Here is a 144179-nt window from a genome sequence, read left to right as displayed (position 1 = left end):
TTACAAAACTAAAGATACTCTCACCACACGATCCAGCAATTTCATTCCTTGATGTTTACCCAACAGAGTTGAAAACTTAGGGCCACACAAATATGTGTGTGTGGATATTTATAGCAGCTTTATTAATAATTGCCAAAATTTGGAAGCAACCAAGAAGTCCTTCAGTAGGTGAATGGACAATAAACTGTGATACATCTAGACATGGAATATTATTCAATTCTAAAAAAAATGAGCTATCAAGGCATAAAAAGACATGCAGAAACATTAAACGTACATTACTAAATGCAAGCCATCTGAAAAGGCTACCTACTATATGATTCCAACTATATGATATTCTGAAAAGGCAAAACCATGTAGGCAGTAGAAAAATCAGTGGTTGTCAGGGGTTAGGGAGGAAAGAGGGATGAGTAGGCAAAACATAGAGGATTTTTAGGACAGTGAAACTATTCTGTATGATACTATAATGGTGGATACATGCCATTACACAATTGTCCAAACCTAACCAAAAGTGAACACTCATGTAAACTATGGACTTTGGGTGATAATGATGGGTCAATGTAAGTCCATCAGTTGTAACAAATGTAGTACTATAAAGGGCGGGGAGTATGATAACAATACAGGAAGTTATGCATGTGGGAAGGGCAGGGGGTACATGAGAAATCTCTGTACCTTCCACTCAATTTTTCTGTGAACCTAAAACTACCCTAAAAAATTAAATCTACCTTAAAATATGTACATATATATATATATATATGTTTTTAAAAAATCAAATTAGGCTGAGCACAGTGGCTCAAGCCTATAAACCCAGCACTTTAGGAGGCTGAGGCAGGAGGATCACTTGAGTCTAGGAGTTCAAGACCAGCCTGGGCAACCCAGGAAGACTCTGTTTCTACCAAAAACAAAAACAAAAAAATTTTAATTAGCTAGGCATGGTGACTGATTTGGTCCTAGCTATTCGGGTGGATGAAGTGGGAGGATTGCTTGGGCCTGGGAGGTCAAGGCTGCAGTGAGCCATGATTATGCCACTGCAATCCAGCCTGGGCAACAGAGAGCAACCCTGTCTCAAAATAATAATAATAATAAATTAGTGAAGACCTCAGAATACTGATGATAAATGGGGAATAAATCTAGCTCATGAACGAGTAAAAGCCTAAATAAAAATAAAGCAAAAAATGATAATGATATTTTCAAAGGAACAAATGTAGCTGATCCAAACCTTGCAGTTTTAAAGCATCACATTTGTACTCTATGGTCCTTTAGAATGGCTTCCAGCTTACTGAAGAGAGAGTGCCTCTCTACACGCCAAATTACAACACTAAGGCAGATGGAAGGAGAAATATAATCAACCATTTGTTGATTATTTATTTTTTAATCATGTCCTCAAGCATGTACAGATGTAAGAAAGCATGTGGCCTCAGACTGGAGCTGTTTGCAAACAGCAGGATTGCCTGGCCCAAGAAATGGCGCTTGCTGTGTGATGAAAGCCGCCCTTCTAAAACCGTGTTTGGTTAGCACCTATGCCCTGCTGAAATTGGCATAGCACATTCTCTGTGGGCATGCTGCCAGCCTAACAGATGGGCCTGAATGTAACCCTGCCAGAGAATCAGTGTGTGCAATGAGTTCACAACTGTGGTTAGACTCCTTTCCAAAGATGTTGCATCTACTTAGGCTGCCCAGCAAAAATTTATGACTTTCATGTCTTCAAATGGCATTAATGAATAAGTAAATAATCCTCTAAATCAGTGGCTCTCAAACTGTGGTTCCCTGGACGAGCAGCACCAGCACCATGTAGGAAATCACAAGAAATGCAAATTCTCATGCCCAACCTTTAACCTACTGAATCAGAAACTCTTGGGGTGGGGCCCAGCAACACGCGGTTTAACAAGCCCACCAAGTGAATCTAATGCAGCTAAAGTTTGAGAACCACTGCACTAAACGACTGGTTCCCAAACAGTCGCATTATTTGAGAATTTTTTAAAAATAGTGATGTTTATGCGTCAATTCCAGAGATTTCGATTTAATTGGTATATGGTGCAGCCTAGACATCAAGAATTGTTACATGTCCACAGGTGACTCTAATGTGCAGCAGTGTTTGAGAAGCACCATTCTAGCTCATCCGAATACCTAGCACAAGCTTTGAGGAGAAATGCTTCAGACCTTCCTAAATGCAGATAAGTCTATATTGAAAGAGCATATGTATAGATCTTTGCTTAAATAATTCTTTGATTGATGGATCATTTTATTTTGAGCTCTGAGATATAATAAAGTTTATGTAAAATCTGGCTTTCAGCAAAGCTCTGTGTGCTCTGTAGGTCACTTACCTTCAAGCTTACCTTTTCTCACAGTACTATATTTAACTTTGCTTCTGATTTCAGTGGGCTTTTTTTATCTCATTGAACTGGACACCTTCTGATGTAATATCCTAAACCCCTATTCTACTGGTATCCTTCTCCTTGTATCTTCTTCCCGGTGAGGGAGAGACCTGATATCAAAATATTTAAACTTCGAACAATCTCAATTGAGAAAGAAAAAAAAAAGGCTCTTTAAGCTGCAAGGTTACCCTGCATATTTGGTATTCATAAGTATTTTAATAAGAAGACAAGAGGAGGAAAACTTGATATATCAACTAATTTGCTAGGTTTTCCCAACTGATGTCACATCAAAACATATATAGAAATGATAATATTCTCACAATCCACTGGAGTGAATGGGAGAGGTGGCTGACCACCTGTCTGCTTTGAGAGCAAGAGATCGAAAACTTACACACCAAATTCACTGTTGGGAAGGTCTGAAATGATGAAAATGCAGATACACAAATGAAATGTTAATATAGTTTTATCAAAAATGAAATGTAACAAATAAATACCTGTTTCCTTTCAGTTTTTCATCAACGAATCTATTTTAACATGACAATGATGGTCCTTTATCGTACTTTTGACACTGCTAAGGTTCAGCTTGATGCTGATAAGAAACAATGAGGTGAGAAGTTAAGTGACTGGAATTAGCTCCTACAGTAGAAGTCACTCAGTTACGTCACTTACCAGCTATGTGACCTTGAGCAAGTAATTTAATCATGTTGTACTTTAATTTATCTAACTACAAAATGCAGAAATAATAGTACCTGTCTCATAAGATTAAGAAATTTTTTGTTGGCCAGGTATGGTGGCTCATGCTTGTAATCCCAGCACTTTGGGAGGCTGAGGTGGGTGAATTGCTTGAGCTCAGGAGTTCAAGACCAGCCTGAGCAACATGGCAAAACCCCGTCTCTACAAAAAATACAAAAAAAAAGTAATTTTTTTAAAAAGGAAAATTTTTGTAATTTATCTTTTATTGATATGTAATAGTTATACATATGGGGTACATGTGATATTTTGATACATGTATACAACATGTAATGATCAAATCAGAGCAATTGTGATATCCATCACCCCATCATTTATCATTTATTTGTGTTGGGAACATTTCAAATCTTCTTTTCCAGCTATTTTGAAATATACAATAAATTCTTAACTATAGTTGCCCTACTGTGCTATCGAACACTAAAACTTATTCCTTCCAGTTCCATCTGTGTTGCTGCAAATGACAGGACTTCATTCCTTTTATGGCTTCATAATATTCCATCATATATACCATATTTTCTTCATTAATCCATTGATGGACACTTGAGTTGACTCCATATCTTGGCTACTATGAATAGTGCTGCAATAAACATGGGAGTGCAGATATCTTTTTGATATACTGATTTCCTTTCTTTTGTATATATACCCAGCAGTGAGATTGCTGGATCATATGGTAGTTCTATTTTCAGTTCTCTGAGAATGTTATGAAAATTAAATAAGTTAATATACAAAAGCACATGGTAAGTCATGATTAAATGGTTGCTGTTCTTATTAACACTGATTACATTTAATTATTGCATTGGTGGACCCATTGCTAGCCCATAACTTCATTTCCCTTATCTCCATCTCCCCTGACTCTCTGATGATGGATCTACTGAAGGAATAGACATTCAACCACTCTTTTTTTTTTTCATTATTGTTGTAAGATGAGTCATTCAGCCATTCTAACAGATGAACAGAACAGGGTACCAGCGAAGTCCGAGGAAGTTGTGAGGCATGCTTCTGCAGTTGCCTGACTACACACGATAAATAGCCTACACTTTCCAGGCTATTTGTGATAACTCCAGCTCCCCAAAAACTCTGGACAGTGGCTTTGTCACTTACAGGCTTGCTGCATAAATAAATCTTAGCTATTCAATATCTATATTATTCATTCAAAAAGGACTCTGAGCAATTTCATAAAGATCAAAAGTAGAATAATGGTAACCAGGTACTGTAAGGAGTGAAGACTTACTGTCTAATGGATACAGAATTTCAGTTTGGGATGATGAAAAAGTTATGGAGATGGATGGTGGTGACGGTTGCACAACAATGTGATTATACTTAATGCCACTGAACTGTGTACTTAAAAATGGTTAAAATGGAAAATTTTATGTCATACATATTTTACCACAATTGTTTAAAAGGACTTTGAAAACAGGAAACAGGAATATTATTCTCTCATATTCTCCTACTCTAGTTAGTTACTTTTGTTGGGAAGGGACAGATATTCACTCGAGTTTCCACAAGTAATGGCTGTTTACTGCAAGACTTAAGATGGAAGCCAGGATCTCATGATGATCAATGAGCAGGGACCAGAACTGGAACAGAAACTGGGACTGTACCAAGAACCCTCAGGAGCAAGAACTGTGAACCTTCCCTCAAGAGCTCCACCAGAAACACCACTCAGCCTCCTCTTGTCCCTGCTTCTCCTCACGTATCTTCTAGCTAAAGACTGAATTCCTCTTCATCTTTTCTTTTTCTAGTAGCTTAAGCTTAGTTATTGTCTCACTTTCTTCAAGGCTTAGTTTCCTCATAATCTGGCTGTGCTGTTGGTCTCTATTCTACATTATACCCCCACTATACATTATTTCATAACAGTTTCTACTATGAGTCCCCTCATATTCTGTATCCCGAATCAGATTCTCACAGGTAAGCACATAATTGGTCCAACTTGTTCCTCTTTGAAGAGTTTTTTGAGCTAAATCACCCCATGAGCTGCTCTCCCATCATACTTTGGCTCCCTCTGGTCTAAGCAGCCATATTAAAGGTGGATTTATATGGTTTAAAACATGGCCACCCTCAACTGCCTCTTTAGCAGCAGTGGTGGATATGAAAGACCGTGATAGCCACATCCAGTACAATCTTGTTTGCTGTATCTTCTCTTCTTATGCTCTGGAATAATAACCCCTCTCTAGGCAAAGCCACAGAAACTACATCTGGGTTCAGTGGCATCTTAGACATTTGTATATATCAGGAGGATCTCTACTATCAAATAGAGCTAAAGACCAAATGGCTGACCTGGAGATTACATCAGCAGCAGCACTGGAGATCGCCAACACATGTCCCTATCAAAGAGCATGTTTCAGGTGAGACCACGTGCAAAACTATTTTAAAACACTTAGCTTGATTTTATAGCACATTTTTTACCCCTATTGGTTAATCATTATGTCCCTAATTTTGGCATAACGTAAATCCAAAAAACATCCTCTGGACAAATACATCATTTTAAGTCAGCAAATTATTTTTAGTTCTTGCTCATTAAATCCTAACATATATCTAGCACATTTGGCCTGTAGCAATTGTATTAATTATTGATGTTTTAAACTGCAGAAAATAGTTTATCATGTGGATAACAAACTAAGTAAAATATCCCCTAAACTTGGAGATATAGGGCACTATTTCTTGAGATAATCAGATCGGGCTGTCCGAGTTCTGTAGAGCAGCTGGCTCAATCCAGCTCTGCAGGGCTTGAAGCTTCTAGGCAGGAGAACAGGCAGAAAAGCTGCATTGTGGGTGCCCCCAAGTGGGTACAATTTGATGTGCACGCTGAGGATTTTCTCACCAGCTCCTCTAGCATTTGGTCATGTCTGTGAAGTGATTTTAAAGATGGAGAAAAGCTAAAACGCGTGTATGTTTTACAATATACATCTCTCATAATATCAACTGAAGCAATATTGAATGTTTCAGCCTACCACAGATCATTTATTTTCTAGCAAATGTCTTTCAGAAATGTTTTCAAGTTATGCTGCCATTAAAATATGGAGTAGAAAAAGAATGGAGTTTAGTGTCAGACAAAACTTGACTTTGAACACTGGCTCAGCACCTTACTAGCTGTGTGGCCTTGGGAAATTCATTTTACTTTCCTAATCTGTAGTTGTCTCATTTTTAAAATAAATTCAGGAGTATTGGAAAGGAAATTTACCTCGTAGGGTTATTTATTGGATAAGGCAATAATTAATATGATCAGTGTGCGGCACATTGTAAGTGATCAATAAATATAATGTATTTATTTATTTATTTATTTTATTATTATTTTTTTTTGAGACGGAGTCTTTCTCTGTTCCCCAGGCTGGAGTGCAGTGGCGCGATCTCGGCTCACTGCAAGCTCCGCCTCCCGGGTTCACGCCATTCTCCTGCCTCAGCCTCCCGAGTAGCTGGGACTACAGGCGCCCGCCACCACGCCCGGCTAATTTTTTGTATTTTTAGTAGAGACGGGGTTTCACTGTGTTAGCCAGAATGATCTCGATCTCCTGACCTCGTGATCCGCCCACCTCGGCCTCCCAAAGTGCTGGGATTACAGGCTTGAGCCACCGCACCCGGCCTAATAAATATAATTTATTATTGTTGGTAAATAATATTGTTTGATATATATGTTATATATTCAAAATAAAAATATTTATTGAGATATACTGATATATTAAAATTCTAGGAGCTCCTCAATACCTTTTCAATAAATCCCTTTCCTACTTAAATCAGCCACAGGCAATTTCTATTACTTACAACTAATAACTGGGAAATATATATGATCATAGCAGGGAAAAAGTATGCAGTTGACCTGTATTCTTCAAAAACTTCAATGTGGCTGCGCCCACATTAGAGGGGAAAAATTCTATAAAGAACCTTATTGGAACAATTGATGAAATTGGACTATGAACTGCAGACTAGGTAAAAGTTTTATATCAATGTTAAATTTCCTGAATTTGATAACTATAGTGTGGCTATGTAAGAGAACCTTCTTGTTTTGAGAAAATATGCACAGAAATATTAAGGGGCATAATGCAGGCAACCTACTTTCAAATGGCTTAGAAAAGTAATTAAAATATCTATAAAATGTCTTTGTGCAAATGTGTATAGATGATAGACACATAGATGTTTATGTATACAGTTAATATCATACGTGTGTGTGCATGCATGCACACAGTCAGGGAGAGTATGAAAAATTATGGAAAATGGCAAAATTTATTGAATCTGCATAAAAAATAAATAGGAATTCTCAGCATACTTGCAACTTTTCATTGTTTAAAATTTTAAGTTTAAAAACTTAAGTTTAAAATGTACATAAAGAAATGTAAAAGGTAGTGAAGTAGCCCCTGAAAAAAATTAGCTAACTCTCCAGAACTTTGAGAAAACACACAAAATTTTTGCAAATTCTTTAGCAAATAATATCTGTTAAATGTTAAAGGAATATCTACTCTCTGAATAACATTGAAATATATCAACTAATTCTTTTTGAAAATTGAGAATTAAAACATAAATGGTTTGCATGAGCAAGAAAAATTATGAGCTTCAAGAGCTCAAAGGAACCATAGAGATTACCTAGTCCAGGTTTCTTTCAAAGACAGAAAATCATCCAAATTCCCTTAGGGACACATCATCCACTCTTACTCTATGAGATAATCACTCTACACTAATTACTTGATGGTTTAAAATTATATATGACTCATTATTCTGAAAACTAGTAAATAAAAGGAAAACTCAATAATTTAATTCTGGCTTTTTGGTTCTAATTGTATTATAGGGTAACAAAAATCGTCGATAAAGGAAAGTTCTTCTTTGCAAACTAATTCCAGCTAATAGATGAAGAAGAAATGATAGGAAAAGAATATTGTCATTTTTCAATTCTGATGAAATAATGGATCTAGGTAGTAATCATTAATGGCCACTAAAATCACTAAGTGAAAAGCTGACAGGGAATTATAATAAATCAGGCTGACCTCACTGATTAATTACAGCATCGCAAAAAAGACAATCAGATGTTATGTGTCTCCTAAATGGTGCACATAGGAAGTACACAACATCACCTGTGAATGCTATTTGAAGAAAGCAAAAATCCAAATCAGACCAAGACTGTAGCTCTAACTCCCAATTTACAGGTTATATAGGGTTCAGATGAACATGTTTAGTAATACCATGAGGATAAAATTAGCAAAATCCAGAATGTGGGAAACTGCATGACAAAAAATCTAGTTTGTTCAACTAATCAATTTGAAAGAAGGGGAAGGGAGAATCTATAGATTAAAAGAGACTTAAATGACATATGACTAATTATAATTTATAGACTTGTTCAGATCTTTAATTTCAGCAAACCAACTATTAAAAAATATTATCACGCCATCAGATCAACACTAGCTGGATCTTTGATAATATTAACAAAGTGTTAAATATTTTAGATGTGATAGTGGTTTGTGGTTATGTTTTTCAGAAAAGAGTCCTTATGGAAATCATACTTAAACATTTATAATTTAAATATTATGATGTCTGGAATGGGTTTCAAAAAAACATGAGGTAGTGAGGAAACGACTTGAATGAGAAGAATAGAAGACACAAGATTGACCACGTGTTGATAAGTGCTAACCGTGGAAGACAGGTGGGAATTTATTATACTATTTCCTTTCTTAATATGTTTTAAATTTCCATTATAAAATTGTAAACATTATTTTTAAAAGATTGAGGTAACTTTGTTTACTGAAATTGAAATACTAATACATATGAGTTGAAAAATCAAGGTCGATTGAGGTAGCTCTGTGCTGTGTTTACTGAAATTAAAATACTTATACATATTAGTTTTAAAATAATTTTTATTATTGTAAAATATACGTAACATAAAAGTTACCATTTTAACCATTTTTAAGTGTACAGTTCAGTTGCATTAAATGCATTCACATGTTGTGCAAACATCACCACTATCCATTTCATGAAAGATGAACTTTTCATCTTCCCAAGCAGAAGCTCTGTGCCCATTAAGCAATAACTCCCAATTTCCCCTGGCCCCAGGCCCTGGGAACCTCTATTTTACTTTCTGTCCTTATGAATTTGCTAAACCTAAGCATGCCACATAAGTAGAATGATATACTATTTATCCTTTTGAGTCTGGCTTATTTCACTTAGCATGTTTCCAAAGTTCATCCATGTTGTAACATACATCAGAATTTTACTCCTTTTTAAGGCTGAATAATATTCTATTGCATGTACATACCATATTTTGTTTATTCATTTATTTGTTGATGGACATGTGGGTTCTTTCCACCTTTTGGTTACTGTAAATAATGTTACATGAACATTGATGTACAAGTATCTGTTTGGGTCACTGCTTTCAATTCTTTTGAGTATATGCCTAGAAGTGGAATTGCTGAATCATATGGTAATTCTGTGTTTAACTTTCTGAGGGACTACTACACTGTTTTCAACAAAGACTGCCATTTTATATTCCCAACAGCAACAAACAAGGGTACCAGTTTCTCCACATCCTCACCAACCCTTGTTATTTTTCTTTTTTTTAATACCAGCCATCCTAATGTGTGTGAAGTGGTATTTCATTGTGACTTTGATTTGCATTTGCCTAATGACTAGTGATGTGGGTCTTTTCATGTGCTTAATGCCCATTTGTATATCTTGTTTGGAGAGGCATCTATTCAAAACCTTTGTCCATTTTTATTTATTTATTTATTTGAGATGGAGTGTCACTCTGTCACCCAGGCTGGAGTGCAGTGATGCTATCTCGGCTCACTGCAACCTCCACCTCCTGGGTTCAAGCAATTCTCCTACCTTAGCCTCTCAAGTAGCTGGGACTACAGGCGCACACTGTCAGGCCTCTGAGCCCAAGCTAAGCCATCAGGCCTCTGAGCCCAAGCTAAGCCATCATAACCCCTGTGACCTGCACCTATACATCCAGATGGCCTGAAGCAACTGAAGAACCACAAAAGAAGCCAATTCCTGCCTTAACTGATGACATTCCACCATTGTGATTTGTTCCTGCCCCACCCTAACTGATCAATTGACCTTGTGACATTCCTTCTCCTGGACAATGAGCTCCCCATTGAGCACCTTGTGTCCCCCACCTCTGCCCGCAAGAGAAAACCCCCTTTAACTGTAATTTTCCACTACTACCCAAATCCTATAAAACTGCCCCCACCCCCCACCCCCAGCTCCCTTTGCTGACTACTTTTTCAGACTCAGTCTGCCTGCACCCAGGTGAATAAAAAGCTTTAGTGCTCACACAAAGCCTGTCTGGTGGTCTCCTCACATGAATGCACATAACACATGCTACCATGCCCAGCTAATTTTTGTATTTGTAGTAGAGATAGGGTTCACCATATTGGTCAGGCTGGTCTCAAACTCCTGACCTCAAGCGATCCACCCACCTCGGCCTCCCAAAGTGCTGGGATTACAGGCATGAGCCACTGCGCCTGGCCTGTCCATTTTTAAATTGGGTTGTTTTGGTTCTTGTTGTTGAGTTGTCAGAATTCTTTACATATTCTGGGTGTTTGAACTTTATCAGATATATAAATATTTTTCACCATTCTGTGTGTTGTCTTTTCACTCTCTTAAGAGTAACCTTTGATGTATAGAAATTTTAATACTGCTAAAGTCCAATCTATCTGTTTGTTGTTGTTGTCTGTGATTTTGGTGTTATATCCAAGAAATTATCACCAAATTTAATGTCATGAAAATTTTCTCCTATGTGTTCTTCTGAGAGTTTTGTAGTTTTAGATCTTACATTTAGATCTTTGATGCATTTTGAGTTATTTTTGCATGTGGTTTAAGGTAAGGGTCCAACTTCATAATTTTGCATGTAGATATTTAGTTTTGCTAGCATCATTTTTTGAAAAGAAGGTGTAAGTTTTTATTTAAGAAAATTAAAACCATATTCATATATTTCCACATAGAAACATAGTAAAATATCTGGAAAGATACACACTAAACTGTTAATAATGATTACTTCTGGGAAGGAAAACAACACTGGGGAGTAGGCTGTGCAAGAGCTATGGTTTTTGCTCTACATAATTCATATTGTTTAGATTACTTACTAGCTCATATTCATGCATTTCTTATATAATTATAAAAGAATTGTTTTGCTCTTGGTTTTAAGAGAAAGTTGGTCAGATGTGAAAGCACAGGACAAGTAGGCCAAGAGTCACTATTTCGGCCGGATGGAGATCCAAATTAAATAAAAACTCTGAGGCAGAAGAGTTGAGTGTGAGAAGGAATTAGATCTCAAGGGTAATGCTGTTTGTCCAGATAATTTGGCAGCAGCAATAGGAAATAGGGACAGTAAAGAAGACTTGGTCTTAATTCTCAACCTTCCCCTACCATTCCCCACAATTTATTATATTTTTAATCTTCAGCTGTGTTTGGGTGGGTTATATTTTGCTAATATATGAAAGAGATAACTGAAGACTCAGAGGTCTCTGAACTTTACTACAGCAAAGCAGTTAGAGTTACAAAGAAGTTCTTATGCAATGGGTGTCTGGAGGATGGGAACTGGGCCATTTTGGCCAAATCAGAGGGTTTCAATAATGGGCAAGGTGGGGGAAGGACAGGAAAAAAAAGAAGGTTTTTAAGCTTACATTAATTAGTATACATTTTATTCTAGGTTTTTCATCAAACAAATATCTTTTTTTTTTGAGACGGAGTCTTGCTCTGTCCCCCAGGCTGGAGTGCAGTGGCGCAATCTCGGCTCACTGCAAGCTCCGCCTCCTGGGTTCACACCATTCTCCTGCCTCAGCCTCCTCAGTAGCTGGGATTACAGGCATCTGCCACTATGCCCGGCTAATTTTTTTGTATTTTTTATTAGAGACGGGGTTTCACCGTGTTAGCCAGGATGGTCTCGATCCCCTGACCTTGTGATCCGCCCACCTCGGCCTCCCAAAGTGCTGGGATTACAGGCGTGAGCCACCATGCCCGGCCCAAATAAATATCTTAAGAAAGCAGTCTAACAATTGTATGTAATAAATAAATAAAATGCTTGTTGAATGAGTGAGTGAGACACAAGAATCTAAAGAGAGGAGATGAAGACAAGTGGATTAAATAAGAGTACACTAACACCAGTAAGATATTAGTGTAAATAGAATGGTTTCAGTGGGGGAAGAAAATAAAGCAATGTGTCTAGACTTGTTCCCCAGTAACACTGGACAGGACCCCTATATGATCAAAAGTGTGAATCCTGGCCCGGTGCGGTGGCTCTCACCTGTAATCTCAGCACTTTGGGAAGCCAAGATGGGCAGATCACCTGAGGTCAGGAGTTTAAGACCAGCCTGGACAACATGGTGAAACCCCATCTCTACTCAAAATATAAAAATTAGCCAGGCATGATGGCAGGTGCCTATAATCCCAGCTACTCGGGGGGCTGAGATGGGAGAATCGCTTGAACCCAGGAGGTGGAAGTTGCAGTGAGCCGAGATCACGCCATTGCACTCCAGCCTGGGTGACAGAGCGAGACTCCATCTCAAAAAACACAAACAACAACAACAACAAAAAAGTGTGAACCCAGAAACCCATGACTTTTACCCTCCAGTAAGCTATCAGTGAAACTGACCCATCATTGAACTGACACTGTCTCACATTTCTTGGCCTTCTTTCTATTACCTTTCTGGCCAAAACTCTGTCATTGATGACTCTTCTCTAGCTGCCCTGTTCCTGCAGGGTTTTCTAACCTAACAGCAACTTGAAACCACTGGAGCCCAACCTGGAAATGTATTTCCAGCTCTGCTTCTTTTTTTGAGACGGAGTCTCGCTCTATCGCCAGGCTGGAGTGTAGTGGCATGATCTCGGCTCACTGCAACCTCCACCTCCTGGGTTCAAGTGATTCTCCTGTCTCAGCCTCCCGAGTAGCTGGGACTACAGGCACACACCACCACACCCACCAGCTCTTCTTTTAACAGCCAATGTAGTTCATAAAGTGTTGTGTAGCTTTATGCTCAAGAGCATTTCAGCAGCACTATTACGTATCAGCTTCCTGTTTCTACCTGCCTAGAGGTATCAACCTTCTCTTCTTGTACCCTTCTGTCCATTTCTTGGGTACGTGTTGTTTTTTTTTTTCCTATTTTCCCAAATTTTGGGTGCCCAGAATAAGCTTGGTCTTATGACCCAACCCACTGGCTAGTATACCTACTATGCTTTTGTAGATCCTATCACCATTTTATCAGGGCATAGCCCTGCTGCTCATATCCCTGACCTTGCACTGAAATGACCTATCCCATATAACAAAGTCCACCTCAGCTGCCTGAATTCCAAAATCAAGGCTCCATCAACTCTTCTTTGTTTGTCCTCCCAGATTAATGACCCATGCCTATAATCAGACAAAAGTTTGACTACTGTATTAGTTTCTTTCTACTGCTGTAACAAATTACTACAGACTTGTTGGCTTAAAACAATGCAAGTTTATTACCTTACAGTTCTGGAGGTCAGAAATCTAATATGGGTCCCAGCAGGCTAAAATCAAGGTGTCGCCAGCACTGCATTCCTTCTAGAGGCTCCACAGAACTCACTGCTCTTCCTTTCCAGATTCTGGAGGCTGTCCACATTCCTTGGCGGGTGGCCTCCTTCCATATCTTCAAAGCCAGTGACAGCTAGTGGAGTCTTCCTCATGCGGCACCACTCTAATTCTGCCATCATCACAGCTCCTTCTCTGATTCTGGACCTCCAGCCTCCCTCTTTAACTTTATAAGTGCCCTTGTGATTACATCATGCTCATCTAGATAATCCAGGCAAATCGCCTGGCCTCAAAATCCTTAATTTAATCACATCTGCAAAGTCTCTTTGGCCATGTGAGGTAACACATTCCAAGGTTCTGCGGATTAGGACATGGACATTTTTTGTGGTAGTGGGGAACCATTCTGCCTACCAAAAGTGCGCTCCAAAGTATGTATCTAAAGAAGTCACAGTCTTTCTATGGGGGAAGCAGTTATCACTTTAGTCCCTGAATTTACCCCGAACTCCTTATACCTTGTTTCTTTTCCCAGTTCATTCCCCAGAGCTCTCAGCATGCTGTGTGATTGGATATTAGCTGATACTGACCAAAAATAAGAGTGTGGTACAAAAAAGCATGAATTGGATGTTCTGAGCCAAGAGGTTAAAAAAATAGTGAGGAAATAGGGTGGGGAAAAGTTTGACTAAGGTTAACTCTTGAGAAGTTAAAATTGCTAGGATCTTAAGAAAAGAATTCGTACACAGTTTGCTGTAGTCTAGTAAAGTTTCCAGAAAGATAGACTATTTACCTGCTGTCTGTATTGTTGTAGATTATGTACCCTCTATTAGCCAGAGACCATGGGATGAGCAGATAGAAAGAGGAAAGTCTGACAACAAATCCCTCCACCTAAATCTGAGATTCTTGCACTCTTGAGGTATGCAATGGTGGGATAGGATGTGAGCAAAACCATATGAAAGCAGGACCTATCTCCTAGCACATCAGTTTTACTGGAGAATAATAGGGCAGAGAATCCAGTAATTTAATTGGTAATTTAAAGTATTTTAAATTATCTCAATCAGATACACAATAGAATGTAATATAAACATTGCATAATTTTTTTAAAGATTTGAAGTTTTTTCTAAGCTAAAATTAGAACAGAAGCCTTAAAAAAGTTTTACTGGTTCTTTAAGGCTATACTCTCATAGGGGATCTGTTTATCTCCACTGATGGTAGAACAAGTTCAGAGGATTCCCTTAAACGGTCAAGAAGAGCAGATGGAGGCCAGGCGCAGTGGCTCATGCCTGTAATCCCTGCACTTTGGGAGGCCAAGGTGGGCAGATCGCTTGAGCTTAGGAGTTCCAGACCAGACTGGGCAACATGGGGGATAGGACCCACTAAATTAAAAATTAAAGCTTTTAACTACTGTGTTCTCTGCCTTGTTTTTCTGTAGTTACTGATCATGGGTGTTTGTTGGACCATGTTTTCTACTTCAAGTTCAGGTACAAGTTTTTAATTTAAAACGTGCATCTTTTGCTTAGCTATCCTCTAGTTCAAATCAATGAAAGCAATTTTAACAAGCACTCTAATTCAATCCATAAACAAACCCTGATGCTTCCACTTACAGACCCCATTTTGTAGAATGTGTCTCCTTGATGTTTTGCCTCGAACATCATACTCCACTTAAAATTATTATATAGCGAACACTACTTTAAGCCAAGTTCCCTGGCTTGGGGACCTGGCATAGGAAACTAACCTAATTTGCAAAGTCCAGAGATCAGAAATTTTTAGAAGGGCAAGATGTGTAAGGAAAAGTCTGAGACTAATCATCTAATGGAATAATTGATTGAAATCAGTAATGGGAAAAGGTGGCCAAGAAAAGTATAACTAGTTCTGTGTAACCATGTTATTCCTCCATAGGACCATGATAATCCAAAAATGGAGAGAAAACGAAGCATACTCAGCATGGTGCACTTGTACCACATGCAAACCCTAGAATTCTGTAATTGATATAAGGAATTAACTAGGAATACAACCCTTACAGACCTCACTGGGACTACAGTAGCAGAAAATTTTGATACATAAAAGTGCTTTGGAACATTTTGTTATTGTTGTGAAATTTCCTATCTCTTAACCAAAATTTGAATATCTGGGTCTATTAAATATAGAAGAATTTAACTTCTTGAAGGAGAATGAGGATTTATACTTGCAATTGATTTTATTAAAAAATAGCCAAAATTCACATAACATCTTCCTATCACATATAAGAAACTATAGCCAATATATAGATAGAAAGGTACACACACACACACACACTACACACACACACAATGCTTTAAAACAAGGATAGCCTATCCATAGATAGATTAGAGTTAGAATATAATTTGAAGAGTACTGGGTAGGGCTATAGACTAAAAGTACACCCAAGCCTATCACCCAGAACTGAAATTCAACATTAAACCACGCTTCCCTTTGGTTTAATTAATGCAAACACACAGAGGGAATAATATATTTTATCAATTATTGTGAATTATTAAAACATTCCTGAGACTTTTTTTAATTTTTAAAGTAATTCATGCTTATTGTGACATATCAAATAATACAGAGATGTATAAAGAAAAAGCTAACAGTTTATCCTTTCCTTCTCCAACCTCATTTCTCAAAAATTCATTGAGTGCCTCTTAATGGGCTAAGCATGTTCTAGACTGTGTGAATACAGCAATGAAAAAACCAAAGTTGGCCGGACGCAGTGGCTCACGCCTGTAATCCCAGCACTTTGGTGGGGCTGAGGTGAGCGGATCATCTGAGACAGCCTGGTCAACATGGTGAAACCCCATCTCTACTAAAAATAAAAAAATAAATAAATAAATACAAAAAGTAGCTGGACGTGGTGGCACACATCTGTAATCCCAGCTACTCAGGAGGCTGAGACACGAGAATCGCTTGAATCCAGGAGGCAAAGGTTGTAGTGAGCCGAGATCATGCCACAGCACTCCAGCCTGGGTGACAGAGCAAGACTCCATCTCAAAAAAAAAAAAAAAAAAAGAAAAAAGAAAAAAACAAAGTCCCTGTCCTCATAGATTTATAGATTTATAGTCTAATACAAGAGCCAAACAAACTAATGATAAATACATGACACCAAGTAGCAAGAAGAGCTCTGAAGAAATATAAAGATAGGTAAAGGATTTGGGAAGCCGTCTCCTAAGAGGTGACATTTGAGCAAAGACCTGAAGGAAGTGAAAGTGAGAGCCAGGTGAATATCCAGGGGAAACGTATCACAAGCTGAAGGAACAAAACAAACAGCTCTGTGAGGTGGAGTGTAGTTCACATGATTCAGGAACAGCAAGGAGGCCAGTATGTGTGAAGCAGAATGAGCAAGGACTTGTCTTTTTATCCCTTGATAGAAACCCTTTCTATTTACTCTGTGTAATTATGCTACCGGCTATGCAGAGTTACATTCATTTGTTCCATTAATTTTTAATTTTTAGAAATTTTTAAAAATTTTACTTCTCATATGGTTTGCATGGTTCCAAATTCAAATCTACAAAGCAAAGTACACTCAAAGAAGTCTAGCTTCTATTCCTTTTTTTTTTACATAATTTATTTTATATTTAGGATCATGAAGGAACAATTTTTTTTAAATTATACTTTAAGTTCTAGGGTACATGTGCTCAATGTGCAGGTTTGTTACATAGGTATACATGTGCCATGTTGGTGTGCTGCACCCATTAACTCGTCATTTACATTAGATATATCTCCTAATGCTATCCCTCCTCCCTCCCCCCAGCCCATGACAGGTCCCAGTGTGTAATGTTCCCCACCCTGTGTCCAAGTGTTCTCATTGTTCAATTCCCACCTATGAGTGAGAACATGCAGTGTCTGGTTTTCTGTCCTTGCGATAGTTTGCTCAGAATGATGGTTTCCAGCTTCATCCATGTCCCTACGAAGGACATAAACTCATTCTTTTGTATGTCTGCATAGTATTCCATGATGTATATGGGCCACATTTTCTTAATCTAGTCTGTCATTGATGGACATTTGGGTTGGTTCCAAGTCTTTGCTATTGTGAATAGTGCTGCAATAAACATATGTGTGCATGTGTCTTTATAGCAGCATGATTTATAATCCTTTGGGTATATACTCAGTAATGGGATGGCTGAGTCAAATGGTATTTCTAGTTCTAGATCCTTGAGGAATCGCCACACTGTCTTCCACAATGGTTGAACTAGTTTACAGTCTCACCAACAGTGTAAAACTGTTCCTATTTCTCCACATCCTCTCCAGCACCTGTTGTTTCCTGACTTTTTAATGATCACCATTCTAACTGGTGTGAGATAGTATCTCATTGTGGTTTTGATTTGCATTTCTCTGATGGCCAGTGATGATGAGCATTTTTTCATGTGTCTGTTGGCTGCATAAATGTCTTCTTTTGAGAAGTGTCTGTTCACATCCTTTGCCCACTTTTTGATGGGGTTGTTTGATTTTTTTCTTGTAAATTTGTTTAAGTTCTTTTTAGATTCTGGATATTAGCCCTTTGTCAGATGGGTAGATTGTAAAAATTTTCTCCCATTCTGTAGGTTGCCTGTTCACTCTGATGGTGGCTTCTTTTGCTGTGCAGAAGCTCTTTGGTTTAATTAGATCCCATTTGTCAATTTTGGCTTTTGTTGCCATTGCTTTTGGTGTTTTAGTCATGAAGTCCTTGCCCATGCCTATGTCCTGAATGGTATTGCCTAGGTTTTCTTCTAGGGTTTTTCTGGTTTTAGGTCTAACATTTAAGTCTTTAATCCATCTTGAATTAAGTTTTGTATAAGGCATAAGGAAGGGATCCAGTTTCAGCTTTCTACATATGGCTAGCCAGTTTTCCCAGCACCATTTATTAAATAGGGAATCCTTTCCCCATTTCTTGTTTTGTCAGGTTTGTCAAAGATCAGATGGCTGTAGATGTGTGGTATTATTTCTGAGGGCTCTGTTCGGTTCCATTGGTCTATATCTCTGTTGTGGTAACAGTGCCATGCTGTTTTGGTTACTGTAGCCTTGTAGTATAGTTTGATGTCAGGTAGCGTGATGCCTCCAGCTTTGTTCTTTTTGCTTAGGATTGTCTTGGCAATGCAGGCTCTTTTTTGGTTCCATATGAAATTTAAAGTAGTTTTTTCCAATTCTGTGAAGAAAGTCATTGGTAGCTTGATGGGGATGGCATTGAATCTATAAATTACCTTGGGCAGTATGGCCATTTTCACAATACTGATTCTTCCTATCCATGAGCATGGAATGTTCTTCCATTTGTTTGTGTCCTCTTTTATTTCATTGAGCAGTGGTTTGTAGTTCTCCTTGAAGAAGTCCTTCACATCCCTTGTAAGTTGGATTCCTAGGTATTTTATTCTCTTTGAGGCAATCGTGAATGGGAGTTCACTCATGATTTGGCTCTCTGTTTGTCTGTTATTGGTGTGTAGGAAGACTTATGATTTTTGCACATTGATTTTGTATCCTGAGACTTTGCTGAAGTTGCTTATCAGCTTAAGGAGATTTTGGGCTAAGACGATGGGGTTTTCTAAATACACAATCATGTCATCTGCAAACAGGGACAATTTGACTTCCTCTTTTCCTAACTGAATACTCTTTATTTCTTTCTCCTGCCTCATTGCCCTGGCCAGAACTTCCAACACTATGTTGAATAGGAGTGGTGAGAGAGGGCATCCCTGTCTTATGCGTTTTCAAAAGGAATGCTTCCAGTTTTTGCCCATTCAGTATGATATTTGCTGTGGGTTTGTCATAAATAGCTCTTATTATTTTGAGATACATCCCATCAATACCTAGTTTATTGAGAGTTTTTAGCATGAAGGGCCGTTGAATTTTGTCAGAGGCCTTTTCTGCATCTATTGAGATAATCATGTGTTTTTTGTCTTTGGTTCTGTTTATATGATGGATTATGTTTATTGATTTGCATATGTTGAACCAGCCTTGCATCCCAGGGATGAAGCCCACTTGATCATGGTGAATAAGCTTTTTGATGTGCTGCTGGATTCGGTTTGCCAGTATTTTACTGAGGGTTTTTGCATTGATGTTCATTAGGGATATTGGTCTAAAATTCTCTTTTTTTGTTGTGTCTCTGCCAGGCTTTGGTATCAGGATGATGCTGGCCTCATAAAATGAGTTAGGGAGGATTCCCTCTTTTTCTATTGATTGGAATAGTTTCAGAAGGAATGGTACCAGCTCTTCTTTGTACCTCTGGTAGAATTTGGCTGTGAATCCATCTGGCCCTGGACTTTTTTTGGTTGGTAGGCTATTAATTATTGCCTCAATTTCAGAGCCTGTTATTGGTCTATTCAGGGATTCAACTTCTCCCTGGTTTAGTCTGGGGAGGTGTATGTGTCCAGGAATTTATCCATTTCTTCTAGATTTTCTAGTTTATTTGTGTAGAGGTGTTTATAGTATTCTCTGTTAGTTTGTATTTCTATGGGATCAGTGGTGATATCTCCTTTATCATTTTTTATTGCATCTATTTGATTCTTCTCTTTTCTTCTTTATTAGTCTTGCTAGTGGTCTATCAGTTTTGTTGATCTTTTCAAAAAACCAGCTCCTAGATTCATTGATTTTTTTGAAGGGTTTTTTTTGTGTCTCTGTCTCCTTCAGTTCTGCTCTGATCTTAGTTATTTCTTGCCTTCTGCTAGCTTTTGAATGTGTTTGCTCTTGCTTCTCTAGTTATTTTAATGTGATGTTAGGGTGTCAATTTTAGATCTTTCCTGCTTTCTCTTGTGGGCATTTAGTGCTATAAATTTCCCTCTACACGCTGCTTTAAATTTTTGCAATATTCAGAAGAAATACTAGATTTCTTCTGAAATATACAGAAGAAATACTAATTTTTCTCAAGAGACACACATCTTAGCTGAAAGAGAAGAGTAATTATGGTGCTGGGAAAACTGGATATCCATATGAAGAAGACTGAAATTGAGCCCTATCTCTTGCCTTACATAAAAATCAAATCAAAATGGATTAAAGACTTAAATCTAAGATGTCAAACTATGAAACTACTACAAGAAAATATTGGGAAAACTCTCCAGGGCATTAATCTAGGCAAAAATTTCCTGAGTAATACCCCACAAGCACAGGCAGCCAAAGCAAAAGTGGACAAATGGAATCACATCAAGTTAAAAAGCTTCTGCACAGCAAAGGAAACAATCAAAGTGAAGATACAACCCACAGAATGGGAGAAAATATTTGCAAACTACCCATCTGACAAGAGATTAATAACCAGAAAATATAAGGAAGTCAGACAACTTTATAGGAAAAAATATATAATAATCTGATTTTAAAATGGGCCAAAGATTTGAATAGACATTTCTCAAAAGAAGATATGCAAATGACAAACAGGTATATGAAAAGGTGCTAAAATCATTGGTCATCAGAGAAATGTAAATCAAAACTGCAATGAGATATCATCTCACCCCAGTTAAAATGGCTTTTATCCAAAAAACGAGCAATAAAAATTGCTGGCAAGGATGTGAAGAAAAGGGAACCCTTGTACACTGTTGGTGGGAATGTAAATTAGTACAACCATTATGGAGAACTGTTTAAAGGTTCCTCAAAAAACTAAAAATAGAGCCACATACGATCCAGCAAACTGCTGGATATATACCCACAAGAAAGGAACTCAGTATGTCAAAGATATATATACACTCCCATGTTTACTGCAGCACTGTTCACACAACAGCCAAAATTTGGAAGTGGCCTCTAAGTGTCCATCAACAGATGAATGGATGAAGAAAATGTGGTACTTATACACAATGAAGTACTATTCAGCCATAACAAAAAATGAGATTCTGATATTTGCAACAACATGGATGGAACTGGAGGACATTATGTCAAATGAAATAAGCCAGGAACAAAAGGATAAACATCACTTCTTCTCACTTACCTGTGGAATAAAAAAATCAAAACAATTGAACTCATGGAGATAGAGAATGGAAGGATGGTTACCAGCGGACAGGAAAGGTAGTGTCGGGTGGGGGTAGGAGAGAAGGGGGGATGGTTAATGGGTAGAAAAAATAAAAACTAAAAAGAATGAATAAGACCTAGTATTTAATAGTACAACATGATGACTACAGTCAATAATAATTTAACTGTATATTTTTAAATAGGTAAACGGGCTGGGCACGGTGGCTCACGCCTGTAATCCCAGCACTTTGGGAGGCTGAAGCGGGCTGATCACCTGAGGTCAGGAGATCAAGACCATCCTGGTTAACACAGTGAAACCCCATCTCTACTAAAAATACAAAAAATTAGCAAGGTATCGTAGCACGCGCCTGTAGTCCCACCTACTCAGGAGGCTGAGGCAGGACAATCGCTTGCACCTGGGAGGCAGAGGGTGCAGTGAGCCGAAATTGTGCCACTGCACTCCAGCCTGGTGACAGAGCGAGACACTGTCTCAAAAAAATTAAATAAATAAAATAAAGATAAAATAAAATAGGTAAATGGGTATAATAGGTTTGTTTGTAACACAAAGGATAAATGCTTGGGATGGGTAGCCAATATCCCATGATGTGATTATTACACATTGCATGCCTGTTCCAAAATATCTCATGTACCCCATAAATATATACACCTACTGTGTACCCACATAAATTAAAAATAAAAAAGAATAATAAAATTTTTGCCAATTATTTCATACATACTATTTATTATTGAGCAAACATTTATTGAGTGACTACTATGTTTAACACTCTGTTAGGTGCTATGAAAGACATAGCATGACTTAGACATAATCCCTGCCTTTAAGAATCTTACTATCTGTGCTAGTTATTAACTTATGACTTCTCAGCTACAAATCCACCCTTTTTTCCCTTGCTTTGTTATTCTGGAGCTGGACCCTGTAAGCGTTTCTGCTTTGGCAATGGTAAAATTATAGGTTCTGCCAATAGAGGGTGATGCAGAGACACTGGGAGGCCAGAGCAGGAGGAAAGGACTTGACATTCTTCTTCTGGTAGACTTTTTTGTGTGGAGCCAGTGGATTGGTTTACAGGTGGGGCCTGGTAGTATTCACCTCTACTGTCCTCACAGTTCAGTTACAGCCCATGCCTCCAGCAAGTTTCTTCAGCACAGGTGGACTGCACATTCCTGTGGCAGCCACACACTCTCCTCTAAATATCTCAGCTTCTTTCTTGTTGTACATTCTTCTTCAGCCAAGGTTAGTAGCTGTGCCTACAGGACTACTACTAGACCCCTTAGAGTCCACTCTACTCCTTTTAGGCATCTTTCACTGGTTAATGTTTTTTTTAATGTTAAATTTTCCCTGTTCAAATTACAGGTATGTTTTTTGTCTCCTGATTGGTCCCTAGCAGACATACCATCAAATAAGGAAGAAAAGACAGATGTAAGTTAATGTAAATTTCAGGGGAGAATGGGCACTTCAGCTGTAATCACAGCCCAAAGGCCAAAGATCTTCAGAGACGTAAGTCTATAAAATTATCTATTAGTTAGGGTTGTGTTTAGCTGCATCTAACAAAAACTGACCTCGGTGACTTAACCAAACAGAGATTTATTTTTTTCATGTGACATGAACTCCATAAATAGGCAATTAAGGGCTGATACTCTAAAAAAAAAAGTGAAAAATTCAGGTTCCTACTTTCCAGATTCTCCATCCTTAACGTGTGACTTTTGTTCTTGTAGTTGCAATATTGCTGCGTCCCATCTAGACATTAGATCTGTATTCCAGGAAGAAAAAAAAAGGTAATGGAAAAGAAAGAATGATCCATTTGAATCTATCCCTTTTCTGCACATTCTTAGGGGCATCATCGAGTAACTTCAACTCACATGTCATTGATCATTCCTAATCATAAGAGAATCTGAGAAGCTCAGCATTTTTTTTAACTGGGGACAGATCTCTGTAAGTAAGAAAAAAAGGAGAGAATGGATGTTGGATAGGCAAGTAGCTGTGTCTGCCACAAATTGAAAAATTAGGAAATTACTTACATTGGAGATGGGCAAGAATTAGCAGAGGGATTTGATTTCATTTACATATACTTGTTCATTTTCTTTTCATGTAAGTAGTCTTTTATATTAATTATACTCTATGACATACAATTGTTTTTTCCTCAATAACTAGCATATCTTACCAGAAAAGAAGGACAGAATAACATTTATTTTATTAGGACGTTGTTTTCATGTAACTTTTTATAAAGTTTAGCCTAGACCTAAAGAGGACATGGAGACATACATTTACTTTTAGTTTCTTACTAAATTATTTGTGGCCCATTTAGTAAATATTCTAGTCCAGTATACTAGATGTCATTAAAGTGGTTAAATAGTTTGTAGAACAGTCAAAAATGAAATTTAAGGACAAAATTTTCTACACTAGAAATTGATTAGCAGTGTAGGCAGTTGGTAGATCTGGGAGTGTTAGGATCTATTTAAGAGATACCTAGAAATCTTTTCTATCGGAATCATGCCATCTTTCAAGTCCTAGCTCAAGTTTCTCTTCAGTAAGCTACTTTCTGACGAGGACAATTTCTTTTCTAATGCGATTTCCCTTAGTGCATCACACAACTTTGTCCTGGAATGTGTACTAATTTGTATTTTTCTCGAATTTTTTATATACGTCAGTCCAATTTCTCATATGCCACAATTATATTGCAAACTCTTACCTTTTCCCTGTGTCCTCACAATGTTCAAAGAAAGGGCATAGTATTTATTTGAGCTAACCTCAATTGAATGTCCTATAAAACTAGTGCAGGTTCAGAGGCTTTTTTTTTTCAAAGAGAAATTGATAACAAATTAAAGCCAATAATAAGACACAAAAGATTTTATAAGAAAAACTAAATATAATAACAGACACCAGAATATTTTAAACTTATATTTCTGATTTTCATTTCAACAATTTTTTTTTTTTTATCACACCAGCATGAGAAGGCTGGTAAACTTTTGCAGGCTATTAACATTTAAAAAAAAAAATTTAAGACAGGGTTTCATTTCCATCACCCAGTCTGGAGTACAGTGGTGTCATCTTGTCTCACTGCAACCTCCACCTCCAAGGCTCAAGGGATCCTCCTGCCCCAGCCTCCCTAGTAGCTGGGACTACAGGTGTACGCCATCATGCCCAGCTAATTTTTGTACTTTTTGTAGAGATGGGGTTTTGCTATGTTGCCAGGCTGGTCTCAAACTCCTAAACTCAAGTGATCCACCCACCTTGACCTCCCAAAGTGCTGGTATTACAGGCCTGAGTGAGCATGCCTGGCCTAAAATGTTCAAAAGTAGATAACTGAAATATCTTTCCATGTGGTCAGTTAGAATTACCTTACTAAAGTTAATGATAACAATCCTACTCTGCCTCAATACTTCAAGGAAAGGGAGTTAGTAACCAAGATCTGGGCTTCTTTCTATCTGGCTTGTTATGAGCTACACTTGGAATTTTAAACTGAAATTCCCCATTTTAAGATGCTGCTACTGGATGGATGTGGTGGCTCGTTCCTGTAATCCCAGCTCTTTGGGAGGCTGAGATGGATCGTTTAAGCCAAGGAGTTGGAGACCAGCCTGGGCAACACAGGGAGACTGTGGCTCTATAAAAAATTTAAAAATTAGCAGTTGTGGTGGTGCATGCCTGTAGTCCCAGCTACTCAGAAGGCTGAGGTGGGAGGATTGCTTAAGCCCAGGAGGTCAAAGCTGCAGTGAGCTATAGTCGCACCACTGCACTGCAGCCTGGATGACAAAGCAAGACCTTGTCTCAAAAAAAAGAGATGCTGCTACCTCCACATAGATCTCAAAGAAGTAGTGAATATTTAGCAGACAATGTTTGCTGTTTTAGTTATGTATTACTACATAGATATTAGCACTTCATAATAAACAACCCTAAAACTTAGCTTCAAATGACAAAGTTTCTTTTTTTTCTTTTAGCACCAGAGTCCATGAGGCATTTTATTTGTAAATATGTATTACATCTTTAAAAAAAGAATCCCAGGATTTTACCTCCTGTGTGTTTTCTTCTTGCTTCTTCATGGTCCATGATACCAGCTGAGGTTGTTAGTACAATGAAACCAAACTGGCGGGATAGAAGCAGATTATTCTGCCATTTTTCCAGATGTTTGAGTTGCACATCAAATCTGGGGCTGATTACTCAACGCTCGTTTAGCCTACCTGTGAGGTTCACAACAAATTTTCTCAGCTCTGTGATCATCAATGATTCAAATTTGCCAGTGTAACCATACTTCACCATCACGGTGCGAAACCGGATGATGATTTTGGAGCACAGCTCCAAATAAGAACCTGGCGTTTGCCTGTTCTTTCGGCATTGTTGATGATCTTGAAAGCATCAGGCAGGACATTCATGTGCACCATTGTGGCGGCATGAAAACATGGCGGAAAGAGCCAAAAGACAGCTCTTTCATTACTCTTGACACCGTGGGTCAGGAATTTGGGTAAAGCTCATTTGGATGGCTCATTTTTGTTCCTCATGGTGTTGAGAAGGCTTGACGAGAGCTAGAGATCCAAGAAGGCCTCACTCATATGTGTTGGACACCTCAGTTCTCTTTCTCTGGACTTTTTTCTGTCCAAGTGGTTTCTGGAGAGGGCTATATTTGGGAGTGATCTGTCACACTTCTCTTTACTATCGGATTTCTATCTTCATCATGCCATCATCACTCAGGCTATCATCATCACCCGGTCTTATCAGATATTGCCAAATTATGATGTCATAACTTACTATGACTGTCCCCACTGTCCATGAAAAAACACAGAAGGGATTAGATACTTCTCAGGGAGGTCCCTGTTCATCTTTATGGCCTCACCTTAGTCCTCTCAGAAGGTACTTTTTTTCTTCAAACTTCCTCAGTGCAAATATCCACCCTCAATCAACATCAACATTGGTTGGTGTTACTCCAATTCACTCCCCTCTTTCTTTTTTTTTTTTTTTTTTTTTTTTTTTTTTTTGAGATGGAGTCTCGCTCTGTCACCCAGGCTGGAGTGCAGTGGCATGATCTCGGCTCACTGCAACCTCCGACTCCCAGCTTCACGCCATTCTCCTGCCTCAGCCTCCTGAGTAGCTGGGACTACAGGTGCCTGCCACAACGCTTGGCTAATTTTTTGTATTTTTAGTAGAGACAGAGTTTCACCGTGTTAGCCAGGATGGTCTCAATCTCCTGGCCTCGTGATCTGCCTGCCTGGGCCTCCCAAAGTGCTAGGATTACAGGCGTGAACCACCGCACCTGGCCTTCACTCCCCTCTTTCTATAACGCAACCTTAGGATGCAAAACCAACCAAAGTCTGAGTTAATCTATCTAGAATAGCACCATGGAGTCACAGCCATGGCCGGGCCCCTCCACAGAACAGACTGGATTTCAGAACCTGTGTCTCTCCCTGCCATAAGCAAATAGTCCATATGCAACTTGGAAGCAGCCACTGTGGATCTTGGCTTCTTTCTTGCTTCCTCCTCAATAGTTACTGCCACTGATTTAGTGCTAAAGAGATAGGAACATCACTTAAAACCATCTCTACACATAAATCCACTTAGAATAATTTTTTCCCCTAGAGGATCTATTATTGAAGTACAGGGCTTTACTGTTTATTCTACTGTAGACACCACAGGACACCATGTTCTTCAGGTTAGAATTGAGTACTTGAGAAACTATATGAATAATTGCTTGTTGAACTGTACACGTGAATTATCTCTATTTTCCAGCTAAAGATTGAGCCTAAAATGATTAGTATTTTTGTAATTTTGAACCATTTGTATTTGAAGTTGGATTAGTGACAAAGTCTTATTCATTTTTCAAGTGTTAGTTCTTAGGACTTCTCCCCAGCGTTGCTGCTAGATAATATTGCACCTTTGCGCTAACGAGTAAAAAGCTGATCCTCTGGGTTGATGTTGTCTCATGCCAGGGCTCTAGGCAGAGTGGGCTGGAGTTCAGTCCCCAGCCATCTTCTTAGCAGGGCATTCTAGATGTTTAATCTTTTATGTTGACGTGTTGATATCATTTTCATTAGCCATGTTAGAATTACTAAATTAAATTTACATAACTCAAGGATCTAAAAAGACCAGAAGTTCAGTCAGAGCCATTTTTCTGAGATATTTCTGCATTCCTCTGAAGAAGATAATTTGTCCAAACTTAACAAAAATAGGTGTTAAAATTGAGTACGTTTTGAGAATACTCAGATTTTTTTAGTCTCAAGCCCTACATGAAATACATTACAATCCCTTAAATCTTCCAATCTTAGAGCTAGAGGAAAATTGAGCACCCTCACTTTACCCAGAGGCAATTTTGTGCCCCAGATGACAAAGCTCTTAGATCTACTCATTTGCTTATGGCTCCACCAGTACTTCTAGGTCAGGCCCTCTTTCACCTGAAGGATTAGCCTTACTTCTGGAACCATTTTCCAGGTTCCTTGAAATAAATATGTTGACTTTGCTGGGGACCCTAGTTTCCTGTTAAGTAGTGAATGACCCTTCTTTCCTCCCCCCAGCCACAGTCCTATTTCACAGAGGAAGAGAATGACCAGCAAGTCAACTTCTACTACAGAGAAGCAGCAACTGATAAAAGGCCAAATCTTACAAAGTGCCAAAGTGAAGAAAAAGGCCCACTATCCTGCAGCCAACTCATATCAAAAGTTAATCTGTTTAGTCCTCTCTGCCGGGGCTAGTCTAGTTTTTCTTTTTGTCTCCCTCTTACACTCCCTGCCTGCCCCATCACCAGGTGGTTGTCGTTGTCCTTCCCGGCTAGTTGCCAATAAAGTTGTTATAAAGTGACCTTGAGTGTCTTCCTTGGTGCACCCGAAACCCCGCCTTCTTCATCCGGGTGCTGCGGCGCGAATAAGAGCCGGACCGCGCTTGCGCGTTCAGTCCCACTCCTTCGACCTCTGCCGCAGCCGGTGCCGCCGCCACCTCCCGGGAAGGTAAGTGGAGGGCACAGGGAGCCCGGCCTGGCCATGGCGGAGCGGCGCCCAATAGGGATCCATTCATTGTGCCGGCGCCTCACTGGGCACGGGGCCCAAGCTGACAGCGTGCATGGGAGCCTGCGGTGCCTGGGTGGAAAGAACAGGCCCCTGGAGGGCACTTGACCTTAAGCCTCTTTGCCTCCGCAGAGAGGAAGCGGGAGAGGAGCCCACGTCGCCTGTCACCCAGTTATCTCCAGCCGCGCGGTCTCGAAGAGTGTAAGATGTTCGCCTGCGCCAAGCTCGCCTGCACCCCCTCTCTGGTGCGTAGCCCAGGCAGGGCCCGGGGGATTGAGGGGTGGGCCTCCTGGCCTGGAGCGTCCACGTTGTTGAATGGGGCAACCCTCGGACGGGGCACACCGCCCTCTCGGGAACGGCTCTCTCCTCACCTGTTAACCCATTGCCGTTTTCTTCCTTTCCTGCTAATCTTAGGGCATCTCAGCCCTCTCCTCGCCACTAGGGCGAGGCAGAGCAGCCGAGGCCTAGCTGTCAGGCCTCACTCGGTGTAGGTCAAACTCTCTTGTCCCTAGACTCGGAGCGGCCCTTTCCCCCACCTTCTCTCAACCTCTCTGTAGGATTCTCGACGCGAAGGTTGGATTATTGCAGAGGATGTAGGGGGCCGTTGAGGCCTAGTTCACCTCAGCAGCGCTTTCCAGTGCCTGTCTGTAGGTCAAACTCGTTGCTGCAGAGGGAGGGACTTCGCCTTTCCGTGTGGGGGCGGAGGGAGGTGGTGGGGGAACGAGCCCAAAGTCTTTCTTCCTGCCTCTGGAGTATTACTTTCATAACAATTTTGCAGGCTTTAAGTGAGGTCTAAATCTGGAGGATTTGTCTTAGAGAATCAGGTTTTGGTTCTGAAGGGTTTTTCCGTGACCTTAGTTTAGTGGACACTCAAGGGCAGAGAAGTTGGACTGGAATATGTCCTTATGGTCAGATATTTCACAGATTATTCTTAAACTGATGTAGAATTGCTTAAGTTCCTTTTTTAGAAATTTTTTTTATGATTAATGGTCATATAAAAATATCTTTGAAATGGTCAGGGCTCATATTAACTGCTGGGCTATTTTGAATGATAAATGTTTCTAGTGACGCTCCTAATATACTTGTTGGTCCACTTAAAATTGCCGAAGAATGTGTGGTATTTATTGCTTTTTTCTGACTTGACTTAATGGCACTACAATAATGGAAATGTCAAAAGCAGTTCTTACTCTCTTTGTAACTGTTATTAGAAATTTTATTCAAGGTAGCAAGCTTTACAATTTCATTAGCATGAAACTTTATTAAAATTGCTTCATGTATTAAAAATGACCAAACAGCGAAGAGTCAATTCAGAAGTCTCTGATTCATTTTTACTGCTTGCTGTTTTAGAATTCATGGTACCAGAAAAGTCATTGAAGTCTTACCTGTATTCTTTCTTAATATTGGAATCTTTTTTTTTTTTCATTAATAGATCCGAGCTGGATCCAGAGTTGCATACAGACCAATTTCTGCATCAGTGTTATCTCGACCAGAGGCTAGTAGGACTGGAGAGGTAATAGTAGCAATAATTGAAATTAGGTAACACTACCAAGTAAGGGTAGGGTTTTGATTAGAGTGAAGGAAAAAAGCTTTATTGATAAGAGTTTGAGGGCAATTCTTTCCCACCCTTTTACATAAAAAACTAGATGAGCCAAATAGAGAAATTTCTCTATCCAAAACTTGCCCAAGAAATACTGTAGTATTTATATTCAAGTCTATTGATTTAAGTTGCCTATATTTAAAATTATAATAGCTACAGTTTTTGAAAAATCTACTCTATTGGGCTGGATGTGGTGGCTCACACCTGTGTTCCTAGCACTGTGGGAGGCCAAGGCGGGAGGATTGCTTGACCCCAGGAGTTCAAGATCAGCCTGGGCCACATAGTAAGATCCTGTTTCTACAAAATATTTAAAAATTAGCCCAGCCTGGTGGTCACCTGTAGTCTTAGCTACTCAGGAGGCTGAGGTGGGCAGCTGGCTTGAGCCCAGGAGTTCGAGGCTATAGTGAGCTATGGTCACACCACACTGTACTGCACTCCAGCCTGGGTGACAGACCAGGTGAGACCTTGTCTCTCTAAAAAAAAAAACAAAAAAAACAAAAAACCCTACTCTATTTAAAAGCATATTTATATATGTTGTTTCTTAATTTTCAACACCCTTTTAAAATGTAGATAATGTTATCCCTGTTCTACAAGAGTGAGATTATTCTAAGCTCTTGATTTGCCTCTTTACACTCAGCTACAAAATAAAAAAGTAGTTATCATTTTGACAGTGTGGTATTTAGTTAAAATAGCTACCTGTGATTACTGATACGACCTTTACCTTTATTTTCTGTTTTCCAGGGCTCTACGGTATTTAATGGGGCCCAGAATGGTGTGTCTCAGCTAATCCAAAGGGAGTTTCAGACCAGTGCAATCAGCAGAGACATTGATACTGCTGCCAAATTTATTGGTGCAGGTGCCGCAACAGTAGGAGTGGCTGGTTCTGGTGCTGGTATTGGAACAGTCTTTGGCAGCCTTATCATTGGTTATGCCAGGTAATCATTTCTATCCCTAAATAAGTTAGTTTAAGAACATGCTTGCAATAGTTGGAAACTTAGCTACTGAAATAATAGCTACTTTTCATTAAGTGCTTACTCTGTGTCTTGCATTATATTTAAAGGGCTTTGTATGCATTATCTCACTTAATTCTCATAACACCATTTGGGGTGTTATCAGAATAACACCTGTGAAGGACTGGAGACACAGAGGTCACATTATTTGCCCAGGTCCTAGCTACTAAATGTCAGAAAATGAATTTTAACTAAGTCTGACTTCAGAGTCTGCATTCCTAATTGTTAAGCTATTTTGGGAATAAAATTATTAGAGCACATTCCTTAAAAGGATCAATTTAATTTAAGACCTAAACTGTCAGATCTTAAAAGGTATAGATCATATTTTCAGAGGGATAAGAATGTCAGAACCCATCAAAATGAATGAAAACCAACCATTTATATTGACAGACATCTCCCTACCTTTACACCATATTATCAGGATTGAAGGAGAATAGTGTAAGAGAGATCTAGGCAAATACTCTTCCAGCAGACTTTTCAGTTTACAAAAATCCCCACACTAGTAATCTGATTCTTTAACGTTTACCAAACATGTTGAAACTAATATTTCAAAGTAACAGTCATATGTGGTCTCTTTTAGAAACCCTTCGCTGAAGCAGCAGCTGTTCTCATATGCTATCCTGGGATTTGCCTTGTCTGAAGCTATGGGTCTCTTTTGTTTGATGGTTGCTTTCTTGATTTTATTTGCCATGTAACAAATTACTGCTTGACATGTTGGCATTCATATTAATTACGGATGTAATTCTGTGTATCTTACTGTGACTCCGAAAACTGTAGTATTGGTGTCATGGAAATGTACGTTATTTCCAAAGTCATTTCATTAAAGATGAAAACTTTAATTTCTTCTGTGATTTGTACTTACACTAAGTTTAGAGTATCACAAAGAAGAACGTGCATTCAGGCAGATGCTGTCCAATTCAGAGGAAGCTACAGCAGTTGCTCCACTGATGAAAAATATTCCTATGTAATTTTTATGGGAATTCTTTTATATAGTGTTCTGCATATTGTAATTCATAGGGCTTTTGTTTATTCATATAAAGGATAAATATTTGGGTGTTTTGAGCTTCTATAAAATATGATTAATTAAAGGTAGTTAATACTGAAGATGGTCTTGTGTTTTTAAGGTCTAGCATCAGTTAGAATACTTCAAATCAGAATCACCTTCCAAGACTGACTTGGCGGGTGGTTCTAAAAGTAAGTCACGTCAGCTTTTTAGGAAATGAAGCCTTAAGCTAGGGGGTAATGTGATTTTTGTTTTTCAGTAAGTCTCACATTAAGCAATTGTATGCCTCTAATGAATCCTCCATGTCTTTTCAGAACAGGCTCAGTCCAACTAGCAGCTAGTTTCTTACTTGAACAAGACTATTAAAAACCAAATATCAAAAAGTAAACTGAATTGGCTAGATTTTTACAGCCAAAAGTTGCTGTAAGGTAGTGTGTATCACTGTTGCTAACATGTTTATAGTGGGAGTCTTGGGGATGATAGCTGGTTCAACAGTATTGTGCTGCTAATACTTTATGTTGCTTCTTGGTCAAACTTTTCCCATTCAAAGGAAGAAGGTGGTGCTACTATAAACAGTTTTTCCCCTAGCAAATATATTGTACCATAATATCTATCGTCTAAGTTTCAGGGTTTTTTGAAAGTTGATAATTACGAAAGCTACATTTTACTTTTCTTAGTGCCCTTTGCCTGTTTGATTTCCATTGAGAAAGAGCAGTCAGTTACCAAAGTTCCTCAAGTGTGGGAAGACCACCTCCATCAGAATCAGTGCTTCTTTAAAAAATAAAAATCCCTAGGTTCCAGACCTACTGAATTGGACTCTTTGGACATGAGACTCAGCAATCTGCATCTTTAAAAAGGCTTCCCAGGTGGTTTGTGTGCATACTGTTTGAGAATCACTAAGTTATATATATCCTACCTTCTATAAAGTGAAATGAGGCCCCAAAAAGCTAAAGAGGTAGAGCTGCTACCTCGTTTTTACTTGATTCATCATCTAGTCTATATCACCCAAAGGAACTGGAAATAGGTATTCAAACAAAAACCTGTATACAAGTATTCATAGAAGCACTACTTACAATAGCCAAAAGGTAGAAACAACCAAATGTCTATCAGCTATGAATGGGTAAGTAAAATACATCCATGTAATGGAATATTCAGCCATGAAAAGGAATGAGGCACTGATACATACTGAATAAATGTGAGTGAATCCTAAAAAAGCATGCTAAGTGGAAGAAGCCAGCCACATGATTCCATTTATATGAAATATCCAAAATAGGCAAATCCATGGTGACAAAGCCAATTAGTAGTTATCAGGAACTAGGGAGGGGGTGAAAAGGGAGTGACCGCTTAATGCGTTTGGGGATTCCTTTTAGGATGATGAAAATTGGATGAATTACAGCTGGTCCGATGGTAGTGGGTTATCAGAACTTACTAACATTAGTGTCATTAAAGTTGGTATATAGCCCCTCACTGCTAAATCTGGCTTAAAAATTAAAAGATTTTTAAAATTTGATGAATTAGTGATGATGGTTGCACAACATTGTAAATATACTATAATAAATGTCACTGAATTGTACACTTTAAGGTGGTTAAAATGGCAAATTTTACCTGTCTTACTGAAACTAAGTACTGTACTATGTAATACAAAGTACATAGTATAAAATTTTAAAAGTGATAGGAAAATGCTTAGATTAATAGTCATCTATTCCAAGTATATTTTAAATAAAAACAGTCTTGGTAAAGACCTGTTCTTGGTGCTGGTTTTGGTGGTTGAAAAGGCTTGAAACGTTGATTTGGGAACAGGTTTCTTGTAAGAGATGTCCCAGCTGAGGGAATCTCCCAGAATGAAAATGGACTAACTGAGCTGTGGCTGCATAGTCTTCAGCCTACTGAGAAAACGACAACAAAAAACCACACACAATAACTCGAACTTTATAGAGGGGAAAGGGAATGGTGCATCACAAGTTTAACATCCTTGAGTATACATCCTTTTACTTAACTTTTATTTCTAGTAACAAAGTTACGACATTGAAAGTACATCACTGGAATGCATCTACTAGCAGAAATGTTTATTGTGCACCATTTTTATAGGAAGTACTGCCTCAGCTTACGAGCTTTGCAAACAAATATTAATGCTAAATGCTTTTTACTGACACCTTCATTTCTGAACAGAAGCTGATAAAGATACTATTTTTCTGTCAAACATGAAATGGATTTTCTTTGTTGATAAGATGGTGTTGGTAAAATGGTGAATTAAATGAGTGGCAGTAAGTGTTCAGATGTTCAGAGGGAGTAGAAATAATTTTACAGTTGAAGAATCACATGAAAAAGTACTATTTGTAACTTAAGACAAACCTTAAAGAACCGTGTCACAAGGACAGACCAGAAGAAGAGGGCATTTTGGCTAGTGAACAGCATGAGGAAAAGTAAATGAGCACAGCACTGGTACATGAGAAACAAGGAGTTCCCTGAGTATGAAACAGAAATGGTGTGAGATAAGGCTGTAAAGGAAGACTGGGGCCATTTTATGTAAACAGGCAGGTATAAGAGTGTGAGTTTTATTCATGTGATACTATCAGTCATTCAAAGTTTAGAGCTGTATTTTAGAAAGGTTGATAGGAGACCAGTGTGTGAGATGGACCAGAGCCAGCAATGAACAGCAGTTCATTCTGTAGTAGCTTTGCTGAGATGTAATGAAGGTCTAGTCTAGTCTAGGATGGTGGCAGTGAAGACAGTTGACCCCTGAACAACATGGGTTTGAACTGTGCAGGTCCACTTATACACAGATTTTTTTCAATATGTTGGAAAATTTTTTGAGGTTTGTAACAAATTGAAAAAACTCTCAGACAAACCATGTAGCCTAGAAATGACTGAGAAAATTAAGAAAATAATATGAGTGCATAAAATATGTAGATACTGGTCTACATTTACTGCCATAAAATATACATAAATCTATTACAAAAACTTAAATTTATCAAAACATGCACATAGACTACATTGTACCATTTACAGTTGAGAAATGTAAACAGATGGAGTAAATCATAGCTGCATAAAATTAACTGAAGAACATACTGTACTACTGTAATAATTTAGTGGCCACCTCCTGTTGCTATTGTAGTGAGCTTAAGTGTTATGAGTATCCACTTAAAATGCTGTGATGCTCATCATCTCCGTGGGGCAGTTCATCTCCAATAAATTGTGTATCACAAAAAAAGTGATCTTTCGCAATTCTTGCCTTTTTTTTTTTTTTTTTTGAGATGAAGTCTTGCTCTTGTCTCCCAGGCTGGAATGCAATGGCGGCTCACTGCCAACTTCCACCTCCCAGGTTCAAGTGATTCTCCTGCCTCAGCCTCCTGAGTAGTTGGGATTAGAGGCACCTGCCACCACACCCAGCTAATTTTTGTATTTTTAGTAGAGATGGGGTTTCACCGTGTTGGCCAGGCTGATCTTGAACTCCTTACCTCAGGTGACCTCCCCTGCCGCAGCCTCCCAGAGTGCTGGGATTAGAGGTGTGAGCCACCGCGCCCGGCCAGTTCCTGCATATTTTTCACTGAGTTAGTGCAATATTATAAACCTTGAATAACACCATGGAACCTATACAAAGTACTAGCAGTGATGCTAGAAGCGGTCCCCAAGATGCGAAGTCATGACATTGCAAGAAGTTGAATGGCTTGATATGCACCATAGGTAGAAGAGGTCCGCAGCTGCAGTTGTCACCATTTCAGACAGACAATTCATCTTGTAAACAGATGGTGTAAACTTGTAAACTTAATGATATCGATATAGTACTAGAAATGTATTTTCTCTTAGGATTTTCTTAACATTTTCTTTTCTCCACCTTTATTGTAAGAATACAGTATGTAATGTATATAAAGTACAACATTTGTTTATCAACTATGTAATCAGTAAGGCTTCTGGTCAACAGTAGGCTGTTAGTAGTTAAGTTTGGAGGAAGTCAAAAGCTATATGCAAATTTTTTATTGCATGGGAGGCTGGTGGGGGGAATCAATGCCCTGAACCCCCAACCTTATTCAAGATCAACTATATTTTAAAAAGAGTGCAAAGGTGGTATCAGTAGGATTTAATGCCTAGATCTCAGGAACCAGCTAGGAGAAGAGAGGGTGTGTGCATCTAGTAAGTGCTAGCTATACTGTTATTTAACCCTCATAACAACTCTGTAAACTTGGGAATAATTTCCAAGATGCAAAGGAAAATAGGCTCAGAGATTAAGCAGTTCCCAAAATCACATAGCCATTAAGTGGCACAGTCAGGATCCAAATTCAGATCTTCCTTAAAGCCCATGCTCTGATTTTTTTTTTTTTTTTAATGTGACTGTTAGTGATGACAAGGAAAAAGCTGATTTGGGGAAATGATGAACTTTGTTTTTTATATAATTTTAAATACAAGAGGTATAATTTTACAGATCTGGGCTTGAAAAGAGAAGGTATGTACAGCACAGACTAGATGTGCATAAAAGAAGTGCAGAGCAGCAGTAGGGACCCAGCTCCAGATAGGTAACAAATTGGTAGTGAACATCATTCACCTAGTTGTGTGACTCTCCAGCAATTTTGGGAAACTTGTTAATACAAACTGACGTAAAGAGCAGTGAGGGTTATCAGGGTTGTGCACTGGGAAGAAGAGATGATGGAAGGTCAGAGTGGCTCTAGGCAGGCAGCAAACAAGTGCACTGTTCAACAAGATGACCTATGCATTTCAAACCGGGTAAGGAACAAGGGAAGACACAATAAAGGTGATAAATTGAAATAACACAGAGGGGTCAAGAGCTCAGAGGTTTCAGTAATGTTGAAAAGCCGTTTCAATAAGAACCAAAAAATACACAAGAAATTTAAAGAATTTCAGAGTTCAAGATCTTGGAAATAAGGTAGGCTTGAGGAATGATCAAAATTTGAGGTCAAGTTGCTGAGTGATTGAAGTTGGGTAGAAATAAATGTAAATGCTGTTAATTTTAAGGCAGGATTGTAGATAAATGGTAAGTAACATTTGAGAACCAAATAAACTACTTGTGCTTCTGCTGTAAATTTTAAGTTCTGTTAGACAAATTTAGTGAATATGGTTTGGTTTGGGTGTTGGGTGCTTGGAAGAGGAAAAAATTGTATTGTTACGGTCCTACGTGCAAAGCCTTTTAAAATATTTTGTGATTTCTACATAGGAAATTATAAATTGAATTGTTGATTCCTCTACATGCTGAGCATATCAACATAGTTATTTCATAGTATAATTCTACTGACAATGTTCCGGACTTAACATCCAAACACATGGTCCATCAGTTACTTGCCCAATTCTTTACATTATTAAGGGCAAAAAGTATTATTTCTCTAAAAACTGGTTCAGGTTCCTGGCAAGAATTTGCACTTCTTTCTCCTGAATTGACAAAAGTAATGTATCTCCCCTGAAATATTTAGTGACTTCGATCTTCTTCTCAAGGGAGCTTAAATATTGGAGAGAGGAAGTAAAGAGAGTACCTAAGACCAATAGAGACTCATAAATCCAAGAGCTTTTGGTTGTTCCTCCCATTAGCATGAGCTAGCATCCTACAACTGATTATGGTAGAGAGTCCTGAGAGGACCCATGATTGTTGTCAGTGGCTGCTTTTCAACAACAGCTTTTAGTCAGCACTTACCCGCCATGGAGACTCCAGGATCTCCTCTTATAATTGCATCCCAGGCTTTGCTTCCTCAAATAGCTACACAGGTTGGCTGAGTCTCTCAGCTGCCGGACATCACAGTATTTTTCCCCCAAGAGTTGTATCTTAAGGACAACTCACAGAATTCTCCGACTGCTCTAGTGCTATCTAAAATGTCTGTTACTTTCAAGTTCTCTAAAGTTGTATTTAAAAAGCAAGCTTCTAATATTGCATGTTATTACACCCCTGCTCTATTTTCTCCATAGTACTTACCACAATTTAAATTATCTTGTTTATATATGTAGCATGTCTCCCCCTGCCCCTGCACCCAACCACAAAAGTCTGCTGAAAAAAACTTTGTCTTATTTATAGTTGTCACCTCAGAGCCAGAAACAGTGCCTGGAATGTTCATGCTCACTAAATATAGGTGCTTTATGAGTAAAGAGAGCATTAGGTTGATGGTTGACCTCGTTGGCCATAGTTGACCTATGAGGCTGTATCCAAGGTAAGAAGGTAACTGAAAAGAGCAGGATGTTAGTCTAAGGATCCAGGAGGATCCATATGCCGACAGACCTCCCTTGATTTCTAGGATACAGATCACATGGCTTTGGTGTTATGTGGGCCTCAGGTTGACAAATAGACTAGTTATGGGAAGCTATGAAAGGTAGGAGTGGTACTATTTTTATTAATAACAATATTGTATAAAAAGAAGAATATAATGATGGCAATCCCTCTTTCTGGTGAGTCAGATGAGAGAGAGAGGTGGCATTAGCATCAAGAATGAAAACAAGGCCCTTAAATTCCATTCTCCCTGTCTCTGGGCTGGTTTTGTTGAAGCTAGTATAAGCTAACTGGTATAATGTGAAGATAAACATAGCCCTTTTTCCCCATAATGCCACACCCCATTAATTATAAATTCTTTTGGGAAACCCAAGATTTGGGTTGGAGGGTAGACATCCCTGCACTTAAAATTTCCATGATGAGGACAAGTGCTGAGAGGTAACTTTAACATAGGTCATTTCAGCAATGTGCAGGAAGACCCTGAGCTGGCAGAGGAAAAGATCTGCCATGAGATAGAAGCTACCAAAATGTCTGTACAATGTCTAGGGCCACATTATTCTATTTCATTTCTCAGATATCAGTGGGATAATCATGTCCTGTGTCCCCCACCCCTTTCACATCACACACACGCACACACCGCACACACCCCTACCTTGATCCCACTGATAAAACCCCAGCTAATCCACTGTACTGGGCTGCATCCCGAGAATATCATGAAAATGTAGAGGCTCTTTCCCTAAGCCTAGGATTAGTTGTACCAAGTAGACATAAGGGGTGCCCTGTAGTCTTCTATGTTTTGGTTAGCTGCAGACAAACACAAACTATGTTCTGTAAATTAATTATTAGCGAAAGAGAGAAGGAGAGGAAGTTGAAAGGGAAGATGGAGAGAGATATGGTTTGGCTGTGTCCCCACCCCAAATCTCATCTTCGACTGTAGTTCCCATAATCCCCACGTCATGGGAGGGACCAGGTGGAGATAATTGAATCATTGGGGTGGTTTCCCCATCCTGTTCTCATGATAGTGAGTTAGTTCTCAGAGATCTGATGGTTTTATAATGGGCTTCTCCTTTTGCTGGGCGCTCATTCTTTTTGTTGCCGCCATGTGAAGAAGAAGGACATGTTTGCTTCCCCTTCCGCCATGATTGTGAGTTTCCTGAAGCCTCCCCAGCCATGCTGAACTGTGAATCAATTAAACCTCTTTCCTTTATAAATTACCCAGTCTCGGGTATATCTTTATTAGCAGCGTGAGAACAGATATATATATATATATATATATATACACACACATATGTTTGTATATATATGTGTATATATACACATACATACACATATATATGTATACGTATGTGTATATATACACATACATACACATATATATGTATACGTATGTGTATATATACACATATATACACATACGTATACGTATGTGTATATATACACATATATACACATACGTATACGTATGTGTATATATACACATATATACACATATATATACATATATACACATATATGTATTTATTGAATATATATACACACACACATTAGTTTTAGAATTTTTGTGAGCAGTTTTAACAGATTATGGATTAACAGCCCTATCATACTAAGGTGGAAATACCACATTATGTGGCATTTGGAAGATTTTGAGGGCATTTAGAGACCATCATTGATTCTTGTGATATTTACTTATTAACATTTTCATGACAGAAATGCATTTTCTTCAAATAGCCTCATTTTGTATCTAAGGAACATTATTTTTATTTAGCAGTCATGCTGGGTTCTTAAAGGAGATTCACTAGACCCTCACTAATTCTCTTATAACTAAGTTGGGTAGATGCATTATGGAACAAGACTGGCAAAGAAGAGGTCTACAAGAAGTTTCCTGCGTTTGTAAAGAGAAGACTGTAAAGAATTTTAGGACTCTTGGGGATATTGAGGAATGCAGAAGTGAGAACAAAGATGGAAAAGGGTGGCATTTTATGAGGATATGAATAAGTAGTGAGACAAGTTCGTGGAATCAGACCTGAATATGGTAACTACATTCATTTTGACAATGCTGAATATTTTCCCCACTTGTAGAAAAACTATAGTAAACAAACTATTGTGGAACTAGAAATATGTGGATAAAGTGAGACCCTTTGTTAAATGCCAGGCTGCCAAAATGCATATATAACAGATTGGCATAGTTTCCACCGGTTTCCCGCCCCCTATCTTATTTTTTTTCTCACTTTAGGTATACCCTCTCTTTAGAAAATTAGCTAAAACTGAATTATCAAAACAGATTAGAGTACTGTTCATATCACTAAACAGTTCTTCTCTTGTCTAAAAAGAGCTGAAAGATTTTCTTTAAAATAATGTGTTCCTCGAATGCATCATGTAGATAATTAACTGCTTGACAACAGACTGGAGAAGTAGAAATAAGAAATTTAAAACCAAAGCTACTGCCCAATTGAATCAACACTGGAAAAAATAATTTCAAATTTTAATACACGTGAATGGAAAAATAATTTTTAAAAAAAATCTATTCTTTTGAATAGATTTTTATTCAAACTTCTTTTGAAATGTCACAACATTTGTAGTTCTTTTTCTCACATTAGTTGTTTTGGGAGATGGAGAGAGAAGCATCAATTTAATCAATGTGTTCTAGACCTAACAACTGTGATGTCAATCAAACATTTTGTCCACCATTTCCATCATGAGTAATCTGAACTGTGAGGTTTTGCTGACATAATTAATGTTACACTACAATGCACTACAACACTACTGTTACTATATGGGGACAGTACTTGCATTTTAAGTAGGAAAGTGTTAATAATTTGGCTTAATGTTTCTTAACTAAAATTAGTTTTAAAAGAGGACTGAGTTGGCTTATACACATGTATGCGGTCCAGAGACCTACCTGTTAAAATGTCAATGCCATTACAATTTCACTTTTATGCCAGATATCATTCTTCAACTTCAGACTCATTAACTCTCATACTATCCCCCAAAACCTTTCAACAATTTTGAGAGTGTATTTTATGTTAATATATAAACTAGTTCATAATTTTGTTACAGACTAGAAATCAGTATTTAATAAATGGAAAAAATGACACTAAAAATCTTTTATTGAATAATGTAAATTTTCACAGAGGCCTCTGATCATACTTTTCAATTTGTGCCTATTTATTGAATAACCAACATCCTTACAGTTAGTATTAAGATCTTTTAAGTTGTGTGGGGTTTTTTGGAGGGGAGGGATGGTCAATTATCAGCAAACCCCGCCTCCCCCAAACCTCACCTAACCCCAAGCTCCCTGTCTCAGGCTCCCGGGGAACCAGGAGGTGGGCTGAGGAACGCAGCCTACCTTTACCCACCTCCCTACCTAGTGCTGGGAAGTGACGGAAAGGGAGACACCCGGCTCCTGGGCTGGGCTCGGAGGACCCATCCTGCTTTCCCTTTAGCAGCCTTTCCGGAGCTCACCTTTCCTCCCCGCACACCGCCAAAGCCCTGCCTAGCCCTCCACCGCCGCCTGCACCCGCGCCCTCCTTCAGCCGGCAGCCAATCACAGTCTTCCACAGCTCCGGGTTTACAGAGGTAACGCTCCTTGGGCCCTCTGGTCCCGCCCCTTCCAGAACTGCTTCCCGCCTTTCGGGCTCCTTGTCCAATCATGAGCGCCCGAGTGCTCTTTGGTGCCCGTCCCCTCTACCCGCCCTGCCGAAGACCCGCCTTCTTCTCCTTAAGCCTGACGAAATCACCTGACTCGGAGGCGCTCCCTCAGAAGGAAGGCAAGAAGGGGCGTGTGCGTGAAGGGGAGGGGCGCGAGAAGGAAGGGGGGGATGCCGGGAGCGGGGCGGGCGGGGCGGGGTTTGTCAGTCCGATCTCGCGAGAGAGGACGGAAGCCTGTGGGAGCCCGTGGCCTTTAAAGTGCCGTTCAGCCTTTTCCTCCAGGGGTGGTTTGTAAACACGGCTGTGCCGGGGCTCGTGGGTGACCGAAAAGATCATGAACTAGTGACCTGGAAAGGTGAGTAATGATGGGCAGAGGTCAGCAGGGCTGGAGACTGTGGGGATACGGAGAAAGAAGGCGCTAACATGGCGACGTCGCTCAGCACAGTCCCCACCCCCCGTTTCCCATCACCTCGGGTGCTCCTGACGTGCTCCTTAGCCCTTGGGGCGATTGTGGCTGTGCTGCCACCTCAGCGGCCCGCGCGGTGTGGACTTCGGGAGCCTGACTGGCTGGGCCGGACCGTTAGGTAACCAGCGTTCGTTGTTCCGGCCCCTCCCTCTCGCGCGCTTTCCTAAGGCAGAGGAAAAATGAATAACGGCTCCCTCTTAGACCCCTCCCTCCGAATTATCTTCACCCTACTTGGGTCAGTTCAGAGGTCCTCGGGGCGCGCGTCGATTCAGCCGTGTGCGCAGGGAGACCTCTCCCACCCACAGTCCTTGGGTTGGGCGGGGAGAGGGCCCACTCTGGTCTCCCCACCCAGTATTCAAGCGATTGAGGACGGTGTATTTGTGATGGTGGCGGGGAGGAGGATCGGGAGGCGCGGCTGAAAATAGAATCAGGGTCCCTGGCTGCGGTGCAGCCTGAAGGAAAGAATGGTGTGGAGAACCTAGGAGCTGGAAGTCTCGGCCTTTTCCGTCCTTTCCGCCACCCTCACAATCCCGCTACCCCCCGCTTTTTCCCGGTGGGGCGGGGCTTAGGTGTGGGTGCAGACTGATTCTGGTATTTTCCCCTAGTTTTTTTTTTAACTTCTCTGGGTGGACAGCAGACCTTATGTAAAGAAATAATTTGCTTTTCATCAATGCCCTAGGGACCAGGGCCGAAAGGGAGTGTGTGTACGTGTTTTCTATGTTCGCTCGTTTAACCGAACCTAGGAGGAAAAAGGAGGAGCTGGGGACTATTTTTGTGCCCCTAGGTAGGATAAAATTGGCTTTCCTTAATGGAGAGTCTTAAAACTGGTGAGGCCAAGAGCAAACTACTGTGAATATCATGGAGTAAAAGAGATTACTCCTGATGGACCTTAGGCATCAGAAATTTTAGTGAAAGAAATGTTTCTCTTAAAATTCAACACATATTTTAAATAGTGATGTAAAGCATTTCTTTACATGTACCTTCAGGTTTTCTAGTGCTTTCCTGGCTATTATTTAACTGGTACTAAGGGATTGACTAATCTCTAAATTATAATGTGAAAGTTTAAATTTCTTAGAGGTTTTAAATTATGGAGACAATCACAATGCATGCATTTAAGATATACATTTAAAATCAGAACAAAAACTGACTTCCTTTGAGCACACTTTTTGTCCTATTTGAAGAAACATGACCACTGGCATTATCATTGTAACAGCCGTTCTAATCTTTAAATAGCCATATAGCTTTGGTCTCTTGAATCAAAATTATGAAGGTAAAGCTTTATTTATAAAAGCTTGTTAAAAAGTCAAACCTACAGTTTTAACACAGAAGCAGTTTTATCATGTGTTAATTTTTTTTCCTTACTTGAGGAATCCACCGTAAAAACTTTGTTTCAAAAATGATAGGAACATCCTTGTAAAATACATTTTAAAAATACAGATTCCCCTCTGCAGATTAAGAAAGTTCATGGATCTTTAAGGCCATCAGTAGTTGCGTAATAGTTAAGAATCCTCGTCTTTGTAAAATAATTTCTAGGAATCTTCCAAATTTACCGTGATGTGTAAAAGAGTTTCTGAGAATCTTCCAAATTTGCCATGATGTGTATGTTGCCTTCCTAAGACGTTTAATCTTGCTTTGAGAGAATGCTACTGCCGTTAAGTTTTAAGAAATGATTTAAAATGTAATATCGTGGAAATTTAGAACTTAGATGTTAGGTGTTTTAATTGTCAGTAAGGAAGGAGCTTTCAGGGACTTTTTTTTTTTTTTTTTTATGTGTAGGGTACATAATACCTTCTATAGCTCCGGGTGCATTTCCTGAAAATCCTTTTTAAAAATATCCGAATGTTTATTTCGTATTTGGGGCACTATGTTTTTATTAGTTAAATATGTAACCCAGGAAATCCTGCACTTTTTTCTTTGGCGTTTTTTGTTTTTAAGCTAAGATAATAGTAGAGGCTGGGCGTGCGCGGTGGCTCATGCCTGTAATCCCAGCACTTTGTGAGGCCGAGTGGGGCGGATCATGAGGTGAGGAGATCGAGACCATCCTAGCTAACACGGTGAAACCCCGTCTCTACTAAAAATACCAAAAATTAGCCGGATGTGTTGGCGCCTGTAGTCCCAGCTACTGGAGAGGCTGAGGCAGAGAATCCGTTGAACCTGGGAGGCGGAGGTTGCAGTGAGCCGAGATCGCGCCACTGCACTCCAACCTGGGCGACACAGCGAGACTCCGTCTCAAATAAATAAATAAATAGTAGAAATGTTTGTCAGCATTTTAACAAATAATGGGGGTGGGGTCCTCTTTATTGGTATTCAGGATCTGAAAGCTCTATGAGTATGGTTGAAAAATATGCCATACATCAAACATCTATCTATAAGTAGCATTAACTCTTCACAAAATAATGTACATTTGTTCTACCCAAATTTTTGTATTTTGGAAAACTTGGGTTTTAATGATACATACGTTCTTGTCTGGTAAATTGTTAGATCATGTTAGATCAGGTAAACAGTCTCACTAATGTGTGCTGTTTCTACTAATTTTGTCTTCAGGCTCTTCCTTCCAATATGAAATATGTCTGTAAGTAGGTATTTCTTTCTCTTTTTTATTCTTACTAAAATGTCGTTGGAGAATATAAAGTAGTTGAAGTCTCCCTTATTAAAACCAGATTTTCATCAGAACCTCTCGTTAAAAATTCAGTGAACAACTGATTTTTATAAAAGTCAATGCATATAGCACCTGTTGGGTTATTTTGTATAATTAAAATGTACCCTAAAAAAAATCCCACCTTAGCCAGGTGTGGTATCTCACGCCTGTAATCCCAGCACTTTGGGAGGCTGAGGCAGGCGGATCACCTGAGGTCAGGAGTTCAAGACCAGCCTGGCCAACATGGTGAAACCACGTTGGTAGGCGCCTGCAATCCCAGCTACTGGGGAGGCTGAGGCAGGAGAATTGCTAGAACCCAGGAGCAGGAGGCTGCAGTGAGCCGATCGTGCCACTGCACTCTAGCCTGGGCAACAGAATGAGACTGCATCTCAAAACAAAACAAAAACCAAAAAACTCACTTGGTATTGTTATAATCTGGAGTTTAATTTAGTATTTCTGTGTTTATCTTATACTCACACCAGTTCCTCAAGGCTAAGAACTTGTCTAAAATGCTGCATGTTCTCTTTATGTAAGTTTTAATGTTGAAGTAGGAGGATAGTATTCACCTATTTATATTTGAAGGAAAACCCCAGAGAACATTTTATTTCCTTTGTTATGTTTCTCAAGGTTAAAAGGTTATATAGTAAGGTATAAGATAGTTTCATAGAAAATTAAGGAAATGTGTGGATCTTTAAGGCCATCAGTAATCGTATTTTATTTTATTTTATTTTATTTTTGAGACAGTCTCCCTCTGTCTTCCACGCTGGAGTGCAGTGGTGCAGTCTTGGCTCACTGCAATCTCCACCTCCCGGATTCAAGTGGTTCTCCTGTCTGAGCCTCCCGAATAACTAGGATTACGGGGGTGCACCACCATGCCCTGCTAATTTTTGTATTTTTAGTAGAGATGGGGTTTCACCATGTTGGCCAGGCTGATCTGGAGTTCCTGGCCTCGAGTGATCCGCCTGCCTTGGCCTCTCAAAGTGTTGAGATTACAGGTGTGAGCCACCACACCAGGCCTATTTTTACACATTATTTTATAATATAAATATATTTAATGTTACATATAAATATAAATAAATATGTGTTCATTATATATGTCTTTTCAATTTGTTGAGACTTTTTAACAACCTTGCTGACAACCTTGAAACTGGTGTATTCATTTTCACTTTTAAGGCATTACAGGCATGAGCCACTGCACCCAGCCTATTTTTACACATTGTGTTACAGGTGTATTTAATGTTACATATTATATAATTATAAATAAATATGTATTCATTATATGTATCTTTTCAATTTATTCTTGTTGGCAACCTTGAAACTAGTGTATTCATTTTCACTTTTCTTTTTTTTTTTTTTGAGATGGAGCCGCTGTCACCCAGGCTGGAGTGCAGTGCCGCTCTCAGCTCGTTGTACCTCTGCCTCCCGGGTTCAACTGATTCTCCTGCCTCAGCCTCCTGAGTAGCTGGGATTACAGGTGCCTGCCACCACACCTGGCTAATTTTTGTATTTTTAGTAGAGACGGGGTTTCACCATGTTGGCCGGGCTGGTCTCGAACCTGCCTCGGCCTCCCAAAGTGTTGGAATTACAGGCATGAGCCACCACACCCAGCATCATTTTCATTTTTTAAGTATGTTTATTGATTTTTTTTCCTTGGCATTTTGACATTGACAGTAAAGAAGAGATGTAAATAAAATGTTTTGGGGGCTTCGCCTATTCACCCATATTTGCATTCTGTATCTTAACAAAGATAGTGGTTCTCAGCCACTTTTTTGCCTTTCTACCCGAGGAATACAAAATACTTCCAACAGTAGTAGTGGCTTATTACCACAGAGATTCTCAACAAGATTGATAGGGAAAGACAGGGAGAAATAATTGTAATTGGCAAAATACCATATGGACTTTGGTTATTTTTGTAATATATAGTATTTTTATCTATAATATTGACCATAAATTTATACATATATTCCCTAAATATTCTTTAGTTTGCTAGCAGAACCGAAACCTTTGTCATTCCAATTTTTTGGCTTTGCTCCAATGTTATAGCTTTGGTTTTTCTAAATTTACTGTTTGGGCTAGTATGTTTGCTTTCTTTTATTTATTTATTTATTTATTTATTTTATTTATTTATTTTTTGAGACGGAATCTCACTCTGTCGCCCAGGCTGGAGTGCAGTGGCACGATCTTGGCTCACTGCAAGCTCCGCCTCCCAGGTTCACGCCATTCTCCTGCCTCAGTCTCCCAAGTAGCTGGGACTACAGGCACCCGCCACCATGCCCGGCTAATTTTTTAATATTTTTAGTAGAGACGGGGTTTCACTGTGTTAGCTAGGATGGTCTCGATCTCCTGACCTCGTGATTCACCTGCCTCGGCCTCCCAAAGTGCTGGGATTACAGGCCTGAGCCACTGTGCCCGGCCTGCTTTTATTTATTAAACATGCGTTGGAACAATTTTTTTATGTATCAACTTGTTTTGCCATACTAACAAATAATTGTGTTCATTATTTTTGTTTTCTTCTAGTTTGTACATATATATTGCAGTTTTTACAGAATTATATCAAAAAAGTTTTATTTTACTTTTATAGCATTGTGTTTTTCCATGTTGTATAACCTTTATGATATTTGATTGTTACTTGATAGTTGAAAAATAAGTATTAAATTTGTTCTAAACGCCTGACAGGAAAATAATAGTTTTCAGTTTATGCCTGTTTTGACATCGAATTGAACATCTCTGTGCATTTATCTTTTTCTTTTACGAATTGTTTCTATAGGATACTAATCTCAAATGAATTACTAGTCAAAGGATATAAATGTTTCTACAGTTGCCAGATTTTTGCCTCCCCAAAGACTGGAGCAAGTTTACACTGTCAGCAGAGCGTGAATGCGTTAGCTTTGCCATAATTTTGTGAACTTTGGAGTTATGATTAATGAAGTGTGATTACATAATTGGGAATTATTGCTGGGAGTAAGTTGTATTATTTAGCAGTTTTAAAATTATTTAGTTGGCCATATCATACTTTATTTATCTACCAGTGATCTATGTGATGTGACAAATATTGTATATTTCATATTTTCTGACATTTTACTGTCTTTGTTTCTCTTAAAGTTTACCAAAACTTTTGACAGCCTAATAACAATAACTCTTAGATTTCATGCAGTTTTATGTGGTTTGTACACTGAATATTTTAATGCTAGTTTAAGAGTTAATTTCTGGGCTGGGCGTGGTGGCTCACGCCTGTAATCCCAGCATTTTGGGAGGCCTAGGCGGGTGGATCACCTGAGGTCAGGAGTTCGAGACCAGCCTGGCCAACATGAGAAAACACCATCTCTACTAAAAATAGAAAAATTAGCTGGGCATGATGGTGGGTGCCTGTAATCTCAGCTGCTCGGGAGACTGAGGCAGGAGAATCGCTCGAACCTGGGAGGCAGAGGTTGCAGTGAGCCAAGATCACACCAGTGCACTCTAGCCTGGGCAACAGAGCGAGACTGTGTCTCAAAAAAAAAAAAAAAAGAGTTACTTTCTGAACTGTACGTTTCATAGTTCTGTCTTATGAGTGTGTCATTATGATTTGTTAAGATTTATGACAACAAATTCATTTCCATGTAGGAAACACTTGGAATAAAGAAAGTGTATATGAGTATATGATAGCCAAATTGACTGAGTTTTGTCTCTGGCACATAGTAAGTGTGTAATCAATATTTTAGGATAATTATTAAAAGCCAGATTATCAGGGGTCTACCACTTACTGTGTCATCTTGGGTAAATTATATAACCTCTCTGCCTCAGTTTCCTTCTCTTTAAGGAGAATAATTTAACTCATAGTCTTGCTGTGAGCATTCATGTAATATATATACAATACTTAATACAGTGTCAAGAACTTAATGAGTACTCAGTATATGTTGTGGGAATTATTATTGAAGTTCATTCAGAAATAATCTAGCCTAGCCCTCCAGGCATGCTTGTGCTGTAGCTTGAAAGCAGTACAGCAACCATCTACTTGGTAGCTTTGGCAACAAAGTTGTTTTTCCCTAAGAATTTATAATTTGTGGAGGAGCATACCACCTTAGAATTTTCATAAATTCATTTGAGAGAATGTCTCATATTTTTTTGTTCCATATGTACCCCTTCTCAGACATTTTCTGTATCAAATTCCTGCAGTATAGCATATCCTTATTTTAAGATGATAAAATTATGATACTGTGATTTTCATAAAATCCAATTATCTTTGTATTTTTGAGACAAAGTCTTACTCTGTCATCCAGGTTGGAGTACAGTGATGCAAATAAGTCTAACTGTGGCTTCCACCTCTGGGGCTCGAGAGATCTTCCCACCTCAGCCTCCCAAATAGCTGGGACCACACTTGCATGCCACCACACTCAGCTAGTTTTTAAATTTTTGTAGAGATGGAGTCTTGCCGTCCCAGGCTGGTCTCAAACTCCCAGGCTCAAGCGATCCTCCCACCTCAGTATCACAAAGTGCTGGGATTACAGGCTGCTCCCCACCCCAGCTATTCTTTTCTTCTACTCCACCAATCCCGTTATAAAAATTCTAGGGAAACCTTTCATTTCTCCTTCCCCATAGTGGAATTGAGATTATGATTAAAATACCACAGTTCTAAAGTTGTTTTGAAGTCTCTGCTAATTATACAATTGTAACTACACTATCAATTTTTGGCCACAAAGTTGAGAATCAGTGAAATGTTTTATCATTTGTAAGGTAGGTTTTAATGATTGTTGATGTATAGTTGTTGGGTCGAGGGTTATTTTTTGTAGTAATACACTTTACTTACTTGAATTTTGACATACTTTGAAAACGGAAGAAAGAGGTGAGCTTATCATTGTTTTAATGGGCATAGTACATAATCCATAGTCTTACTTTATTTCATTTTTAGAGACAGGGTCTCTATCACCCAGGCTGGAGTGTGGTGGTGCAGTTATAGTTCACTGCTGCCTCAAACACCTGGGCTTCAGTGATCCTCCCACCTCAGCCTCCTGAGTAGCTGGGACTACAGGCATGTGCTACTATACCCAGCCAATTTTTTAATTTTTTGTAGAGATGGAGTCTCACTATGTTACCCAGGTTGGTCTTGAATTCTTGGCCTCAAGTAATCCTCCCATCTCAGCTTCACAAAGCACTGGGGTTACAGGCGTGAGCCACCACACCAAGCCTGTAGTGTATTTTATTTGTGCCCTCTTCATAATGAGAAATTTTTATTGATGTATTTTTAATAATGGTGATGACTATGAATTACTGTAATTCTTGGAGAGCTGTGAATTTCTATTTCTATTTTCTTTTTGCTTTTACAAAAAATAAGTTTCTCAAGAGAAAAAAAGCAATGAAAGGTATTTTATCACCTACCTTGGGCAAATATTATGCTATGGACCTTAGACCACATAATTCTGTTACCAAATCTAAAGTGATGTTATTAGCACAACTTGTGCTAGCCTTGTTTATATTCATAATTATTACTCTGTAAATTTTTTGTATTTATGTATTTGTTATTCTATTATAATTTTAAACTATAAAACTACTTGCTTTCTTTACGTTGCCTAGGAATAATCAAGACTCACTTTAAAAATGTTTAATTTAAAAATTGGACTACTGATATTTTAATTGAAGAATATTTTTGAGATATTGAACTGATGTCACTATTCACATACTCATAATACAGTCTGGAGAAGTTTGTGATACTTTTTACGTGTACCATCAACTTTGAGAAATTTCATCAAAATTTTAGTATACTCTTGGAAATTGTATGAAGGACATCTCTCATGTCTGCTGTGACTGGGGGAAAAAATACCGCTGCTTTCCTTGTTAACATTGGGCTTAATGTTTTTCTCTCAGCTGATGAATTTGAGTTCCCTAAATTGATGAACTAAACATTATATATCAAATAAACTTACAGATAGCATCAAAATCATGGGTTAAAGATTAATATAAAACTTTTTTTTTTTTTTTTTTTGAGACAGAGTCTTGCTCTGTCGCGCAGGCTGGAATACAGTGGTAGGATCTCAGCTCACTGCACCCTCCACCTCCCAGGCTCAAGCAGTTCTCGTGCCTCAGCCTTTTGAGCAGCTGGGACCGTAGGCGCCGCCACCACACCCAGCTGATTTTTTTGTATTTTTAGTAGAAACGGGGTTTCTCCATGAAGACCAGGCTGGTCTTGAACTCCTGACCTCAAGCAGTCTGCCTACCTTGGCCTCCCAAAGTGCTGGGATTACAGGGTTGAGCTGTCATGCCCGGCCAAAACTCTTATGTCTAAAAGTCAAACTGAATATGTAGTTCAGTTTCTGGCCTTAAAAATAAAGAAGATAGTAGGATTAGGTATTTATTAGGCATTAGGAAAATGTACATTTAAAGTCAAAGTAAAATGCAGTAAAATTTATGAACTTAATAACTATTTTAGTGTCATGCACTGTGTATTTTACATATATTATTTTTATATATTTTGATAGCCTTGAAATGTATATATTTTTTTACTGTAGAGAATCATAGTGTAATCATACAATTTAAAATTTTCCTGGCCAGGGGCAGTGGCTCACACCTATAATCCCAGCACTTTGGGAGGCTAATACAGGAGGATCATTGCCTTAATTAATGGAGGCTTTAAGGCACTCTGATTTTAAATTATCCGTTGAAAATATCCACTTGGGTTCCTGTAGAGATGACCTCAGTTTCCAGTGTTCCCCCCAGACATTTGCTTCTTGCCATAGGATCAGGAAGTTTTAAGGCACTCTTATTTTAAATTATCCATTTAAAATACCCATTTTAAGTTATCCATTTTAAAATTATCCATGGATAATTTGAAATAAGAGTTTGAGCTCAAGGAATTCAAGACCAGCCTGGGCAACGTCTTGAGACCTGGTCACTCCAAAAAAAATTTAGCTGGGCGTGGTGGCATGTGTACCTGTGGTTCCGCCTACTCAGGAGGTTGAGGTGGGAGGATCACTTGAGCCCAGGAGATCAAGGTTGCAGTGAGCCATGGTTGGGCCACTGCACTTACAGAGCAAGACCCTGTCTCAAAAAAAAAAAAAAAAAATCCTGAATTCAAAATACTTTAGTCTTGAGAGGCAAATGAAGTCCTACTAGGTCGTGGCTGCAGGTTTTCAAACTCCTTGATTTAGGTTTGTTGTTATGACCACATTGCTATTCCCAAGGTGATCTCTAGGATCATCTCAAGAATGTATGAAGATAGTCATGAATGTGCTGTGTTTGTATCCTGCTTCAGTTCACCTTGGCTGTGCCTACATGATGACAAATGTTGGTGTTTTTTTTTTTTTTTGAGACGGAGTCTCACTCTGTCACCCAGCCTGGAGTGCAGTCGCGCGATCTCGGCTTACTGCAACCTCTGCCTCCCAGGTTCAAGCAGTTCTCTCCCTCAGCCTTCTGAGTAGCTGGGATTACAGGTGCCTGCCACCACGTTCAGCTAATTTTTGTATTTTTAGTAAAGAAGGGGTTTCACCATCTTGGCCAGGCTGGTCTTAAACTCTTGATCTCGTGATCCACCCACCTTGGCCTCCCAAAGTGCTGGGATTACAGGCGTGAGCCACCGTGCCCAGCCTATGATAACAGATGTTTGACAGGGAATAAAGTCGTGTCTAGTATCATTGTGCTAGTGTGCCCCTCCCCCTTAATTGTTGGCCCCAAATCTTCCCTTTATTTTCTTATATTTGTGGGAAGGGGCCACATCAGCAGCAATCATCAACCAATCAATAGGATCTACTTAGTGGTGAACATATTGGCTGTTTAATTGGTAAGAGTTGCTGGCCTGACCGCACCACAGCATGGCCACTTGGGTTCCTGTAGAGATGGCCTCAGTTTCCAATGTTCCTCCCAGACGTTTGCTTCTTGCCCAATCGAGAGGGGATCTCAAGACTCTTGATTGGTCGTTGTGAGCTCTCACCCTGCCTGGCTGTGTAGATAGACTGCATAGATACATGAAGTGGGGATGGGGGCCAAGGGCCTATTACTGCTGTTTGGAAATACTTGCCTCTTGTAGATCCAGCCTTATTGTTTTTCTGACATCCTAGTAATAGCAGATTCTGCACAAAGTGGATATCAGAGTTAATACTGTGAGGAGACAAAATAATGAGAATAGTTTTACCAAAGACAATGAAATATCGCATAATGTCTGCATTTTGCCATTGATTTGAGCGCATCTTTAGAAAACTGAATTTAACGAAAACCCAGGACATTGCTGGAAATTGTATGCCCTTTAGAAACCTTGTGTGAATTTTTATACAAACGCTGTTTTATGAGTTATATAAAATGTTACAAAAATAGAAAAAAAATACCCTGTGTCTATAAGGTGGTGCTGCTGTTGAAGTCGTGGGGCACAAGTCCATCTTCCTGGTACCTTATAACTCTTCTTACTGTATTAATTTTCTGTTCCTGACTCATCCATTACCACATACTTAACATCTTAAAACAGTAAAGATTTATTGTCTCACAGTTTTTGTAGGCCGGAAGTCCAGGCGGGCCCAACTGAGTCTCAGCTTAGGGTCTTACAAAGCCAAGATCAGTGCGTTGGCAGAGCTGCATTCCTTTCTGGAGTCTCTAGGGAAGAATCCACTTCCAAGTTAATTCGGGTAGTTTGCTGAATTCCATAGGTCTTCCCTTTTTGTCCCTCTTTCCTTACTGGCTATGAGCCAAGGGCTGGTCTTTTCTCCCAGGAGCTGAAGTGCTTTCCATGTGGCCCCCACCAGTAATGGTTGGTCAAATCCCTCTCATGCTTCTAACCTGTCTGACTTCTTTTTCTGGCTGAATCTCTGACTCCAGATGGAGAAAGTTCTCTGCTCTTGAGGTCTCTTGATTAGATTCCTGGATAACCAGGAATCTATCTTATTTTTGGATCTGTAGTCCTTTTTTTTTGTTTTTTGTTTTTTTGAGACAGTCTTGCTCTGTCACCCAGGCTGGAGTGTAATGGTGCAATCTCAGCTCACTGCAACCTCCGCCTCCCAGGTTAAAGCGATTTTCCTGCCTCAGCCTCCCTAGTAGCTGGGATTACAGGTGCCCGCCACCACGCCTGGCTAATTTTTGTATTTTTAGTAGAGACGGGGTTTCACCATGTTGGCCAGGCTGGTCTCAAACTCCTGACCTCAGATGATCCGCCTGCCTTGGCTTCCCAAAGTGCTGGGATTACAGGCATGAGCCACCATGCCCAGCAAAGATCTGTGTAGTCTTTTTACATCTGCAGTGTTCCTTTTGTGGTGGAAGGTAACCTATTAACAGGTTCCAGGGATTAGGGTGTGGACATCTTTGGAGGGCCATTCTGCCTAATACATTCATATACTCCTGAAAAGAAACTTGATAAATTCTGTACCCTTGCACATTTTAAAGTTGATTCCTACAATTTTTCATCATAGATTGAAATTGTTGGAAAACAATATAATTTCTGTTTTTTCCAGATACGCCACTTTTATAAGTACCTAAATATCATAGTGATTTGATGCTGTCATTGTTTTTAAAAAACAAGCTTGAATTAACTCATTTCACAGTTGGAAGTTTTTGGCGTCCCTTTTTCTTATTAAACTGTTTATTTTCTTTCGACTTCTCCAGCATAATTTTATTTGAATTCCATGTATTTTAATGTTTTAAAATACTTTATTAATGACTCTATCATACTTGTTTGAAGCAAATATACATTTAATTTTTCAAAATTTTTTACTGATTTCTTCATTCTTGTGGAACTCCCTCTCTGGACAATGCATTTTTGTATGGTATTTCCACAATGGAAGAGGTAATCATTAAATGAAAATTGTTATTCTTTCTGTCATCACACTGTACAGTAAAGTGTATCTGAATTCCTAAACACAAGGCAGAACACCAATTCTTAAAGCCATGCTTTGCCTTTAATAGAAATATTTGTAAGACAGGGAAAGCCAGAAGCTTGAGGGTTAATGGTGCCTTGATAATGGAGGTTTTAAGGCACTCTTATTTTAAATTATCCATTTGTTTTGTTCCATGGAAGCTTCTACAACCTAGGGCAACTCATTCTAATAAGATTTGGGATGGAGATAGGTATGGATTTCTTGTGAAAAGTGGGAGAATGAGGACTCTGGGAAGGTAGGCAGATCATCTTTGGGAAAGCAAACAAAGGGAAGATGAAGATATAGAAGTTGATTTTCTTAAAACTTGTCATGCTCAAGTATCCCTTGGAAAGCTTTAGTGTGTACCTTTAGTAATACATACCCCACTTTGTATCCCATACTGCCTCCTTGAAAGACTGTCCCCCTCCTGCCTACCTCCTGTCCTCCCACAGGGACAGAAGCTAACTTCTCTCCACCACCCAGGATTGCCCTTGCATCTGTTACGCACTTTTGAGTCCATGCCCAAGAGAGGATTAATTCCTTTCTCATACTAATGCCTACCTTTTGGGCCCTGTTTCTTGTCACAGTATTTGGCTCTTACCAGGAAATTTGCCATTAGCAGTGTTTGCACATTTCAGCAGAGATTCTACCCACAGGTTAGTGATATCCAAATATAGCCATTTGCTGCATAACAACATTTTGAGTCAGCAGACCACATATAAGATGTGGTAGCCATCATGATATAGTATAACACATTACTCACATTTGTAGTGATGTTGGTGTAAACAAACCTACTGTGCTACCAGTTGTATAAAAGTATAGCATTTGTCTTTCATTAAGACAAGGAAAAAATAGCACAATTACGTACAGTATATAATATTTGATAAACAATGATGTTACTGGTTTATGTATTTAAATATACTTTTTAATCATTATTTTGGAGTGTACTTTTACTTTTTTTTTAAAAAAAAGTTTATTTTAAAACAGCCTCAGGCAGGTCCTTCAGGAGGTATTCCTCAAGAAGGCATTGTTAATCATAGGTGATCAGGGCTCCATGTTATTGCCCCTGAAGACCTTCTAGTGGGACAAGATGTGGAAGTGGAAGACAGTGACACTGATGATCCTCATCCTGTGTAGGCCTAGGCTAATGTGTGTATCTGTGTGTAAGTTCTTAATAAAATAATTTTAAAGTAAAAAAAAAATATATATATATATTTTTTTCTTTTTGAGATGGAGTTTCGCTCTTGTTGCCTAGGCTGGAGTGCAGTGGTGCAGGCTCAGCTCACTGCAACCGCCACCTCCCAGATTCAAGCGATTCTCCTGCCTCAGCCTCCTGAGTAGCTGGGATTACAGATATGCACCACCACGCCGGCTAATTTTGTATTTTTAGTAGAGATGAGGTCCATGTTGGTCAGGCCGGTCTTCAACTCCTGACCTCAGGTGATCCGCCTACCTCGGCTTCCCAAAGTGCTGGGATTACAGGCGTGAGCCACCATGCCCGGCCTAAAAATTTTTAAGATAGAAAAAAGCTTATTAGAATAAGGATGGAAATATTTTTGTATAGCTGTACACTGTGTTTGTGGTGGTGGTTTTTTTTGTTTTTTGTTTTTTTCTTTTTGAGACAGAGTCTTGCTCTGTCGCCCAGGCTGGAGTGCAATGGTGTGATCTCAACTCACTGCAACCTCTGCCTCCTGGGTTCAAGCGATTCTCCTCTGCCTCAGTCTCCCAAGTAGCTGGGACTACAGGCGTCCGCTACCATGCCCGGCTAATTTTTTGTATTTTTAGTAGAGACGGGGGTTTCACCATATTGGCCAGGCTGGTCTCGAACTCCTGACCTTATGATCCACCCTCCTAGGCCTCCTAAAGTGTTGGGATTACGGGTGTGAGGGTGTGAGCCACAGCGCCCGGCCTAAAATCTTTTATACTGTATTTTTACTGTACTCTTTCTGTGTTTAGATACACAAATACCATTTTGTTACAAATGGTAACAGTATTCAGTACAGTAACATCCTGTACAGGTTTGTAGCCTAGGAGCAATAGGCTGTATCATCAAGGTTTGTGTGAGTACAGTCTGAAGTTTGCACAATGATGTTTTGGCCTAACTTCACATTTCTCAGAATGTATCCGTGTTAAGTGATGCATGATTATATAAGAAATACGTCTACAGTAAGTCAGGTAGTGGGGGCAAAGCAGAGGCTCCTTACATCTGTGCCTTTCAAGTTACAAAAAAAGGATTTTTTTTAATGTTGTTCAAAGTCTGGGTGATTATCTTAACGTTGCATGTGTTAAGACATAAGCTATACAGGCCAGTTACAACTGGCTATCTTATTTCCTTTTGCTTGAAATGACAGTGCCAGTTTGTCTTCCAGTTTTTGAGGGTATTTTATTTAATGGCAAAAACCGCAATTACTTTTGTACCTGATCTTTTGTGAGTAACTGCTGAAATAAGAACCCAAATATCTCTATACAAATAGGAAAACCTGAAGCCATACTTTAAAAATAAACATTTCTCTGAAAGAAACAATTTGCAGAAATTTATCTCTACCAAGAAGATGTGGTCCTTTACATTATCCCACAGAGACATTTGTCCTTTGAATTGCTGCTCCATTTTTGTAGTCCCTATTTTACATTTGTATGGCTGAATATACTATTTGGGTCCTTTTTCCGTTAAGGAACAGCCTGTATATAAAACATAATTTTGTTGCCAGCTTTGAAATGAGTTTCTAGTTTCTGATACAACAGTGTTTTAAACATATTAAACATTTAAACATGTTTCAAGCAATCTTGAAAATGTCGGGAAATTCAAAGTTAAGTGCAACCCTTTTTTCCAACATTCTGCACAATAGGGACATCTCCCAATACCTATATGACCTGGTAATGGAAGCTCAGCACTGAGATAACGTAGAGAAAAGTGTCTTTCTCTTTGAATATTGTGCCTTTTCTTAATGTGGTTGGTAACTGAGCTTTCTGCCAGGTTCTTACTCATTCTCACCTTGACCACGCCATTATTTACATAATGATTCTGAGCAGTCATTTCTGAGTTTTGTAGACTGAGTATGTGAGTTTACCTTTCCAAACTACAACAATTTAGGTTGTTTCTTTGCTCTTATGTTGTCATTCTGGTCTTCATATTTTTCCTTTCTTCTTTTGTCACCTATCGATTAGCCTTACATATTAAAGAAGTCCTTATGAATTTTAGTCTTGGCTCCTGACAGGACCTTCTGCTTTCGAAAACTCTCTTTAGTAGACTGCCAAGCCATCTCCATGAGGTATCCGGACATCTTACATTTTAGAATGAAATAAGTATGAGGACAGAAACAACTAATTGTCTGCCAATATTCCTTCTATTCTTTTTTCTTGTTGGTAGATGCTCCAATTCTTAAGCATATGGTGAAATAAAGGACATATTTCCTAGCCCCCCGATAGCTATGGTCATATGACTAAGTTCTAAACCATGAAATGTAAATAAAAGTTTCCTGTGAGATTTCTGAAAAATTCCCTTAAAAGGAGGCTATTGCTTATCTCCTTTTTCTCGTCTTGCTGTCTGATCAGCCGATGTGATGGCTAGAACTTACTTGAACAGTTATTTTTAAAACCATGAAGGAGAAGCCACATGTTGAGGATGGCAGACCAACAAAATATAAGGACCCTTGGTTCCAGACAATCATGGTTCTGGATTGCCTATGTTTTTTGTGAAAGAAGTAAACTTCTGAATCATTTAAGCCATTGTTATTTTGAGTGTTCTGTCATTCCATTGTTATTTTGAGTTTTCTATCATTAACAGCTGAACCTAATCCTAACTGATACATATATCTTTAAAAGTCAAGCTTTTTCCAAATAAGCACATAGACTGGGTCCCATGGGTTTTATTGTGCAGCATTGACATAAAAACTGTTAATCTCCACTTTAAAAATTTTGATGCTCAAATTCAGCACTGACATTTCACCTGTTATGTATGACTCCACCTCTGTCATTTTTCTACTTTCACCAAGGTTTCATTGCCCAACTTCCATCCTTGAAATTGTTAATACCTCTAATAGGTGGTAATATGTGAGGAGTTACAGGAGGCTACAGGATAAACATCTTCCTGGAGCATCAAGAATTTGGAGGGAGAACCTTAAGTTTTATATCGAAAAACATGTAATGGGAGGCAAAATTTATGTACATTTTTGAAATATTAAGAAAACATTTTTTAAAATTCTATGGAATTGAAATACAAGAGGCTATTAATTTAGATCCCACATGGTAATAAGTTCACTCTTTTCTGCCTCTCTTTTTCCCTAAGGATACTAGATGGAGACTTGAGAAAGGACTGCTTACTTGGTAAGAGCTAAGATATTCCTGGAAGCAGAGTAAATAAAGCTCATGGCCCACCAGCTAGAAAGGTAAGAGATTTTAAGCTTTTAACATAAAAGTATTCTTTTCATTTTGTGATTATCTTTCAGATATTACCGAATTTAGTAGATGTTTCCAGACAGTTGTCTTCAGAATGCTAATGTCCTACCATGTTGATAGTGTTTAGTGAAAAAAGGATTCTGAGATTCAGCAAATTTCGAAATGTCTTTTGGAGATAGAATGAATGTCAGCATATAAAAGCACAATGAAGACTTAGGTTAAATATTTAATTTTGTTTAACATAGAGTTTCCTAAATTTATCTGACTAGGGACCCCTCTTTAGCAAAGGGTTCCGATATAAAGGTTTCAGTTCTTCTAAGAATAATAATAGAAATTAATCTGAGGTATTTTCTATCTTTCGAAAATATTTTGGGCAAAAAGTTTACCCACTCTAAGGCTGTACAAGCTAATGAAAATGTCAAATTTATTTGCTTTCTAATTGAATGATACCAACTAAGTTTATTACCGCAGTTGTCTCATGCTGATCAGAAACATTAATTGGAAGTTATACAGTCCCTCATACATACCTTTATTGAATATCTACTATGTGCCAGCCACAGAATGGTGATATTAGAGTATAAAGTAAAATTTTTTTTTTTTTTAAATCTCAAGCCATTTGCAGTTTGGGGATGTAGCTTCTAAATATGGAAGGAAAATACCAATTTAATAAATGTAGTCTGGCGTTCAAAATTTTTCAAAACATAGTGATAGACTTTGTTAGATATATCAAAATACACAAGCAGATTGGCTTTTTTGTCACACCTGGATCTGGAGGTTCACATCAAAAGAGAAACTATGCGTAAAAGTATAGTTATTCTAATTTTGACAAAAATTCGGAGAATAATTTAAATCTGTCAATACATTTATATATTTGAAAAGCAAAAAATTTTAAAGCAAGTATAAAGCAGAATGGGTGATAACACTTGATAATTTTTTCTTACTCTCTGATACCTGCATTAAATAATTTTAAGCTGCTTGACTAACTTAAATGATCAAGTTTACTAGAAGCAGTCATCATAAAATATAAGCTCCATGAAGTCAGGAACTGTGTCCGTGTCATCGTACCCTGAAGTCTAGCACATTCCTACCCTATTGCGTGTGCTCAATAATGTTTATTGACTGAATGATGGGGTAAATGAGAGATCCAAATTTGAGGGTAGGGGAGTAATAGATGGAAGATGCTCGGAAGTTAGTGATGTTGACTAAAAAAGGGATGGATGAATGGCAAATGGATGATATAATGGAGGGAATTGATTAAAAGCCTGCATAGCTAGAGCCGGAGATTAAGGGGAAGCCTAAGACTGGTTAGGAGGGAGTGGTCAGTCCATGCGAGGGTCTAGAAAGAATGTTAAGCATTTGAGACTATCCTGTGAGCTATTTTTTTTCATAACTGATCCTTGACTCTGATTTTGATAGTACTGCTTTAGTTCAGATCATTATTCTCCCTTGAACTTAGCAGTAGCTTGTGCCAGTTTTCTTTCTGTTTTTGTTGTTGTTGTTGTTGTTTAGATTTACCTCTTATTTTTGTTATTTTTTGCCAGTTTTCTTATGCATAGTGTACTGCCCTCTTTAATCCATCCTCTACACTTTTATTAGTGATCTTGCAAAAATCCTCCTCTTGATTTAGTTCACCTACTTAAAATGTTTCAATTTCTTACAACAGAGTTAGACAAACTTTTTCTTTAATGGGGGAGTGGGAGACTGGGAGACTGATCGATCATACATATTTTAGGCCTTGTGGGAACCACATATGATCTCTGTTGCATAGTCTTCTTTGTGTCTCCACCCCCACCTTTAACAATTTTAAAGTGTGAAAAACTCAGCACTTTGACCCAGGGCCATAGCTTATATAACCTTGGGGCAGTGGGAAGGGAAGGAAGAATGGTGGAAGGGCAGGTAACGGTGGAATCCAAACATTTTACCATGTTATTAAAGGCCTTTCAAGATTTGGATATCTCTCTGGTCTTACCTTCTTAATCTTCTATCCTGTTGATGAGAAGAGTGAAACTCTATAAAATATTTGAAGAGATTTATTTGGAGCCAAATATGAGTGGCCAGTGGCTAATGACACAGCCTAGGAGACCCTGAGAACATGTGCCCAAGATGGTTGGGCTACAGCTTGGTTTTATACATTTTAGGGAGACATAAGACATCAGTCAATACATTTAAAATGTGCATTGATTGGGTCCAGAAGGGTGGGAAAAGTGGAAGTTCGGGGGGTGGGGTGCTGTGCTCCAGTTCATAGGATTCAAAGATTTTTTGACTGGCAGTTGGTTGAAAGAGTTACTATCTAAAGACCTGGAATCAATAGAAAGGAATGTCTGGTTTAAGATAAGAGGTTGTAGAGAATAAGGTTTTATCATGCAAGAGAATAGATTGTAAATGTTTCTTATTAGACTTAAAGAGTCTGTTGTATCAATCTTAAGGTCTCTGTGTTGACATTAATGTTGGTCAGCTGTGCCTGAATTTCAAAGGGAGGAGGGTATTATGAGGCATGTGGGACCTCCACTTCCCATCATGGCCTTAACTAGTTTTTCGGGTTAACTTTGGAATGCCCTGGGCCAAGGGAAGGGTCTGTTGGTTGGGGGGCTTAGAATTTTATTTTTGGTTTACAGTCCCACACTTCAGCTATCAGAGGTTCTCAGAGCCTCCTCAGTGGACTGTGCTTTATTGTGCCTCAACATGCTGTCTCCTCTTTATGAAATATCCCAGAATGGCTGATGCCTCTTGCTTTGAGAAAACTCAACTCAGGCATTACTTCCTTTAGTAGCATTTCAGGGCCCTCTCCAGGATTGGCTAGGTATTTAGGGAATAGAAACTCAATCAGATAAATTCAAGTAAAAAGAGGGGGTAGGACTCATACTAATGGTACTGGAGACTCTCGGATCCAGTCACAAAACATAGTTGGACATCACAGAAAACTATTTTCCTTCATGATTTCTCACCTCTGTATTTCTGTGCCTACTCCATTCTGGCTTTTATTAGGTTTTTTTTGTTTTTTTTTTTTTTTTTTTTTTTTTTTTTATCAGTAAGAACATGACAGAAAATGTCTACCGGTCCTAAAATACGATTTTGAATCTCTGATGCTCACCTCTGTGTGACTGATTTTTTCTTTCTACAGATTTCCTGAAGAGGTAGTCTGATTGGCTTAACTTGGTCAGTATCTCCCCTAGTTTACCTGAGGCGGGTGTGTCAGGATCATGGATATATAGGATTGCCCTTTTCTGCACTGTTGGCAGATCAAGCTCTCTAAAAGGGGAATATGAACGCTTTGGATTTATGTTCCCATAGCATGTCTTTATTATTATATGTATCACTGAATTACTATTTTCACTTTTTCTCTTCCTTACTAGTCTGATTTTAAGGGCAGGGACTGTGTCTTTTTAAAAAAAGTTCATGTATTTTCATAAAAACCATGGTAACATCAAGCAACTTTTATTCTTAATATGGTATTAGATACAAAATAGGCAGTGAAATAAATGTTTTCCAAATAAATTTTATAAAGTAAATTATTTGTATTGGAAATGCTCAGAGTGCTATGTATTATCTATAACATTTAGTATTACCTGTATTTTAGAAACTTGTTTAGAAATTTGAGTACATGCTTAAAGGTTAAGAGTTTGCAACATTTATAGTTCTGTAACCAGCTAAATAGAAGATCAAATTCATATTTTAGAATCCGGATATTTCTAACGTTAGTCACCAGAAATGTGTTTGCTCCCTCCCATTTTTGTAGACTGATTTAACAGCACTATTTTCTATGGAATTGCTTTCCTCATTTGTTTTTGATAGGGATGTAGGAAAATAAAATATTTTATCGTGTGAATCACTTCAGTGATAGAATTAAAAATGACATGGGAATATTGGTACTACAGCCTAAAGCATCTTCCTTTTCCTCAACAGACTTAACCTACATGTCATATTTTAAAAAGGGAACAAGGAGCTAACAGAATAAATGATTATACAATATCACCCTTTGAGTCTTCAGATTTGTGAATTAGTCTACTGTAGTATAATTTTATTTGCTCTTAGCCTTGCAGTGCAGAATGTAGTTTTTCTATTTGATATATACCATAGCATGAAAGTTATAAACAAAAAGCAAGCATAGTTCTTAGGGAATAAATATATCTTATAGTGTTTTTTTTCATGACTACTGCTACAAACTACATCTATGCTAATTATATAATGGTTATACAGTACTCCCCCCTTATCTGTGGAGGATAAGTTTCAAGAGCCCCAGTGGATGCCTGAGACTGTAGATAGTACTGAGCCCTATACGTGCTATTTTTTTCCTATGTAATAATGAGCAGGTAGCATATATAGCCTGGATGTGCTTGACAAAGTGACAATTGACATCTCGTGTGGGATGGAGCAAGAAGATGCGATTTCATCACTCTATTTAAAACAGTACACAGTTTAAGACCTATGAATTGTTTGTTTCTGGAGTTTTCCATTTAATATTTTTGGGCAGCTGTTGACTGTGAGTAACTGAAACCATGGAAAGTGAAGCTGCAGATAAGTGGAGGACTGCTGTATAATGAATTATTACAGTGCATATTATTTACATACAACTTAAACTCCTTCTATAAGTTTTTCCTTTATTTTTTACTTCAAAACTCTTTAAGGGTTCTACAATAAGACATTCTCTTACAAAATCACAATATGTCCATGAAAGTCAGGAAGTTAACATTGATATATTGCTACTATCTAATCTGCAGGTTACATTTAAGTTTTTTCAGTTGTTCTGATAACGTACTTTATAGGAAAGGGATTCCGTCTAGAATCTCAGGTTGCAATTATTTGTTATGTCGCATTGGTCTTTTAAAATCAGAAACAGTTCCTTAATGTTTCCTTGACTATAATGATTTTGGTGCTTTTGGAGATTATTATGCCAGTGAATTTATAGAGTTTACCTCAATTTGGGGTTATATAATACTCTTCATTATTAGATGCAGGTTCTTTATCTTTGGCATGACTATTATAGAAGTGATGCTGTTACATTCTTATTACATTCTATCAGTGGCATATGATTTTATTTTCCTTATTTCTAGTGAGGTTAAGTCACGTCACTTGATTAAGATGATGTTTGCCAGGCTTTTGTGCTGTAAATTACTTTTGCCCTTAGTAATTAAGCTGTATAGGGAGATATAATACTTTGAGATGATATAAATATCCTGTTTCTTATCAAACATTCAGTTTATTCCTTTATATCAGTATGGGTTCATAGAACCCTCTTTATTCACGGTGTGATCCATTACTATCATTATTTATTTTGATCATCGAATTATCCCAGATTTAAGTCCTTTCTTACTTTCCAGCCAAATCTGGCAGCAGTACAGGATGGGTCTTGAATATCTTGTGCCAGAAAGTAAGGAAGGACTTACTTCTTTATTTCCACTGCAAGACCCATCCTGTACTGCTGAATTAGAATCAGCCAATTCTTCAAGGAGCTGAGGTCCCTTTTGGTGGAGAATGGTATTTACACACTGTATTAGGCCATTCTTGCATTGCTATAAAGAAATACCTGAGACTGGGTAGTTTATAAAAAAAAGAGGTTTAATTGGCTCCTGGTTCCACAGGCTGTACAAGCATGGCACTGGCATCTGCTCAGCTTCTCGGGAAGCCTCAGGGAGCATTTACTCATGGCAGAAGGCAAAGCAGGAGCAGGCACATAACATGGTGAGAGCAGGAGCAGGAAGAGAGTTGCAGGGGGCACACAATTTAAAAAAATCAGATCTCCTGAGTATTCATTCACTATTGAGAGGACAGCACTGAGCCATGAGGGATCTGCCCCAACACCTCTCACCAGGCCCTGCCTCCAACATTGAAGATTACAATTCAACGTGAGATTTGGCGGGGACATCTGTTCAACCTATATCACACACCAGAGTCTGGATGCTAAGTGTGCTTATTGGGGTTTCAGTGTTCCAGGCCCTGTCAGTGGACACAGCTAGGGACATACATGATCACATATGCATGCATATACAAATTGACATCTATATTTCTGTATCTTTATGTTGAGAGCCATAAATTACCACCAGTATCTTCAAATGTCATCTGATACTAAGGTTCATTCTATATTTATAATTCCCTTCAACTGTAGTATGAATTCACTCTTACCTAGCACATCCTTGATATATTTACTTATTTGATCAATATCCACGTATTTACATAATGAATTGCCTGGTGCCATCAGGCACTCTCCTTTCCTCTCCATCAAGTAGATGTCTTCTTGTTTGGGTCCTGACACCCTATGCTGGACTAGTGCCACTCCTATCCTTTACTTCATGTGGATGCCTCCTTAGCCCACTTGGGCATTGACAGCTCACATCAGGCTGCCTTCCCTTCTTTTCTTATCCATCTGAGACTCCAACATTAAATGCAGGGCTGACCACCTCCTTCCCAGCCCAACCCTCAACTCATCTATCTCCCAGTGGACATCTTTCTCACTCTGCTTAGACTCAGACGCTGCAGTGGGCTGCCCTCAGGTAGCCTGTCTGAGCTACCTCCTGTGCAGACACTCTGTATTTGTTTTCTCTGGTGGCTTAACTTTTATGTGAATTTTAAGCTGGAAGATGCATTTTGCCAGTTAATTTCTCACATTTTCTTCTGTTTATCTTTTCTTAAAATGTTTTTCTTTATTATTCTCTTTTCTTATTGGCATTTTATAGTACATGATTCCATTTGATAATGAGCCTAATAACTCTAGAAATTCCAAAAGCCTCTCTGTACTATTAAAAGTGGTTTACATAAAATTTCTGTATAGTTGTTAGTTGTAAAATAGCAGGAGAAACATTTTTGTCCCATTTTTGACCTTGAATAAATCATTTTACCCTTTCAGACCTCAGTCTCATTTGCAAAATGAATAGTTAGGACTATATTAGGAACCTAACGACGAGGTGCCCGATCAGAAATCCATGTCATAAGAAAAAGCCTATATTCTATATTCAAGTGAGAGAATTTTAACTTACATTTTATTTTTTAAAAATGGGCAAAGAGGTGCAGTGCCTCATGCCTGTAATCCTAGCACTTTGAGTGGCTGAGGCAGGAGGATGGCTTGAGCCTAGGAGTTCGAGATCAGCCTGGGAAACATAGGGAGATCCTGTCTCTACAAAAACTGTAAAAATTAGCTGGAGATGGTGGTGTACACCTGTGGTTCCAGCTATTTGCAAGGCTGAAGTGGGAGGATTGCTCGAGCCTGAGAAGTGGAGCCTGTAGTGAACCATGATCATGCCACTGCACTCCAGCCTGGGTGACAGAGCAAGACCTCATCTTGAAAAAAAGGCGGGGGCTGGGCAGAGGACGCATTTTACATAGAACTACAGATGACCATTATATATATGAAAAAGTTCAACTTCATTAGTGTGTCAAGATATGCAACTTAAAAATTAGTTTTTTTACTAATATGACAAAAATGTTAAAAAATGATATCCACTGTTGGTGTTGGTATTGAGAAACGAGGTCTTTCTCTGCTGGTAAAGTAGAAATCAATACTGTATATTTGGAGAGCAGTTTAGCAATATAAATCGAAAGCCTTAAAATATGCCTTTACTTTGATATAGCAGTTTCACTTCTAGAAGTTCATCCTGTGGAAATTATTACAGATATTGCACAAAGATTTGTCCCAAAGATATTCATTGATGGTAAAAGCCCATTGACAATTATATGATGGAGTACTATATAGCCATTAAAGATGACATCTATTTAATGACATTACTATTTAATTATATGGCAGAATTTAGATAATTGCATTTTAGAGAAAGTTATAATACTATTTATATATTTTTTCTTCTTTTTTTCATTGTCATAGAGTCATGTTTTTATAATTTATAAAGTTATGTATCACCATACATTGACAAGACTAGACTATGTACTCTGGAATGTTAACAGTAGTTACCTCTGAACAGTAGTATTCAAGGTAACTTTTCTTTTCTTTTTGCTTTTCTGTATTATTCTTGGAGCAGATTTACAGTTCCTTATAATGCCTTAGTTCATTAGGTGTAGTTTAGTTTACATTATCAGGATATAATAAGTGATCTCCTTCTGAACACCAGGCATGGTAGCATTGCCTGTAATCCCAGCTACTTAGGAAGCTGAGGCAGGAAGATCACTTGAGCCCAGGATTTCAAGGCTGCAGTGAGCTATGATCATGCCACTGCACTCCAGCCTGTGTGACAGAGCAAAACTCTGTCTCTTAAAACACACACACACATACACGCACACTCTCTCTCTCTCTTTCTCTCTCTCTCTTGCTCTCGCTGTCTCTCTCTCTGCAGTTTTAGGGTTTTTTAGAATTATGTAAGATCTCACACACACACACACACACACACACACACACACACACACACACACACTCTGTCTCTCTTTCTGCAGCTTTAGGGTTTTTTAGAATTATGTAAGATTGATCATTTATACAGGATACCTAATAGCAGAAATTGCTATATGTTGTCACAAACAAAATTGAAAGTAGAACTTAAACAAGTATGGAGTTCTAAAATAACATGCTTTATAGCAATAAAATAGAGAAAATGTGAGGAACATATACATGTTTGTATGTGGAACTATCTTAGAAAACTGGAAAGAGGGCCAGGCACAACGGCTCAGGCCTGTAATCCCAGCACTTTGGGAGGCCAAGGCCTGGATCACCTGAGTTCAGGAGTTCAAGACCAACCTGGCCAACATGGTGAAACCCCATCTCTACTAAAAATACAAAAATTAGCCGGGCGTGGTGGTGTGTGCCTGTAATCCCAGCTACTCTGGAGGCTTGAACCTGGCAGGCGTAGGTTGCAATGAGCTGAGGCGCAACATTGCACTCCATCCTGGGCAACAAGAGCGAGAGTCTGTCTCAAAAAAAAAAAGAAAACTGGAAAGAGGAAGCCTTCACTTTTGTACTGATCTAAGTTCTGCAGCAGAACATCAAGCAAGTGTTCTCAGTTCGTAGGATCCTCTTATGCCTATATTAAAATAAGTGCCTGTTACCTCAATATATTTTATAGGTTTTTTTCTTTTCTTTTTTAGAATTTTCAGGGATTTGCTCTTCCCTATTTTTCTGTTCCATCTCTTTCTCTAATCTTGGGAGCAATTGTTAGTGCTCTTTACCTTAGAGCTGTTTTTGGTCATATTTCTCATTTGAAGTTTGAGACAACAGTTTGTATGGAGGAATATTTATTTTTTTTCTGAAGTAACACATGTAGATAGCATACATGTTAAGATTTTTGTAGATTCACATATGAAAAATATATTTACAGGGATCAGGCACGGTGGCTCACATCTGTAATCCCAGTACTTTGGGAGGCCAAGGTGGGCGGATCACGAGGTCAGCAGATGGAGACCTTCCTGGCTAACATGATGAAACCCTGTGTCTACTAAAAATACAAACAAATTAGCCGGGCATGGTGGCGGGCTCCTGTAGTCCCAGCTACTTGGGAGGCTGAGGCAGGAGAATGGTGTGAACCTGGGAGGTGGAGCTTATAGTGAGCCGAGATTGTGCCACTGCACTCCAGCCTGGGCGACAGAGCGAGACTCCGTCTCAAAAAAGAGAAAAAAAAAAAAAAGAAAAATATGTTTATAGTTTTATATTGATTCTACCAGAACCACATACCTAGGTGAAATTTTTAAGTGTTGAAAATAAAGCTTCATGTTGTATTTAATTTGGATAAAGTGCCGGGGGCACTTTATTAAGCCCCTGCACAGTAGGAGACAGAGAGAAAGTTGCCATTTCAAACCTGGAAATTATGCTGAGTTTTTATAGAATGTGAAATGAAGAATCCAGCCCATGGTGGGATAGGAGGAGGGGAAAAAACTAGAGTGAGTTTCACTGACTTAAGTAATTAACAGATACCATTTATGAATGGTCAAATGGTCATTAGCCCTGGTCTTTGACTTCACACAGCTATGGCAGGAAGGTTATTTCACAAACCTTGAAGTTCATATTTTAAGAATATTTGTGTATATATGTGTACACATATATACATATATATATACACACACACACATATATACACATATATACACACATATATATGTGTGTGTGTGTATATATATTTATATATATATATTTTTTTTTTCCTGGGGTAGGGTCTTGCTCTATCCCCCAGGCTGGAGTGTATTGGCAAGAGCATGGTTCAATGCAGCCTCAAAATCCTAGGCTCAGGGGATTCTCCTGCCTCAGCCTCCTGAGTAGCCAGGACTACAGGCACATACCACCATGCCTGGCTAATTTTTAAGTTGCTTTTTTTTTTTTTTTTTTTGTATAGCGACAGAGCCTTATGTTCCCCAGGTTGGTCTCGAACTCCTGGCCTCTGATCCTTCTGCCTTGGCACCCCAAAGTGCTATCATTACAGGTGTGAGCCATTGCACCTTGGGCAGGATTTATATATTTTTCAAACAGTTCAAGATATCCTTTTAAAAACAGCTTTTTGAGGTATAATTGACTTATAATAAATTATACATATTCAAAGTATACAGCTTGATATGTTTTGACTTACATGTATACACCCATAAAACCATCACCACGATCAAGATGATAAATTTGTCACCCTTAAAAGTTTTCTCATGCCCCTTTGTAATCCTTCCCTCCCACTCCTTCTACTCCTGTCCCTCAGCAACCAGTGATCTGCTTTCTGTCGCTGTGGTTTTCATTTTCTAGAATTTTATATAAATGGAATCATACAATATGATTTCTTTGTCTGCTTTCACTTGGCATAATTATTTTGAGATTCATCCATTGTTGTAGTATCCGTAGTTTTCAAGAAAATCTCTTTATTCGCTTAAGAATGCCATTGTCACTTTGAACCAAGTTATTAGTAAAAGAAGAGCAAATCCACGATGCAGTCTGATTTGGGACTTTTAATCTTTGGCATTTTTGCCTAGCTGATTTTTTTTTTTAAACTCACAAGGCATTTTAAACATTCCAGAATGAAGACACTTTTTCTCATATGTGTCTGTGCAGTGACTGCTTCATAGTTACCTCTATGAAATTAAAGATTATTTGTTACTTAAATTTATTCCTGATTTCCTGATGTATTTTGTTATTTTTTTCTCAAAGAGGGAGTTATATTATTTTGCTTTTTACACACATTGGTATGGCACTTTAATTTTAGCTTAACTTTTTGGGTATTTTGCTTCAACTTTCATTTTACTTTATGTTTATGAGTGAGTATATTTTCATGAGATATGTTCATATAAGATATGTTCGTATGTTCACATAAGATATGTTCATCTTAAGTATATTTCAGCAATTTACTTAAGATGTCTTCACCAGTATTGAAGAATTGGAATGGAAGTATTTACAATTTGCTGAGAAGTGGGAAAGTCATATTTTAGATTCTTCATAATATTTGAACTTTAGGTTGCCCAAATTTACCGGTCTGTCTCTTTAATAAAAATCATCTGTTTACACTTTTCCTGATTAAAGGGGTGGTGGTATTTAATGTAATCTATTTCTTTCTTTCTTTTTTTTTTTTTGAGATGGAGTCTCACTCTGTTGCCCAGGCTGCAGCGCACTGGCGCAATCTCGGCTCACTGCAACCTCCGCCTCCCCGGGTTTAAGCAATTCTCCTGCCTCAGCCTCCCGAGTAGCTGGGATTTACAGGCATGAACCACCACACTCGACTAATTTTTGTATTGTTAGTAGAGATGGGGTTTCACCATGTTGGCCAGACTGGTCTTGAACTCCTGACCTCAGGTGATTCGCCCGCCTCAGCCTCCCAAAGTGCTGGCATTAGAGGCGTGAGCCACCGTGCCTGGCTGTCTATTTCTTTAAAACCTTGGAGCATAGAGGTTTGTAGCCTCTCCAAGATGCGTGAAGTAAATATGGACTTACACATTTTACAAATTACAGTTTTTTTAATTTTTTAAAGTGTATCCAACTGATATAATTTCTTTTAACAATTTAACAATCACTCTGTGCCTGCTGTTAGCAAGTAAGATACTGTGCAGATACAACGATGAATAGAGACAGCCTTATAATTTTATTAACAGTAGAAATAATAGAACTGCAGCTGCCATTTTATCCAGTACTCATGTGCTGAGCATTGTGCTATATACTTTACATATACTATTTTAAAATGCTTACAACAACTGTGAGGTAGGTGATACTACCCTTTTATTACAGTTGGTGAAACTGAAGTGCAAAGTTGTTTAGAACCTTGAACAATATTGTATAACTTACCAGTGACAAAACCAGGTTTTGGAGCCAATTCTGACTCAAAAGCTCATATTCCTTTGGCTATGTTTCTTCAAGAAGTAGTAGGCAGTAGCATGGGGTGGGAGAAGCATACAGATTATATAATAGATGACATTACAGAACATAATGTGGATGCTGTAAGCAAAGCATAAACAACATAGCTTGTGGAAGAAATTTTCAATCTGGATTATGGGGAAGGTATCACAAAGGAAGTGTTATTTGAAGTGGGCCTTGACAGTGTAATATCAAAGGAGGCAAACATTCATTTGGGAGGGTATATTTTAGGGAGAGCTAAAATAATATGCAAACTGAGGGTGATTTTCAGAGGACGGCAGGCAGTCTGATACTGTTAAATGGGCCATGGTGTATTGGAAGTAGCATTTAGAAGGAGGTCAGATTAGATATAAATGATAGCTAAATTTGTATCTCTCAAAGTATACCTAAAAGGTTGAGTCTGTAGGATTTACTAAGTGGATAATCAGATTTGTATGTATGGTATTCAGTGATAGTTTTGATTCTTAATTTGAGGTTGTAAGAAAAGGAGCTCTGAGTTGGATGCTTGATTAGTTAATGTAAGCCCCATCACTATCTTGGAAACTCCATGAAGGCAGGTATCTATCTTGATTTGCCAGTACATCCCCAGCATCTAGCAAGAAGTACTCGTGCCAAGTACAAAATGGAAACTCAAGAGCAAGGAAGATAAAGAAATGTTGGAAGAAGAGTTAAGAGAAATCAAAGAAGCCGACTTCTAAAAAATTTTACCTAGAACTCTCCTGGGTGCTTTTCATGACAGTTGATTTTCCTACCAGTATAGATTGTAGATACTTGCCAGAGAGTAATGTGTTATATTAATAATTGTCTATGTGCAGTCATTGACTTCTCCAACAATCTATAGCTCAACAAAACCTCCCTTCCAGGCTTCTGTTATGAGCATATTTGCAACACTGCAATAAAAGGGAGATAAGCCTGGATTTATAGGCTTTAGATTCAGTTAGATTAACAAAGAGATAGCATTTAAGCCTCCCAGAATTGTTATCTCTTCTGTCTCAGGGTGCTTGAACTGTTAATATTTATAACTCTCGTAGCTAGGTATTAGAAAATGGTAATAAGGGAATGGGTTTTTTATTTGTCGGCTAAGAAATAGGCTGCTGTGTAGGTAAGAAACTTGTTTTGTAGAGGAGAGGGATAGTATAGTGGAGAGTAGAAAAGATTAAGGAGAAGGGTACCAAGGGCTAACTCCCTCTGAAAGTTTTTCTAGAACTATCAGATTGATCCCTCCACTACCTCTCTACTCTCCTAATATTTTAACTCTTATTCCTACCAAATTAATTGAAAATTGTACTTCCATATTCCTCTTTCTTCTAGACTGAAAGTTTCTCAAATGCAAGGAGAATTTTCTTCATCTTTGTGTCTGTGTATAGTTGATGTTTAAATATTCCTTGTATTAAACTGAGCTAGGCGCTGTTGTAGGTGTTAACCCAAAGATAAGTTCCTTGCCCTCATGGAGCTCATATTCTACTTGTAATGACAGAAGCATGGCTATTATAGATTTCCTTGGATTTTTCTAGTGTTCTTTTTCCTCTCCTCACAGACAGCATGGTAAAGTTGAATGTGAATGAAGAAATGGAGCCCTCTCAGATAAAAATTTTGCATGGGACAAGGGAAGAAACTTTCTCTCTTCTTATTTCCTATACCAGATCCACCTTTACTCCAGGACTCTGAACTTTGGCTAGTTACACATTTCCCCACAAGAATTACCAAATTTTTCTGAGCATGACATTCTTGAAACTTCATTTATGAACAAAATTATGAAAAATGCAATTTTCCTCTATGCACTGTTAGCTTATTTGGATAACCACATAGTTACTCTTATTTACCACTGGATGAGGTTTCAGTGACTATAAGGTGAAGCCATTGGTGGAGTTTTAAAAATGGGTCATTAACCTGAGTAGTTTCAGTATACTGTACTTGTCCTTAAGCTGATACAAATGGGAGCTGTTTATATAGATCAACTACATTGTGGGACAAATAAATTTTGATGAATTAGGCTGAGAAGCTGAATACCAATAAGTACATTTTTTAAAATTAAAAGCTTTCTGAAGAGAAATATGAAATTACTAGGTTGCATCATTCTCATCAGTGTTCAAAGTAAGGATTTTTTTACTCTAAATGGCTGCCCTTCAACCACAGCCCTAAGGGCTGAATTAAATGTTTCTTCCACTTTTAATCCCTTTGGTGGAGTTGGATATGTTAATAACCTATGTTTAGGATATTTGTGTAGGTGTGTTGATATTTCAAGAGCAGTACTCTATTATAAAAATTGTTAATAGTGACTAGTTTTGGGGTGACAGTAGTGTTACAGAGAGTAATTTGAGCACTTTATTTTCTACTGTGTTTCAAGAAGTGTTTCAGAACTATTTTTAACAGTGTGAAACCACTTTGTTTTTCAGTATTCTTGCCATGAGAAGAAGAATGTGATAAGTTATTCAACTTATGAAATTCAAGTTACATGTGAATTCTGCCAGGTATGTATGCAATATTTGGTATTTTTAGCCATTTTTTACATTTTGGGTTGTAAAAATCTTTATAGCTTGTTTCTATTAGATAAGTATTTGTAGTGTTTTTTTCCATAGAAAACAAGTCACTTATTTAGTATGTAGTTTAGCTAAATACTCCTATTTTGTTTTTAAATAATCAAAAGCATCTAAATACACTTAGCTATGACAGACATAAACATGTTTTAAGGTTTTGGTTTCCTCTAAAATGAGTTCTATCAGTCCCACGGGATGTTCTATGAAAAAGTGTTCAAATAGCAAATAGCTGTGGCAAAAATGCCATACTCTGGGTGCTCCCCTAGTCATTTTACATTAGCATATTAAAGACTGTGAAGAGTCCTGCCAAAAAAAAAGAAAGAAAGAAAAGTATATTTCAGCATTTCCCAGATTTGTTTGGCCACACCTTTTTTTCTGTAGTGTCTACTGACATCCCCGTTGAAATGTTTTAGGGAGCACTGCTGTTGAAGGGTTAACAAGCTACTATTTGAAAAAGAAACAGTGTTACAGAATTATTAGTTGAGTCAAATATATTTGCTATATATAATTTCTAGAAAGAAAACAAGTTGATGGATGGGATAATTAATTGAGAACTTTTAAATCGAAATTTGAAAGTAGGAAAGTAATCCTGACTCAGAGATGTCTTTTGCATTTGTTTTGTTCGAATCAGGATCCAAAAAGGTCCTTAATTTGGTTGTATGTTTATTAAATTTCTTCTAATGGAAAACAGTAACCCTCTTCCTTTGCTCTTCTTTTTATCTCCTTGATATTTACTTGTTGAGGAGACCAGGTCATTTGTTCTAACTTACAGTGATTATTTTAGTGTTTTTTGACTTTACGATGGTGGGAAAGTAATACAGTCAGTGTACTGCTCAATTCATGATGGGTTATGTCCCAATAAACCCATCGTAAATTGAAAATATCTGTATTGGATTTGGATGATTGCCTCCTGATGGTGTTGTTTAACTTCTTTTTCTGTCTCCTGAATTTCCTTGTAGTTGGAGCTAGGGAGGCTTGATTAGATTCACTTTCAACTTTTGACATTCCCTGCCCCCACCCTTAACAACCTTTGGTGTTAGTTTAAGACTCATCTGTGAATTCAGATGCTGTCAGCCTGGCCCAACTATTATGAAGTTCCTATCAACTTTTCTCCTAATGGTTTTAAAAATCAGACATTGATGATAGTTGCCCAGATCCATTATTTCATTAGGGATTAAAGTGGTGGTGTTCTTCCTCTTCCACTTCTTCCTCCTCCTCCCCCTTCTCCTCCCTCCCTTCTTCCTTATTCCCTCTCCTCCCTCCTTCCTTATTCCCTCTCCTCCCTCCTCCTCCCTCCCTTCTTCCTCCCTCCTTTTTTCTTCTTTCCTCCCTCTTCACCCTCCCTCTCTCCCTCCTCCTTCCTCTCTTCTCTCTCCCTTCCTCCCTCTTCCTTCCTTTCCCCCAGCCTCCTCCTCTTCCTGTTGCTTCTTTTCCTCCTCCTCCCTCTCCTCATTCTTTCTTCTTTCTTTTTTCTTCTTTATTTCTTTTTTTTTCCTTTTTTTTTTTGGAGACAGGATCTCTCTCTTGCCCAGGCTGGAGTGCAGTGGCACAGCACAATCACCGATTACTGCAATCTTGACCTCTTGGGTTCAAGGGATCCTCCTGCCTCAGCCTTCTCAGTAGCTGGGACCACAGGCATGCGCCACCATGCCCTGCTATTTTTTTTTTTTTTTTAAGTTTTTTGTTGAGATGGGGGTCACGGGGATTTGGACTGAGATTTGGTTATGAGAACTTCCCAGCTCTGCCCTTGCGACCAAGTGGGCAGTGCTTTTGTTTTTGTTTTTGTTTTTTTTGACGGAGTCTCGCTCTGCCGCCCAGGCTGGAGTGCAGTGACGCGCTCTTGGCTCACTGCAAGCTCCGTCTCCCGGGTTCACGCCATTTTGCCTCAGCCTCCCGAGTAGCTGGGACTACAGGTGCCATGCCTGGTTAATTTTTTGTATTTTTAGTAGAGGCGAGGTTTCAAAAGTGTTAGCCAGGATGGCCTTTTTTTTTTTTTTTTTTTTTAAAGAGATGGGGTCTTGTTCTGTCACCCAGGCTGGATTGCAGTGGCACAATCACAGGTTACTGCAGCCTGGACCTCTTGGGCTCCAGAGATCCTCCTGCCTCAGCCTCCAGAGTAGCTGGGACTACAGGCGTGCACCGCCATGATGCTACCACGACACTACCACGAGTGGCTGTTTTAAATTATTTGTAGAGATGGGGTCACGCCGTCTTTCCCAGGCTAGTCTTGAACTCCTGGGCTCAAGCCATCCTCCCACCTCAGCCTCCTAAAGGGCTCGGATTATAGTCATGAGCCACTGCACCCAGCTAAAGTGGCAATTTTCTAATTATTTTATTATTCTGCACTTGCTGAAATTCTATAAAAGACTTTTCCTTCATCAACTCTTTGGTTACTGGAAATACATTTTATGCACAAAAGGCAGATTGAACACACTGATCTTTTTTCTTTTTTTCTTTCTTTTTTTTTTTTTTTTTTTTTTTTTTTTTTTACCAGTTTTCAGATGAGTGCATTTTCTTAGTTGTTGAGTTGCATGACTTGTCTGTCAAGCCCTTACTGGTTTGCTGTATGCCAGGCTTTTCTTTCAATCTCTTACTCCACCTCTACTTAGAGTCCTGTGAAAATCAGTCGTTTTTTTAGATATACAGTTGTTCCTCAATATCTGTGGGTGATTGGATCCAGGACCTCCTGAAGGTACCAAAATCTGAGGATGCTCCAGTTACTTATATAAAATCGTGTAGTATTTGCGTATCACCTATGCACATCCTCCCATATACTTTAAATCATCCCTAGATTACTTTTAATACCCTACTACAATGCATATGCTATGTGAATAGTTGTTATACTATATTGTTTAGGTAATAATGACAAGAAAAAAAGTCTGTACATGTTTAGTACAGATGCAGTTTTTTCCCACATATTTTTGATCCAAGATTGATTGAATCCATCGATGCAAAACTCATAGATACAGAGGGCTGACTGTACATATTCTTTCATTTTTAATTATTTTTTATGGTATGTGTCCTTCTCAAAGCTTCTGTAAGGTTTCCTGGAACACACTGTATCTGGATGTAGTTACCTTGTAATTTTTGTCTTTTTCCTAGTATTAGGCTAAATAACTGTTCACTTCTTTTTTTGCTTTTTATTGAGGTATAATTTAAACAGAATGAAATGCACTATGTAGAGTAAAATCTGTTTTATCAATCTTTTCTTTTATGGACCTTTTGTATCCTGTTTAACCTTTGCCTACTCCAAAATCATGAATATTCTTTCATATTTTTCTTCTAGAAACTTATGCTTTGCCTTTCACTTTTAGGTCTATAGTCTGCTGTGACTTAATTTTTAGTATAATGTGAGATAGAATTCATGGGGCATTTTTTAAAGTTATGAATCCTTAATTGACATAACATTAAGGTGCTGAAAAGTCCTGTAAATTGAAGCCTACACATTCAACATTTCCCAAATTTATTTGGCTAAAAATCTTTTTTCTATGATAGCTACCATGCTTTGGGAAACATTGATCTAAAGCACTGATAAACTACTGTTGTCAAGGGAATATTACATAATTATTATTAGTTGAGTCAAGTACTCTTGCTATATAAAATTTCTAGAACCAAGTATTGAAAAGACCATCCTTTTCCCACTTAACTGCAGTAGAGCATTTCTACAAATCAGGTAGCCCTATGTGTGGTTCCATTTCTGTACTCCTTTCTTTTCCATTTCTTTATATGTTTATCATTGGACTGATACCACAGTGTCTTAATTATTGTGATTTTATAATGGGTCATGATATCTGATAATAAAAGTCCTCTAGCTTAATTACAATTCTTCATGACTGCCTTGTTTATTCATTGTCTTTTGCATTTCGCTATAAATTTTTCAGTTTCTACACATACATAAAAGCACTGGGATTTATTTTATTTATTTACTTATTTATTTTGAGACAGGGTCTCACTCTGTTGCCCAGGCTGGAGTGCAGTGGTACAGTCTCAGCTCACTGCAACCTCTGCCTCCCCAGGTTCAAGTGATTCTCATGCCTCAGCCTCTCCCAAGTAGCTGGGACTACAGGTGTGTGCCACCACGCCCAGCTAATTTTTGAATTTTTAGTAGAGACAGGGTTTCATCATGTTGGCCAGGCTTGCCTCGAACTTCTGACCTTAAGTGATCCACCTGCCTCAGCCTCCCAGAGTGCTGGGATTACAGGCATGAGCCACCGCACCTGGCTGAAGAACAAAAGTGATACAATAATTTTGGTTTGTATCTATTTAAAGATACTGAATTCATTACTTAAAACCACCCAGAAGAGAAAGCTCCAGGCTCAAATAGCTTCACTGGTGAATTCTTGCAACATTTAAGGAAGAATTAGTACCTATCTTATGCAGATTTTTCTAGAGAATAGAAAAGAATTAATATGACCCAATTCTTATAAAGCCACTGAACTTAGATACCTGGCAAGGTTACTTCTCATGACATAGATGTAAACATCTTAAAATATGAGCAAAAGGGAGGATTTATCTGAGAAATTCTGGTTGGTTTGTCAAACATTCAGTGTGATATACCACATTAAAACAATGAGAAAAAAATAGTATCTGAATAGATGCAGAAAAAGCATTTGATAAAGCTCAATGTCTACTCATCACTAAAACTCGCAGGAAACTAGAAGTTGGAGGAAGATTTCTTAATCTGATAAGGAGTATCTGAAAAAAATCTGCAGCATCTGCTTTCTCCCTGAGGTTTAAGTGTATTTTTAAGACTAGCATCTGCACAGTGCAATAAAGCTAAGCACAATAAAATGAGGTATGCCTGTACCAGGAATTCTTATAATGTGAGAGCGGTCCGTGAAGTCAAAAACATTTTTATAATAATACTAAAATATTTACCTTTTTAAAATTCTCATCTCACAAGGATTTGATGCCATTTTCTAGAGGATACATGATGATATCACAACAGGTTGAATACCAGAAGCACATATGAGAATTCAGCTGTGTTACTCTGTTAAGCCAGACGTTAAGGATTTGCAAAAAGTGGAAAATAATGCCTTTCTCGCTAAATTTTTTGTTTTGAAAATATATTGTTTTAAAAAATATGTTGACATGCAATGAGTTCATCGTTATTTTTAAATCATAAATTAATATTTTTAGAATTTCTCAGTTTTAATTTCTGATGTGGTCAATATTGATAGTACATAAACAAAAACGTTCTTTGGGAGCAAATTAAGAGTGTAGAGGATCCTGTTTGAGAATTGCGGGGCCATACTGTTCTCACTCATTATTTAGTAAGTTTTACTAGTGGTCAATTACAGCCAATCTTGTTAGAATACTTTGCTCTTACTTAAAAATTTATATACCAGTATTCCTTAGTTTGTAAACATTTAAGAAGCACTAGAAGGATAATGTGTTATTTAGATAAATCTCATATCATGAGGAGATGTTCCAAATTTAGTTATAAAATAGCTTATAATGCTCACAGATTGTGTAGGTCAAAAATTTGTACAAGGTATAAGAAAATGGCTTGTGTCTGCTTTTTGTCTCTGCCTAGTACTGGCACCAGCAGCAGGCATTTGCTATTAGTAAACTGTGATTCTCAGAGTCTGCCTCAGTCTCAACTTTTCAGGACAGCAGTTTGCCCTTTGACCTCATTTCTCTGATGGATGTAAGAAGAGTTGATGATTTTCCATTTGTTTAACTTATTTCTCTTTATGAGGATAGGAATGATGACTTTCAAGTTCTTTATGTGTTGGACTAGAAACCAGACGTCTAGACCAGTGTTTCCCCAAGTATCATCCTTGCACCTACCAGTGCAATATCAAATTGTCCATAGGCTATTTGACAATTATAGCAATAAACATTTTGGATAAAGCAGTAAAAATTTTGTTCACACTTTTCACAAATTTTGTGTATGAGATTAATAATGGTGACTTCCTGGAAACCATTTGTATTCTCAGTGATCATTGCGTACAGGCTTTAAATATGAAGCAGTGACTACTGTGAACCAGCATGGGTTTCCTAAAAATGAGATATATCAAATCTTTGACAAAAGTTTTGATGTATTACAAGGAAACAGCATAAAATATTGACAAGACTTTTGAACTTGGACTCAGAAGATTAAGTTATGATCCTCAGTATACCACTAACAAAAAGTTGGAAATTTAGGATTTAGAAAGAGATCAGAGTTAGAGATACAGATTTTGTTATATTAATACTACCTTATCTCCTTTACTAGGAGGAGAGATTCCCTGAGGCTGGGATCCATTTCTCTTTTATTTTTGAATTTCTCTGAGTCTTCTATAGTGATTCCAATATAGGAAAAGGTGTAAATTTAAGAAGGGATTTAAGAGTTTGTTTTTAGACATGTTGATGTTTTGGTACCATATTTAGGTAGAAATGTTTAGCCAATAGATAAAAATATTCCACTAGAATTTAGGACTGGAGATAGAAATTTTGCCACATTATTTTCATAACAGTACAGTCTGATCCTTGGAAGGCTGCATAGTATTTGCTCATTTAATTTTCTTGAATAAATGAAATGTGTTCATTTCACCATAAGTACTTTTACACTGTTGAGCAGGAAAGAGTTTGCCTGACAGAGCAGTGTTCCTAACCTTTTTCCTGTAGTGCAAAATCTGCATATTACACGTATTTTATCTACTCTCATAATAAGAAAGAATTAAAATGTCAGAAAAGTGTTTTATTTTGCATTAAAATAGAAAAGTTAATAAGCTTAATGAAAAATCTTGAGATTTATATTTTAAATTATTCTTTATTTTAAAATATGTACTCTAAAGTGTTTTCTGTTTGATTATAGGCAATACAAGGACCTGTGGAATATGAGTGATGACAAACCCTTTCTATGCACTGCGCCTGGATGTGGCCAGGTAATAAATTACTTTAAATTATTTTGTATATTTCCACTTATTAAAACATTGATGATATAATATGTTACCACTAAAAGCATTTTCTTACAGTATTCTGTAAAATTTTAGAGTTAGGATGAAAAAAACCCAGAAAACTTTTGGCAAGAAATTCTGCTTTTTCTTCAATAGTGCAACTGAGTTTTAGAAAGTATAATCTAATATGGAGGGGGGGAACATTATATTTTGTAATGGAAAGGTGGAAATCCTGCACAAAAGCCCAAGATATAAAAGTATAATTTGACCGTTATTGGTTGAAAATTATTGATTAACTGCCTAATTAGAAATCAGATCTATATTATGAGAATTATTTTGCTTACTGAACTTTTATGAAATTAACTGATATTTAGTTCTTAGAGTATCACTAATGTATTAATGTTGTTAAGCCTAACATCTTTAATATTGGGCATGTGGCAGCAGTTTCAGAAAGTAATATTTTAGTTTTTTTAACAACCCACTAAATTATTAATCTATTCCTATTATACTTATCTTAAAATAACTATAGACAGTAAGGAAGAATTAAAGAATAAATGTAATGTGTAGCGAAGTTACAAAGTACTTAAATATACGGACCATAAATTGTAAGTAAGCATTATTCCTTCTCATTTATTTTCTTTAGTTGATATTTTAAATTGAAATATGATTGACCTACAATAAACTGTATATACTTAAAATGTACCATTTGATAAGTTTTAACACACATATACTCATAAAACCATCAGCACAATCAGGATAGTGAACATACAATCACCCCAAAAGTTTCCTCATGCCTATTTATAATTCCTCTTATACCACCTACCTTTATCAATTACTGGTCTGCCTTCTGTTACTGTAGATTTGTTTGCATTTTCCAGAATTTTGTATAAATGGAATCATATAGTATGTATGTTTTTTCACTCCACATAATTTAATATTTCTCCATGTTATGTTACCAATAGTTAATTCCTTTTCATTGAGATACAATATTTCATTATCTCACAATTTATCTGTTCATCTGATGGATATTGGTTTAATTCTTTTTTTTAGTTATTGATAAAGCTGATGTGAATACTTGTGTACAAGTCTTTTTATGGACACATGCTTTCATTTCTCTTGGAGGAATACATGGGAGTATAATGATGGGATTATCTGATAGATATATGTTTGACTTTTTAGGAAATTGCCAGGCTGCTTTTTTCATGTGTTTGTTGGCCATTTGTATCCCTTACATTTTGTGAAGTATCTTTTTAAATCTTTTGCTCATTTTAAAAAATTGGGTTGTCTTTTTATTATTGAGTTGTAGGAGTTCTTTATATATCCTGGACACTAGTCCTTGTCAGAGGCTTCTTTTTCTGTGGTTTGCGTCTTAATTTTCATAATAATATCTTCTGATGAACAGATGTTTCTAATTTTAATGAGTCCTAATGTATTAATTTTTTTCCTCTTATGGTTGTTGCTTTCTGTGACTTGTCTGAGAAATTTTTGCTTGCCTTTAGGTTATGAAGGTATTGTCGTTTGTTTTCCTCTAAAAGCTCGCTGTTTCATTTAGATTTCTCTTTAATCTTGAATTAATTTTTGTGTATGGTGTGAGATAGGGGTTGAAGCTAACTTTTTTTTTGAGACGGAATTTCACTCTTGTTGCCCAGGCTGGAGTGCAATGGCGTGATCTCGGCTCACCACAACCTCCGCCTCCCGGGTTCAAGTGATTCTCCTGCCTTAGCCTCCCAACTAGCTTGGATTACAGGCATGCACCACCACACCTGGCTAATTTTGTATTTTTAGTAGAGATGGGGTTTCTTCATGTTGGTCAGGCTGGTCTTGAACTCCTTATCTCAGGTGATCCACCTGCCTCGGCCTCCCAAAGTGCTCAGATTATAGGCCTGAGCCACTGCGCCCAGCCAGTTGAAGCTAAGTTTTTAAAAAATATGGGTTTAGATATCCCAGCATAATTTCCTGAAAAGATTTTTCTTTCCTCATTAAACTGCTTTGGCTCCTTTAATGAAAATCAAATGATTTTGTAAGTATGGTTCTGTTTCTGGGCTTTATATTCTGTTCCATTCATCACTCTGTCAACTTTTATGCCAGTACCACACCATTTTGATTACTCTAGCTTTACAGTTAGTGTTCCAGTCAGTTAGGGTAAATTCTCCAATTTAGTCCTCATTTTTCAAGATAGTTTGGGTTAGTCTCTTAAGTTTTAGTCATTCTGGTGAGGGTGTAGTGGTATCTCATTTTAATTTTGATTTACGTGATATTTAATGTTGTAGAGCAAGGTAAACATAGGAGTTATCAGGGTTAATGCTGTTTTAGATAGGTTAACCAGGGAATGTGCCTCTGCTAAGGTGACATTTGAACAAAGACCCGAAGAAAATGCAGGAGCAAACCTTGTATGTTTATAGACTAAAGGAGCAGCAAATGTAAAAAGCTCTAGGGAGGGAATGTGTATGGTGTGTTTAAGAACAGAAACGCAACTACTGTGGCTGGAGCATATAATGATCAACAGAGAGAAGGTTAAGAGAGGAGGTCAGAGGAGACAGAAAAAAAGACATATCCTATGATAAAGTGTTTGGGTTTTATTCACTGAGCAGTGAAAAGCCACTGCTGAGTGGTCACAGGGAGACAAGAGGCTGACAGCAGTCCAGGTGAGAGATGATGGTGGATTAGGTGTTAACAGTGGACACAGAGAGAGAAATAGGCTAATTTGACATATGTTTTGGAGATATATTTGCTACATATATTTTTCTGTAAAGTTAAGAGAGCTAAAAACTACAATTCTCTTTGCACCTAGAATTCTGCATATGATTTTAGGTTTCACCAACCAAATTTACTCTTTCTGGTAAATCAGATTTACTTTAACTTTTTTTTTTTTTCTCGAGACAGGGTCTCACTCTGTCACCCAGGCTGGAGTGCAGTAGCATGATCATGACACACCGAAGCCTCAACCTCCTGGGCTCAGGTGATCCTCCCACCTCAGCCTCCAGAGTAGCCGGGACCACAGGTGCTCGCCACCACACCTGACTAATTTTTTGCTTAGTTTTTTTTTTTTTTGGATACAGGATCTCCCAGTGTTGTCCAGGCTGTTCTCAAACTCCTGGGCTCAAGCCATCTGCCCACCTTGGCCTCCCAATGTGCTGAGATTATAGGCATGAGCCACTGTGCCTGACCCACTTTACTTTTTGGATTTGGTACTGAGTTGAATGGAATGAGAGATGGTATTACTCAAATCATCCATTTTGCTGGCTTGGAGTGAACAAACAACTTGATTCTGTAATCCCTGAATTCCAGCTAATGCAATATGTTTCTAGGGCCAGCCTTTGGACAAAGACTAGTTTTGACATGTTCTAGGTATCATTCTTGGAGACTCAAAAAAGGCCTTTCCTGCTTCTCTTCTGCTTAAAATAGTTAGAATAGTTTTTGTGATTGACTTCTTACTAATACACATGCCATTTTAAATAAAAGCATTACAATTAACTTAAACAAAAGAAAAACTGATTGCTGAACATTAGAATTTGTGTATGTGTATCATAAGGAATTGTTAAAAGACCTCTCTAACATTAACTATATATGTGAAAAACATTCAGAAGTTAGGGAATTTTTTTTTAGGTTTCCTTCTATTAAAGGAGTTAACATTCAAACTTTCTACCTCCACTTCCCCATCCCCTAATGTCTGATAATTACTCTTAGTTTTTTTCATTGTCGAGGTTTGTAATACTTAACATTTTGTCATATCCATAATTCCCATATTGGCTTAGTTTCACTTCTGTATCACAATAGTGTAGATGGAAGGGTGAGAGCTAAGCTTTAGGGCACCTCCAGTGTTTAAAAGTCAGAAAGAGGAGGAGAATGTAGCACAGAAGATTAAGAAGTAGCAACCAGTGAGGAAAATTGAATCTTGAAAGTTAGAAAAAATATTTCGAAGTAAGAGAAACAATATAGTCATATCCTAAATAGGATAAGATGATAATTCAGTATTTACTATTGAATTTAGAGACTATGATAAGAGTAGCTTTCAATGAAGGGGCAGTAACAACAGTGTAATTGGAGTAGGTTGAAGAGAGAATGGGAAGAACCAGAAATGAAGACATTATAGGACAGTTCTTTCTTGGAGGTGTAGCTAAAGGGAAAGTGAGATATATAGCTTCAATGTAGGATTGAAGATGGTGGAACTTTTTTGTTTTGCATTTTAAGGTGGGAATATCACAGCATATTTGGCAATGCAGAAAATGGGGACCATTGCAGGAATGGGGTCCTTAAATAGCTAGGAGAGGATGGGATTTAGTTTTATTTTTAAAACAAAATTGGGACCATACTGAACAGTTTTGTATTCTGTTAGTGTTTGGATGCCATTACACATATCAGCATTTTGTGTATTAATCGAAAGCATGGCTTTAAGTCGCTATTGCTAGAGCATGTCCCATAGTTTACTGATTCCACTATTATAAACTTTTAATTTTGGTATTATAAGCAACATTGTGATGAATATCCTTCTACATAACCCTTTGTATATGTCTCTACTTAGTTTCTTAAAATACATTTTGGAACTAGAATAACTGGATTTAAATGTTTACACATTTCTAAGTTTCCTCATATATTTTGCCAAATTGTTGTTTAAAAGCTAAATCAATTTTTTATTCTCACTCATAATTGAATTCTCACTGATAGTGATTCTTTTAAACATTAACCATTTGATCCTGAGTATTATTTTAGAGGGGCCTGTGTTTGTACCCTAAGATACTTAAAATAATCTCTTTGTAAGTATTACTGATCAAAATATAACCTGGCTACTCATCCATTTGTTAAATCTTGCTGAGAACAGAAATGGTATGGTCTGTTTTTATATTTAAATAGTATTTCCTAGGAACTACTTAGTAAGAATTGGTTTTAGAAGCACCATTTTGACGGTAACTGCTTTTCAACAAGATTGCCTTTTCACACTGTCTTTTTAAATTTCTTATTTTTTGTCACCAGTAAGCAATGATGTTATTCTGAATTTGAGTTGCAGCTTTAACACAATGGTCTTAGTTAAATTTAAGGTTTCAAATAGATATTTACAATTTAAAATCTATTTTGGTGATAATACAACCTCAGAGAGAGACCTATAGAAATGATTACAAAGAGTTTTTAACACTAGACTCGTGCTATTAAATCTTTTCTTTTTTTTTTTTTAAGTTTTATTTTTATTTTTTATTATTATACTTTAGGTTTTAGGGTACATGTGCACAATGTACAGGTTTGTTACATATGTATCCATGTGCCATGTTGTTTTGCTGCACCCATTAACTCGTCATTTAGCATTAGGTATATGTCCTAATGCTGTCCCTCCCCCCTCCCCCCACCCCACAACAGTCCCCGGAGTGTGATGTTCCCCTTCCTGTGTCCATGAGTTCTCATTGTTCAGTTCCCACCTATGAGTGAGAACATGCGGTGTTTGGTTTTTTGTCCTTGTGATAGTTTACTGAGAATGATGTTTTCCAGTTTCATCCATGTCCCTACAAAGGACATGAACTCATCATTTTTTATGGCTGCATAGTATTCCATGGTGTATATGTGCCACATTTTCTTAATCCAGTCTATTGTTGTTGGACAATTGGGTTGGTTCCAAGTCTTTGCTATTGTGAATAGTGCCGCAATAAACATACGTGTGCATGTGTCTTTATAGCAGCATGATTTATAGTCCTTTGGGTATATACCCAGTAATGGGATGGCTGGGTCAAATGGTATTTCTAGTTCTAAATCCCTGAGGAATCGTCACACTGACTTCCACAATGGTTGAACTAGTTTACAGTCCCACCAACAGTGTAAAAGTGTTCTATTTCTCCACATCCTCTCCAGCACCTGTTGTTTCCTGACTTTTTAATGATGGCCATTCTAACTGGTGTGAGATGGTATCTCACTGTGGTTTTGATTTGCATTTCTCTGATGGCCAGTGATGATGAGCATTTTTTCATGTGTTTTTTGGCTGCATAAATGTCTTCTTTTGAGAAGTGTCTGTTCATGTCCTTCACCCACTTTTTGATGGGGTTGTTTGTTTTTTTCTTGTAAATTTGTTTGAGTTCATTGTAGATTCTGGATATTAGCCCTTTGTCAGATGAGTAGGTTGCAAAAATTTTCTCCCATTCTGTAGGTTGCCTTTTCACTCTGATGGTAGTTTCTTTTGCTGTGCAGAAGCTGTTTAGTTTAATTAGATCCCATTTGTCAAGTCTTTGCCCATGCCTATGTCCTGAATGGTATTGCCTAGATTTTCTTGTAGGATTTTAATGGTTTTAGGTCTAACATTTAAGTCTTTAATCCATCTTGAATTAATTTTTGTATAAGGTGTAAGGAAGGGATCCAGTTTCAGCTTTCTACATATGGCTAGCCAGTTTTCCCAGCACCATTTATTAAACAGGGAATCCTTTCCCCATTTCTTGTTTTTGTCAGGTAAATCTTTTCTTGTATGCCTCAGTTACTCTTAGGTATTCCACATGCCTGTGAATTTCACTTGTTTTAAAGTGATGCTCCTTGGAATTTAGTAAAAGAGACAGTGAGATAATTTGGTGAAAGATTCATTTATCTTTGTTAGTCTTCCATGTAATTGGTAGTATCTTTGCTTTTGGTGTCCCTGTCATTGAAAAGTGTTTCTTTGGTAGAATGTTTACACATTATAAGCTGTTTTATAAAGGAGATAAAGATTCATTTCATATTTAGTCTAAAGTGACAGTGGAGATGTATGTGTGGGAGAGTGTGTGTGTGTGCGCGTGAGAGAGAGTGAATATATCAGTGTAACTTCCTGCTGTTGTTTCAATAGTCCTTAAACTAGTGAAAAAAGTAGTGAAATGAGCTATTGGCCCAATGGCTTGAAAACTCATTTGTGTCTATCTAATATGTTTAAAAGGAATAATAATACCATGGATATCAGTGTATGTATTAACTATAGAATGACTGATTTTTTAGGAAGCTAATTCTGGTGACGGTGGTCAAGCCTTACTAACACAGATTTACCAGATATCAGAACTTAAATTATTATAGAAGCAACTGATTTACCTTCTTCCCATCTGACAGGTTACCCTTTCTTTTTAACCTTTTAAGAGAGATTGCTACCTGCTAGGGACCTATCAAAAAAAAAATTTTTTTTTTTTTCACTTTTTCCGTTGTTTATCGAGCTATATATACTCAAGGTCTTAGTCTTATTTAACGAAATACTTGTGTTTCTGTGTATATCTACAGCGTTTTCTTTGGGGTTGTGCTTTGAAATGCCTGGAAGAATATAATTTATGAATTCAGTATGTTGGTGTTGCTAGTAATATATATATTTTTACAAAATTTATTTTTGGAATAAACTTTAATTTGACTGGGAAGGCAATTCATACAGATTCTGTAAAAAAATTTATCTTAGCTTGTAGCTACTTTATAAATAAATAAAGAATGCATTTCTTTCATGTTAAACTTCTGGTGACTGCCTTTTCACAAGATTGCCTTTTCACACTGTCTTTTTAAGTTTCTTGTTAAAAATAATAAATTTTCTCAGATAACTAAGATCAAATTCATCTGTATCAAGTGCCAGTGTATTTTGTCCTTTGCAGTGTTTTTGTATTTTGAGTGTATTTTGTCGTTTGCAGTGTTGCTGTCCCTGTATATAATTAATACTGTTACAGGATCAGTAATCCCTTTGTAAATTGCATTTAGGGAAATTTGATTTGTGGATCTTATATGAGAGTTTATAAATACGTATTCCTGGCATTCTCCCTTTTAATATACATATGATCCTAAATATTTGTTAGGTTCCTTCTGGCCACTTCTTTTCACTTAGGATTGAACTTGGTGCCATTTCATATGTTTTGTATGAACACAATGTTATTTATTCTACATGCAGTTCTTTGATTTGAATATTTGGGGTCAGACTAATCCAAGCAAAGAAAATTGGTAGAATAAAATTTCTAGGCGACAACATTCCAACTTCTTATCTATTAATTTGTTGACTTTGCAGTTTTAAAATCTGGGCCCTGCACCAAAATCCATTCATTCACAAATGTTTAATGATTGCCTTCAGTGGAAAAGCCACATTATGAGGTTCTTTGGAACATAAACTAAATCTTACTTTCAGATGCTTTTAGTGTAGGATGTAAGACACATATATTTAAAACAGCAATACAAAGAAAAAGCATAAAATATTAATGTCAGTACACTCTACAGATATGTTCATTTTCTGAGAACTTTGTTATTCAGCAGTCTGTCAAAAGTACCACTGTTTCTTATTTCCCCAAAATTGGGAGAGATTCTTATAATGATGAAGTAATAGGAAAATAGTACCTGGGTGGGGAAAAGTTTGGTTGTGGTCCTACTGCCTATAGTTGGTGCCCAGTAAATGTCTGAAGAGTGAAGTAGTGGAAGTGTTGTTGCATCTGAACACTCTCCTTCGGTGGTAATACAGGCAGGTTCTGAAGAGAGGTTATAAAATAATAGTTTTCTGTTGGTGTGCGAAGTAATCCAAAGACTAAGTGATAAAATGTAGCCAGATTAAATTGAAGTTGAATTCATCTTAATGAACAGTGGTTTAGGGTCTTTTTTAACCCCCTCAGATTGATCTTTAAGATTCATCTATTTTATTGTAATGAATTCATTCTTTCAATTAGCATTTATTGAGTACTTACTATATGCTAAGTTTGGGGGACCACAGTAGGAGCTCAGCCTACTTAAAAGGACAGACATATGAAAATACAATAGGTGCTATAACCAAGGCATTGTGCCGCACATACTGCAGCACATATGAGATGGTTTTCACCTCTACGGGCAGAGGGATAGTGGACTGGGCCAAAGATGTTAAAATGTTAAAAATGTTTCATTCTTTTACATTGTGTTTAAGGTAACCCTAAAGCTACTATTATTAGTTGCATGAAAGGATATAGGGAATTGGATAGGGGAAGGAGACCACAAGAAATGGAATTCATTTTGATGGTTTGGGCAAACCAAGTTCAAGTATATATATATTTTAACATCCTCACTTGTAAGGTTATAAAGAATGAACTGAGATCTGTTAACTTAGCATTTTAAAGTTATTGCTCTGAAATAACAGAAAGCTCCCTATTTTCAGTTATAAATGTTGCTTAATGAGCATCTTCAAAAATGCTGATGTTCAGACATCGGAGATAATGCATTTATTATGTTATAATCATAAATGTTACCTTTGGCATGCAAAACTTATCCAAGTTAGAGGTAGGAAAAAATATGATGGATAACTTTAAAAATAAAATGTTTTAAAAATAATTTTGCTCCATTTTTATGTAAGAACTCTCAAGAAAAAATTACTTTGGCTACTTTAAAATTTTTTATTTTAAAATGAGCTGCTTTGTTATTATATCGGTTGCTATTTCTTTGCTGGATTAAAACAAAGGCATTCTTTTTTATGTGGTAACATAAAAATCGGATTTATTTCTTAATTTTGTCCAGGCATAATACTTTTATAAGAAAATTCTCTTTTAAAAAGTGGTAAGTAACCTTAAGTCTAGGTAAATATTAATACTACAGTACTTTCTTGAAAAGTCATTGTACCATGGAGTATAGTTTCTACTATGATAAGACAAATTAATGGTGGTCTATTTTTAGTATCCATAAGAAATTTATGTAAAGTTTCTTTGCCTCCAATTTTATTTTTAAATGCTCTCAAGTGAGTTGTGTGACCTAGCAATATATCAGTATTGCTTATTCTTGAGTAATGGGTTTCTCTGTGATTGTTTGCAATCTAGTGTGCTTATCTACTAACAATAACGGATTCTTTTATAGTTTAAAAACTGCTATTTCACTGTTAATGGTGGTTTTACATGTTGTGGAAATTAATTTCCTAATCATTTTACTTATTTGATCAAATTGAAAATCTTAACTATATTTTAAAACTTTTTGCCACAGCGTTTTACCAACGAGGATCATTTGGCTGTCCATAAACATAAACATGAGATGACACTGAAATTTGGTCCAGCACGTAATGACAGTGTCATTGTGGCTGGTTAGTATATGCTTTTATTAATAGCTTGTATACATATTTCACCTGGAATGTGCACAATTTTTGTGTATTCTCTGTAAATAATATAGTCTGGTGATATTCCAATGACTTCATTATAGTAAATGTTGGCAACATGTATTTTACCCATTACATTTTCATGTTTCCTTCTGACCATTCATTTCACTTTTTTGCGTGATTTTCAAATTTATATTCCAATGTCAATTTTGTGGAAGTTCATTAGAACTCTGGGAACATTCATACCATCTACAAATTTTACATTTAACTAATAATTGAACTAACATGGTATTTAGTCAGCATTTCTTTTAGCTGTCTTGTACAACTGACTTACAAGGCTGTGTGAAGATAGAAAATGATCAAGCTTCTCCCGTTGGAGAAAGAACAGTGAGCAGACTTGTTCATTAGAGTTGTTTATATTTCTTTTGAGACTAAACATTTGTATTAGTAAAATATTCTCAGTAAAGAGGCTCTAAATTCAGTCAATGCAGTTTTTGTGTGTTGACACTATGAACGTACAGTATCACCTAAGCAGTTGATTATTTTTCACTGTTTGTGAAAAGAAAAACCCAGTTCATACATTGGTTGATTGTCATTCCATGCTGTATTAGTTGCCTTTTTTTGGTATTTAAATATATACACACACACATCTATGTATATATACATATATGTCATGTATAATTTTGCTACTTTTTTGGTATATTTTATAAGTATTGTGATAAAACTATATAAATTTCAGATCTTTCGTGTCATAATCATAGATTTACATATCATAAATATTCAGATTAACTAGGTTTTTCTTTTCTCTTGTAAAGCTTGTTATATATCATGTAAGTCTGGAATTACACCCAAATACTATAATACTTTTAAATTATTAGTATAGAGACCAAATTGTTCTGTGCAGTGTTTTGGATAGATAATAAAGCAAATATTCGGTGGTTTTCCCTCTACTTTCAGTATTGAAATTTTTGTAATGAAGAAATTGAAGGTAACAGAAAGTTAATTTATCAAAAACAATATACGTAGGAAAAATGTAGGGGAACTTCCAACATATCCTAAGTTCCATAAGTAACTTAGAGATCTGTTACTTATACAGAAGAGTGAGATAATGCTTTTTTTTTTTTTTTTGGAGTATTTTACATTAGACATTAAGAGCTAGAACCAAAGGAACCAAACAAGCAAAATAGTAACAACCTGGACAGTTCACTCTCCTAGGCATGAAGCTCTTTGTTTTTCTGAAACTTTCTGCCTTAGCACAGTCTTTCTCTGTGTGTAACTCTTTAACTCAAATATGTTTTGAAATTGATTTCTAGAAATTACTTTCCTGTCTGATCACATTTAATGCAGTAGAAAAATAGAGCACATTCAAACACAGTACTTGACCTTTTTTTTCACTAACATATGTTGAGATGAATAGGTTAACATTACTATGCAAATAAAATGCATGATGTGTGTGGTATATTTTTGGTGATCAGTAGCCATATGCAATGTGCATGTTAAATGATTGTGCCTATGTTGACTTTTCTCAAGTCTGATGGTTCCAGTAATCATTGATAAAAGTGACTTGTGCTTATGTATTTTATTTTTTTAAGATTTTTCCCTCTCTTTAATGTAAGTTAAGAGCCTTCTAATGAACTTAGATAGACAAACCCTTTGGGTGTGAACAGAAGAGTCACATTTAGATTTGACCTACTAATTTAGTCATGATGGACTTAAGCTAATACATGTATTTTACTTACTATAATGTGGTATTTGAGATCTTTTGGGAGTTGGGAATTAAGGGATAGGCTAGAAACTAGTAAAATTATGATATAATAGAGTCCTTCTAGTAATTCTGATATTACTAACAGTGCCTGAGACAGGCCTGCATTATGTCTAGTTTTGTATTACAAGTGGGTCATTTTAGTGTGAAATATATTTGTACATAGTAAAAATACTAGTTCTCTAGGTATACATGTGGGGGGCAAAGGTAAAATAGTAAGTAATGCCCTCTGTGGGGACATAATGGTTAACAAATATGTAAATTTTAATCTTACAAAAGGAATTAGGAATATTTTCTCTTAAACCCAGAGTCTTCCTTAGTAGAGTACTTTTACTTCACTTAGGCTAGATCCCTGCTATAGCCTGTAAAATTGGTGCTCTAAAATATGTTAAATGTGAATAGAATTTGAATGTGCTACCAACTCTAATCAATATGAATAGACACCCTTGAAAATAGTAACACTAAGTAGGCAGAATTTATAAGTTTCTTGCTTTTCATTCAGTGTAAATCTTATCTGGCATTTTTTGTAGCCTATACATGGACACTGAGTACATATGTTAATGTACACAGTAGGAGTACATATTCGAGTAAAGTTGAAATGTTTCATGTTGTAAGAAAATAGAGTAGACTCTTTCTTACTCCCTAGGAATTAAGCTAGAACATTCTGGAGGCATGTGACTGACACATATCCCTTGTACCTAGCTTGTAAAATGCATTAAATTAGAAAATTAGTTTCAGTAGATAGTGGCAAAAAGAGGATTTGTTGTTTTAGGGCTGTTTTAACTTTTATTTTCTTTCTTACAATATTTTTATCTACCTATTAAAGATTATTTTATCTTAGTTTGCTTTCATAATAGAGTATGAACAGCTAGTGGAAGAACCAAGTTAAAGCAGATACACATGCCCTTATTCTAGTTTTCCCCAAATTTCATTTATTTAAATAATTGTAGTTTTTAATAATGTAAATTTAAAAAATTCTTTATACTGTGTTAGATAATAATAGTTTATCTCTTGAGTAGAGGATGTTTATGCCATTCTACTCAGAGAGAAGCAGTGGACTAAGGAGCAAAAAGGACTTTCCTACTTTCATAGTTCTTAAAGTTGGAGGAAATAAGAAGTACAACAAAAATTTAACCAAATTTTATTTGCTTTAAAGGAAGAGGTCTTTCCAAAGAGAGAATTAACAACTGACTGAACCAGTCCTGCTAATTTGTTAACTTAGTAGCTATATTTTAGAGTCTTAACATATTTAAATATGCATGATTACTTTTTGACATTTATTTCAGATCAGACCCCAACACCAACAAGATTCTTGAAAAACTGTGAAGAAGTGGGTTTGTTTAATGAGTTGGCGAGTCCATTTGAGAATGAATTCAAGAAAGCTTCAGAAGACGACATTAAAAAAGTATGTTGTAACCATGAAATTTAAAGAGTACTTCTGACAGAGAAGTAATCATAGTTTATACTTCCTGCTTTTTAAATTTAGACATACTGTTTTTGACCTTATAACCTTTTCCTTATTATTTGAATTATAGATGCCTCTAGATTTATCCCCTCTTGCAACACCTATCATAAGAAGCAAAATTGAGGAGCCTTCTGTTGTAGAAACAACTCACCAGGATAGTCCTTTACCTCACCCAGAGTCTACTACCAGTGATGAGAAGGTTAGAAATTTTTAGAAATACAAACTAAGGGGGAAGAACAGTGCCCAAATAAAGTTTACTATTTAATCTCCATAAAATGTTAATGTATTAAATTCAGTGTCAGCTTGCAATAGTTTTATATGTGAAAGCCTGTCAATACTCAGATATTTCAGGGTAAGAAGACTGCAGTTTTATTGTACACAAAAATTATAGGGAAGAACAGTCATGTTAGATAAAACTTATTTTTAAAAGATATATAAATTTATAAATTTAACTTAATTTTTATGTGTTTGCCATTTTATATTTAGCTACTTTTATACAGTAACAGCTTAATTAAGAATCTGTTCAAAAAATTATTTGAACAATGGTTTTTTAGACTTTTACAGGATTAAGGGACTAGTTACTCATTCTCAGGAGTGGATCTTTGTTAGCGGCACTTAGGACGATGATGATACTAGCTTGAATACCCAGATAATCTGGGACCATCTGGGCTACAGTTGTGTGTTGAGTAACATTATTACGGGAACTTCTTGGTCACTCTTTTGTTCACAAGCACATAGAATAAGCACATATTTATTTGGGAGTACCATGCAGGGCACAGCGAAGAGGCAATGGGACACATAAAGAGGCAGTGGCAATATTCTTTTTTAGATTGTTATTCTAAAACAGTACTTATTAATAGACTTCTGTCATGGCAGAGAAGCTAGAAATAAGGAAATACAGAAAAAATAGCTTTTTGGCTAAGAATAAATGCTTTGTTTTCTGTTTGTGTGTGTGTGTGTGTGTGTTTTTTTTTCATTTTCTTTTTCTCATTTTAAAAGTACATTCTCATTCTTCTTCTCTAAGAATATAGAAACATGAAAAGAAAACCAAAATCACCTATTAGCACATAATTGAATAAGAATTACTATCTTGAAACATTTTTTTCTAGGTATATACATTTATAGGTACAAATACATAAGTGAATAGTTAAATAGAAGGATAGATGGATACAAAGATCCTAGCTTTATTTTATGTTGTGCTTTAGACCCTCAGTATTGATGAATATTTTCCCATGTCATTAGAGAGTTCCCCAAATCATAATTTTTAATGCTTGTACTTTATTTTATTATATGATATATATTATGTTATCCTGCTCTTTTTGGACATAAAGGTTGTTTCCACATTATTACAGTTATTGAAAATGCTTTTTAAATCTCTGATACAAATCTTTTTTCCTAGAGAGCATTTCATTCTTTTCACATTTAACAGTTTTTCATTGTTCATGGCTGCTTCAGCATCTTTTAGGAGTATTACTTCTTTCTGCATTCCCCAATCATTAGGCCCTCCTTGAGCAAGGTATACCATATTAAATTGATTAAAAAAAAAAAAAATCTGGACCTCTTCTTCTTTCTTGATTTTCTTCCTAGGTGATCTCATCCAGACCCATAACTTTAATAAACATCTACATACTGATGACTCCCAAATTTCTATGGGCATAAGTATCTCACCAGATTGCCAGATTTATATCCAACTCCATCTTGACATTACCTTTTCTATGTCTAATAGACATCTTAAACTTAATAGGTCAAAATCAGAGTCCTTGATTCTTCCCCCAGTTTTCCCCATCTCAGTAAGTTTTCTCCATCCATTCACTTGTTCTAGCTGAAAATTTAGGGGTCATCCTTAATTTCTTCTTTTCTTTTACACTGAAACTAACAGCATATTTTATCAGACCTGAATCTCATCCTCTATGTCTGTGTTCAGTGACACCACTTAAGCCCAAACCATCATCATCTTTTGTTTGGATTATTAACAGTTACCTTCTAACTTGTCTTCCTGCTTCTACCTCCAATCCATTTTCTGTTAAGATGACTTTTAATACATTAAACACTCACCTGCTTAAAATCTTTCAATGGTCTACCATTGTATTTAAAATAATTCACACTCCTCGGCATAAGCCCTCTTTGATCTGGGCCTGTCTACGCATCTATCCTCACCTCGTGCCTCTCTATTGTGTTCATCAAATATTCAGAGCTTTTTCCTACCTCAGGACATGACATATGGTATTGCTTCCTTCTCCCTATAATGAAATGCTCTCCTCCTTATCCTTTCATCATCAGTTCAAATGCTGTTTTTGCAAAGAAGCTCACCTATTCTTACTATGCTATCTAAATTAACTGACTCTTCCTTACCTTCAGCTAATCTTTCATCCTTTGTTTCATTGCATGTATTATTCTGTAACACTTAACATTTACTATAATCTGAAATTTTCTTACTTGTTTTACCTGTTTATTGTCTCTTCCTTGAGAGCTAGTCCTTGGGAGCATAAGTTCTCAACTTACTGAATAAATGAAGTTACAATACTACTACTTTATCCTTCTTCCTGTGTAGCTTAATAAGATTTTGATGATAAGTGGCAGCATACAGGCCAATTCATAAAACACAATAGACCCAATTTTTACACTGACTATTTAAGGAATTCTGGGTAAAATCTTTTAAAACTTTTTGTTCTCTAATCTGTAAAACGAGAGGAAATACCATCTTTAAGGTTTTGGCTGACAAATTCTGTTTTCCTAACTTGAAAGAGTTCACTCCAGTAATTATTTATTTTACATTCAAGATATCAGTATTACATGGCCTTTCGACATGAAGAAATTATTGATATAGAAGAGATAGCTAACTGAAATTAACAATTATTTGTATTGCTCTAAAAATTCTTATTTCTGTTACTTAATTTGTATCAGCCATAACACAGTCTCACTGGACCTGTTTCCTCTTCATACAGTATAATGAGGGAGGGGGACTAAACAGTCCCTTCTGGATTTTAAGTTCTGTGATTCTCTGAGAATGGATTATATTTTTATTTTTTATTAAAATTCTCTTGGTATCATAGCCAAGTTGCCCAGTCTAACTTAACTTATTTCTGGATTGATAGGAGAACAAGTTGTACTGAAAAAAAAAAAAACAAAAAAAAACAGTCTTTTTAAAATTAAAATATTAATTGAACATTGCATTTGAGTCTTTACAGCTCTTCTAAAATGTTCTTTTAATTAATTTTAGATACTAATTTGCTTTTAGCAGTTATTATTCTGTAGATGCTTTTAGAAGTGTGTTACATTCTGTTCACTAAGGTACATGATTTGTATTTTTAAATGCCACCCTTTTTTATCTCACTGTTAAATAGGAAGTACCATTGGCACAAACTGCACAGCCCACGTCAGCTATTGTTCGTCCAGCATCATTACAGGTTCCCAATGTGCTGCTTACAAGTTCTGACTCAAGTGTAATTATTCAGCAGGCAGTACCTTCACCAACCTCAAGTACTGTAATCACCCAGGCACCATCCTCTAACAGGCCAATTGTGTAAGTGATTCAGGCCAGTCATTGAACATATACATGAATTAAGCTTGTTTTGTTATGATTTTTCCTAAGACATTTGATTATTCAAACTAAGATCTTAGTTTTGTATGTGTGTGCATGCTTCGAATTTTGGAAAAAGTACTTGTGTAGTCTTCTTTAATATAAATGTTAACTAATAGAGTGGGAGATAAATGCAACTAAAAACAAATATAGAATGTGAATTTACGATAGTCTTATTTTCATGCTATTTCACACAAAATATAAAATTACTCCATCGGCCGGGCGCGGTGGCTCACACCTGTGATCCCAGCACTTTGGGAGGCCGAGATGGGTGGATCACGAGGTCAGGAGATCGAGATCGAGACCATCCTGGCTAACACGGTGAAACCCCGTCTCTACTAAAAATACAAAAAAAACGTTAGCCGGGCGCGGTGGCAGGCGCCTGTAGTCCCAGCTACTCGGGAGGCTGAGGCAGGAGAATAGCGTGAACCCGGGAGGCGGAGCTCGCAGTGAGCCGAGGTCGCGCCACTGCACTCCAGCCTGGGTGACAGAGCGAGACTCCGTCTCAAAAAAAAAAAAAAAAAAAAAAAATTACTCCATCACCAGATTCCATTTCTTTCAGTTCTTACTGGTAGCTCCCAAGAGCTCTCTGATGAGAATTTTTCTCATTTTACAAATTGGAGATTGTCCTAAGTAAATCCATAACTTTTCTCTTCTTTTCAATACTGCTACACAGGTTATGCATTTAAGATGCAATTAAAAATAATTAAATTTTGCTATTTGCTTTGCTGTGGTTAGAAAATGTATTTTTAAATGATATGGTTAAAGGAGTAAAAATACTATTGTATTTTTAAGAGACAGTTGGTATGAATCTCTTTCTTAAAATTTCTCTTCTTTTATTTTTCTTAGCCCTGTACCAGGCCCATTTCCTCTTCTGTTACATCTTCCTAATGGACAAACCATGCCTGTTGCTATTCCTGCATCAATTACAAGTTCTAATGTGCATGTTCCAGCTGCAGTCCCAGTAAGAAAGTTAGACTATTTAAATCTCTATTGCAAAACTGATCTTTGTAGTCAGAAAATAAAGTTGGCTGCTTGACTGGCTTACGAAATTGAATTTAACATAATATTGATTAGCAGTTGATAGTATTTATTTGTTATCATTGTAATAGCATATACCATTCAAGGTATAGCTATTTTTTCTCTTCCCCCCAAAATCTTAATTTTTTTTTTTATACTGAGATCTTCTTATTCAACCCATTTCAATTTGACTGGACATGTAGCATTCAAATATTAACACAGATTTCAAATTTTAGAAAGCTATTTATACTAGAATACTTGTCAGGTAACTCTGTGGTTTTTCTATTAGTATGGAAATTGTTTATAAAGACACACTCTGAATTTTTGTGGTCAAGTAGGGTTTGCAGAATCTTTGATAGCCCAACATGTTAAAATGTAAATGTTCTAGAAAAATAATCTTTCACTTTCCCTGTGAAAAGACCCCCAAAAAAGTTTTTTGAGGGGTGTGTTAAATATATAAATTTTGAAAGACATAGACAAAATAGTTAACTATCTACTTATAATATTTAATGGTTTGGCCAGGCATGGCGATTCATGCCTGTTGTAATCCCAGCATATTGGGCGGCTGAGGTAGGAGGATTGTGTGAGCCCAGGCGTTTGAGACTGCAGTGAGCTGTGGATCCTGCCTGGATGACAGGGCAAGACCCCAAGTCAAAAAAAAAAAAAAAAAGTAATAGTTTAATGAACATTTAAAAACACATTGTTTGGAATAATGTGTGTTAGAAAATTGCTTTTTTCTTACTTATATTACATAAAACAGTCTTATTCAAACAAACTCTTCAGTTTTTTGACATTCAAGTTTTCATCCTGAAAACCACTTTTTGAGACATCTAGCACAGTTTCCAGAACACATTATTTTCTTTTTCATCTAAATTATTTACAATATATTACTTTTTGAATCTCTCTATTATTCTCTCCCTGGAAATCTTACACCAAGCATTAGGTACTTATTTATGTAATAAAAAGATAGTTTTTTCTTTTACCTTCTAAGATGCTTGTTACTGATCAGTACAGTGTAATCATTTACAGTGTAGCTTTTAAAAATTATTTTTAGGCCAAGTGCAGTGGCTCACGCCTGTGATCCCAGCACTTTGGGAGACCAAGGTGGGTGGCTTGCCTAAGTCCAGGAGTTCAAGACCAGGCTGGGCAACATGGCAAAACCCCATCTCTACAAAAAATAAACACAAATTAGCCAGTTGTGGTGGAGGCACCTGTAGTCCCAGCTACTCAGAAGGCTGAGGTGGGAGGATCACTTGAGCCTGGAGTTTGAGACTGTAGTTAGCCGAGATTGCACCACTGCATTCCAGGCTGGGCAGCAAAGTAAGACCCTGTCTCAAAAATAATAAAAATTATTTTTAAAAGCTTACTTATAGTAACATTCCAACACTTTCAGTGAGATTACCCCCAAGAATATTACTAGGATTAATGTTTGAGATTTATGTCTTTTTTTCATTAACTAATTCTTCCAGGTGATCTTTTGAACTATCCAAAATTAGCATTGTTTTGATCATTTGACGTAATTTCAAGATAATGTGCCTTCTTTAAAAAGAACTTCGTTGTTCAAAATGCATTATTTGAGAGACTTTGTGAGGACTCAGATATAAGGTATCTGCTTCCTCTTTACTGAGGATATGTTTTTGAGGAGGGAAACATTCTTGCCTTGTTTTTGAGATTCTGATTATCCTGTTACATGTACCTAGTGATGAAAGTGACCGGAAATGAAAGAAAAGATACACTTTATTTATACAGTAACTGTGTTCACTCAGTGTTAGGCTTAAGAAAAAAAAGGAAAAAACCAAAATGGTAAAACCTGTTACAGATTATTTGAGAAATTATTAGTGTGTTATTTGTTATTACGTGGTATGTATAAGAAAATTCATTATATATATTTTTAGAAAAGCAAAGTTCATTGTTGAAATTATTTTTTATGCCTAAGTGTCACAAGTTTTGACATTCTTCCTTTCATATTCAAAATGGAAGTTTGACAGATCTTTGAGAATTTTTGCATTAATCACTTTGAATATTATGAATTTCCAACAGGGACCATTAAGAAAGAAATTGTAGAAACTGAAGCTTAAGAAAGCACATGTCTCAGAAATTGACAGCTTTTGAAGGATAAGTCAGGATATAAGACCAAATAAGGATTTGGTATAGAGATAAAATCAGCTGGTGATAAATTTACAATGTTCTGATTCTTAAAGTCTCAAATTATTATAACAGCAGTAAAGTACAAATCTCATTTTGAATATATTCTCTAGCAATTATTTTTCCTTATCTTATGCATAGCTCGTTCGACCAGTCACCATGGTGCCTAGTGTTCCAGGAATCCCAGGTCCTTCCTCTCCCCAACCAGTACAGTCAGAAGCAAAAATGGTAAGCCAGATTTTATTTGTTCTGTACATTGCTTGAGGCCGTTTTGAATTAATGTTTTCACTAAAGCCTGCTTCAAATGCACAATTTAGATCACATTTTTATAAAGTTACGGACTGTTTTATACTATAGATAAACCACAAAATTTGAAAACAGAAATCTTCCTTTAGCATAGTGAGTAGTTAGTGATACTTTAAAATTAGTGGGCAGATTAGAAGTTCTGTTTCTTGTCACTTGTGGTTTGTCTGGCTTTTGCCTGTGGCTTTTTCTCCTCCTAGTGGAAAATAGGAGTATTACATCTGAAACTAGATGTGATCATCTGAAGGCAGTGCTGCTAATAATGATGAGTGGTTTTAACAGTATTAAAAAGAATTCTGAAATAATTTGCTAACTGTACAAGTTAGCAAACATGATACATATAAAGAAAACCATTTTTTTCTGTTGTGCTGTTTAGATGCTATTAAATTAATGTTTAGTTGTGTATTTTAATTTTAATTTTAGTCCTAACTCCGCTATTCACTACCTTTAAGCAACTTTAACTTTCCTGAGATTGCATTTCCTCATCTGTAAAATAAAAGGATTAAGCTTTGGTTTCTGGGGTACTTCTTAACCCTAAATCCTATAAACTTTCTAATTTTCTTAGTAGAAGATCTGACGCTTCTATTTTAAAAAAAAAAAAACAGGGCCAGGCGCAGTGGCTCACACCTGCAATCCCAAGCACTTTGGGAGGCTGAGGTGGGCAGATCACCTGAGATCAGGAGTTCGAGACCAGCCTGGCCAACATGGTGAAATCTCATCTCTACTAAAAATACAAAAATGAGCCGAGCGTGGTGGCGCACGCCTGTAATCCTAGCTACTCGGGTGGCTGAAGCACAAGAATTTGCTTGAACCCAAGAGGCCCAGGTTGTAGTGAGCCAGCATCATACTATTGCACTCCAGCCTGGGTGACAGAGTGAGACTCCATCTCAAAAATAAAATAAAATAAAAATCAGTGTAATTCTCCTTGCTGCATTATAATACAATAATATCAGTTAATTAATAACATCAATTAATTGGGTAGATGTTAACGTTCTATATCATAATAGGGCTAACAACAGCAATTAATTAATGTATCCCTAGGAAATCAATAGAATAGTAGTTATTAGCCACCTTCTATTTGCTTCAGTTATTTGCTAGTCACTATACTAAATACAAATTTTTACATGCTAAAACATATTGCAGAGCTGAATTTATTTATTTATTTATTTATTTATTTATTTATTTTTATTATTCTTTTTTGAGATAGAGTCTCGCTCTCTCGCCCAGGCTGGAGTACAGTGGCACAATCTCAGCTCACTGCAACCTCCGCCTCCCGGGTTCAAGCAATTCTCCTGCCTCAGCCTCCTGAGTAGCTGGGATTACAGGTTTGCACCACCATGCCTGGCTAATTTTTGTATTTTTAGTAGAGACGGGGTTTCACCATATTGGTCAGACTGGTCTCGAACTCCTGACCTTGTGATCCCCCCGCCCCAGCCTCCCAAAGTGTTGGGATTACAGGTGTGAGCCACCGCACCCGGCCTGAAAAATTTTTACTGCTATTCTCCATTAGTGCAGACAATCAGTCAGAAATTTGCACAGGACACCCTGTTTTAGCAATAAAGCTTACATATTATCTGAATGACAACGGTTGAAGAGTATAAAAATTAGGTGGTTATTGATTGTCAGAGAAGACCCTAAAAACCCAAGGAGGAAATTTTTCACATCATAGTATATTCAGGTCAGAGCTTTGGAAATACTAAGATGAATCTTCTTGATAGCAGAAGAGCTTCACCAGGGGCATTTTTTGCACTTCCCATTTTAGTATACTGATTGATGAAAAATTCAATTTAATTTACCATGCAGTGGGAACTGAGTACAGCAGATATAGATATTAAAAGGAGATCTTGTTATTGTGTACTGCATCTAAAAGTATTTTAACATATTCATTGGACTTTTTTCTATAAACTCAAAAGGAAGAAATCCACTTTTAAGAAATACTTTTCTTTACAAGAGTAGGCCATATTTTTAGAAACTGTTAAACTTTACACTTAACCTGAATAACTGTTTCTTTTAGGTCATCAGGAAATTAAATTACAAAGAATAAAAGTTTCTCTCTTTCCGATCAGTCCACTCTGTCTATTCTGATGTTTGTAACTGTAGATTAGTTATAGAATTTCATATAAACAGCCACTTCATACTCTTATGTCCAGCTCAGCATGTCTCAGATTTATCCATGTTGTTGAGTGATCACAGTTTGCTTCTTTTTATTGCTGAGTGGTATTCCATTGTGTGAATATACCACAATTTCTTTGTCCATTCTCCTGTTCATGGACGTTTAATGGTTTCTAGTGTTTAGCTATTGTGAATAAAGCTACTATACACATTCTTACATAACTCTATTCATGGCCATATATTTTCATTTTATTGACTAAACAGCTAAAAGTAGAATTGCCGAGTCAGAAGGTAGGTATACTTTTAACTTTATAAGAAATTGCTAAACCTATACCCAAAGGTTTACATTCCTACCAGCAGTGTATGGGAATTCCAGTTGTTCCCAGATTCTTGTCAACATTTGGTTCTCCCTGTCTTTTTAATAGTAGACATTCTAGCGCTGTTTAGCAGTGTCTCGTAGTTTTAATTTCCATTTCCTTTTTGGCCAGACATTAGTTGTGAGTTCTTTTGCCCATTTAAAAAATTGTGTTGTTTTTCTTTTATTGATTGATTGATTGAGACGGGGTTTGGCTCTGTTACTCAGGCTGGAGTGTTGTGGCATGATCTTGGCTCACTGCGGCCTGGATCTCCCGGCTTCAAGTGATCCTCCTGCCTTAGCCCCTCAAGTAGCTGGGACTACTTGTGTTTTTTTGTAAAGATTGCTCTCCTAGGCTGCTCTTGAACTCCTGAGCTCAGGCAATCCACCCTCCTCGGCCTCCCAAAGTACTGGGATTACAGGCATGAGAGTCACCGCGCCTGGCCAATTGTTTTTATTATTGCATTATTATTTTTATTTATTTATTTATTTTTGAGACAGAGTCTTGCTCTGTCGCCCAGGCTGGAGTGCAGTGGCACAATCTCAGTTCACTGCAACCTCTGCCTCCCGGGTTCACGCAGTTTTCCTGCCTCAGCCTCCCGAGTAGCTGGAATTACAGGCTCCTGCCACCACGCCCAGCTAATTTTTGTATTTTTAGTAGAGATGGGGTTTCACCATGTTGGCCAGGCTGGTCTCGAACTCCTGACCTTAAGTGATCTGCCTACCCCAGCTTCTCAAAGTGTTGGGATTACAGGCGTGAGCCACTGCACCTGGCTGGAATTCTTTTTTTTTTTTTTTGGACAGTCTTTCTCTCTGTCACGCAGGCTGGAGTGCAGTGGTGAGATCTTGGCTCATTGCAGCCTCCCCTTCCCAGGTTCAAGCGATTCTCCCACCTCAGCCTCCTAGTAGCTGGGATTACAGTCACCTGCCACCACACCCAGCTAATTTTTGTATTTTTAGAGATGGGTTTCACCATGTTGGCCAGGCTGGTCTCAAACTCCTGACCTAAGGTGATCCACCCACCTCGGCTTCCCAAAGTGCTGCGATTACAGGCGTGAGCTACTGCACTCAGCCTGGAATTCTTTATTCATACTGGATATAAGGTTTTTGTTAGAGAGAGAGGTACATATATTTCTACTGTCTATTTTCTGTTAGTGTGTAGCTTGCCTTTATTTTTCTTGGTGGTATGTTTATACTCCCATTGACTATTACTTTTGTCTTTAATATTTGTTTTCTCCTACTTAATTAAGCTTAATTTGCTTATCTTTTGGGGGTTTCTTAAAGTAGAAGCTTAGATTATCTATTTAAATCTTTTTTCTAATATAGACATTTAAAGCTATAAAATTTCCTCTGTGCACAAATTTTGATATGCTATACTTTTTTTTTTTTTTTTTTTTTTTTTTTTTTTTTTTTTTTTTTTTGAGACGGAGTCTCGCTCTGTAGCCCAGGCTGAAATGCAGTGGCGCAATCTTGGCTCACTGCAAGCTCCGCCTCCCAGGTTCACGCCATTCTCCTGCCTCAGCCTCTCCGAGTAGCTGGGACTACAGGCGCCCGCCACCACGCCCAGCTAATTTTTTGTATTTTTAGTAGATACGGGGTTTCACCGTGGTCTCGATCTCCTGACCGCGTGATCCGCCTGCCTCGGCCTCCCAAAGTGCTGGGATTACAAGCATGAGCCACCGCGCCCGGCCTTGATATGCTATACTTTTATTGTCATTACTTTTTAAATTTCTCCTGTGATTTCTTCTTTGACCTGTGAGTTATTTAGAAGTGCACTGTATAATTTCCAAATATTTCAAGGCTTTTCTATTTATCTTTTTCGTATTGATTTATATTTTAATTACATTGTGGTTTGGGAACTTACCATCTTTGGTATATTTGATTTTCCTTTATTTCCATTTTCTAATAGATCATAGCTATTTATTTCAGCTCATTTGTGAAACAGTAGATATTGCTATGCTAGTATAGTAACCTGAACTGGTAACTTAAAATGTCAGTGTACTGGATAAAGGAATTCTGATTACTTGAATTTTTTTGTTGCGTAGAAATTATTTCACACTTCAATATTCTTTTTATATTAACAACATCATTTAACAACTATTTCTATCAATTGTTACATGGCAAACATTTCTTGGGTTCTAAGAAATTCAATAGATACGATCTTAAATTTTGAAGTTTTTCTTGCAAATGTGTTCAGTGACCATCAGGAGAGTCAAAAAAGAATGTTCTTCTAAGAAGACCATTAAGAAGACCATTATGGGTTTTTTTTTTCCAGCATGTGTAGCAATTAGGATTATGTTTTATCAATGAGCTATTTTGTTTTGGGTTTTGATTTCGTATTTTTTGGGGGGGGCAGATTTTAATGCCCTTGATGGTGACTTGTACACATAATGATTATTCAGGGACTACTTTTAAAAAATAAGATTTATTAAGATTACAAGTTTAAAAACCTAGTGGTTTCCTAAGTTCTCAAGGCAATTTACATGTACAGTTATGTAATGATTGCTTTTAAAGAGCTTAAAATATAATCTTAAACACGATAAGCTATATACATGTAAAGCTATGTACTCAATAATTCTCTCAATTGTCTGACTTTCTTAAGTACTTTAATAATTCTTAAATTTAACCAAACTTACAGTGATACCTAGTTTTCTTAAATATTCATTAATTATTTAGAAGCTTACTTAAGATTATCTCAGCACTTACAACTAAAATCACAGGCTCAAGTCAATCTCTTAATTAAACATTTTCACTTAAAGTCCAAGGATAATGTGTTATTCCGCTTGGCAAATTAGATTAGACACTTGTAGAAGGTAAAATACCAAATAGGTATAGTTTATTTGAAATGAAAGTTTGAAATTAAAATGTCAGTGGTATTGGTTTACTTTTTTAAGTTCCAGTGGGCTTACGAAGACTCACCATATAGACAATTCTGTCATCCCAGCTGAAGAACATTGAAGATGGGTTCGTATCCCAGTGCACAGAGCTTTCTTAATGACCAGATAAATGGTCACAGAACTTGATTCTTTCCTGCCTTAAAGATAGAACTCCGAGTCCACGTTCTCCAAATAAGTGGTTCCCAGCTCACATTCCCTAGATTCATGTTACACATTAAGTGATTTTTCTGACTCTTCATCTTTTTGCGCACTGTCCCCCCACCCCACCACCACCTTAAAACTTGTAATTTCTTCTTTTACTGCTTTTGTTGGATTTTACTTTGTTGTTTTCAGATCTTTGAAAGTATTTTAAACATCATCCTTTTAGGGTTCTGCATCTCTCTCAAGAATTTATTAGACCTTTATGATCACAGTCTGTTAATAACATGCTGTATATTGTAGCAGGAGTAATTCTGCGAAATGACCTGTGATTAAAAATAATGGGATTGGAACATGGAAGAATGAGTAGCACACTACAGCTAAAGAGAAATTTACTTTGTATGCTAACATAGCCAAGGATGTTTTTGTAATTCCCTGATTTTCAGATGTTCAGCTTTCCAGGAAGATATTATGTATGCATTGTGTTTGTGTGTGCTGTGAATACTGAAATAAGATCTTTCTTTTCTGCTAAAAAAAAAAAAAAAAAAAAAAAAAGTCTTCAGAGTAGGCTTGTATTTTTTAATTTTTAAGAACTTTAAGCCTTTGGAAAAGTAAGAATGTGTTAAATGTTGACAGGGACCGAAAAATGAAAGACTATCTAGTACTTTTTAATACAACAGAAAAATTCCCAGGATATAATTTTCTACAGAATTAGACTAGTTGTCACTGAATTTTGGTTTCAGGGTTTTGTTTGTCATTAAGCCCGTAAATCATATTACTCTTCTAATAAAACAATTTTCTTTTGTAATATTTGTAATCAAAAAGCAACTCTTCTGAATAAGAAAATGTTAATCATCTGGGAATTTTAAGATTTAGTAAAGTATTTAAATAGTATCCTCCAGAATCTTTTTTTTTTTTTTTTTTTTTTTTAAGACGTGTGACAAACTGAGAAATATCTTTGCACACAGTGGGTAGCCAGTAGGTTTTCTGCAGGGGGTTTCTACTGAGAGCTGACAGAGGGCATCTTGGCAAATGTTCAGAAACCTACATTAACTTGGTTGGGCCCTGCATGGAACCTCATGTTCAGCAGAATTCTTCTGACCTGCCTCTGCATGCCGAGCTAATCAGCAAATACCTAATGAGCCCACTCCAAAGAAACAGACCCTCTCTCAACCTACTTGATTTTCATATGTTCTCTGGGGGTGGGGAGACAAGATTTCATGAGGACTGATGATGCTGCAAAGACCACAATAATGATAATTAACTAGCTGAATTTAGAAGATGATGCTGTTAATTAGTTGCAAAATAAAGATAAGTAATAGAGCAGCAGATGGTAGGATAACACCCAGGAGAAGGAGGGTTATTACTCTGATGAGCTTTTGTGGCACATATGAAATATGGATCTGACTTTTTCATAAATTATTTCTAGAGAACATTATCTTTTTTCTTTGAACTATGATGGAGTACTTTGTTCCTACTAAGTTCTGACAGATGTGATAAAATTTATTTTCAAGGGTGCAACATAGAACTTGAATGACAAATTATTTCTAGGAGATCACCTCTTAAAGCGAATGTGTCAGATGGGTCAGCACAACAAATTATTCATCCTTTAATTAATTGAAACAATCTATATCTCTCTAAGAAAAAAGTTTTCAATATAGTAGTTGAACTTTATGTCACTGAAAATTAAACATTAAAATACTGGTCTGTTTCATAGAAACATAATGAAGACATTTTTGTTTATCAAACAAAGTCTACCCTTACTTTAAATTAAAATTATGCCTAAGTTTTCTTGTACATGTTGGATAATATAGACCTTGTAAAGTCCTCCTTTTTCTTTTTCTTTTTTTTTTTTTTTTTTTAGTCAGGGTCTTGCTCTGTTGCCCAGGCCAGAGCTCACTGCAGCCTCAAACTCCTGGGCTCAAGCAAACCTTCTGCCTCAGCCTCCTGAGTAGTTGGGACTACAGGCATGCACCACCACACCTGGCTAATTTTTAAGTTTTTTGTAGAAATGGAGTTTTACCATATTGCCCAGGCTGGTGTGGAACTCCTGGGCTCAAGCAGTCCTGCCTTGGCCTACCAAAGTGCTGAGATTATAGGCATAAGCCATCACACCCCACCTTAAATCTTTAATTTTTATGAGTGCTCAATCTTTACTTCTTAGAGTACTTAATCCTTATTTACATATATTAAATTTGTCTATTGAGAGAGATTTTGATCTTAGTAATGGACTGACCAATATCAGATACTTAACTTAATTGATTACTAATAGATTTAGAAAATTTAACATTACACTAGAGCTCCAGTTTGGCAAAGATTTTGTTTAGAATATGTTCGGTGAACTGGGAGTCAACAAATAGAATTTCTGGTTTTATCTCTGCTAACTATGATTCTGGGAAGTAACTTCAGGTTTTTAGAGTTTCTGTATCTGTAAGATGGTGATTGGACTAATTGACTTTCATTATCTCTGCTAGCTCCAAAATTCTTTTGTGAAATAAATGTTCATTACATTTGTTTTCATTGATTTTTTTTTAAACCAAAGTATTTGGCCTTCTTCAAATGCTCCTAACAAATATGTATGGCTGGATTGTAGATATCCTTAGATTAATTGTAAAATTTATATGAATGATACTTAGTGACTGATTTTTGACCTAAGTCTAACTTTTTTAGCGTATGTGCATTTTTGTTGTAGTTTTAGAAAAATTAATGGACAGTTTAGAACAGTGTTAATTAATCCTTAAAATCTTTTTTTTCTGTTGTATACCCACTGGCATACTTTTCAAGTCAGACCCCTTGTAATCAATGTAACAGCATGGAGCAAACATTAGAGCTTCCTCACTGGATGAGTACTGTATACCCTAGGGCAGTCAAGGAAGGATAATGAATGAATACTGATGCTGCTTTTAAGTGCTCTATAAGGTAGTAACTTGCCCTACTAAAGATTATTCAAGAGAGTGATGTTTATGTACTTCAGGCTCCCCTATGTGCAGTTACTGTATTTCATTAATTCTGAGAGTTAAGCTCTTCACTGTAAAACTTTAAATGCTCTTCAATTCTATGATAATTTCTACCTAAGGACTTAAAAATGTTTTCCAAACACATAATTTACTAAGCCTCACATTTCTACCTCTAGTTATATTTGTGCACATTTTAAAACTAGAAATGAAAGCCCCAATTTATCACTATAGACTGGGTACTAGTCATTGTATTTTGATATCTAACATTCTATTTATAAAATATATCAATATGCAGACTGGCGACCTCCCAAGACTCTCTCCCTTTGTTCTGACCCACACTTTTCCAACTCAGGTCTTTCTACTTTAAATACTTCTTGATCATTTTCCTAAGTATTCCTATCTGATTCTAGCCAGCTACTACTTTAGTCCCTCATTTAATTTCAGTTTTAATCCATCCACTTCCACATTATCCCATCAATTATTAGGGTCCTAATTTCCTATGTTTTAGCTATTAATATAGTCGTTTCTGATTGTTTATAAAAGGAACTAGGAATCTTGTCTTGATTCTAAAAAATTCAGTTTTCTTATGGTCTTGAGCATGTCTCTGTTAGGAATGCTTACTTGTTCCCCGGTGCCGTGAAGAAATAGCACTTGATATACCTAATGCTAAATGACGAGTTAATGGGTGCAGCAAAACAACATGGCACATGGATACATATGTAACAAACCTGCACATTGTGCACATGTACCCTAAAACCTAAAAGTATAATAATAATAAAAAAAAAGAAGAAATAGCACTTGAACATAGATTTAATTTCCTCAGCAAGGCCAATTTTTTTACTTTCTGCAGAAAGGGTACACTCGCCAGCAGTTTTCCCATGAGATTACACGAAACAAAGGAGACAGGGTCGTTTATAACCTGACGCATCCACCCTACCGCTGTGTCCGGTTTCCATTGGCTGGAATGGGACCTCACATTCTGTATTTGTCCTCATTGGCTAGCAACTTAGAACTTTTAAAAGAGGCAAAGGCAGAAGAGAACAGAGGAAGGAGGAAGTAACTTGTGGAATGCTGAGAAAGGTAAAAACACCTTCAAATAAGGAAGAGGAACAGGCTATGACCTAATGCTTGCTTGGACCAGTATAAGCATGCCAGGGCAAATATTTAGGTAAATTGTAGGAGCTAAGAACATAAAGTACATTGATTTCTTTATTACGGCTAGCAGATATTTGAATGTTAGCACAGGTCTTTGAATAAATTTTGCTTCTAAGAGAAGTTACTATTTATTCCTAATTAGATGGGGAGGAAAGTCTTTGAAGAGGAACCTCTACTTTTTACATCTCACACATAAAATATGTCTGGGATCAAACCAATGCTTAAGATGACCCTTAAGGGCATTTTGAAAATTCAGAAACATAGGAACTATCCTGATTCTTTGGACGTCCGTGCTAAGAAAATAGAGGCCTCAATAGTATTCTTAAAGAAATAAGGAAACTGACATCTGAAAAATTCTTTTACTAGTCAGATAGTTTTACATGTTATATTTATTTTTCAACTCAACTCTGCAAGGAAGTTATTATTCCCAGTTTTATAGGTAAAGAAATTGAGACTCAAAGATCAATGATTTCTTCAAAGTCACAGACAGTTTGAGGTAGAGTTAGGTTCTGAACCTAAAGTGTATTCTCAGCTGTATAAGACCATAGTACATTGCATGTTCTAATCAGTGAAAGCACTAGGATATTACATAAGTGGTACTTTTTATAATTCATAAAGAAGTAGTCTGTCAGAGAAGAGGGAGAAAACATGCCTGATCCTGGCTTAGCAGTTGTAGTAACAGGTTTGGCACTCTAAATCCTTATGATTGTCTTTTGAATCATTAAGCCACAAAGTTTCAGACTCTGTGTCTTGATCTTTCCCTGTGTTTTCTGGTAGCACCAAGGATAAAGTATGCAGCATGGTGCCATGGAAATATTTTGCACTTGAAATTAGAGATCTGGGTTTATATCCAGGATTTGAACTAGCTTAATAGCTCTGCATCCTTGAGCAAATGATACCTGGTTTCCTAAAGTGTAAAGTGGGGATACTATACAATTAAAAACTCATTGAAAAATACAGATAATAGGCTGGGCACGGTGGCTCACGCCTGTAATCTCAGCACTTTGGGAGGCCGAGGAGGGCGGATCACGAGGTCAGGAGATCGAGACCATCTTGGCTAACACAGTGAGATCCCGTCTCTACTAGAAATACAAAAAATTAGCCGGGCGCGGTGGCGGGCGCCTGTAATCCCAGCTACTCAGGAGGCTGAGGCAGGAGAATGGCGTGAACCCAGAAGGCAGAGCTTGCAGTGAGCCCGAGATGGCGCCACTGCACTCCGGCCTGAGCGAAAGAGTGAGACTCCTTCTCAAAAAAAAAAAAAAAAAAAGACAACTACAGATAATACAACAACACAGGTGAATCTCAACTGCGTTGTGCTAAGGGAAAGAAGCCAGATTCAAAAGGCTATGCAATGTATGTTTCCATGTATATGATCTTCTGGAAGAGACAAAACTCTTGGGATCAGAAAATAGATCAGTCGTTTCCAGGGCCAGGGAGTAGAAGGAGAGTATGACAGGAGAGGGCATGAGGATTTTATTGTGGTAAAACTGTTATGTATCCTGATTGTAGGGTAGGTTGCATGAGTGTATTTGTTTGTTAAAATTCAGTAGAGGCCAGGCGCGATGGCTCACACCTGTAATCCCAGAAATTTAGGAGGCCGAGGAGGGTGGATCACTTGACGTCAGGAGTTCAAGACCAGCCTGGCCAACATGGCAAAACCCCGTCTCTATTAAAAATATAAAAATGAGCTGGGCGTGGTGGCATGCACCTGTAATCCCAGCTCCTCAGGAGGCTAAGGCAGGAGAATTGCTTGAACTGTAAAGGTGAAGGTTGCAGTGAGCTGAGATCATGCCGCTGCCCTCCAGCATGGGCGACAGGCAAGACTCCCTCTCAAAAAAAAAACAAAGAAAGAAATTTAATAGGATTGTACACTAAACAGTTAACTTGCTATGTGTAACTTATATCTCAAGAAAACTTTCCTTTTTACAAATTGACTTTATTTTAAAAATCACACCCAGAATATACAGTGATTCGCAAGAGAGAAAATGTCCACTAACATTTGTTCACGCATAATTACTGCCTCAGTTGAAATTCTGGTGATATTTTCATATATGCTTCAGTTTTTATGAGATCTGAATCACATATGATAGACAGTAAGAAGATAGGCCTAGATGAAAAGGAAGAAATTACAAGTTTTGAAATAGTTATAAAAATTTCTCAATTGTTCCTAGTTGAAGTGAATGGAAATACTTGTACTAGTATTATTTGGGGGTCTTTTTTAAAAGCTCTTCTCTCACTCACCCCTTTCTGCTATACTCAGGGAAGGAAGGAAGGAAAAGATTGCCAAGAATATGTGTTCTTAACACTTAACACCCCAGACATTTATTTCTAAGAAGTTTGGGAAGCACTGGGTAGGCTGCAACGTGGTTCTCACATCTCTGTCTCTTTTGTCTCTCACTTGCACTCGCTCTCACTCTCTTATTAGCCTCCATCCCCTCAAAGATGCACCTCTATAAGAATCCTAGGAAAGTGTAATATACATAACTCTGACTCCAATTTCTGTAATAATACGTATTTGGGGCCCAAGAACTACATCTCAGTTATTAAGAACAATATCAGCAATAATATTATAATAATAATAGTCTCAGGTCTGTTGGATCCCTGAAATCCCTTTCATTGCTGAGATACTGTAGTATGATTATCTTTGCAAACTATTTCATATTTACAGATCATAACAAAGCCACCTTAAAGATCACATATGACCATTTTCACTAAAGAAACCAACTTCTATCAGTTAACAGATATGTTTGTTTTGTACCTTTGTAGCAAATCATTATATCAGTTGCTAAAAGGAATACCCAAAAATATAAGATAATCTGTGCTCTTAGAGAGCTTACTAACTGGTTGGGAGATAAAATAGTTGCATATGACAAATTTTTATTGATAGCATAATAAGCTTCATTCAAATTGTTTCTTGATAAAGTGGTAGACATAAATCTCTAGATCTATCATGCTCTGAATATGAGTCCAGTACAATCCAATAATTAACTGGCAAACCTGCAACAGCAAAAGAGAACTAGATCTGCTTACTGGGGACAGGGAAAACCTAAGAGAGACAAACCCATCTGTAGGTTCTTGGAGGAGGCTCAGTTTGGGCCCATTTGATCTCTGTTTGCAGGTTTGGTGCCAGTGCTTACTTGGACAATGACATAATGTTACATTTTTGAGGCCTTTATTATTATTTTCTCAAAATTCACTAGGAACAGCAAAATACAGAATCCTCTAGTAGTACTAGGCAAAAAGACTCAGAGAAACTACCTAAGGTGTTATTGTTTGTCTTGTTGATATTCATGATGATCTTTAAGGACTTAAAAAAATTTTTTTAATGGTGTTTGCATTTCAGAGATTAAAAGCTGCTTTGACCCAGCAACATCCTCCAGTTACCAACGGTGATACTGTCAAAGGTCATGGTAGCGGATTGGTTAGGACTCAGTCAGAGGAATCTCGACCACAGTCATTACAACAGCCAGCCACATCCACTACAGAAACTCCGGTATGTGTGTTGTTTTTATTATTCAGCACTCTGTCATCTTTAAACAGACAAGTACAGTGTAACTTACGACTTATTTAAGAAATATTACTCTGGTCATGTTGTTATTCCAAAGGTGTATCAAAAGCCTCAGGAAAAGGTAGCTCAGTATACAAGTATTGATACAAAAATAAACATAATAGAGCAGTTTTTCTGTTCAGGACACCTGTAAATATTTCTGTGGGTGTCCATATATGTTGGTCACAATTCTTTTTAAAGAAAACATCTTTTTCTGTTGATTTTAGGACAGTGAAACTAAATACTGCTTTGAGAAATTTCCTTTACTCTCTAGTTCCTGATTGAGGAAGTTTATAGAGTTATGACTTTGGAAAATAGTTATATAACTAGAAAAATAATATTAGAACCTTATGGTGAGAAGAATGAAATTGTATCTTGTTTTCTTATTGTCCAAAACTACAAATTTGACATAAACTGTAACTATTAACACTAGATATTTTTTCTTGCTGTGGCATAAACAGGTTTGATTTGAACTGTTCTCCTATGTAACCAAAGTATTGACGTTACAGGAAAATTTAATAGGTTAAGTTCTGTAAATTTTATAGACAATAACAACTTCTTTGTTAAGGGATGCTGTGTTCTTCAGAAATGTATGTAACTAAATCTTACGTTCTTTTTCAAGTAGAAAACTAAGATTTCTAAAGAATCTTTTTGGATCTCTTCTTAAAAAATTATTGATTTTCCTTTTTCCTAAAATGCCTTATGTTTATGATTACAATGCATATCATATTTTAGTATTGTGTTGCCATCTACAACCATTAAAGCGTGTATGTCCCAAAGAGGCAGATGTTTTTTTCTGTTTCCGTTACTATCAGAACAAATAATTCTTGTTTCTGCTTTTAATATTTGCTCACTCATTGTAAAACATTACTCTTTGTTATTTATTTGTATAAGTAACCTTATCTCACTTGTAGGTAATCAGAAGTCTTTTAGAGAAATAGGTAAATATTCACACACATACACACATATGTAGGTATTACATTACTAACATAAATCAAATGACTCCTGAATTAAAACTTGTGAAACATCACCAAAGGAGCAAATATGCTTTGTGGCAGCTATTTATACTAGAGACCCCTTTCACTTATCTCTAGTTTGTGACTGCCTATGAGATGATTGATATTGTTATATGCCTGCAGTGCCTTTCTAATTCTTTCTAGTAAAGGATTATTTTACTCCTGTTAAATGTTTCAGAATTCTATTTAGACCTTTTATCTTTACTTGAAGAATATTAGCATTGGCATTAAAAAGCAAAAGTTTTCAAAGAAACACACTAGATTGCCACCTAAACATAGGTATTTACATAACTGTATCTTGTCTTTTAACAACTTAATATATAATGAAATGTAGTTGTGGTTGTCATCCACTAACCAACTTTACTTAGGGACCAAAAGGGAAAATGAGGGGCTGAGTGATTGTGTATGTGTGTTAATGTTATACCTCAGGGTTTAACAATGATTCACAGGCCATATGCACCCCATGGGTGTTTTTGTGTGGTCTGCAAGTTAAGTATGATTTTTTACATTTTTAAAGGGTTTTTAAAAAATGAATATAATTTATTTTTATTGTCCTTACTTTCTTACGCCAAGTTTCCCAGCTAATTTTTATTTATATCTTTATATGTTATTGTATTGGATGGAAGCCCCATAAGGGCAGGACTTCTGTTTGTTCACTGCTATACTTAGTTTCTAGAATAGTTCCTATAAGTATTTTCTGAATGAAATGGAATGAATTAATAGACATGGGGAGAGAAGGAGCAGTATACACTTCTAAGAAGCCTCCAATCCTTGGTAGGCATAAAGATATACAAATGTAACTCTGAGTAGCAGAAATTAAGCTTCTGCTATTCTGCTAGTACTTATAATTAGTCTTTGCTATAATGAGTTAAATCAATTAAAAACAAAAATAAACTGTTCTTTCTTATTCAACCAGATGAGTAAAAGAAAAAACCTGCTATTCTCAATAAAAAAATAGGAGGATGTGGCTCACGCCTATAATCCCAGCTCTTTGGGAGCCCTAGGCGGGTGGATCACCTGAGGTCAGGAGTTCGAGACCAGCCTGGCCAACCTGGTGAAACCCCATCTCTTCTAAAAATACAAAAACTAAGCTGGGTGTGGTGGCGGGCACCTGTAATCCGAGCTACTTAGGAGGCTGAGGCAGGAGAATCACTTGAACCCGGGAGGCGGAAGTTGCAGTGAGCCAAGATCATATCATTGCACTCCAGCCTGGGCCACAGAGCGAGACTCCATCTCAAAAAAAAAAAAAAGAAAAAGAAAAATAGCAGGATGAAGAAAAAAATTTCAAGATTGCAAATCTTGAAGCCAGCCATAGAAATATTTTTCTAAAACATTAAGTTGCAATTATGTAAGTAAAAGAAACACTCTAATTTAAATGCTTAATCTTTATTACAATTAAAATATTTCTTTTTTGAGACGGGATTTTCCTCTGTTGCCCATGCTGGAGTGCAGTGGTACGATCATGCTCACTGCAGCCTCGACTTCCCAGGCTCAAGCAATCCTCTCCCACCTCAGCCTCTTGAGTAACTAGGACCACAAGCACATGCCACCACACTTGGCTGATTTTTTAAATTATTTGTAGAGATGAGTGAGGTTTTGCTATGTTGCCCAGGCGTGAAATACTTTATACATGAAATAACTCTCTTTGTAATGCTAGTTATTTGGACAAAGAAATGATAACTTTATTTTTTGGAATTTGTTGGAGTGAAAAATAGTTTGGTAATTTACCTGCAGAATTTATCTTGAGCTTTATGTAAGATTTGTATTACATAGATTAGGAGAAAAAAATTTTATTTGTACATACTATTTTAAAATGTAATAAATTATAGGTAAAAGATTATTTTCAGGCTTCTCCTTTGGATTATTTGCCTATAGCCACAAAGTGTTCTTTTCTCTGCACCATTTCCAAGAGCTCATTTTCTTCTTTCTTTTTTTTTTGTATTTTTTGAGACTGAGTCTCGCTGTATTGCCCAGGCTGGGGTGCAGTGGTGTTGTCTTGACTCACTGCAACCTCTGCCTCCTGGGTTCAAGCAATTGTCGTGCCTCAGCCTCCCGATTATCTAGAATTACAGGCATGTACCACCACGCCCAGCTAATTTTTTTGTATTTTTAGTAGAGACAGGTTTTCACCATGTTGGCCAGGCTGGCCTCGAACTCCTGACCTCAAGTGATCCGCCCGCCTTGGCCTCCCAGAGTGCTGGGATTACAGGCATGAGCCACCATGCCCGACCAAGAGTTCATTTTTTGACACCCATATTCATTTGTTCTGTGGCACAGTTTTGGGGTTTGTGAAAGGCTTGAAGGTACCTATTGTTTTATAGTCTTATACACTAGACAATATTACTAGTGACTGAAGATTTCTTTCTCTTGCTAATCTGAGATAACCAAGCTGATTCATTGGGGAGCAGAGGGAACAATTAAAATGAAAATTAAGGCTCCTGTGGGATTCTCCCTACCAGAAAAATGAGTATTAATAAATACAAGAACTTGACCCTTAGAAAAAGACTGTGACCCTAAATTTCACAAACTGAAGAAAAGCTGAATATACCAAAGAATATACATATTTTCATTCCATAACTTTAGAGAAACAAATTTTAAGAAAATTGACAGTTAATATGAGATATTTAATTTACCAATAGCATAGAAATCATGGTTTTCTATCATGAATTTAAATAGGAAGTTATTAAACGTTTTGAGAAATTTATAATCAGTTTTCCAGGGATTTAATAATATAATAAAATCTGTTAAAATATACTTGGAACAATATTTCTATATATCATTTGTATTGTATTTTAAATTTTTTCATATTTGTATGTAAATGAAAATATTATACATAAAGAATACATTTGCTGTGACATTGCATTAATGAGAATTGTGTTATAGCATGGTTTATAACATAAGTATATTCAAGAAAGAAGTTAAACCACAGGGTAATTTTCATATTGCCTCAACATACTGATGTATTCAACAAGACTTAGAAAATACAGTTGCTGTCCCCCTTTGACACTCTTTACTGCCTATGTCAATTCACTCACTAGATACAAATATAACAGGCTTTCATCTCTGTTTATAATAGGCTTCTCCAGCTCACACAACTCCACAGACCCAAAGTACAAGTGGTCGTCGGAGAAGAGCAGCTAACGAAGATCCTGATGAAAAAAGGAGAAAGTTTTTAGAGCGAAATAGAGCAGCAGCTTCAAGATGCCGACAAAAAAGGAAAGTCTGGGTTCAGTCTTTAGAGAAGAAAGCCGAAGACTTGAGTTCATTAAATGGTCAGCTGCAGGTATGGTGCATATATGTGGATTTTGTTTTATTTCTTTTTTAATAATTGTGAACATAGATTTTTTTTTTTTCTAGTTGGGCCTCCAAACATTTTAGGACGTGATATTGGGTGTGTGTGGAATCTGTAGTAAATCATAGTTTTGTAAACCTGTTTGTTTGGATGCTGAGATGAAATAATATAAAACTTTCAACACTGATACAGTGAAGAAATTTAAAATGTGTTTACCTGCGTACAAAAGTAGCTAAACTATCTGGTTTGAACTTTATAAAGTTGTGATATAAAGTGCAGAGAATTTTAAAATTTAAAAATATCACTGTTATTTCACTTTTCTTGTCTATTTTTTTTGGTTTATAGCACAACTATAAAGTTGCCTCAGTAGCAGTTTTTATTTTTAAATTCTTTCATTCTTTGAATTATAAATTTTGTTCTGTTTTGTTTTATTTAAAGTGAATATATTGCTCGTGAAAGGTGCCAGATTGACAGCTTTGGAAACTGAAGGACTCTAATTATCCACAGACCAGGTACAATATGGCCAGTGGCAGTACAGATCATTTCATACTGCCCTGCCAATGTGCCTCAGATACATTTCTTAAAACCTCATGGAGTAAAGTTTTAAGGCAGCACCGAATCTATTTCCTTTGTTTTTCTTCCTTCCTTTTGTTTTTGTTGTGTTTTTTAACGTAAATATTCTCCTATATAATCTTAAACTACCAATTGATAAGTATCAACTAGAAAATTAATGAATTGCAGTTGTTATTAGTCTAGCTCAATCTTCTGAATTATCCATACCCAGTTAAAAATGAATCTTTCTGTATAATCATAATTGATGGTAAGAGACCTGCTGTCTTCTTAAATCTGTCTTTGAGATATCACCAATATAATTGTCTGTTTAAATGGTTAGGAAACAGTTTTTAGCATCAGACATAGCATTTAACCAAATGTAAGTTTTATAATTTAAATTTTTTTTAATGTGAAGCAGACATCTTTCTTTAAGTCTTTATTGTGCTTTGAATATTGACATGATAGAACAAATAGATTGTCTTGCAGAACTTATTTTTAACGATTTTATTTTAATGATTTAGAAGAAATTTTTAATACAACTTACCACATCACATAGACTTAAAATATGTGCTTATCTTCTAGGGTTTATTAAGGAATGTATTTTATCATTTATCATCTGATAAATTGTTTTTTTTTGTTTTTGAGATGTAGTCTCACTCTATCACCTGGGCTGAAGTGCAGTCACGCAATCTCGGCTCACTGCAACCTCCAGCTCCCAGGTGCCAGTGATTCTCCTGCCTCAGCCTCCCAAGTAGCTGGGATTACAGGTGCGCACCACCACGCCCAGCTAATTTTTGTATTTTTAGTAGAGATGGGGTTTCACCATGTTGGCCAGGCTGGTCTCAACCTCCTGACCTCAGGTGATCCACCCGCCTCAGCCTCCCAAATTGCTAGATTACAGGAGTGAGCCATTGTGCCCAGCCCATCATCTGATAAATTTTTAATCAAGAACAAGTTTCAGAAATTTTTAGAAAACATTTCTAAATTTTCTTTTTTTTTTTTAATAATATAGACTGTAGGTACTAATTTATGCTGCAAAAATGGCTATTTTATATCAAGTCTGTTAGAATATTTATTATTTAAATTTTCAAATATTATTACATTAACAAAGTGATTTAGGTATGTGTATTTTTTTTTCTGTTCTTAACTAACAAAATGTTCTGAATGACCCGCTATTTTAGTTGTATGACATAAAACACAATCACTGTTGTCTTCAGTTGTCCTACCTATAGAATAGATGTGGTAATACCACTTCTCTGTGTTGTTACATAAATCAGTCAATTCAAGGGTTTCTTCGTACAGAAAATTTTAACTAGTAAGACAAAATTACCATTATTTTCCTTTGTAATTTGGCTTATTGTGCCTTATTGAAGAAGTAAAAGTACCTGAAAACTGTGAAGTAGTACATACATATATGTTATTATTTACAGGGATTTTAAGCTGAGCAAGTTTTCTGCTTTGACCCATTTTAGAGCAATCTTAAATAGCTTTTAATGAGATATTGCTGTTTCCTTATTTACACTGCAGCACTGGTTACCTCTATTAGCCCTTTATTATTGCAGAAAACCATGGAAAATTAAGTATTCAAAATAAATATAATCTTGACTCCATTTATTTCATGTTTTTTCTGTCACATAGTCTATGATTAAATTGTCATTATTGAAGCAGTGCTTTGTATATACTTCCTAATTTGGGTAGAAGTTTTTTGATTGGAGAAATAAAGATAAGATTTATCATTAGGTAGAAGTTTGCTAACATCATTTTTTGAAGCATGAGACTATTATATGGAAGCTAAATTTAGGAAATCACTAAATTAAGCTCTACGTTTGAACTTGAGTTTAGTTAATACCTTAAATTATGTACAGAAGAAGTAAAGCCAGTATTTTTGATCATTAAAAACTGGGTGATGATGGCATCATCTTAGATTTAGAAATGCATTTTAAAATAGGAGCCAAAATGATATATTATCAAGGATTTTACTTAAAATACTTCTCCAAAAAAGAAAAAGCATTATATCCATCTATTTATATTAACCTGGGAAAATATCTGTAATATACATATTTGTATGGGCAAAAGAAAGTTGTTGGAAACAGCCCAAATGTCCATCCAAGATGAATGGATAAACAAGTTGTGGTTTATATGTACAATGGAATATTATTCTGCCATAAAAAGGAATGAAGTATATGCTACAGTGTAGATGAACCTCAAAACATTATGTTAAGTGAAAGAATACAGAACAAAACATCAGATATTGTATCATTCCATTTATGTGAAATACCCAGAATAAACAAATCCATAGAGACAGAAGGCATATTAATGGGGGAGGGAGAATAAGGAGAAACTGCTTAGTGGGTAAGGGTTTTACTTTGGAGCGATGGAAATATTTTGTTACTAGACAGAGGGTGGTAGTTGCACAACATTGTGAATGTACTAAATGCCAGTTTAAACTGATTACCTTTATGTTATATGAATCTCACCTCGGTAAATTACCAAAAAAGGTCAGTTACATCTAAATTAAGCATTATTATTATGCTTAATAAAGCATAATCCTTTCTTATTAATAAAAAGGTTTACAGTTAGATGGGTAAATGTATAAGTATAGGAACTGGTATAGAAATGACTCCCTAAGTATAGGTAGCATTTTAGAAATGACATATACCAAGGTGCAAACGATGGTGAGGAGGGAATTGAGAGCATGGATGGTCTGGGAAGAAAGGGTACTTCAATGATGACTTTCTGTTATTGTTTCAAGTCAATATATTATTTTGACTTTTTGTTGTTTTCTACTTAATTTGTCAAGTAAAATAAGTTTTTTAAAAGTGACAGATTTTAGCATTCAGAATGTGAAGAGTTAACATGCCTATAATAGATTCAGGGAGAAAAATTTCTTTCAGTCTGCCAATAGCAAAACAGTTAACTGTGAAGAACAGAATGACTTGTAAAGAAAATTGAATGTCAAAGAAATAATTAAACCCTACTTTATGTGAAAACATTAATCAATTCTGTATTTTCTTGATGATCCTTCATGTGACATGTAGGCTTAGCTGATCAGTGTAGTGGGCTGTAATGACTCCTAGTTTACTTATATATTTTATATGTAATACAAGGTTTAACAAGTGTTGAGGTATGATTGTTCATGTTTTTACCAAATACATATTAGGCCTTAAAGAAAATATATTCAACCTTATTGCCGCATTCACTAAATTTAATCATGTTTTAGTTTTCCCAAATCATTGCTAAAAGAGCAATTTCATCAAATTATATTAGAGACATTTATGGTAATCTGGACCAAAAATTGAATACTGTTGGTTATAAATTATTGGTGTTTTTTGTTTTTTTTTTTTTTTTTGGAGACAGAGTTTTGCTCTTGTTCCCCAGGCTAGAGTGCAATGGTGCAATCTCAGCTCACTGCAACCTCCACCTCCCGGGTTCAAGCAGTTCTCCTGCCTCAGCCTCCCGAGTAGCTGGGATTACAGGCATGCGCCACCACACCCGGCTAATTTTGTGTTTTTAGAAGAGATGGGTTTCTCCGTGTTGGTCAGGCTGGTCTCGAACTCCCGACCTCAAGTGATCTGCCTGCCTCGGCTTCCCAAAGTGCTGGGATTACAGGAATGAGCCACTGCACCCAGCCAATTACTGTATTTTTAAAGTAATATCTATTTTGTTAATTTTGTTATCTTTTACTTGAAATGGTTTTTACCTGTTGATAGCTTTGTCTTTCAGTTATACTCATTATGGGGGTTAATTTTCAGTTTATAAATGTAGCATGTTTCCTTAAGAACAAAAAGCAGATTCCTTTTGTTTAGGTGCTAACAGTAGCACCTTAACAGTTACTCTGTGGTACAACTTGATAATTATTTTTGTGTGGATTTGGCTGTTATATTAGGGTTGGCGCCAATGGAATCGCAGCTTTTGCCATTAAAAGTAATGGCAAAACATACTTTTAATGGCAAAAACTGTGATTCCGTTTGCACCAACCTAATAACGTAGATACTGCAAAATGTGTGTGGAGTGGAAGCACAATAAATTAATAAAAGCACACTTTTATAGCTAGAGAATTATTTACTCGTAAGTTAATGATGTGGAAAAGGTTTTGTTTATTGGTCCATTGTCTTATAGAAAATGAGATTAAATCTTTTATTTCTGGTACCAGACAATATTTTATTTCAGTATTTATCACTTGAAATAGGAAAAAATAGCAATAATTGGAAGATACTTTATAATACCTTTTTGATTTAATTTCTGAATTCTATGATCTATCTTCCACTTTTTTCCACTGAGTTTTTAACTATATTCTGGATGAAAGAAAGGGATATTAATGTAGCTGCCATCATCTCATGCATTTTATTCTGAGTTTGAGATCTAATACTTATATTTGAAGCTTTTACTAAGAATCTTCCTAAGCCTTTGTTTCTCCATTAAACTGATAGAATAAGTACTATTAGGAAAAGCAACTGAAATAAGGTATAGAAAAATGTTGTAACTGTACTGTGCAAATGCTAGTTATTTTTCATTCTGTCGTTATGCATCTATTATGTGCAAGGCATAGTATTAGATATGGGTAACAGTGAAAAAGACATTGTCTTTGCACTTACAGAATTTGTGGTCTAGCAGAGGAGACAGACATGAAACAAGTAACTAAAGTGTGAGAATAGGAGTCATTCCCATTCATTTTGCAAAGTGTTTCCAAAATATTTTGTAGCTCTAGTGAGAACTCTGTCATCTTTTTTTCTGTTAAAAATATAAATTTTTAAAAAACTAGTTTGTTTTCATGTGTAAAGTTTTAGATTCCACGATAACCCTTGGAACTGTGTGGAGGGAATCTTGATACTTAACTGCCTTTTGTGAGGATTAAACATTTTTAAAATTCATAGCAATGAGAAATTCTGCAAAATAAGAAACTATTCAATACCGTTTCTTTATTTTTGGGGGTAATGGCTGAAGTAGAAAGTCAAAGATCATAAATTTAGGGAATACCTGATATTCGTGGCCAAATATCAATAAAAGTTTCAATTGATTAGTCAGTTGGCTATCATGTGATGATTTCAGCAGGCTGATTTACATTACATAGACAATGTAAGAAAAATTTGTTTGCTGCTATGTAATTAACCTTTGAGTAGCCACATTATTAGAGTTGAGCGGTGGTACAGATAATGACAAAATAATTTACGTTAGATTTTAGACCAGAATGATAATTTCTTTTAGCATCTGTTCCATCTTCCCAAATATGTTTTACTTTGACAAAGTGATGATTTCTCACATTTGAATGGGACTTTTACATGTTCAAAATGCTTTTATATCCCTTATTTTACTTCATCTTCAGAATGACCCAGGTAGATAACTAACATATCCTACAAGTATACTAACTCACAAATAGTACAACCAGAAGGACTTTGGAGGCTGAATCCAACTAAAATCTAGTCTAAAATAATCCACAAAATAGTAAGAGGTGTACATTTTTTTTTCATTTAATATTAAGTCTTCTTGTGGCTGAACATCCCCTTGATATTTATTTTGGCTTAAGCAAACTGGTTTTGTGTGTGTGTGTAACCTCTGTTTTTATATTCTGAGGTCTCTGTGTATAGAAACTTAAGGAGTCTTCCCATTATATTTGTGTAGCAGCCCCTTCTCTCTCTCTACCTGTCTTCTGATCTTTCTTAATAGAAAGATTTCAGAATTAAAATCATGACTTATGCAGCCATCTTATCTGAATAGTAATAAATCATGCCTATCTTTATTTTTAGGAATACAGTATTTTCTTTATGAGACTAAAATTCTTGAATGCTTGGAGTAGTTTGTTGAATTTACTATATTTATCATAAATGAGGCCAGGAGCAGTGGCTCACTCCTGTAATTCCAGCACTCTGGGAGGCTGAGGCAGGTAGATCACTTGAGGCTGGGAGTTCAAGACCAGCCTGGCCAACATGGTGAAACCCCATCTCTACTAAAATAAATAAATGTGTGTATATATATATGACTTAGGAACCACTCAGCTTTTGTCTCTTCTAACTAATTCAGTTATAAAACCTTTACCTGCATGAGCATCCTATTTCCAACCCCCGCTTGACCTGGTCTTGACCACTAGCATATGCTTATACTTACTAGGGCTGTACAGCTCAACTAATCTACTTCTTCAAGGTTTGGCCCACCCTCATGCCTAACCTGCACTCCAGCTATGTTTGCTTTGCAGTATTTGTCTCAGTCCCAATTCCTAGCCAGTAATTGTGTCTCATTTGCTGCTTTTAATCTAGTGGTGATACCATCTTTTAATGAAATCGACTATTAGAGTACAGTAATAATACAAGTTATATTTAATTTGTAACCTGTCATCCAAAAGTCACTTTTGAGCTTCAGAATCATCATTAGGAAAATGTTACTGTAAAACATTTTAGATCAGGACAATGTAAAAAATTGGACTGAATTTGTATTGTGCAGACCTTGAATTTGTTGGTTTATTTCTTAACCATTTCTGCCATTTAAAAGGTGTAGTGGAATAAATTGGTTATTTGAATTTTGGATAAATATAATTTATTACATTTTTAATTTCTTCTTCTTGGCCTTTTCCATTGTTTCCCCAAGTTAACGCCAATTAAAATTCAGTTAGCATAAATACACGTTGTAACAAGAATCAAGTACTGTACCTCTTCAGTCCTTGATATTCATTAACCTTTCCTAGCTACTGGCATCTTCATGTTACAACTGTATGTTAGTAAGCCAGGTAGTCTAATTAGATCAACAGCCTGAATACCACCAACAGTTAAGTTTGAAATGTAGAAATTGATGTCCTGTTCATCAGTTTCAGACCTGTCTATTTAAAGAGAGAATGTTTGTGTGTGTGTGTGTGTGTGTGTATTTATTTATTTATTTATTTATTTTATTTTTTTGAGACTGAGTCTCACTCTGTAGCCCAGGCTGGAATGCAGTGGTGCAACCTCCACCTCTTGAAGCAGTTCTCTTGCCTCAGCCTTCCAAGTAGCTGGGATTACAGGCACGCGCCACCAGACCCAGCTAATTCTTATATTTTTAGTAGAGACAGGGTTTCACCACATTGGCCAGGCTGGTCTTAAACTCCTGACCTCAAGTTATCTGCCTGCCTCAGTCTCCCAAAGTGCTGGGATTACAGGCATGAGCCACCACACTCAGTCTATATTTAAATCAATTATTTTATATCAGTTAGCTAGCCAACGCATAACACTTTCAGTACTTTTATCACATATAGCATTTTGTTTCATAATATGGTTTATTATGAATGTATAGAGTGTTTAAGAGAGAAGGCATTTGTGATTTTTAGAGTTCCGTAATTGAGGTGATACTATATAATATGCCAATTTACATAATTGAGAAAATTAACAGTGTAGCTGTATTGGTGAGATTATTGGTATAAATGATGAAGTTAGGACCTCTGGCCAGATTCATATTATTTAAGCTTTTTCATTTCGCCTTGATATTTTTTACCTCCTAGACATAGAATTACGTGGTCCTCTCTGAAATATGTCTGTCTACTCAGTCCATATCAGGCAATGTGCTGTGCTCTGGGGATACCAAGGAAAAGATATGTTCTGCCTTCAAGAAATTCCCAGTCTGGTAGAGGTAGCAAACAAGTACACCAAAAGTTACAATCCAGTGTGATAAGTACTATGGAAGAGATCTATATGTATACACACAAAAGTATATGGCTGTGGGAGCACAGAAATAGGCACCTAACTTATTTTCCTATGCATTCTAAACTGTTCTGAGTTGACAAATATTTAGCAAGACAAAGAAGAGGGGATAAAGACAACAGTATGTATGTAGCTAGCAATTTCAAACTGTTACTTTTGTAAGTCAAGACATACTGGTTATTTCATATGGTTCAAACTAATGTGAAGGTAGCAAGGGTATGAGAGGCTTGAAGCATCACTAGTGTTTGGTGTTAAAGGATAGAGTATATCGGAAGAGCAGTGAGAGTTGAAAATCATTATGGTCACCATCACCAGATTGTGAAAGATTGTATATTCTTGACTAAAAATAAATATCCAGCCCATTTCCTGTTACAGGATTTAATGAGAGAAACTTGGAGACATCAGTCTCAAAATCAAGCTGACAGGATGGGTAATATACATTGGGTAATATACATTGGATTATTCGTAACATGGTTTCATCAATAGTGTCATTAATACTGAACTATAATTAGCAGTATTGACACCAGTTGGAGAAGGTGTTTTCTAAATGACAGCTTATCTTTTCAAGCCAAACTGTTTTAAATTTTACCTTTTGTACTTTGATTACTATCTACCCATTCTTGCCTCAAATACAGTATTCTAAATAATTTAATCTTTTAATTAATGGTTTAGAGTTATTATGAGCATCAATTTTTGTTCTGTACTTAAATACAGTGATGTAGTTCATTGTTATTGGGGTGTGAGGAACTGTTTGACCCAATAGACTTGCCTTTAGATTGCTTAAATTTTGTTATTTGATTTTTATGTTTCTGTCACTTATCACTGAAGGAGGCCCAAGTCTGCTACATTATTTTATTTTATTTTTTTTTTGAGACGGAGTCTCACTCTGTCACCAAGGCTAGAGTGCAGTGGCGCAATCTCACCTCACTGCAGCCCCTGCTTCCTGGGTTCAAGCAGTTCTCCTGCCTCAGCCTCCCGAGCAGCGAGTAGCTGGGATTAGAGGTACCCGCCACCACGCCCAACTAATTTTTGTATTTTTTGTAGAGACAGGGTTTCGCCATGTTGGCTAGGCTGGTCTTGAACTCCTGACCTCAAGTGATACAACTGCCTCAGCCTCCCAAAGTGCTGGGATCACAGGCATGAGCCACCGTGTCAGCCTGCTAAATTATTTTACATTCAGCTTTCTGGTTAAGGAACAAGGTAGAAAATGGCATGCCTGAGCTTTTATGTACACCTGTTTGCTATATTTTCTAATTTACTTTTTGGTTCATGGATGAAATCTGAATGGTTATAGTTACTGTGTAAGTCCAAGTAAGTAGAAGTATTTGTAAGTTAAGAATTTTTTGTGTTACCAGTTTATTAAATTCATGTTATTTCTAACTCTTGAGTATTGGTAATGATCACTGACTTAAACGTGTTTTTAATATTCGGGGTAACTCAAAGGAATTAGTTGGACTTGCTCAATTTGGAACTTTTTACCAGATTAATGTATCCCAAACAATGGCTGAAGTACTCATTCTGAAGATTAGGACAAATCTCCATTGACTTAGCAGATTTAAATTTAGATGTGTACAAATTGCCTGGGTCAAAGGCAACTAAGCCATTTAATTATTATATCTAGTTTCATTGGTTTCAGTGTCCAGCAAGAGTGCCTTGCAGTGAATTTTAGGTATCCATGATTCTTTGGTTATTTTGGTTTCCCCTGTGGAGCTTTTCTTGGCTTCTAGGAAACTAGAAACTTGCTTATTTGAATTTCTAGGATGAATTTTTTCATTTTTAAGTGAATGGAATCAGTGAAAATTCATCCTGACTCCCTTGATATTTCTTTTTAAATAATCAGAAGAGCATGTAACATATATAAAATAAAAATACTTTCAACAGGTTACCTATAATATATAAGAAGTCCCAGGGAAATGGAAACAGTTTTGAAATATGCTATCCAGTTGTGGCATTATCTTATTTAAATTTTTATTCTAGTTAGCTTTTTAATAAATGCTAAAATATAAAAGCTGCCATGTACTGATTAGACATATTTAATCAGCATATTTTCTTTGTTTTTAATGTTCTGCAAGTGATGTACAATTTTCATACTTTAATCCTTGCTTGTTTTAAACAGTAAAAAATATGTTTAGTCTGTGGTAAGGTACATAAGTTGTTTCTTCTCCAGAGTGAAGTCACCCTGCTGAGAAATGAAGTGGCACAGCTGAAACAGCTTCTTCTGGCTCATAAAGATTGCCCTGTAACCGCCATGCAGAAGAAATCTGGCTATCATAGTGAGTAATGTTCCATTACCTATAGCCTTAGGCTACGTCAGTGAAATACTGTCAGAGTGAACTAGCTGCTACTTTAAAAATGGAGACTGTGCTTCTAATATTTAAGATTAAATATCAGAATTTCTGTAAGGTTATTATAGAATGCAGTAGAGAGGTGTACTTTTTTAGAATCTAGAGAGTTTGAGTTTTCCTGTTTCTAGCTTTTTTTCCTAAGCATTACTATAGATCAACAAAATGGATTAGCTAATAATTTAAAATATACTGTAAGTACTTGATGATATTTTGTTCATCTTCTCAGGGTAACACTTTGTCTTACATTGACAGGGTGAAACACTACTTTTTTCCCAGCCTCCATTCATTAATGGTGATATTTTTCTTTTTAAAATCAGCTGACTGCCTTTAACAATATATGATATCCCTTTACGGTATCAGATCCTATTGTTCTTTCTTAGATAATGTCAGTATTGTGTGATGTTTTTATTGTTGTAAACCTTCATATTGAGATATCTAGTTAGTTATAAAAATGCTAAAACGGGAACAGTACTTAAATTATCTGCTTGTAAGTTTCCTACTAAATGTTTTCCCGAAGAATGAGATTCTTTTGTTTTCAGCATTTTAGAGGTTAATTGTGCCTTTTCCTTTTTGTAATGTCCTTTTTTGATAAGATGCACAGTGTTGGAACCAGCTGTTACTCTTGAATAAATGGCCAATTTTGTCCACAGTATACAAATTTGTAACAAACAACAGAGTTGGGAATGCATTAGGCAACATTTATAATATATAACCCACAGCTTTAGTCTTTATGATTTAGTGATATTTCAGGATATTTATAAATGCGAAGATTGTTTCAACAATATGTATCCACTTCATTTTAATTTGCCAGTGTCAGTAATTCAAAAGAAAGAAACATTTTGTATTGGATGCAAACAGTTCCTCAGGTGCTCACGATAAAACTTAATGGCCACCATCTTTACTTGTAGTCATTGTAAGCAGTTTCATCAGAATGGGCAATATTTTTTAATTTAAAAGATTCTGTAGATTTAGCAACTCTCAATTGCCATATATATTTAGAACGCTGATTTTTGTCAGTTTTGAGCATATAAATCTTGGTTATTTGATATCTAGTAATTTTGACAGGATGGTGAAACACATTGTGGAGTAAATTGGAACCATATAGAAATATGTTTGGGATTTATATTAACAATGATTGCTTCAGGGATGAGGCCATTATGGTTCCCATCTGACTTAACAACATAATTTCCTATAGAAGCTACTAGTTCAGCATTTATGCATACGTGATTTTCTTAACAGGAAATCTCTCTTGAATTTTGATAGTTTAAAAGGAAATAAATGATTTTATAAAATTAAAAGGAAATTAACTGTTCTCTTAAATTGTATCCAATTCAAAATTACCTGTAATTTTTAAATCTTTGATAATTTATTAGATAATCCCAACAGTTTTGACTCTATTATCCAGGCAATGTATGCTTAGCAGATGCAAACCAGTTATTCATTTGACAGTCGATTTACAAGATAACTTAAGTGTATAGATGCGTGGGTTTATATACTGTATACTTAAATGACTGAAAATCTAGATTAATACATTTTTAGTACATAGAGTACTAAGTTATGAGAATATAAGAAATGAATAGGATATTTTTGTTGTTTGGAAATACTCCTGTCTTTATTCCTGTCTAGTCATGTAGATAATCAAATTAACTGAAATATAGTTCTACCATAAAATTAATTTTCTTCAGCTCTTGGGAGATAATTGGATTTGTAGAAATTTTCAAGTAATTTATATTTTCAAATTTGAAATCTTTGAAATAAGTCTGACTTCTCTGTTGTGTAATAGGAAAAATAGATACAGAGATTGACTAAGTGGATACCTTTGAAAAGTTTACACTCTTCATTATGTTGTAGCACACAGCTCTTGCTAACAGTGGTGGGTTGTAATACTAGCTAAATCTTTAAAAACATTTGTGAATCAAAACTAAGATTTAGTAGAAATTAAGGAATGTTATAAAATCTTTCAAGTAAAGGTGGAAGTACTAAGTCACAGCCATAGGGTCTGTCCCACCCAGTTTTAGCACTGAAAGTCCTACTTCTAAGAAGACCCCTCAGTCATGGGAAAACCATGACAGTTAGTCACCCCAACAGTTAAGTAATATAAAACCTGAATGAAAATAATAAGAGTACATTTTAAATATTTTGGTTCCATGAAGAATAAAGCACAAAAGTGATCTTATTGCCATGAATTCACATTCTTTAGATCTAGGCATAATTAAAGTTGTATTATAATTGTCTCTGTAATTATAAATGGGAAGAAAAGCTTCTTGGGGACCAATCAACCACAAATACTTCTATTACTGAAAATATGTATAGGCCAGGCACTATGGCTCATCCCTTGTAAGCCCAACACTTTGGGAGGCCAAGGCGGGAAGATTGTTTGAGCCCGTGAGTTCAAGACCAGTCTGGGTGAAATAGCGGGACCCCATCTCTACAAAAAATAAAGTTTAAAAAAGCCAGGCATTTTGGCACACACCTATAGTCCCAGCTACTTGGGAGGCTGAGGCAAGAGGATCACTTGAGCCCAAGAGTTCAAGGCTGCAGTGAGCTGTGATCGTGCCATAGCACTCCAGCCTGGGCGACAAGGAGACCCTGTCTCAAATAAGAAAAAGAAACTTGTGAACATAGGTAGAGAACTTTCAAGATTACTGAATTGCCAAACAGCTGGTTTCTTTTAGCTTAGGTAGAGCTGGAAGTGGCTCTTTGAGTACAGCATGGTTTTCTGTATCTCTCTAGTGCTTGTGATTACACCAGTCATTTTCTCCCCTCACCTAGAACTGGACATAGGTGCAAATATATCACATTGTAAAGGTATTTGATGTGTGTGTAAGGTTTATAATTACATAATTGTGAGTACCTGATTCTTTCTACTGCCTAAAGATTTGCTTTACCTAATTCTGAAAGTCTGTAGGTAAGCATTCATCCCTTATAATTTACTGTTTCATTTTGAGTTGTTGCCTCCAGTATGTATTTACATTTCCTTATACCACTCATCACAGATCAGCCTCTGTATTTTTAAAAGCTGGTGTGTCCCTTGAACTCAACATTCAGGGAAACATCAGCCTGTTGTTCTTTTAAAGAATAGTGGTGAAGTTAGAATGGTGATCATTACAAAGTCAGGAAACAACAGGTGCTGGAGAGGATGTGGAGAAATGGGAACACTTTTACACTGTTGGTGGGACTGTAAACTAGTTCAACCATTGTGGAAGTCAGTGTGGCGATTCCTCAGGGATCTTGAACTAGAAATACCATTGACCCAGCCATTCCATTACTGGGTATATACTCAAAGGATTATAAATCATGCTGCTATAAAGGCACATGCAAACATATGTTTATTGCAGCACTATTCACAATAGCAAAGTCTTGGAACCAAGCCAAATGTCCAACAATGATAGACTGGATTAAGAAAATGTGGCCCATATACACTATGGAATACTATGCAGCCATAAAAAATGATGAGTTCATGTCCTTTGTAGGGACATGGATGAAGCTGGAAACCATCATTCTCAGCAAACTATTGCAAGGACAAAAAACCAAACACCGCATGTTCTCACTCATAGGTGGGAGTTGAACAGTGAAAACACATGGACACAGGAAGGGGAACATCACACACCGGGGCTTGTTGTGGGGTGGGGGGAGGGGGGAGGGATAGCATTGGGAGATACACCTAATGTTGGATGACGAGTTAATGGATGCAGCACACCAACATGGCGCATGTATACATATGTAACTAACCTGCACGTTGTGCACATGTACCCTAAAACTTAAAGTATAATAAAAAGTGACAAAAAAATAAAAAATAAAAAAAATCACATGTAAATACTTTAAAAAAAAAAATAGTGGTGAAATAAATAGAGCTTTTTAGTATTCCCTCCAGTTAAACTGTCATTGCCAGTATTTTGTTTTCTTTATACATGTAATGATTATATTGGCTATTTTAATAACTGAGTTATAAATATTTTATAACATTCATTACTGCTTGATCAGAAAAGTGGGGGGGGAAGGAGAGGGGCACTAGTTGAGAAACTACCTATTGGGTGCTATGTTCACTATTTCGGTGATAGGTTCAATAGAAGCCCAAACCCCAGGATTGCACAATATACCCATGTAACACACCTGCATATGTACCATCTGAATCTATAATTTTTTTTAAGTATTCATTCTGTTTTATATAATTTTAAAAGGATTACTACTTCTGGTGGTTGGTGGTGGTGGTGGTGGTGGTGGTGTTTTATTGTACCTTGAGGTCAGGTATCCAGGGGTATGGTTTTGATTTACAGCATGTTATAGAAAAGATGGGGTTCCATCTCATTAATGTATTTTAACACCTGCTTTTCAAAAATGCATGGATTTGAGGCAGATATTGAAAAATTCTGTAAAAACTATATTTCAGAAAATGCACAAAATTAATAATTTTATTTTAGCTAAAGTTGACACTACCAGGTATATCCGCCTCTCCATCTTCTACATTGCAAATCATAGGCTAAGTCCTGCTTCATAAGATGTCCACAATTTTTTTTCACTAATTGACTTCCAGAATAGGCATCTGGCCATTAGTAAGCAGGCCAATACACGTTCTTAGATTTGATTTTAAAAGCCTACTTATTGTCACTCCTAAACACTGAATAAAAAAAGTTTTAATGCCAAGTGAAAAAAGCAAGGTACAAAAGAATACATCCAATGTGATACTGTTTTTAAAATGTTTCAAAATAAACAAAGCTGAACTATGTTGCTTAGGGATACATACCTATGTGGTAAAACTACAAAGAAAAAAACAAGAGAATGGTTAAAGAAATGTCAGAGTGGTGATTACCTTTGGTGAGGACAGGAACCTCCAGGAAGCAGAAATGTTAATGGCAATGTTCTCTCTTAAGTTGGCGGCTCGGTTCCCAGGTGTTCATGTTATCATTGTTCCTCATAACTTACATATACTATAAATATTTGTGTGTGTTATCTATATCAAATTTTTACTAAATGAAATTACTGGATTCTATTAAAATAAGGATGTAAGACTTGTTCAGGTCTAAATATTTGCAGATTTATTTTCGTAAATATTTAGAATGCCCTTTCCTTAATATCTTTTCAGTTGCAATGTTTAGAGTTTTATATGGATTTTTACTTGAATCCCAATTTAGTCATGCAACTATAACAGCTGATGGCATTTAGATTCTAAATACTGCTTATTCGCCTATGTATGCATCATTAGAATCAGGTGTTGTAATCATCCATGGCTGCAATAGATGGAAAATCAGTCATAATAAATACATTTCTGGAGAATACAGAGGGAATAATTTGAAGATATAATTTGTATGTAAGAATTCATTTTGTTTATGCATGTGGTTATACATTTTTATCTTGTAATAAGAATGACATGTAGCCCAACCAGACTGAGTTTGTTAAATGTGATACTTAATGTTTGATTGTATCTGTAAGAGACTGTCTTCCAAACTCTACCTCATTTTCTTTCTTTAACACTATTTAGCAAATATTTCTTCAGCTCTATTCCATAAGGCAGTGGGCACCCAGATGTTTCCATATGCATGGTTGTGCCTTCTTTTGACCTATTGCAGGTAAAATTGCCTACTTCATGACCTGTATCAATTCCTGTAATACCAACTTGTCTAATCAGTTTTGTAAGATACTTTCTAACTTTTTACTCTGTATATTGCCTCAGCATACTGGTGCATTCTTACCGATTTTAGGAAAATGAATAATTTTTCTTTTTTCCACCCAGCTGCTGATAAAGATGATAGTTCAGAAGACATTTCAGTGCCGAGTAGTCCACATACAGAAGCTATACAGCATAGTTCGGTCAGCACATCCAATGGAGTCAGTTCAACCTCCAAGGCAGAAGCTGTAGCCACTTCAGTCCTCACCCAGATGGCGGACCAGAGTACAGAGCCTGCTCTTTCACAGATCGTTATGGCTCCTTCCTCCCAGTCACAGCCCTCAGGAAGTTGATTAAAAACCTGCAGTACAACAGTTTTAGATACTCATTAGTGACTTCAAAGGGAAATCAAGGAAAGACCAGTTTCCATTTATGCGAAATCTGTGGTTGTAAATTTTTTTTTTTTTTTACTTGAAATTAAATTTGGCTCTAAAGTTGGTGTAGCAGCAGTTGATCAGACTGAAAAACAGTTTTTAGTCTCTGGAAAAAGACTGATTTTGCTTTTTTTATAAATATTAGATTTATTAATTTTTCTGTGCTCAATGTGTAAATTGTATTATAATTCATTGTGATTTATTTCACTTAATTTGCTGGTGTTTTAATAAATGGGGGTGTTACTGAATCTTTCTTCCCACTTCCATTTCTTTTGACCACCCCTTAACCCTCAACTGTGATGGTAGTAGTATTATCATTTATACCAAAGTTTTGCATAGTCCCTGTTGACTTTGTAATGTTAATGGAGTCATAAAAGCACTAGGCAAGAGAAAGATAGAAATTTGCTTTTAATCTTTTTGCCTTTTATTTTGCACATTATGCAAAAGGAAAAACATTAAAGAACACTTTTTTTTAAGTGAGTGAAAACATGGTAAAGACACAGTGCTTTTATGCACATTGTTAAGCTAAATCAAGGTCATTTATAATCATTTTCCTTTTTTATTTAAGATTTTAAGTAAACAAATTTTAGAATTTTCAGCATTTCAAAAATGATTTTATTTTTCAAGTCAAATTCAATATTTTACACCTATGTTTTGAGGCTAAAAAATATGAAATTATATAATGTATGATACAGGGTTATCAAATATCTAATAATTTTTGAAATTAGCTCTTGTTTTTGGTTTTTTTGTTGTTTTTACAGATTTCAGGTTACAAACTGCAAAGTTTATGCATAATTAAGTATGGTATGGTTGCCAGAAAAGCCTAAAATTACTACTTAGAAAATTTAAGACTGTTTACCCCCATTGTCTTGTACTTGCGAGCTAACTTGTACTTATTCTTGTGAAAGCACTGTCATCTTTTAGTAGCAAATTTTGATAATGTTTCTCGTGGAAAAAAAAATCAGTATCTATCTTTAGAACAATGTAATTATAATGTGGGAAGTGTGCATGAATGAGAGAGAGAGAGAGAGAGAGTGTGTGTGTGTGTGTGTGTGCGCGCGCGCGTGTGTGTCTTTCAATAGTTTATGCCAGCAATCTTTGCTTGAATGTTTAACGATGCCTTCAGTATGATGCTGGCCAATAGATGATTGCAGTTTAAAATGTCATTATTGTGCAGGCTTGGATAACTAACATTCCATGATGTAGCTTGTTTCTGATGAGATGGTTGTAGGTACATTTTTCTCATTATCCAATCATCTGTGGGATACTTAGTTTTCTAATGTGCCATTATCTATTTTTATTCTGCAGTTATGTTCAAAATACAGTACATATTTTAAAATAGAATAAATTGTTAAACATAAAATTTTTAAAGTAGTAGATGTGCGTAAGAAAACTTTGTAAAATAGTTATGAGTCCTACCCAGTAGCAACTTCTGGCATTCAAGCAGGATTCCACTATGTAAATATCTGTAATGCATTTATAATAAGTTGTGTAGTTTGTCCTGCATCCATACTACACTGTTTGCTAAAGTCTCAGTGCCATCTCCTAATGAGACTGACATTTTAAAAGTCTGTATGGAATATCCTTGATAATTCAAGGAAATATCCCTCCTGCCTAAGTTCCAAACTGGGAAACATTCAAATTATATAAATGACATTTCAGGACTTTTAAGTATGAAGATAATGGGAATTTTATTGTTTTGCTTTTTAAAATGAGAACATTTTTATTTGATAATTCTTAAATTTTTAATTTTTAACTAATTTCATTATTTTAAAGTGATCCGTTTTTCAAATCATGATTTTGATATCATTATTCTAAGGAGTTATCTCAAAGGCACAAAATATGAATTCTGCAAGAAGGCTATTTTTTATTGTAGTTTGAATGGGTTAGGAAAAGCCTCAATTTTTCACTCTAAGTCCTTCAGTACATTTTTCTTTCATCTTATTACTTATGCAAGTTAAGGTTCTTTGGTAACAGAATTCTTGCAACTGTAAAATAAAACTACATAGATGTAAGAAGTCATGTAAACGGTTAACAAGCTTACCAAGGTTAGCAAAACTTTCATTGTAAATCAGTCTGTACTGAGCAAATAAAAATCATTTAGTTGTATAAACACAAATTCCATTTTGACTTTCAGGATGTCATACTACTTCTGTACCTAGCATTTTCAGTCCTTATATTTGCAATGTTACACAAACTGTACTATTTTCTTTTATGTGCAGTTTGCATGAGTAAACCATCAGAGAATAAATTCTATCTTTAAATTATGTTCATAATTTGCTTGTTCTCTTACCTTTCCTTCATAAAGTAACATCTCCAGATAATGATTTTTTTTTTCCCTTCAGGACATTTATTAACTGAGAAGAACCTGAGATTCTTTCTAGTTCTGTGATAAAATTCATTCATTCCTTTTAACTGCAGGGTACTTGGGCTTTACTCCTCTCTGCACTCACTTTGCATCCCATTTATATATAATGAATTATATAATTCATTATATAATTATATAATTCATATGTAATTCCCCACACCCCTGAACTTTAGTCACAGATCCACCTGCCTTTGGCATCCCTTGGTGATGGCGTGACAAAACATCTAAAACATAACATGTCCAACACTGAACTGCTAAACAGCTCACCCTACCCTCAAACATTTCTTTCACAAGTCAATTGATGACAACACAATTCTTCAAGTTGCTTAAGCTAGAACAACTTTGTTGTCACCCTTGATTTTCTTTCTCTCAGCCCACATCCAGTCCGTCAGGAAATACTATTTGCTTTCCCCTCAAAACAATCCAGAATTCAACCACATATCACCATTTATACCACTTTCATCCTAATCTGTGCCTTTATGATTCCTCATCCAGTTACTGTACTTGCTTCATAAATGTCTTCACTTTCACCCCTGCCCACCACAGCCCATCCTCAATACAGCAGATAGAGCGATGCTTTTAAAACTTTTGTCAGATTACAGCACTACTCTGCCTAGAATCCTGGAGTGGCTCCCCTGTTTCACTCAGAGCTTGAAGATGGCCCACAAAGCCCAAAGATTATTTATTCCCCATCCCATCCCATTGTGTCTCTGACCTCATCTGCCACATTGTTTGTCAGTGAACGTTTGAGTGCTACTAGGTGCCAGAGGTTGCTGTAAGCACTTGAAGTAACAACGGCCAAAAGCAAAAATCTCTGCCTTTGTGGAGGCCGCATTCTAAAGATGGTGGGAGGATGTTGGGAAATGTAATCAACAAATAATTGTGTGTTATATTAGAAGTGGTACATGCTAAGTGAAGAAGCAGACTTACACCAGTTTTGCTGGAGAGTATGGAGTGACTGTTTTAGTCATATCTGTTAGATATGACCAATCTGAGGAGATGCATGGCTATTTTTTAACAAACCTTCTACCAATGTGCTTAAGGTAGATTATGTGATATAGATAAAAAGTTTCATGAAGGCAAGCTGATGTATTTCTAAAACAGCTTAACAAATGATCAAAAGGTTAACAAAAGGTCAAACTTAGGTTAGTCTTGACTTCAGAGGACAGGAAAGATAATCTCGTCTATGGTGTGTGCTTACTATTAAATGTAGTTTTGCTAATTCTACATCTATGAGACTATAGGATATGATAGATGACCATATTTGAGATTATCATGAGAGAATCCTATTTATTCCAAGGCCCTCATCTTAGATAAATAGACATGAACAAACACACACACTCAAAATACCTAGAGAACACAGTTATCAAAGCAATTAGTTCTAAATAGACATTTAGAAGAACTAACTTTTAAATCTGACATATTTCTAGATTGGCCACAGAATAGTTACTTTTGAAGCAAAGTTATGCCATTTTATTTCTATCCAGTGTAGTTACGAAAAGTCATTTCTGAAAACTTAATACAAGTGAACTTTTCTTGTAATTCTCTCACATGGCTTAAAACAACAGTACAATTCTTTCCAGATTGTCAGTAACTATATATTGAAATGTGGGTGTTCATAGAGTTCATACTTTAGTATTAAGATCCTAGAGAGCTAGCATCCTTCTGTGTGGAAAAAAAACTAAAAGTTTAGAATATTTCTAAAGTCCTTTCTGAAGAAATAAATGGTGCTACCATTTAAATATAAATGATGAGTTGCAAGTTACATACATTGCCGTAGAATAGGTGCCATCATTGAAAATGTTTCCGAAATTAAAAGACTTAATCTGAAATAGCAAAGGCCATGTGGCATTGGAACCTACAATGGAAGAAAAAGCATGCATAGTTTTCTATTGTAGTCCAAAGCACCAAATCAAAGGTTAATTGTGAAAATATCAAATATGTCACAGCAATCAAACCGGAAGGGCTCTGTTAATAATGGGCAAGTGGCTTGCATCATTTTTCTTCAAATGTACATGCAAGTTCTTCCAGTGGCTTCCAAGAAGAGAAGATACCTCATTTTCATTAGTGTTGCTAGTACACCCTTGTCATGGTCACAGTGCCTTCCCTTACCTCTATGTTGCATTAGATTTTACATGTGAGACATCATTTCTTGAGACATAATTTTTTGAGCAAAACAATTGTGTTGGTTTTATCATGCTTTATCTCAGTTATTTGGGAAAGTATTTCTTAATATTAAATTTTAACTATGGCAGTTATGTCAAGAATTGGTTTACTTTAGTCATTTTGCAGTATATTTTACTTTCTAGGAAAGCATTAATAGAAAAAAACAGGAGAATATTCCCCCAAAACAGCTTCTTTTAAAGTTATTTTTGCTTAATAGTTTTTAAAAGCATGTAAATTAAGAAGAGATGCTATTTTTCATAGGCTGACCCAAAAATCAGGCAAATTTTTATAAATTTTCCATTTTTTATGCATTTATAGTAGGCATATATATTTATGGGGCACATGAGATGTTTGATACAGGCATGCAATGCATAATCACATCATGTAAAAATGGGATGTTCATCCCCTCAAGTATTTATCTTTTGTGTGTCAAATCAATTATTTCAGTTATTTTTAAATGTACAATTAAAGTATTGACTATTATCGCCCTGTTGTATTATGAAATACTGGGTCTTCATTTGTTATATTTTTTTGTACCTGTTAACCATCCCCACTGCCCTTCCCAGCCTCTGGTAACCATTCTTCTGTTCTCTGCCCCATAAGTTAAATTGTTTTTATTTTTAGAACCCACAAAGTGAGGGGATGTGATATTTATCTTTCTGTGCCTGGCTTATTTCACTTAGCATAATGACCCCCAGTTCCATCCATGTTGTTGGAAATAACAGGATCTCATTCTTTTTTATGACTTCATTATGTAGTTACCACATTTTTTTCCATTGATCTGTTGATGGACACATTGGTTGCTTCTAAATTTTGGCTATTGTGAACAGAACTGCAGCAAACATAGGAGTGCAGATAGCTCTTCAATATACTGACTTCCTTTCTTTTAGATATACACCTAGCAGTGAGATTACTGGATCATATGGTAGCTTTATTTTTAGGTTTTTGAGGAACCTCCAAACTGTTCTCCACAGTGGCTATACTTTTACACTCCCACCAACATTGTATGAGTATTCCCTTTTCTCTATGTCCTTGCCAGCATTTGTTACTGCAGTCTTTTGGATAAAAGCCATTTTGCCTGGGGTGAGAGGATATCTCATTGTTTTGATTTGCATTCCTCTGTTGATAGTGATGTTGAACACCTTTTCATATATGCCTGTTTGCCATTTGTATGTCTTCTTTTAAGAAATGTCTATTCAAATCTTTGGCCCATTTTAAAATCAGATTTTTAGATTTTTTTCCTGTAGATCTAGTTGTGCTTTTTATATATTCTGGTTATAAATCCCTTTCAGACTAGTAGTTTGCAAATATTTTCTCCCATTCTGTGGGTTGTCTCTTCACTTTGTTGATTGTTTTTTTGTTTGTTTTTTGGGTTTTTTGTTTTTGTTTTTTGCTGTGCAAGCTTTTTAAGTCAATGTGATCCCATTTGTCCATTTTTTCATTGGTTGACTGTGCTTGTGGGATGTTACTCAAGAAATTTTTGCCCAGACCAATGTCCTAGAGAATTTCCCCAATTTTTTTTGTAGTACTTTCATAGTTAAGAGGTCTTAGATTTCAGTCTTTAATTCATTTTTATTTGATTTTTTTATATGATGAGAGATGGGTGTAGTTTCATACTTCCGCATATGGATATCCATTTCTCCCAGCACTGTTTGTTGAAGAGACTGCCTTTTCTCCAGTGTGTTTTTGTCACCTTTGTTGAAAATGAGTTCACTATAGGTGTCTGGATTTATTTCTGGGTTCACTATTCTATTCCATTGGTCTGCCTTTTTATGCCAGTACCATGCTGTTTGGACTACTATAGCTCTATAGTATAATTTGAAGTCAGGTAATGTGATTCCTCAAGTTTTGTTCTTTTTGCTTAGGAAAGCTTTGGCTACTTTGGGTCTTTTGTGCTTCCATGTACGTTTAAGGATTGTTTTTCTATTTCTGTGAAGAATGTGATTGGTATTTTGATAGGGATTGCGCTGAATCTGTAGATTGCTTTGGGTAGTATGAACATTTTAACAATATTGGTTCTTCTAATCTATGAATATGGAATATCTTTCCATTTGTTGGTGTCCTTTTCAATTTCTTGCATCAGCGTGTGATAGTTTTCAATATCGCAATCTTTCACATCTTAAATTAATTCCTAGATATTTATTTGTGGCTATTAGTGGTATTACATTTTTTATATCCTTTTCAGATTGTTTATCACTGTTGGCAGAAATGCTACTGATTCTTATATGTTGATGTTGTATCCTGCAATTTTACTAAATTTATCAGTCCTAATAATTTTCTGGTGTAGTCTTTAGGTTTTACTAAATATAAGATCATAGCATCTGCAGACAAAGATAATTTGACTTCTGCCTTTCGAATTTGGATGCTCTTTATTTCTTGTCTGATTACTCTTTCGAATCTGGATGCTGTTTATTTCTTGTTTGATTACTCTAGCTAGGACTTCCAGTGCTATGTTGAATAACAGTGTTGACAGTGGGCATCCTTGTCATGTTCCAGATCTCAGAGAAAAGGCTTTCAGCTCTCCCCCATTCTGTATGATACTGGCTGTGGGTGTTTCATATATGGCTTTTATTATGTTGAAGTATGTTCCTTCTATACCCAGTTGTTTGAGGGTTATTATCATGAAGGGATGTTGAATTTTATCAAATGCTTTTTCATCATCAATTGAAATGATCATATGGTTTTTATCCTTCATTCTGTCAACGTGATGCATCACATTGATTGATTTGCATATGTTAAACCATCTTTGCACCCCAGGAATAAATCCCACTTGGTCATGTTGAATGATCTTTTAATACATTACTGAATTTGGCTTGCTATTATTTTGTTGAGGATTTTTGCATAAATATTCATCAGACATATTGGCTGGTAGTTTTCTTTTTATGTTGTATGTGTGTCTAGTTTTGGTATCAGGGTATTACTGGCCTCATAGAATGAGTTTAGAAGTATTTCCTTCTCCTCTATTTTTTGGAATAGTTTGAGTAGGATTGGTATTAGTTCTTTAAACATTTGGTAGAATTCAACAGTGAAGCCTTCAGGCCCTGGGCATTTCTTTACTGGGAGACTTTATTACAGCTTCAATCTTTTTACTTGTATATTGATATCTTTATTCAGGTTTAGGAAATTCTCTGTTATCCTGCCAAATAAACTTTCTACCCCTATCTCTGTCTCTACCTCCTCTATAAGGACAATAACTCTTAGATTCGCCCTTTTGAGGCTGTTTTCTAGATCCTGTAGGCATTCCTCATTGGTTTTTTATCTTTCTTCTTTTTTCTCCTGTCTGTATTTTCAAATTAAGCTCACTAATTCTTTCTTCTGCTTGATCATTTCTGCTATTAAAAGACTCGTGTTCTTCAGTATGCCAATTACATTTTTCAGCTCCAGCATTTCTGCTTGTTTCTGTTTAATCATTTTAATCTCTTTGTTAAATGTATCTGATAGAATTCTGAATTCCTTTTCTGTGTTATCTTGAATTTCTTTGCATTTCCTCAAGCATGGCTATTTTGAATTCTCTGTCTGAAAGGTCAGAGAATATCTTTGTCTCTCCAGGATTGCTCCCTAGTGCCTTTTTTAGTTCATTTGGTGAGGTCATGCTTTCCTGGATGGCGTTGATGCATGTAGATGTTCTTCAATGTCTGGGCATTTTAGAGTTAGGTATTTATTGTAGACACTCAGTCTGGGCTTGTTTGTCCTTTTTGGGAACACTTTCAAGATATTTGAAAGGACTTGAGTGTTGTGATCTAAGCTGTACCTGTTTTAGGGGGCACCCCAAGTCCAGTAATGCTGTGGTTCTTGCAGACTTGTAGAGGTACTGCCTTAATGCTCTTGGATGAGATCCAGAAGAACTCTCTGGATTACCAGGCAGAGACTGTTGTTGTCTTAATTTTTCCTAAGTGAATGGAGTCTTTCTGTCTGTTCTGAGCCATATAGAACTGGGGGTGGTGTGACACAAGCACTCTTGTGACCACCAACACTAGGACTGCACTGGGTCAGATCTGAATCTAGCACAGCACCAGGTCTCGCCCAACCTTTCTGTAACCTCTCATTGGCTATGACCTATGTTCACTCAAGGCCCTGGAGCTCTAAAATCAGCAGGTGGCAAAGTTATTCAGGCCTCTGTCCTTCTCTTCAGGGTAGAAAGTTAGTTCACCCAGGCCCTGGGCTTGTCTAGAGGTGCCATCCAGGAGCCAGGGACTAGAGTCAAAACTGTTAGAAGTCTACCTGCCAAGACTGGTGTTCTATTGTACTGTGGCTCAACTGGCATTCAAACCACAAGACACAGTCCTTCACACTCTTCCCTACCCTTTCCAAAGGCAAAAGAGCCTCACCAAGTGGCCATTGCCACCACAGGCCCACAGGGAGTACCTGAAGACTACCACCAATGTT

The 144179-nt window shown here is 36.8% G+C and overlaps 2 protein-coding genes and 1 pseudogene across 3 annotated transcripts; 2 read left to right on the top strand and 1 right to left on the bottom strand.

Moving 5' to 3' along the window:
• Window positions 1–25495: 25495 nt before the first annotated feature.
• Window positions 25496–25893, bottom strand: LOC105738210 (annotated as a pseudogene).
• A 2437-nt stretch (window positions 25894–28330) lies between these two features.
• On the top strand, window positions 28331–31948 carry ATP5MC3 (ATP synthase membrane subunit c locus 3). The gene is made up of 5 exons (XM_004091978.3): window positions 28331–28440; window positions 28630–28742; window positions 29927–30007; window positions 30836–31029; window positions 31685–31948. Exons 2-5 carry the CDS (start codon window positions 28704–28706, stop codon window positions 31797–31799), a joined length of 429 nt encoding a protein of 142 aa, XP_004092026.1. The 5' UTR covers window positions 28331–28440; window positions 28630–28703; the 3' UTR covers window positions 31800–31948.
• Window positions 31949–42131: 10183 nt separating this feature from the next.
• On the top strand, window positions 42132–137535 carry ATF2 (activating transcription factor 2). 2 transcript variants are annotated; one of them, XM_003253739.2, is made up of 14 exons: window positions 42137–42312; window positions 59153–59252; window positions 73900–73974; window positions 80843–80912; window positions 90810–90906; window positions 93967–94085; window positions 94216–94344; window positions 97490–97668; window positions 98575–98689; window positions 101032–101118; window positions 114151–114300; window positions 118447–118653; window positions 129043–129148; window positions 134952–137535. In XM_003253739.2, exons 3-14 carry the CDS (start codon window positions 73943–73945, stop codon window positions 135176–135178), a joined length of 1518 nt encoding a protein of 505 aa, XP_003253787.1. In that variant the 5' UTR covers window positions 42137–42312; window positions 59153–59252; window positions 73900–73942; the 3' UTR covers window positions 135179–137535. The 2 variants fall into 2 exon arrangements, with proteins under 2 accessions (XP_003253789.1, XP_003253787.1); XM_003253741.2 differs by lacking the exon at window positions 90810–90906 and having other exon boundaries at window positions 42132–42312.
• Window positions 137536–144179: the final 6644 nt, after the last annotated feature.

This window comes from Nomascus leucogenys, chromosome 22a (genome assembly GCF_006542625.1).
Source record: "Nomascus leucogenys isolate Asia chromosome 22a, Asia_NLE_v1, whole genome shotgun sequence".
NCBI classification, from domain to species: Eukaryota; Metazoa; Chordata; class Mammalia; order Primates; family Hylobatidae; genus Nomascus; species Nomascus leucogenys.
Note: the sequence above shows the minus strand (reverse complement) of the source record. Positions and strands in the feature narration are given on the sequence as shown.

Bases quoted from the DNA above. Each gene is read 5' to 3' on its own strand.
- ATP5MC3 (XM_004091978.3), top strand. From the start codon at position 28,704: ATGTTCGCCTGCGCCAAGCTCGCCTGCACCCCCTCTCTG. The intron at 30,008-30,835 runs GTAATAGTAGCA...TCTGTTTTCCAG, and splicing joins AGGCTAGTAGGACTGGAGAG to GGCTCTACGGTATTTAATGG. The intron at 31,030-31,684 runs GTAATCATTTCT...GGTCTCTTTTAG, and splicing joins CTTATCATTGGTTATGCCAG to AAACCCTTCGCTGAAGCAGC.
- ATF2 (XM_003253739.2), top strand. From the start codon at position 73,943: ATGAAATTCAAGTTACATGTGAATTCTGCCAG. The intron at 80,913-90,809 runs GTAATAAATTAC...TTTTTGCCACAG, and splicing joins CTGCGCCTGGATGTGGCCAG to CGTTTTACCAACGAGGATCA. The intron at 101,119-114,150 runs GTAAGCCAGATT...TTTGCATTTCAG, and splicing joins TACAGTCAGAAGCAAAAATG to AGATTAAAAGCTGCTTTGAC.